Genomic DNA, 140,680 nt, shown 5'->3' with positions numbered 1-140,680 from the left:
TTTTGTAAAGACAAAAGATGACAGAAGGTGTGTCCGAGTAACTTTGAAGATCCTCTGGTTTTTCATCTAGCACCATCATCAGGTCAATAGTTTAATTTAAATCCTTTGGTTTTTGACCAAAAAGCTGTAAAATTACATTCACACCAGCCTCAGCTGTGTTTTTGTGTGCAATGCAAAATCTGAACAATATTTATGTCATGACACATTTTATACAGAGCAGGCGTAGGAGTACTGCTGACGGATAATCTGGTTGAAAATCATTTTAAAAATCATCATGCTTTTTATCTTTCACAGCGCATTTTAGTTTGTGCGTTGTCACACAGTACAGCTTTTGCACACCTGTGGATCGACAGGTGCGTAGGAGAAGACCGACCGAGGGCCGACAAAATCAGTAAAAACCTCCTGCACGCTGTTCACTTCACTTGCAGACGATCTTCAGTAGGGTTGTAGACTCATGTGGTTTGTAAGTTGTGAAATGGGGCTGTGGATACAGTGCGACTGTAAATGTAATTACAGATCTATAGGTCTGTGTTTGAGACAGTTGCCAGATTAGCACCCTGTAGCTCTGGATAAGAAGCTCTGTCTTGTCATCAGCTGAGCACATTGTGACTTGCTGCGTACAGTTTGGATACACTTGGTTGGAAATGAACTGCATGTTGCTGCTTTCCAAAAGGTTTCCTTCCTTTTCTTGTTCGATTAATCTGTGGACTTTTTGGATATATACATTTTGTCTTACATGCAGATTCCTGTGGTTTGCAGTGAGGAACATCCAACTAAATGTTAATCTGCTTATCAAACCGCTAATGGATCATTAATGCACTTAGCCCTTCCCCCATTTACATGGGTATCTTCATTCAGCAGTCATAACTGCAACAACTACGGTACGTACTTAAGAGATGGGATTAGCCCCCGGAATCCAAGTAAGCCTTCAACAGCCACCCACCGACCCTTTAACCCCTCAGTGCCCCCGCCCTTTCCCTCACTGGTCTCCAGCGTCCGGCTGAACCTAATGGCTCGCTGTCGCAGCACCCTGCTATGTTGAAAATTACAAATGCGCGTCACGTTTGTGATCTTAATCTCGCCATGTCCTTAATTTGTGAAGTAAAAATTCCACTGTATCTAATAATGATAATAATAATAATAATAAAAATAATTAAAAATAATAGAGGAATTATAAACAGATTAATAGAATAAAAGATTTTTAAAAAAACATAATAAACAAATAAAAACAATGAAGGACAGTAAACTGACAAAGTTAGCAGCTAGCTTTTGGACAGATTGGAGTATTTGGCAGCTAAATATCCAGATATTTTCCTCTGGAGGTGGTGGAGACCAAAAACGGAGCTTAAAAAAGACTAGAAACAAAAGTCCAAGTTATTGCTAATGTTGCTCCGTATCTGCCGGATGTGTTCTAGGCAGCTGTTTGCTGGCATGTTTACAGAAACTCAGTCAAATGTTGTGTTGCTGCTCCAGTGTCCACATAATCAATACTGTAGATGCAGCTTTAAGTTAAATGAGAGAAATTCTTGGCGTATGTTTTATATGTCTATTTATTCTAAGAAATAAGAAACAAGTAGATTTCAGATTGTTGTCAGTGTCGTAAATGTGTATATACACTTATGTGTAATTCATTTTGAAGAAGCTTTTTGTCCTTTCTGTTGAATGTCTTTGACTTTTCTCCCCTGCAGAGGCAACACATGGTGACTTCTGATGTCCTGGTATCGACCTGAAGCTGAACCATGGTCATTCTGCAGCAGGTAGGTCACGCTGGGTATCAGTAGCTGCTTTCATTTTATACTTCTTCTCCTCTCACCTCAGTCTTTAAATATCTACAGTCTACACTTGCTGGTTCCCTTAGTAATTGTTGTGTCTAATTTCTACCTGCAACCTGTGGAGTTTGTGGGCTGAAATGACAACTGTTGCGAGCAGATTATATCAACTGTAGCAAGCTAACAAACCGAACTCAGAGGGTTTAAAAATGTCTTCTGCCGACTTTTTTATTTTTCCATCTGAATCGTTTAAAACCAAGAGCTTGATGGTTTTATACTGTACATGATATCATGCTAAAAGGTGAAGCTAAAGCTTTATGTTAAGGGCTATCTTAGCAGTTGCAAACAAACAAATGGAGAATCCACTGAGTCACTGTGGAGATAATAGATGTCTAAAGTCAAGAAATCTGTCCTGCTCGCAAACATAAGGTTGTATGTTGTAACTAGACAAACATCAGCAGGCTATAAACTGTGATTTTAACATAATGACCCAGATGAGCTTAAATCAAACATTTAATGTAGTGAAAAAATATTGCTTAGAACTTAAAACCTTTTAAAGTTCTCCTTAATGTGTCATATTAAGAGGTTATTGAGCTTTGGACCCAGGAATCTGAATTTGCAGCTCACCTGGGGAGACAGATAGACAAACGGCTGAATGCATTCCTTACAGTGTTAGTTTTGTGTTTTTGGTTTTCGGAAAGGTGACACCACGCTCCAAACTCTTCAGTATCTTTCTGACGAAAATGTGTAGACGCACAGAACTGTTGCTAAGCTGTTATTGAACAATCACTGTTTCAGGCCGGGGTCAGTAAACGGTCAAATCCATTTTCGTTATCGTGTTACAGGCTGTTCATTCCCTCGCACGCACCGCTTTAGATTAGTTTTACAGTCAACATTCATTCACACACTGACACCTGCTTTATGTCTGCCTGTTTCGAGGGTGTCTGAGGATTGAAGGTGGAAAGTTTCTCTTTTATTTTCCTCTTGCAGATTCCCCTCTCTGTTCTCTCTTTAAGCTTTACCCTTGTAGGTGACACTGCTCATGAAAAGCCTTCTTAGAGCCCAGATAAGAAGAAGGCAATTATAATATCAGTGAAAGATTAGATGGAAGTCGATAAATAAATGAGATTCTTGCAACATCAAAGTAAGATACAGCAAATTAAATTACAATAGATCAATTATAAAGCAAAAGCAGGGTGTTAAACATAAATGCAGAGTGTTAAAGGGTCGGTTAACCTGAAAAAAGACGAGTCATACTTAATGTTCTCACTTTTTTTGGACTGATTGCCCAGGTTTTTTAGATTTCTGTCCTTAGAAGTGGTTTGTGTAAAAAATAAACATATGCAGTACGAATCAAGTGAGAAAATAAAATTCATGCACTGTTGTTTCACATTTCAGTGGCGCTTCAGAGTCCCAGCAGACTAAATATAGCAGACGTCGTCTCCTCACACAGTCTGACGTGGTTTACTTCATATCAGGACATCAATAGTTTCTACTCGATAACTAGATCCTGGTGCCTTTCTGTCCCCCGAGTCCTGCGGGGCACGACTCAGAGACGCCGCACTGTTTTAATCTCAGCTCAGAGCCTCAGCTATGAATCTCATTCACCGGGTGACATCTGGATGTCGTTAAACGGAAGCAAAAATAGCATCTTTAAGGTCACAGACGGTCGGGGTGAATACCGAGATGTGTGCTGCAGTGTTTTCTTTATGATTAGCGTCTAAACAAACAGGAAGTCTGTGGCTGTTTTTAGAAAGTAGCATGTAAGTTACCTCAGGTGATCCCTGACACTTTGTCATCAACTGTCAGAGGATACAGTTAATGTCTAAAGAAGCCAAGATCATATACGCCACATGTATCAGAGTCGATGTTGTGTCAGCGCTTACAATACAATGTAACAAACTATGATTAAGTTATTTTTTAGGAGCATTTTCACCTGATCAAAAAAATATGTAAAGACACAAAGCTGGAAGTAAAGTAAAACATTAGTTTCAGTTTTAAATATCTGAAAAAAGATTCAAGAGTCAATCATTTATTGTCATTTCAAAATCAAATAAATTAAATTTATACAGCCCAAAATCACAATCACATTGCCTCAGATTCAAGTAAGGAAACGTTTGCCAAATGAAAAAGAAAGAAAAAGATAATGTAAGCATATCAAACATATTAGCAAAGTAAATAATCACAAGCAGCGTAAACATAAGACACAGAAGATAAAGTGGCTCGAGGAGTGCAAATGTTGTTTCGGGTGTGTTCAGACATGCACAGGTATTTGTTGAAACGTAGCTTTTTCTGTGTGTTTTGGCCTTTCATACACAAGTAAGTGGTGTTTTAGGTCACTGAAAATTGACTTATTTACCTAGTTTCAGAGTTAAGATACTCCATAACTCATTTTCCGTGTTTATATCTGGACGGAAAGAAACTGAGACTTTCTGCACCACATGTCCATAACTTAACGGTGTTCACCCGCCGAAGCTTGAAACAAAGTTAGCGATACTCAGGAAGCTGAGCTAAGGAAAGGAGACGTAACATTAGTGCATTGAGCAGCTACAAACTTCAAAATGGACGATGGCATCAGTCATCGGCACAATACTCTCAAATAGCCACGTTCTCTTTCTGATTGGGCCTCATCAGTGTGTGTACTGCAGCATCATTGGCAAATGTAAACTCATATTTCATGTGCGAGGGAAAAAGCGGCTGCTGAGTGTTTTAATAAAAATAGCGTTATCCAACAGGATTCTGTGAAGAGCACGTTTGCAGATGTGTTAGTATGGATGGTGATTGTTTCTGAAACAGTGGTGCTCATTTTCCAGTCAGCTGCTATTAAACCATTGCTGAGGTCAAAACCCACCTTATATGATCTACATGGGAATAACTGCTACAGTAACAACACATTTGGCTCGCTTGTCACTTTATTACGAATAAGTATTACAGCTGCACCTCTTAATGTGACCTTTCTCAGTGTTACAGAGGTCAGAGTTTACATCACGCCCACACTGGACTGAAGGTGGTTCTCAGGTTTAAGCCTTTTTTCAGACTTAATCCTCCCATTCAGAGAGTTGGCAGTGGAGAAAGTAGGCAACTGTGGCAGTGTGATGCAACTGTGATGTTTCTTTTTATAATGAAATAACCAGCGGCACAAAAACAGTCAGGTAATAAGAGAGCAAGTGACCTGAAGCTAACACACACTCACTTCTGGCTGCTGGTAAGACGGGTTCATGTTTATTTTCTCGTTAGTTTGATGGACCTTGTGTGTGAGTAAGACGACGGTCAAAGTAATTAAAAGATTAAATTAATTAATTAAAATTGACTGTATTTAACCTGGTGCTGTGTTTCCTGATGCAGGGGGACTATGTGTGGCTGGACCTTAAAACGGGCCGAGAGTTTGACGTCCCTGTGGGAGCCGTGGTCAAACTGTGCGACTCTGGACCGATCCAGGTTCTGGATGATGAAGGCAGGGTGAGTGAACAGCACAACGGGAAGTACACTGCTGCTGTCACTGTATGTGTATCTGTACTTTAAAGGAGAGTCCAGTTTTGTGCAGCTTTTCTTAGTGATGGCTTTCATTTCTGTAATCAGTGATAATAAACTGTTGTCAGTGAGTTAATTAAGGAGACTTGAAAATGAGGTAATATCGTCTTCCAGATGTCGAAAACTTGATTTGAGGATGAGAACCATATTATCATCACTAGACCCAACAAGATATGATCTGTGTCACGAGCCTCGAATCCATCTTTATCTTCATCATATGCTACACTGACATTGTCACGTTAGTCAAGATGCTTTTATTTTGATTTGTTTCAAATTTAATACTATTTTTCACTTCAGCTTCACAGTTTGAGTGTTGAACAGTTGAATCATTGAAAAACTTAAACGTATATTCAGCAAACTGTCTGTGTCTTTGATGAAGTTCCTCTTCTGTCTCTGGGGGAACGAAGCGTAATTTATTGATCTGCTGACTTTGGTGCAGTTTGGAGTAACATTCACTGACCGCTCAGAAACCCTGATCATAGCCACGATTTCACGAAACACAAACCTCTTCGCTTGGAATAACAATTTGACTTCTGAAACCTCAAACTTATTATTTCCAGGTTTACGTGACAATATTTGAGATTTTCCATGTAGTCTCAGACTTTTGGACCCCACTGTATATGTGTAAAAATTGTGAGACGATGTAATTAAATTGTAGTTAAAGAATATAGGTTTGAACCAAAGACAGCGGTACTGCAACGAGACAAGCATGAGTGAACGTCTTCTGACTCCTCGTCCTGAGGTTTTCTGTGTCTGCTCGGGTCCGCTTGTTTTGTTTCTGCCATGTCCTTCAGCGATGTGGGATTATTAACAACATTTCAGGTGTGCTCACGTTTTTGCTTTCACACAGAGTGGTTTAGAGCATCTGGATAAACTGTTTACCACCTGTCTCAACATCTGAACGCTCGTGTTTTCGAGCTGTTAGACTCCCGAGCTCCCACGTTGCGGTACAACGTTATCATAACCAATAAATAATGGCCAAAAAGACTAAAAATTCTCATAAACCAGACCGCCATCCCTCTCATCTTCTCTGACTTCTTCCCCCTCACACAGGAACACTCGATTTCCCCTCAGAATGCCACCAACATCAAACCCATGCACCCGACCTCCATCCACGGGGTGGAGGACATGATCCGTCTGGGCGACCTCAACGAAGCCGGCATCCTCCGCAACCTGCTCATCCGCTACAAAGAGCGCGTCATCTACGTAAGTACCCCCGAGCTCTTATCCACACGGAGCACACGAATGTTTACAGTCACCTACAAGAGCAACATAAAGAGACTTTACATGGAGGGAGTTACCTGAAGTAACCTGAAGTAACCACAGCTCAGTTAAGGTCTCAGGTTAATCTGTTTACTTGTACCTCCAATACCCTGCAGTTGAGTTTATTTGTTACTTTAAATAAAGCAGTTAACACAATGACCTCACCTACCTCTTTGGTTTACCTTTGACGGGGGTGGTAACAACGATTTCTATGTGTGTTTTCCAAAGAAATAATTTTGTATCTCATAATTAGAGCTGCAAGAATCGGCCGATTATTCGATTGAGAGAAATTTAATTTGCAAATATTTTGATAAATCAAAAAATTGTCCAAGATTTTTTATGAATGTTACATTTTTTCTTATATTTTCTGGTAAATATTCACCAATTTACTGCAGCCATGTCAACAAACAAGATAACGTTTCGACCTACTGGCTTTCATCCAAGCAGCCAGTAGGCTAAAACGTTAGTTATTTTGCTGACATGGCCAGTGTAAACTGTTGAAACTGAGATTAATTAGCTCTGTCCTGAAGATTTGTGCATGCATCTGTTAACTTTAGGTGTTAGGTGACTTTTGAACACTGTGAAGTGTGTGTTTTTTCACACTTTGCTAACATTTGACAGATCAAGTCAAGTGTATGTATATAGAACATTTCGTGCAACAGGCGTAAACTCAATGTGCTTAAAAACAGATTTGATTTTTGAAGACTTGGACACATTTCAGATGTGTAACTTTGTATCTGATCTTGGTTAGATGCTCCTGAAAAACAAAGCGACAAAGTGAGCAGGTCAAAGGGATTTCTGCCTGAACTATCGCCTGTTTGATATCAGTTGTAATAATAATACCACCCACGTATCTCAGTGACAAAGTCCCAGTGTCTCAAACAACGGAGGACACAAAATCAAAAAAGCGATAACTGATAACGAATTTAACTTTTACGAGATAAAGCCTCCGTTTCTTTTTTTCTTGGGTGAATCCAGGGCATGAAAATAGCTTCTTCTCACCTTAACTGAGCTGATCTGCGGCACGCTGCTGCTGGTCACGCCTGTGTAAGAACTTTATATAAACACCAAGCAGGCTTAAAATGGTTTACGCTGGATATCGTCTAGTAGTTGGTGCTTAACAGCTCAAGTGACCAATGGGTCAAGCTCCTAAAATCTTGAACTTGTGTGTATTCCTTTGAGAGTGCGTCCAAGTTATATATATAATAGTTTTTGTTTTTTTTCTCTATAGACGAATTGTGGTGGAAGGGTGAGTATAAGAAAGAAACTGAAAACCAAAAATATGCTAACACAGGTCTGCGAGGTATTTTTAGTCATCGTATTGATTTTAACATGGGTAAAATGATGGTTTCATTCGTGGCTTCAACCTTTTCTTGCTTTATTAATGACTGATTTTAATTCTTACTTGTTTACTCAGTATCTTTTTTTTGCTTTTGAAACAAATTTGATTCATTAAACCCACGATAGCACATGACTATAATGATTTTAGAAAGTTTAAATTTACTCCAAGAGTTACAGTTTCATATGATCAAGTTCCTCAAGTTTACTCCAATCAGTTAAATGAAAATGAAAATTATTAGAGTAAAAATTGACACAAGAAATACTAATGAATCAAATAGAAGACAAATGCTGTCAACATAAAGATCATATCTGCAATTATACTTGTTGATTTGAAAACATATTTAGATGCATGATGTTTAATGTAAATGTTTTCGGTGTTCACTCTTCTGTTTTTGTCTTCCTGCAGACGTACACAGGCTCCATCCTGGTGGCAGTGAATCCCTACCAGCTTCTGCCGATCTACACTCCCGACCAAATCCGCCTCTACACCAATAAGAAGATAGGCGAGTTGCCGCCGCACATATTCGCCATCGCGGACAACTGTTACTTCAACATGCAGCGGAACAACAAGGACCAGTGCTGCATCATCAGGTGTGTGTGAACATGCAGTGAAGATGGGCTCAAAGTGAAGCACAACACGTCATTCGTAAATAATGAAGAAGTCACAGAAACAGGAAATATGTGAATAAAAAAATATATGAAATGCAAATGAATTATGGCATAAAAAAGTCAAAATCACGAGATAAAAAGTCAAAATTATGAAATAAAAACATTATGAAAGATGTTGTAGTTTCACAGCTCCACAGAAAGAAAACCGAGACAGAGAGAGAGTGTGTGTGCGTGCGCTTGTGTGTGTGTGTTGTACGAGTGTGTAACAGTCCTGTGTGTGTTGCAGCGGTGAGTCTGGTGCTGGGAAGACAGAGAGCACAAAGCTGATCCTGCAGTTCCTCGCAGCCATCAGTGGTCAACACTCCTGGATCGAGCAGCAGGTCCTGGAGGCCACGCCCATCCTCGAAGGTCAGACAGCTGCAGTGTTTTTACACAAAATATCGAATCATATGAACACGAACATCTGGAAAAACGTGTTAAATGTAGCTGTTCTGGATCGAGTCAGTCACAGTGAACCACCAAGCTTTTTCTTGCTTCTGACCTCCTGCTTTTTCCCATCACCTCGCTGTACAATGAATTCAGCCTTCGGCAACGCCAAGACCATTCGTAACGACAACTCCAGTCGCTTCGGGAAGTATATCGACATCCACTTCAACAAGCGAGGAGCCATCGAAGGAGCCAAGATCGAGCAGTACCTGCTGGAGAAGTCCCGTGTGTGTCGACAGGTGAGATCATAGTTAACACAACTCTTTCCCGATCAAACACAACGAGCGGCTCATTGATGAGTTTTTTCTGTTTTAGTATATTGTCGTTTGTTATTATTGTTTATACAGCAGTCAACACATATGGATGTTGACAAATACATTAGTAAACACTTTTATATGCATACAACTACAGCATAGTGTGTTACAAGCCATTTGATTTAACTTATTTCTTTCTTTCCTCCAGAATCCAGATGAGAGGAACTACCACATCTTTTACTGTATGCTAAGAGGGATGGCTCCAGAGATGAAGGCCAAGCTGGGCCTGGGCCTCGCCACAGACTACTCCTACCTCACCGTGGTGCGTCTGTCGATGGAAAATGCTCTCAAAACATGCTGGAACATTTTATTCCATCACAGATAGGACACACATCTTTTGAACGTGAGAAAAACAGCGAAGATAAAGATCTCTGTGTGTTTTATCTCGCAGGGGAGCTGTACAGCGTGTGACGGTCGCGACGACCTGAACGATTACTCCAGCATCCTGTCAGCCATGAAGGTCCTCATGTTCACTGAGACTGAGAACTGGGAGATCTCCAAGCTGCTGGCTGCCATCCTGCACATGGGCAACCTGCGCTTCGAGGGTACGATGAACCAAAATACACGCAGCTTAATGATTCAATGATTTTTTCTTTTTTATGTCTGTGAAAAACATAAAGTTACATTACATTACAATTATGTTCCTCAGCTCGTACTTATGACAACCTGGATGCCTGTGTGGTGGTGAGATCTCCTGACCTGGTCACTGCTGCTTCACTCATGGAGGTGTGTTAATATGTGTGTGTTATTAGAGGTTAACACACTAGTTTTGGGAATGAAAAACCAAATGAATAAATATCAGAAAATGTAATTGCCTGCTTGATATTCGACAGTATATCTGCATAATGGGTTCATTGGAATGCAGGGTGATGCAGCACTTTGGCATTCAGTCTTACAAGAGAGAAAGACATGAAGCTGCTTTAAACGGTCCATTTTCACCACTTCTGTGTCCATCACTGATGTTCTTGTTTCCTAATGTTTCTACTGTTCCTTGTGCTCTGCAGGTGGAGCCGAAGGACGTGATGGTGTGTTTAACCACACGAACCCTGATCACACGTGGTGAAAGTGTCGCCACGCCTCTCAGTGTGGAACAAGGCCTGGATGTCAGAGACGCCTTCGTAAAGGTACTGAGCTTTAACCACAAATACAGAAAACATCCAACATGGAACCAGAGAAATGTTGACATATTTGCTTAAAATGACTCAAATATTCAACACTGCAAAAACTCAATTTTTTTTCTGATTTTGAGATAAATGGAACTTGTTTTCAGACAATCTGTGTTTGTTCCACGGCCAGATTTGTATTTATTACAATCAAGAAACACCTTGTATTCATTTTGTTTGTTAAACCTATTTTGGCATGCACGCAGCTTTCACATACAGATATGGATGACTTTGTCTCTAAGAAGAACACCAGCTCGCCAGTTTATTGATATTTTTGGTTTAAAACTTGAGAAAACTACTAGCCAAAGGATCTGAATGAGGCTATATGCCGTCTTTGCCGCGAGACGATAACACCGTCTATCTTGATATTTGGGCTGGACAACATCGTGATATGAAATGTTGGACATCGCCCGAGCCTACTGTAGACATATCATTAAAAACCGGAGATCTGTACTCTTACTGAACATGAGTTTCTTCTTCCAGGGGATCTACGGGCGGCTGTTTGTCTGGATTGTTGATAAGATCAATGCTGCCATCTTCAGACCTCCGTCCTGCGAGAGTAACTTAATACGCAGGTCGATCGGGCTGCTCGACATCTTTGGTTTTGAGAACTTCATCGTCAACAGGTGATTTATTCTTGGTCATTAGATCAGAAACCGTCATTATTGGTTCATTCATCTGACAAGGAAAATCTTGTTTGAACTGTAGTTTCTGTTGTCATTGTTGTTAAATCCTTCTTTCTTCTACTGATTTTCCTTCTCTGTAGCTTCGAGCAGCTTTGCATCAACTTCGCCAACGAGAACCTGCAGCAGTTCTTCGTCCGGCACGTCTTCAAACTGGAGCAGGAGGAGTACAACCTGGAGGACATCAGCTGGCAGCACATCGAGTTCACGGACAACCAGGACGCTCTGGACATGATCGCCAACAAACCCATGAACATCATCTCCCTCATCGATGAAGAGAGCAAGTTCCCAAAGGTACAATACGATGGAAGGTGTTTGGTCATGCTGATATTCTGGGCTCATGTTGGTCATTTTACAAGATATATTGAAGTATTTTAACTTTAAAATTCTAACATCTATAGCTATGATATAGTTAACAGACTTATGTAGCTGTTCTTTATAAATGATGCCTGTTTCTTTGTCTTTTAAAAGGGAACTGATGCTACGATGCTTTACAAGCTCAACTCGCAGCACAAGCTCAACGCCAACTACATCCCTCCTAAAAACAGCTACGAAACCCAGTTTGGTATCCAACACTTTGCCGGTGTGGTGCATTACGAGACCAGAGGTTCGTTCTGTTTCACGATTTATTGAATGCTCCTTCTTGTCTCACTCCTTGTTATTCATTATTTTTGGCTCAGTCTCTCAGGAGAGGATTCTGGTAAAATAAAGGTCAGATGAGATGTGAGAAGCAGACCTGAACAGAGCGAGAACACCAACGACATAATGCGCCAACAAATTATCCCGATTAACTGTTCGTATGCATGCCTCCAAACAGTATAAACAAAACCAAAATCAAGCAAATAGATAGTTAAAGACTAAAAAGTAGTTATTGATAAACAGTCATCTTTTATGCCCTGATATAAATGAGCAGACCGCATGTATTCAGGAAGCTTGTTCCTCAGGTGAGGAGCACAGAAACTAAAAACTGTTTCACCCTGTTTAACATTGATCCTATGAACACTGAGTAAAGCTGCTGCTAATTGGACTATAAACAATCACAAGCGCCCAGAAGAGAAAGTCTTGGCCCAGATATCTGTTATTCAGGGATATTCAGGCTAACTTTAACCAGTCAAATCAACAGTAGGAGAGCGCTACGTCCAGCGGAGCCAGTTGGGAGAAAAAGCCTTCACTGTCTCAGTGAAATAAACTCCCCAGTTCTGATATAACTGATGCTATAGCAGCTGCGCTGACCTCTTGAGGAGCGGACATTGTTGTTTTCAAACAAACAGTCGCTTCTCTTGCAGGTTGTCACATCTAAACCACACGCGTAGCTGCCAGTAGATCCTCAGAGGACGCTGAATGAGTCAATGAGGAATTACATTAACACACAGCTCTTGGTTTGTTGGTGCAAAAAGCCAGTATGAACACAACCTGGACCAGAACTAAAAGACAACCATGTTTTGTTTAGTTTTTTTTATCTTTGATCAAAAGTGCCCTTTCAGTTTCTCTCTCTCCGTCCCTCCTCCAGGCTTCCTGGAGAAAAACCGGGACAGCCTCCACACCGACATCATCCAGCTCGTCCACTCGTCCAAGAACAAGTTCATCAAGCAGATCTTCCAGGCCGACGTCGCCATGGTGAGACAACTTCAGATTTTTACTTTGCACGAATACTCGTAACACTAATAATTTTCACCTCCTTGTGTTGTGACTTCGAAGGTGTTGCTGTCTTCAAGCGATAATGTCACTGATGACTTTTGCCTCCCTTCAGCTTTTCTCCTCAGGGTGTCGGCCTTTTACTCATGTCACACCCCTCGTCTCACTCTGCTGTCTCTTCTCTGTTTCCTCTGTCTTTTGCTCTCACATCAGTTTCTGTGTGGCTATCAGCAGCCCAGCACCCCTACTCCCAAGGTAATCAACGGCCTCTAGCAACATGTGGTCACTCAGAAACCCTGTGTGTGTTCTCGTAATGTGAAGTAAACCCACCCCTTCCTTAAAACTCTTCTTTTTATCTGACAGGTGTGCAGTTTGTTGTAGCAGAAACCAGAGGGAAAAGTGTGTTTATTCGATAAGATTTAGCTTAAAGCAAACTCTCTGACACGCTTTCAGTCCTCTAACATGTTTCTGTTTGGCGTCACTGAGAGGATTTCAGTGCCGACAGCTGTCAGAGACTTTGTGTTGTTTCCTGTTCCTGTTGTGTTCAGTAGTAATCGTGTGTGTTTGTGTGCACCCTGTGCTTGTGTTGTCTGTGTCTGCTGTTTATCAAGATACCATTAAAGGGTGACTCCGCCAATTTTACACATTAAAGCGTGTGTAGTACTCCCCAAGACCAAAGAAGGGATGTAACAAAGTACAAATACTTGGTTACTGTACTTAAGTAGATCTGACAACTTTTATCTTTTCCTCTCTACATTTTATCACAAATATCTACTCCTTACATTTTCAAAACAGGCTCATTGCTTTAGTTTGAATGCATTTGAGGAGAATTATCGATTCTTTTTATTTTTGCATCATTGCATTGCTGATTTCAACCTGTCAGTGCACATCATGCACGGCAGACGTAGCGAGATGAAACAAAGTAAAAGATGTAACGAGTTGGAAACAGACAGAGATCGAGACTGGAATGGGGGGAAAAGGCGTGTTAGTGTCTCATATCTGCAGAGACCCTGCAGCCCTCTGCTTGGATTTTCTTATTTTCTCACTTTGTTGCTGCTCGGGACGCTTTACCAACACAAAATGCGGCTATTTGACGTCCTGGGAATGAGACTCAACAATCAACTATCTTTGTGGTGCGTTTAGGAACAGCTGGGACAAATCCTACTGGTTCAACCTTTAGGTTTAATAGTCTTTGAATTATGTTAATATAACGTGAGCTTCAGTTAGCTTTGACCAGAAATGTTCTTCGGAGGGAAACATTTTACTTTTATACTTTGAGTACATCTCAGAGCCTGTACTTTATTACTTTTACTTGAGTACAGAAGTTGAATCAGTACTTCTACTTTTAGCAGAGTCTATTTTTTACACTTCTACTTGAGGAGAGAATGTGTGTCCTTTTCACACCTGCACTTTAATGTGTAAATTTGTGTGAAGTTTCCCTTTAATTGTGACAAAAATGAAATCCTGCGTGTCTCAAACAGTGTGAGGCTGGTTTGTGTTTTTAATTCTGCAGAAGAAAAAGCAACAGTAAAACAACTGGAATAAATTATAAACATTGGGATATTAGTCATACTCCACACTGCTGACAGGTCGTTAAGACTTTTTTTTGTTTTTTGGTTTGATGAATAACAGGGAAAAAAATTAAAACTAATTAGATTTAAATATCTAATAAGTGTTTCATATCTTAATGTTTTTGCGTCCTCAGGGAACTTTTGAAACTTGTCAGGTAATTTGTTGTTATTAATCAAACAAATCTTGAAGCTTAATTTTTAAAAGTTTTCTTGGATTTAATCTTTCTATTTAATATTCCTACAGCAGACGCTCCTTCATAGTGATTGATTCTGTTTTCAGCAGCTTCTCTTCGTTGAATTAAGTGATCAATCTCTGCTGGAGAAAGAGACGTTTTGTCTTGATATGTGTCTAAAAATCATTTGGCACCATCGCCGCATTTTAAAAGTTTCTTAACAGAAATCTGTAAACCAATTAGCTTTTGTTTCGTTTGGTTTTACCTCTTTTGATCGGTTCAGACTGAGTCTTAAATACTGTATATCAGCATTTCTTTGTGTCATAGACAATTGTTCATTTGCATTGTTGAAACATATTTTTATGTATTTCTACCTTGTGTGTGTTTGCAGGGCGTTGAGACGAGGAAGCGCTCTCCCACTCTGAGCAGTCAGTTCAAACGCTCTCTGGAGATGTTGATGAGGACTCTCAGTGTTTGTCAGCCGTTCTTCGTTCGCTGTATAAAACCCAACGAGCTCAAAAAACCCATGGTGAGACCAGTTTTTATGAGTTTGTGTGTAAGAAGTTCACCTGTCAGCCTGCTTTAGCTTCTCATTTACCGCACAGACACAAAAGTGGTATCAATCTTCTTATTTAACTCTCTGCAAGAAAGCGAAATATCCCAAAATGTGGAATTATTTCTTGAAGAACAACAAAGTATAAACACCTGTTCAGACTGACCTTGATAATCTGTAGTCTCGTTGTAACTCGAGCACACTGACTTTCTTTTTGCTTCAGCTTTTGTAAAATGTCACGCTGCCCTCTGAAGCAGGACATTCTGCTGTTATTGCTCTGCTTTTACTGTTGCACGTCTGTTTCTCTATTTTCTTCCTCAGTTATTCGACAGAGAGCTGTGTATCCGTCAGCTGCGATACTCCGGCATGATGGAGACCATCAGGATCAGGCGGGCCGGTTACCCAATCAGATACACGTTTGCTGAGTTTGTGGAGCGTTACCGAGTCCTCATGCCCGGCATCAAACCTGCGCACATACAGGTCAACAACACAACCACTGTTTCTTTATCTGTTGTCTCGTTTAGTCCTGATTTCACCTGATTTAAAGGGGCTTCCAGTAATATTATTAAACGGTCAGTTCACCCAAAGACTTGTTTTTCTACTTGGCTTGCTTAGATTTTTGCTGATGCAAATGAAAATATATTTGTGTTGGTGGAAACATTGAGAGTTTATTTTTCTTTTAATTAAGTAGTCCTCAGCAAGCGAAAACAGCTTCTATAAAGTTCAGAGATACACTTTAAAGCTTTAACCTACTTTAAACCCTGAATCTATTTTGTCTACCATAAGACTGTAACTTTAATTTCCCTGATGCAGACCATATCAGTTTTTGACATCATACAGTATCTGATGAGCCTTACAAAAACTCATTACTGGTCCAGGGGTCGTCACTTAGACGTGGTTATTTCTCCTTCCAGGAAGACCTCCGAGGGACCTGCCAGCGGATCGTCCTGGCCCGTCTGGGGAAACACGATGACTGGCAGATCGGAAAGACCAAGATTTTCTTAAAGGTTGTTTTTTGTGTGTGTATGTGTGTGTGTTGAGTTATCTTGCTGATTCTTGGAGGGCTGAGTTGTCTTAGGCTGGGCAGATTTAACAGCCCCTCCTGACAATCGGAGGAGAAATCTGGGTGGAGAGTTTGGTCGGCCCCGAAGGTCGGCCGAGATTATCTGCGAATGTGAGGGCTGTACAGATCCAGACTCCTCATGGCTGCCCCCATAAATATCAAACATGTTTAATATCTAGGATTCAAAATCTGGATGGTTGGATTGTCATTACTTACAGGGCTGCAAATGAGAGAGATATCCTGTGGACTATTACCCTCTTTGGTAATCCAGTCATGATGAATATATACCTCTTATTTATTTGCTGGTTTGTCTCCGTTGTCAGGACCACCACGACATGCAGCTGGAGATCGAGAGGGACAGGGGGCTCACCGACAAGGTCATCCTCATCCAGAAGGCCGTGCGTGGACTCAAAGAGAGGTAAAAAAAAAAATCTGTTTGTAAAAAATATAAATCTTTCAGGACTTCGGGCGCTCTGCATGTTCTTTCTTGTTCCTGTTCTGACTATTTAGGCCTGTGTTTGATGAGTGAACCTCCATGTTCCACTTCCTGTTTCTCTGTAGGACAAACTTTCTCAGACTGAAGAGTGCTGTGACTTTTATCCAGAAGGTCTGGAGGGGTTATCAGTGCAGGAAGAATTACCAAATTGTGAGTTCTTTGCACCTTCGATGTGTAGTTTTGTAGTTTTTCATAGGTTAAAATACTCATTTAACACCTGAAAGTATGTATTATGTTTCTTCTGCAAAATTCCCTTTTTCTCTTGTTCATATGAGCTGCACAGGTCAACTGTCTCCTTCACAGCACACTGATATGACTCCACTCTTCTCTCCTTCAGATGAAGTCTGGCTTCTTGCGCCTCCAGGCGGTCTACAGGTCGAGGAAGTACTACAGAAGCTACCAGACGACGCGCCTTCGTGTAAAACTCATCCAAGCCCGTTGCCGTGGCTTCCTGATCCGGCGGACATTTTGGCGGCGTCTTCGTGCCGTGTTGACCCTTCAGGCCTACACCAGGGGCATGATAGCCAGACGCCTCTGCCAGAGGCTCAGGGCAGAGGTAAACAACAGTCATTATATTTACTACTGCTACTTAAATCATGTTGCTGACCGGCCAGAAGGAGGGGACCACTGGTGCTGAGGGCTGACGTGAAGAATAACGTACATGTCACATATTTATTTTGCTAAAAGAAACTGTGAAGCCTTAATATATTTGTTTATGTAGTGCCATGATTAGATACTTTAGGAGGTTTTTCTTGTCCAACACCAACAACTTGTGCAATTATTTATGGTTAGCTGACCTTAAAAGAGTAATTTGACATTTTGTGAAATTTGCTTTTCTTGTTGAGAGTTAAGCTGTGTTCCAGACTGCATATTTTGCAATGCAGGTGCCCTATTAAGTAACTGTATGTATACAGTTGGGACATACAATGATGTCGTGACATTGTGCATTGACCCTTTGCCTCGTACATCCATCTCAGTCTGTAGCGTGAAATTTGAAGTAAAAAGAAAAGCTATGTCATTTTAAACTCCGCTTCAGTGAGCTGTCATCTGTCTGTGCTGCGCAGGTGGAAAAGCAGCATAACAGCAGAAAGACTGGAAACAGGAGAGAGCCTATAGCTTTTCTACAGAGAAGAGAAGGGGCAAGTGAGACGTTTTTCGTCCAATCTAAATTATCTTCTGTCCTGTGTTTATGAATTCTGATCTGGTTGGAAAAAACATTGCCAGGCTGTTCTTTCTATAATATTTTTTTTTTCAGGAGGAAAAAACATGTTTTTGTTTTTTTGTTGGTTTTTTTTTGCCAAAATCTTTCTCGTGAAAAAAGTTTTTCTCAAAAGAAAAAAAAAGTTTTTCTCAAAAGAAAAAAAAAGTTTTTCTCAAAAGAAAAAAAAAGTTTTTCTCAAAAGAAAAAAAAGTTTTTCTCAAAAGAAAAAAAAGTTTTTCTCAAAAGAAAAAAAAAGTTTTTCTCAAAAGAAAAAAAGTTTTTCTCAAAAGAAAAAAGTTTTTTCACTGGGTTTCACACATGAAAAAAAATTTGCCATTATTTTTGTTTTGTTTTGTCTATGTGTGAAACAGTGGAAAAAGAATATTTCACAAGAATGAGAAAAAAACTTTTCCTTTTTACTGTTTCACACAGAAAAATAACCATTTTCTCTTAAAAAATATTTTTCTCGGTCCAACCCACAGAAAAAAAAAAATCTCTTGGAAAAAGAATTTCACTCGGTTTCACACATGAAAAAAAAACTTTACACATTTACACATGTTTTCACAGATGGAAAAATAAATTAAGGAACTGAGAAAGATTATCCTGGCAAAACTTTTTTCCCACCAGAAGTCATAAACACAGGAGAGAAAATAATGTCAAACTTCAAAAATGGATCACCAGAAAAAGTTCTCGCTTGCCCCTCAGGGCTTCCATACTTTGTCTCCAAAAGTAAAACAATTTCTAAACCTCATTAGTTAAAGGTCCCATATTGTAGAAAGTAAGATTTTCTTTGCTTTTTTATGGTAAAGAAATTCCAGGTGCTATATATATACTGTGAAAGTATCAAAAAACTCAGTCCACGAAGAAACACACACAAACTGTGCCTTCATACGATGTCACAACTACACAGCCAGGCCCTCAGCACAGGCTCAGGCCTGTCAGAGATGACCAATCAGATTCAGACAGAGGATGAATAGAGGTGCTACAGCAATGGATAGTTTGAAAAAAGAATGTGTTTTTTAAACATTAAAGCATGTAAACATTTTCTACAAATACAAGTTTGAGAATGAGCAGTGTGGGACCTTTAACATGTTACAAGTTGTGACTTTATTGCCTTTTCTACCTCTTGCCCTCTTGGTGTTGCACTCAGGTGAGCAGAGACAGATGTATTTGAAGTTCAGACCCTGCCTATTTTACATCTCTGCCCTGGTGGCCAGTCACTGTGTAAAGAGAGTATAAATGTAAAGATTGTCTGTCAGCCGTCTCCTTGATTCTGATTCCCCCATCTGAGAGGGGGTTTGTTCGAAGCACACTGAGACGTGTAAACACGGTGCATCCAAACTGGCCTGTGATCCAAGCCAAACTATGTCACCGTGAAAACCTTCTTTTACATATTTTTATATATTTTTTTAAATTACTTGTTTGAGTGTTTGGTTGGATGTCTGTTTGTTCAATATGGAAATGTTTGTGAGCTTTTAAAGAATGTTTGTTTTTAGTAAAAATGCCGTTTCATCTGCTGCTGTTGCACATTTCTTCTCTCTCTTCCTGTTCTGAAAGACAATGTTAAATAAATAACTTGTTCTGTAAATGTTTGCTTAATCTCAGTTTGTTATCGACTTGATAAGATAGAAATAGCTTTCAGAGAGCTATCAAACAATAATCCCGAGTGAGTCTACAGTCCTACTGACCCGACAACAAAGAAGTTAAGTGGATGAGCTCTTTAGAAGCCGAGCAGCTTCGAGGACGGACCGGAGGCGGCTGCTGCTACATGTTGTCAATGTCGTCTGTTAATTTGTGTTTTATCGGTCGCTTGTCATGTTAGCTTGTAGAAGTTTACGTTAATTCTGCTGTAGCACTCACTGGAAGAGCCTTTAAATACTGAATAGATATAAAAGTTCTGTTGAGCTTTAAAGAATGCTTTATATTTTATGCTCTTTATGTATCTAGTCCTGCATTCTTCAGACTTATAATATCGAAAAGTAACCTGTAATGTTTCCCTTCAGTTCCTCTGCTGTAGTTTTAAGTAAAATAACATGCTCATGATGATCACCCCCTGCCTGCCTCTGTGAACCCTCTCGCTCTGTTTCCACTCTCCCCTCACAGCTGCAGCATCGACAGGAGGCCGAGCGGCAGCGCCTCGCCGAGGAGGAGAAGCTGCGGAACCAGATGACGGCTCGGCGGGCCAAGGCAGAGGCCGAGAGGAAACACCAGGAGAGGCTCGTCCAACTGGCCCAGCAGCAGGAGGAGAGGGAGAGGGAGGAGAAGGAGGAGGCGAGGAGGAAGAAGGAGCTGCTGGAGCAGATGGAGAGGGAGAAGGAGCAGCCCGTGGATCACTCCGACATGGTCGACCGCATGTTCGGTTTCCTGGGGAACTCGGGGCCGCTGCCCAACCAGGACGGACAAGCGCCAGCTGGTTTTGAAGTATGTGTTTACTGTTTTTATAGTGCAATAAAGCTGCATGAACCAGTTTTTGTTCTGATTAAATTTAATTTTCAGCGGTGTTAGCAGCACGGCTCTAGGGATGGCAGTGGATGAGATCTGTCACTCGGTCCAATCCATTCTCGTAATCCCGTGATTTTTCCTCGAGCTATAAGAGTTCAGGAGTTCCCGCCCAAACATCTGCCTGATTCAATCATGAGTGAAGTTCAGCTGTCAATCATGACGTCTCACCCCGTTTTTTTTTAAAGCATCAAATAACTCATTTTAAACTAAACTCATCAGGAAAATAAACAAACATGAACACACGTCCCATCTGTTAACATGGAGGGGGACAGGGTTATGACACCAGGGGGCGATCAAGGTGTTTCAGCTCCACTTTGAGGAGCTGTCATGTCGTCCATCTTTGTTTATGTCAGTTGTTCGGACATTCAAGTCCCCTGAGAGATAAATTCTATGACTTTGGTGATCTCCCGACTTTCCTGTAGCGCCATCATCTGGTGAAAATTTTTATTTGTCCAGTACTTCAGTTAATGACCTGAAAAATTAATAATAAATAATTATAATATAATATAAATTGCTGTTTATGCTGCACCTGCTGAGGTAAATGCTCTGTAAACGGGATCCCTTATTATTATTATTCATAATCTGAGCACGGCAGAGTCAAACTTTGCACAGGAAGTCAGTCAATTAAGGGAACTTGGGATGCTTGTACCATTTTGCATCTTAACAAACAAACAATATGTGTTTCCTTTGTGGCCTCCAAGGGAAAAATTTGCTGCTGTAAAGCAATATTGTAAAACACACTGAAGCTGCGTCTCTGACAACCTTACAGATCTATTTCCAATATTAACTCTCCTTTTCTCTCTGAACTTTGTTTGGTCTCCACTGATTCCTGAGAAAAACATGTCTACAGCCGCTGAATGTTCAGCTTTTTCATTAGCCGCTTGCTAACTTTGTCTATCTGCTGTTTCTATTTCAATTCCACATTTACTTTATCAAGCATGTTTATCTCGTTCAGGACTTGGAGAACATTCCTCGCGGTGAGGAGGCTGAAGAGGAGGTGCTGAATGAGGCTCCGCCGTTACCTGATGAGGAAGACGAGGATTTGTCCGAGTACAAGTTCTCCAAGTTTGCCGCCACCTACTTCCAGGGTGTTTCCACTCACACCTACATCAGACGGCCGCTGAAACAACCTCTGCTGTTTCACGAGGACGAAGGAGACCAGCTGGTGAGAAACCAAAGCCCTCGTCGCCTTTCAGCCATCCACTTAGTTATTTCTGTTTTGTGTTGATTGAGTCTGCAGATCCACCACTTTATAGCTCAAACTTTTGGGCAAAACAATTATTTGCTTTTCGTCTTTACTGCTTATTTTAAAATCCTGTCCCGTCCTCCAGGCTGCGTTAGCAGTGTGGATCACTGTGTTGAGGTTCATGGGAGACCTCCCGGAGCCAAAATGTCAGCTGGTGATAAACGACGGCAGCGAAAAGATTCCCGTCATGACCAAAATCTACGAAACCCTCGGCAAGAGGACCTACAAGAGGGAGCTGCAGGAGCTGCAGGTGGAAGGAGAGGTGAGACGAAGCTGAAGGGTCTCACCTGAGCTTTACATGATTGTTGAGCGTTACTGATGCTCAAGTCTGTGATGTGTTCAACGAAATGTCCATGTTTGTCTTTACAGAACAGCTCCATCGACACCCAGAAGAGGAACAGCGTCAGACACAAACTTGTGTCTCTGACTCTGAAGAGGAAATCGAAGATCACTGAGGAGGTGAGAAACAAACCAGAAACTTATTTTAAAGTTAACACCAGACTGTGCTGTTTAAACTGTGTGTTATATTTAGAGTATTTTCACAGCTTTACCTCATCATCAGACAGCCCTTTCCATCAAGAACTGAAGCTGTTGTATCGCTCTCTTCAATGCAACCAAACCCTTTGACAAAAACAGTCATTTTACCTCTCAGAACACAGGAGTTACTGGTCTCACACTTCCTTGTTTGTGTTGTTGTGTGTCTTTGGTGTTTTTACATGTTAGTTGATCAGAAACAACCCTTTAAAACACCAAAGTCCCCGGTTCCTTCGGTTGGCACATACTAGGTAAAGGTCTTAAGTTACTATAAAAGTTCTTTGTCCCGTCTAGTCTACAGAAAGTGGGTAATTTATCAATCTTCACCCGTCGTTACACATGTGGTTGATTTAAACACCATTCTTAAGAAGCAGAGGAACCTGTTAATGGACTGGATAATTCATTTCAGAGCGGAGAAGTTCAGTTAAAGAGTTATTTCTCTTCATCGTCTGTGTCAGGTGACCCGGCGGTTGACAGAAGGTGACTATGGCCTTGCGGGGAACAGCATGCTGGAGGACCGACCCACCTCCAACCTGGAGAAACTGCACTTCATCATCGGCAACGGCATCTTACGGCCCGCTCTCAGGTGAGCAACTGAAGTTTAAGTACCTGATCTTTACTTTCATGTCATCCAAAAAAATCCAGACCAGCGCATCGGACCATTGTGCTTTCAGCGTGACTACAAATTAAAAAATTTTGAAAACAATTTTTTGCTTTTCCTGAGGATTGAGCCTAAGAAAAGGCCGTCAGGTTGTTAAAATCAAAAGTCATTATCAGCATTATCTGGAGGCTACATCAGCTCCTACTAGCATATCATTTGACATCAGCTAACTCTGGTTTACCATGTCGTGGACCTGGTTTTGTTCAGCTGCTGTCTCTCTCTCCGTCTCAGGGATGAGATCTACTGTCAGATCTGCAAACAGCTCACTCAGAATCCGTCCAAGAGCAGCCACGCCCGCGGCTGGATCCTGCTGTCGCTCTGCGTCGGCTGCTTCGCCCCCTCAGAGAAGTTTGTCAAAGTAAGAAACCTCTAAATCACTTTGTTACATTGAGAGACCACTCAGTATACAAAATACGAAAGCTTTGAATACTGCAATTCATGCATGACCTCCTGATTTGTCAGGTCTGACCCAGAATTATCCTTTGTCTGTTATTCTCTGCAATAATCTTTTACTGAGATGGGATTGAGTCCAAAGAGTTCAGGTGGTGTTTGTTGTCTAGAAGCATCAGAGCGCGTCTGGCTGCTGCTTTATTGACTATAATTCTTTTTTTTTATTGTCTCGTCTTCATTTATTCCAATAATCAAAAGCAATTCATGCTGTGAAAAAAACATTTTAAAAAATGAGCTATAAAAGCAGCTATGTCACACAGAGAAATCCAGAATGAAGAGAGCCGAGGAAATAAATCTTTTCTTTTGTTCTTCTGTTTTTTGTTTCTCCTTTGTTTTCTGTACAAAAGATTCATTAGCATCCAATCGAGTGTACAGACAGGACGGATCAATTCCTAAAAAACACCCAAGGCGTGAAGAGAAGTGAAGCTCTTACAGGAAAAATCCATCCCAAAATATTACTCGATTGACAATTATTTAAAACTACATCTCCTGGTTTCGGCTTGTTACCGTGAGGATGTTAAATGTTTTTTTTAAAGATAAATTTCATCTTTTGCTGCAAATGCTTATGGTTTTGATGTGATTGTTAATTTTTTGAAGTATAACATTTTGCCGTTAATGTTTTCAGATGGCCTTTATCCCCTCATTCAGAAAAAAACATCAGTTTTTTTATTGGTCGGCAGGGATTTCCAGCTGAATCTGTTTGGTATTTTCATGCTTCATAATGTTTGTGATTTGATGAATTCTTAATTGTCCATCCTCTGTGTTTCAGTACTTAAGGACATTTCTAGTTAACGGTCCTCCTGGTTATGCTCCATATTGTGAGGAAAGGTTGAGGAGGACGTTTGTCAACCGCACGAGGACCCAGCCGCCATCTTGGTTGGAGTTACAGGTGCTGAACATGCTCTCTGCTCTTTTTATCAGCAGGTCCTGAAAAGTCTTAAAAAGCATTAAATTCAGTTTACTCAAAACATGTTAAATGTTTTTGTATCTGACTGAACCTGTTGGGAGACTTTATACACATTTTTTAATGAATAATTTTTAAGTAGTTAAGCCATCGATGTGTATCAAGGTCCAATACATATTCACAATACAAGAACAACATTAGAAACAACAAAACGACCAGATTATATGAGATTAAACGTTTGCGTTTATGCTCGGATCAGTTCATGATTGGATCTATTTTAGCCACGATTTCACCATGAATTTAAAATCAGCACTCTCTCATATAACTTCACACTGATTGCCAGGAATATTTTGCTCTTACAAGAGATGACCAGATGGTCTGTGCTGTTTTACACAGCCACCTCTGACGGTTGTCCTCATTTTCCTCCGATTAATTGAACTTGGAGCTTTTACTTCTGAATGATGTGACTATGATGGTAACTTGATGACTTTTTGTCCAGTGCCTTGAGTGTTTATTTGTGAAGACGTGCAGGTGTTGTTTTTCCATCTTTTAATCAACTTGTGATGCAGAGATGTGTAAAAAAATCATTGAGTGCCCTTACAGTTTGCATCATTTAAGAGTTGAAGGTCCTCAGATTAAATTTTACAGTGTTACACACCTACTTAAAAGTGACATTTGTAGGACATTACAATAAATCGCTGTGGAATTAAGTACTTGAACTTTAATGTTTTGCTTCTCAGGCCACTAAATCTAAGAAGCCCATCATGTTACCGGTAACGTTTATGGATGGAACCACTAAGACTCTCCTGGCAGACTCGGCCACCACAGCCAGCGAGCTCTGCAACGCTCTGGCAGACAAAATCAACCTGAGAGATCGATTCGGGTTCTCGCTGTACATCGCCCTGTTCGACAAAGTAAAAACCACATGTTCCTTCACACACTTAAGATTTAAAACTCATTGAAACAGTTTATATGTTGACTTATTAAAAGTCAGTGTGGTCTGATAAGATGTAGCTTGTACACTGACAGATGTTTAATGCTTTGTTCAGGTGTCGTCACTGGGCAGCGGGAGCGACCACGTCATGGACGCCGTCTCTCAGTGTGAGCAGTATGCGAAGGAGCAGGGCGCCCAGGAGAGGAACGCCCCCTGGAGGCTGTTCTTCAGGAAGGAGATCTTCAACCCCTGGCACAACCCAGCCGAGGACTACGTCGCCACCAACCTCATCTACCAGCAGATCGTCCGAGGGGTGAAATTTGGAGAGTACCGCTGTGAGAGGGTGAGAGGCTTTGTTTGGTTTAACATGCAGCAGGTGTGTCTGAAGGTAGTTTATTGATTTGTTAATAGAGGAGATCGATGAACAAAATGAAGACACTGAATTTTCCAGCTGGTGTTGGTGTGCATGTCACGTTCTCTGCACGCTTTAATGAAAATAACCACTTTAGAGTTTGTAAAGCAGATTACTTTGTGGAAATCAATGATGCCTCCAATCCAAGTTTCCAATAACGATGAACAGCTGCCTTTAATAGTGAGAATGACGAGTCAGCTCAGCGAGTTTAAAGTCTTTAAAGTGCAGGTCACACAGAAAACAATGAGGAAAGAACAAAAAATATCTCTGCAGGATTCCTGGATTGGTAATTTCCAAAGATTAAAAGGTTTGAAACAACACAAACATATTGTGAAAGTTATTAAAGGAGGAGGACTGAACACAGACTTTCAATTTTTATAGACTTCTTTATTCAAACAGCATTTTATAGAATAAAAGTCGCCATCTGTATCAGCTGTGTTGTTCCCCTTCTTTGCTTTGCAGGTCATGGCTCCATCTTGTGGTTAAATCAGAACAAAGCAACCAAAAGAAGAAGCAATAAAACAAACTCCAGTGTAATTTCCAACATAATGTATCAAATCTAAATGATAAAAGTTCAACTGAATTTATATAAAAACATCTCAAGTCTAGTGTCATTTATATCCAAAATCCAGATCCAGATTGCTGCCTTACTTACGGTAGTTCACTTTCTCAATGAATTTTAAAACTTAGACTGGAAAGGTTGTGCTACAGGAACAAAATCTAGGTGAGACAGCTGGTGGACAGATTACTGAACGATGCAGTTATCCTACAGGATCCCTTTGCTGCATGTCATCCACTCTCTCTCGTCCTCCAACATCTCACCTGTCATATTGAAATGAAGCCACAAGGGAGAAAAGTAATCTTTAAAAATGTTTGAATGTAAAGAAAGTCATTTTTAACACATTATCACGTTATTCCGATTTGGCTCCTGATGAAGACGTACGCTGAAATGTCACGTCTGAATAAAGAAGAAATCTATATTAAAAAGAAAGAAGCAAGTCGGTCAGTGTTTGGATCTCCTCTTTCAAGCTGTTAAGAGTTAAAAGACCACCAGTAGTCTATAAATATGAAGGTGCTTTTTCATTCAGAACTAAAATCATATTTATTGCAGAATGCATTTTCACAAACAAGGAATTTGCCTTACAGGCATAGTACAAGACAAAAGCAAGTACTGCAAGTCAAGAAGCATAAATAGAAAACAAGACAAATGTACAGTAACATATTGTAAAAACAATAAAAACATTATGTACATATGATATTGAAAAAAACACATATTTGTCATAGGACATGTGACAAAGGATCATAGCATACTGAATGGTTTTAACCATATTTATAACAACTTTCTTAAAATCTAAATTTGGATCCAGTACCTCACAAAGATATTTAAAGTTGTGGTGACAATCACAGAAAACCTTCCTTAAAAAGCAAAAATTTCAAATCAGCGTAGTACAAGAAAATATTGAACATTAAACATTAAATTGTCTAAATTAAACCCTTCTGAGAGTAAAATATGTGCAGTTTATGTTCCTCGACGTGATCTATATAAATAATTCTGCCATATTCAAGATGTTTTACTTAAAAAGGTTGTAAACATTTTCATAGAAACTGACTCATGTCAACCAGAATCTAGTGAATAAATGGCTGATTTTTCTGCACAAGAAAAGTCTGTAAAGAAACAGAAAGTTGTCAGTCATCAGATCCCATGATCGTCTCTTTGGCCTGTGTCTGTTCTTCAGGAGGAGGACCTGGCCGAGCTGGCCTCTCAGCAGTACTATGTGGACTACGGCTCTGAGATCCTCCAGGACCGCCTGATCAGCCTCATCCCGTCCTACATCCCCGACAGAGAAATCACCTCCACTAAGACTGCAGAGAAGTGGGTCCAGCTGATCATCAACGCCCACAAAAAGGTATCAGAACTGACTCCTCTCTGCTGCTTTCTCAACAACTTGTGCGACAGTAATTAATTACACCCTTCTGTTCAGGGATTACACACCAAAAGGAGGCTGAACACGCAGAGGGTGAAGGAGGACGTGGTGGATTTTGCTCGTTTAAAGTGGCCTTTACTCTTCTCACGCTTCTACGAGGCCTTCAAATTCTCAGGTTGGTAACATGAAAGCAGAAAACAGTCTCACTGTGTCTGCTGTAGGTATCTGTGGGTGTTTTTATGGATATATGACTCTGTCCATCCACAGGACCGAGTCTGCCCAAGAATGACGTGATCGTGGCGGTGAACTGGACTGGAGTTTACTTTGTAGATGAGCAGGAGCAGGTCCTTCTGGAGCTCTCGTTCCCAGAGATCACTGCTGTGTCCAGTAGCAGGTATTAACCTGAGGGGAAAACAGCCGAACATGTTTTACTGTCCTGTGAGAGTGTGCTGGATGTGGAGTACAAAAGTACAGGAAAGCTGACATCAACAAAAACATTGTCGGGGAATTTAATCCCCAAACAGGACAATTATTTTAATTATGGTCCACATATTTCTCCTTAATTAAAGGGAAGAGTTTGGTAGTTTTCTTTGTCATACATGGTGAACAGTCTTGGGTTAAAGTAGAATTTCCTCTTCCAGAGGGGGTAAACTCCAGGGCCAGAGTTTTACTTTGGCCACCATGAAAGGAGATGAGTACACGTTCACCTCAAACAACGCCGAGGACATCCGAGATCTGGTGGTGGCCTTCCTTGAGGGTCTGAGGAAGAGGTCCAAGTATGTGGTGGGACTGCTGGACTGTCCCAACCCCGGTAAGACCCGGTGATGATTTTAAAAAAGAAAGCATGCTTTGATATTTTTTTATGATTAAGAGCATTAAACTGAACCATAAATGTCTTTTTTTTTTTTTTTAAATGTCTTTATCTGTGATATTCAACTTGCAGCAGGAGTCGACTCCACATTCCTGAGTTTCTCTAAGGGGGATCTAATCATCCTAGACGAACACGACGGAGAGCACGTGATGAACTCCGGCTGGGCTCACGGCATCAACGACAGGACCAAACAGAGAGGGGACTTCCCTGCTGACTGCGTCTACGTACTGCCCACAATCACCCGACCTCAGTACGACTTAGTGGTGAGTTAGACAACAACAGTCATCAACTAACAATCCTAAAATAATATGAGCTTTAATTCAGTGTTAAACTGATATTTGGCTTGTCAAATCTTGTCAAATTTTTTAGAAAAATTTGCCATTTTCTTCTCAAAATACTGACTTTTTTTTCAAACTTTCTCTCAAAATTCTGACTTTTCAAACTAACTTTTTCAAACTTTTCTCTTACAATTGTGACTTTTTTCCCCTCAAATTTTCTCTTAAAGTTGTGCCTTTTTTCCAAACTTTTTCTCAAATTTCTGACTCCCCCCAAAAAAATTCTCCCTAAAATTTAGACTTTTTCTGAAAATTCTAACTTCTCCCTCATTTTTTTTTCAAAATTCTGACTTTTATTGCAAATTTTCTCTCAAAATTCAGACTTTTCAAACTAACTTTTTCAAAATTTTTCTCTTAAAATTCGGACCTTTTTTTTTTGCCATTTTTTTCTCTAAACTCAGACTTTTTTTAAAAAAAAAATATCTTAAAATTCTGACTTTCCCCCTCAAAACTTTTTTTCAAAATTCTGATTTCCCTCAAATTTTCTCTTATAATTGTAAAAAAAATTGCCAATTTTCTCTCAAAAATCTGACTTTTTTTCCCTCAAATTTTCTCTCAAAAATCTGACTTTTCAGTCTAACTTTTTCAAACTTTTTTCGTAAAATTGTAACTTTTTTTCCCTCAAATGTTCCCATAAAATTCTGACTTTTTTCCCTCAAATTTTCTCTTAAAATTGTGTTTTTTTTCGCCATTTTTTTCTCTAAAATTCTGCCTTTTTGTCAAATTTCTGACTCCCCCCAAAAAAATTCTCCCTAAAATTTAGACTTTTTCTGAAAATTCTAACTTCTCCCTCATTTTTTTTTCAAAATTCTGACTTTTATTGCAAATTTTCTCTCAAAATTCAGACTTTTCAAACTAACTTTTTCAAAATTTTTCTCTTAAAATTCGGACCTTTTTTTTTTGCCATTTTTTTCTCTAAACTCAGACTTTTTTTAAAAAAAAAATATCTTAAAATTCTGACTTTCCCCCTCAAAACTTTTTTTCAAAATTCTGATTTCCCTCAAATTTTCTCTTAAAATTGTAAAAAAATTTGCCAATTTTCTCTCAAAAATCTGACTTTTTTTCCCTCAAATTTTCTCTCAAAAATCTGACTTTTCAGTCTAACTTTTTCAAACTTTTTTCGTAAAATTGTAACTTTTTTTCCCTCAAATGTTCCCATAAAATTCTGACTTTTTTCCCTCAAATTTTCTCTTAAAATTGTGTTTTTTTTCGCCATTTTTTTCTCTAAAATTCTGCCTTTTTGTCAAATTTCTGACTCCGCCCCCCCCCCCAAAAAAAGGATTCTTCTCAAAATTTAGACTTTTTCTGAAAATTCTAACTTCTCCCTCAAATTTTTTCTTTTATTCCCTCAAATTTTTTCTCAAAATTCAGACTTTATTTTTTATTTTTAATCCGAATTTTAGATTAAAAATTAGTGAAAAAAAATCACAATTTTAAGAGAAAATTTGAGGGGAAAAAAGTCAGAAATTTGAGAGAAAATTTGAGGGAAAAAACCTCACAATTTTGAGAGAAAAGGTTTTTTTTTAAAAGTCGGAATTTTTGCGAATTTTTTCTGAAGTAAAAGTCAGAATTTTGAGAGAAAATTTGAGGGGAAAAAAGTGAGAATTTTAGAGAAAAAAAATTAAAAGTTTTATGGGAAAATTTGAGGGAAAAAATAGTCAGAATTTTGATAAAAAATGCGAAAAAAGTCACAATTTTAAGAGAAAAGATTGGGGAAAAAGTCGGAATTTTGAGAAAAAAAGGCAATTTTTTTCTATAAAAAAATTTGAGAAAAAGTTTTTTGGGGAAAAGTCAAAATTTTAAGAGAAATCTTCAGGGAAAAAAAGTCAGAATTTTGAGGGAAAAATTAAAAAAACTGTCAGAATTTTGAGAAAAAAACAGTCAGAATTTTGAGAAAAAATTTGAGGGAGAAGTTACAAATTTCAGAAAAAATTTTGTGGAAAGATTTTGAGAAAAAAATGGCAATTTTTTTCTTTAAAAAAGTCAGAATTTTGAGAAAAAGTTTGAAAAAAAATTGAGGGAAAAGTGTGAATTTTCAGAAAAATTTGGGGAGAAAAAAGTCAGAATTTTGAGAAAAAGTTTGAAGCAAAAGTCAGAATTTTGAATAAAAAAATATGGTGAACAAAGTAAAACTTTTATGAGAAAATTGGAGGGGAAAAAAATCTAAATTTTAAGAGAATAGTTAGTATAGAAAATTTTGAAAAAGTTGGTTTGAAAAGTCAGAATTTTGAGAGAAAATTAGAGGGGAAAAAAGTCAGAATTTTGAGAAAAAGTTTGAAACAAAATTCTGACTTTTGTTGTTTTTTTGAAAAAAAAATCTAAGTAAAAAAAAAATTCTCCTGGGGAAAAAAACCCCTCAAACTTCACTTGGTTTCACACATGGAAATTTAAAAAATAATTATCTGGAAAAAATGTTGTTTTTTTCATGTTGTTACAAAGATGGAAACAAATGTAAGGAACTTCCTGGTAAAATTGTTTTTTTTACATCAGTTCTCACATCATGAACTCAGGAGAGAAAACAATTTAGATCAGATCAGACAGAAAATTTAACAGAAGAATAAACAAAAATCTCCCCTTGCCCCTCAGGGCTGCTGTATGTTTAATATGTGAAACCACATTTTTTTGCCACGTTTTGACAGCTTCAATGGCAGATATTGTGTTTCTACCTTGAACAGAAAAAAATCTGTGGATATCTTTTGTCTCATAACTCCTCGATCCCTCCTTCACTCTCCTCCTCCCTCTCAGGCTCTTGTGACCATGACTCCTGATCAGAGGAGAGAATCCATCGGTTTGTCCAACATGAACCCTTCTGACAAGGAGGATAAAACTAAAGCCTACACACTGGAGGAGTTCTCCTACGACTACTTCAGGTGTGTTTCATGATCCTTTACTCATGTATGTGAAGTGTATCGTTGCCTTGCCAGCGTGATCACAACCTTCTCTGCGTTTCATCTTCTCCAGGCCTCCTCCTAAAAGCACTCTGAGCAGGGTGATGATCTCCAAGTCCAGAGGGAAGGAGCGTCTGTGGAGCTGCACCAGGGAGCCTCTCAAACAGCCTCTGCTGAAGAAAGTCCTGGCTCACGAAGAGCTCTGCCAGGAGGCCTGCTTCGCCTTCATGGATATCCTTTAATGGATAGTGTGTGTGTGTGCGTGTGTGTTTTCTGAATGTGTTTAAAGGGTTATTGCCAAACAACCATATCTCCTGCATTGTAGCTGCCAATATCAGGTCTGATAGATTTTCTGCTCCAACATCAGATACTCGTCCCTGTTGTCCTTGACTTCAGCTGCACCTGTGATGAAGTACATGGGCGACTACCCGTCCAAACGGGTCCGTTCAGTCAACGAGCTCACAGATCTGATCTTTGAAGGAGCGCTGAAGGCTGAGCCGCTCAAAGACGAGATCTTCTGTCAGATCCTCAAACAGCTCACTGATAATCACATAAAGTACGCCCGAAACACACGCACAAACAAGATTTAAACAACATGGTGGTCAAAGTTTGTTTTTTCTGACATAATTGGTGTGTGTGTGTGTGTGTGTGTGTGTTTGTGTGTGCAGGTACAGTGAGGAGAAGGGCTGGGAGCTGCTGTGGCTCTGCACTGGTTTGTTTCCTCCCAGTAACATCCTGCTGCCTCACGTCCAGAAGTTCCTCCAGGCCAAGAAACATTATCCGCTGGCTCCAGACTGCATGCAGCGGCTGCAGAAAGCCTTACGGTATCACACACGCATGCACACACACTTCTTCTTCTGTCGTGCTCAGTTTCTTCTCTAATCTCTGTTATTCGTTTGTAGAAATGGATCGAGGAAGTACCCTCCTCACCTGGTGGAGGTGGAGGCCATCCAGCACAAAACCACTCAGATCTTCCACAAAGTTTATTTCCCTGACGACTCAGACGAGGTCAGTGACGACTGAAATATAAATAATATTCAATAACTGAAAAGTTAATGGTTCGGTTTATATCGGCCGTTATTAACAACATCCTGGTTTTACATGGTAAGCAGTTAAACTGAGACCATTTGACTTTTAAAAGAAGAAAATATTTTTTTATTAATGAAAAGTTCAATTCTCTAAAAAATAAAAACCTTTTTCCCAGGTCAACTCTCACTCATGTTTCCATTTTCTGCTACTTAATACTTCCACTCCACTAACATTAATAACTTTAGTTACTCGTTACTTTGCAGATTACATGCTGCATCAGCTCCAAATGAATGCAATGTTAAAATAATTTAATTTTATCGGTAATCAGATTTAAATTACAAAAAAAAATAGCAACAACAAAAAATGTTGGGTGAGACATCATCAACATTTTATATTTGGCCCTTCTGTAAACCGGCTACTGTTAAACATCTTTGTCATATAAATACACATTTTCCTCACGATTTTACACTCTGACTCATTTGGCTCTCACAGTATTTCATCAAGCAGCTGTTTGTGCTCGCAGGTGTTTGAAGTGGAGTCGAGCACCAAGGCCAAAGATTTCTGCCACAACATCTCAGGACGTCTTCTGCTCAAATCCTCCGAAGGCTTTAGTCTGTTTGTGAAGATCACAGACAAGGTGACGACCTCAGTACCTGCTTTCTACTAAATATAGATTTAGTACCTACGGCCACCACAAGATTCATATTACATCTTAGTCGCCAGGCAAGATGCAGAGGTAGTGGTGCACATGACAGAAGTAAGCCTTCTTTCCAGTGTCTGAGCGACTGTGAAGCAAACATGACACATTTTCATTCAAACATTAATTCAAAGATTTGATTAAGTGACAGTCATGTACAGACTTCTGCTGATTGTTTGGTTGATGTTTTTAACACTCATCTCACACATAAACATGTTAACATGCGGATTTTCTGGCTCTCCAGGTCATCAGTGTTCCTGACGGCGACTTCTTCTTCGACTTTGTGAGGCACCTGACCGACTGGATCAAGAAAGCCAGACATGTGAAAGACGGTACAGAAGATGATCTTTTCTTTAAAGCTCATGTGTTTTATATTTCTCATTGATTTATTTTCCTCTAACTGTTATCTGTTGGGTGTGTAGGTGTGGTGCCTTCACTGACATATCAGGTGTTCTTCATGAAGAAGCTGTGGACGAACACCATGCCAGGGAAAGACGCCATGGCTGACTCCATCTTCCACTACTACCAAGTGAGTGTCAGCATTCAGATCCTTTAAGTAAAAGCACTAATACAACTCTGACAATACTCAGAGTAAATGTTGAAATTTAAACTCCACACACAGACATGCTGTATCTCGTCTTCTCTCTACAGGAGCTGCCTAAGTATCTGCGAGGCTACCACAAGTGTCCGAAGGAGGAGGTGCACCAGCTGGCAGCGCTGATCTACAGGGTGAAGTTTGAGGAGGATAAATCAAACTTCCAGAATATTCCCAAGATCCTGAAGGAGCTCGTCCCTCAGGACCAGATCAGACATCTGTCCCCTGACGACTGGAAGAGGGTGAGCAGCAAAAAACCTAAAAACAATCAAGGGTTCATGGCAGAACAGTCCAACAAACAAGGATGAATAGATATTCTAATATTGAACCAACCTTCAGAGTGAAATGTTTATATCTTCTCGTTTCTCCCTCTCAGTCCATCATGACGCTGTTCAACAAGCACTCAGGAAAAACACGAGAAGAAGCAAAACTCTCCTTCCTCAAGCTCATTTACAAGTGGCCCACGTTCGGCTCTGCCTTTTTTGAAGTCAAGGTAAACACGTTTGCTGCTGCTGCATATTTTTATGTTGTTTTATGGTTTTTTTTTTGTTTTTTTACTGTAAGTGGTGAAAGAAGTACTCAATTATTTTACATGAGTAGAATTAGCAATGCTACGTGTAGAAGTACTCTATTACAAGTTAAAGTCAAGCATTCAGGGTTGTACTTCCATAAAAAGGTACAAAACTAGTAGCATTAAATTAAAAATACTCTTCACACAGGTCAGTTTCAAAATAAAGAATATTTTATCACTGGATTATAATTATTGATGCATTAATGTTGCAGCTGGTAAAGATGGAGCTAATTTTAACTACTTTATGTACTGCTGGGTAGTTTAATCTATAATAAACTATTATCATTTATTAGTTGATTTATGTTTTGTATTAATAATCTGAATCTACGAAGTGACTGGTAACCAATGCTTTCAAAGCAATGTAGTGGAGAACTGTAGCAGAGTAGAAGTATAAAGTAACAGAAAATAGAATTTCTCAAAGTACAAGTACCTCAAAATTGAACTCAAATGTGTAAATGTACTTTTCACCACTTTTTTCCAGAGTTTTCTTGAAATTTTTGTTCTTTGTTCTGCAGCAAACAACTGATCCAAACTACCCAGAAACCCTCCTGATAGCGATCAACAAACATGGAGTCAGTCTCATTGATCCCAAGTCTAAGGTGCGTCCACATCTCATGCGGTTTTGTTGAATATTGCAATCATTTACTCCGGTCCAAGATAATCTGTCCAAGATAATCTGTCCAAGATAATCTGTTCAGTATTCCTCGTCTGAAATCAGTTGTGTAGTTTGTCAACAGTCTGGGTTAAAACTGGCTTCTCCTGCTCAATTTTTTTAAAAACTGAAGGACTTCATTACCCATAATCTACCCACGAACCTTAAAAACTGGAACTAGGGATTTAAATCTTAGTCAGGAGGGTTTTAAGTTACATTTTTCATTTATTCTTTTGATGTGGAATAACTTGTGTGTTTTATATCTAATTTCCTTGTAGGTATGAGTGTGTGCATGATATGCACTGTATGTGTACATTACTGTATCTGAGCTCATCTGACTTGTTTTATTTCCTGCAGGACATCCTCACCACTCACCCCTTCACTAAGATCTCCAACTGGAGCAGTGGAAACACGTATTTCCACATCACCATCGGAAACCTGGTCCGAGGCAGCAAACTGCTGTGTGAGACCTCACTGGTGAGACACTGAACGCACCGTTACCCTCATATCCAAACACAGTGGTAAAATATCCAATCAGAAAAATAATCATATATGTGTAGACAAGGCCTCAAAATCTCAGGAAATACTTTGTATAATTTTAAGATAACCGCAGTGTTTCCAATGTAATAATTAGTAATTTAGTACAGGCTGTCTGACCTTTGACCTCGACCTTTCAGGGCTACAAAATGGACGACCTGCTGACCTCTTACATCAGCCAGATGCTGACGACCATGACCAAACAGCGACCGTCCCGAGGCAACAGCAAGTGAGCAGGCGGCTAGAAACTCATCGATTACTGTCAATCAATGCACTTCACTCACTCACAGTGTGGATACAAACTTATTTCATACACGGACTGTGTGTTCTTTAAATTGTCCTACAAAGTGTTTTTAAGGCAGTTCATTGGTGGTTAACTGTGACACTGTAATGCCAACGTTTTCATTCATGTTATTGTGTATCGGCCCTGTCTTAAATCTCACATATTGCCTTTAAATGATCTTTACCCACCATCGGCAATTTGGATTTCTTTCTATAAGCATTAAAATCACTGTAAACTGTTTGATCAGGGAGGCTCCCGGTTTATTGAGCTGTAAAGTTTGGAGCTTTCAATACAATTATTAGACTTTTTGAGACAGAATTTATCGCCCAATTCTTTTTTTTAATTGCCAGCATCTCTGTCAAGACATCAAAACAAAATCCTAGACTTTAGTTTGGTTTACAAACACAATCTGATCTCTCACTGTCGCTGATGACCAAAACAGATTTGTTCATCTGTTTTTCTTGTAAGTAGCTTTGTTATCAGTTCACCAATCCAGCATCAATTATAGTCTCTTCTGAATGTTTTAGATCAAATCTCTTAAAAAATAGACACCAAAGGAATCCCATCACTCGTTAAATAACTGTTAGTCTTCTTTTTGTTTTCTTTCATGTCATCAGTTTGTTTGTTTGTCAGTTCATGCAGTCAAACTTGAGCATATGAAGAAGAAACTCCAGTGCTGTGAACTGTTGTGAGTTAATCTGGATTTAAACGTATTTAAACATAACCTTTTTTTTTTCATTTCTTTTTTTTTAATTGCATTGTTAGTCATGGATGTCCGAATGTGTGCCACAAAGTTCAAACACCACCTCTGTGTATGTTGATCCACAGTAGTTAGCTTTTTAGATGAACAGGTAAAGTAGACAGTGACTGATTTTATGTCTTATTTTCTAAATGTACTGAACCATTAGTGTTGATTTTTAAGCATCAGGTCATAATCATAAATCTTTGTTTATATTAAGGAGGAATTGTTTCATCCATGATGTGACCACATTTCCTGATGTAGACATGAATAAATGACATTTTGCAAAGAGAACAGAGACGTTAATTTCTCTTAAATATGAGCTGCTGTAGACGGAGACAGAGGAGCGTAAATAAAGACGTAAATAATGTTTGAAAATATTCTTTAATTTTGATATGCCAGATTATGAACTTAAATCTTAGAGGGATCTTTTTATTGGCTCTTACGATGCAGTTTATTCTATACATGGAGATTTTTGGTTGGAAAAATATGCAATAATCAGTTTTTGTACCGATAAAACAAACAATATACGTTATAAGTGTTATTTGAGGATATATGTAACATTTTTGCATTAAAATGTCTACCACAACTAGACCTTTGTTATATTTTGTTCAGTTGTGTATTTACACTGTACCAAATGTTTCCAATGATGTTGAAACCAGAGAAATCTAATTTTATTTGTGCAATGGTGCATTTCATTTGGTTGCACTATGCTAAGCTAAACAGTCGCTGAATGTAATTTAATAGATGTAGAAGTGGTCCTCCAAAAAGCTAAATCTTTCATTTCTGTGTTAAAAATCACTTTTACAAACATTCGACTTAGAAAATCGTCTGTGATAAAACAGCTGCTAACAAAGTGAAGAAATGTTTCCATCACTTTTATTTCATTAAAGTGCATTTGACACAGTATTATGGTGAGATCTTACAGGTTGGCAGTATGAGGCTCAGGGTTGCCAGGTTGGCAGATGGTCAGTGTTCAGTCACAGTCGCCAGGTTGAGTGTCCTCTCTGCTTGGGAGTTTGCACTGGAGACCGACCAGATATCACTCATCTCTGTGATGGGAGACGGAAAAGCAAAAGATTGTTTGATTTCAGACACGTGAAGACAGTAATGGACACCACCGAAGAGGGAAAAGCTACAGCATGAAAATACGACGAAATACGACTAATACGAAAACAGTCACATCTCGTGACAGTATTAAGGAAGAAGACAGTTCTAAAAGTCCAGGATGCCAACAAGAAGAGTGAAGCAGATACTCATACTTGCCAACCCTCCCAACTTTCCCAAGAGACTCCCGGTATTTCATTACCCTCACCCGCTCACAATTCTCCTGCATTTCTCCTAATTTATGACAAATGTTTACACCCTTCTCCCCTTTTAGTTATAACAACTTGTCTCTGTTCTGCTACACCTTTTCCTCCCCGTCCTGGAAAGAAGAATTCCTGTTTCTTACAGAAAGTTTTAAAGGAAAGGGGCGCGCATTCTGCTAAATCTGCAGCGTTGATTTTTCCGTCAATCACAGGAGTCACACCGACGACAATCACCAGAGCAGAGGGGCAAAATGAATGAATGAAGATTAGTTTATGCAACAGATTCACGCAAGAGGAGCAACTTATTCTGCATTATTTACTAAGAATTAAAAGTACAAATTAAAGTATTTTACAAAAAATGCAAAAAAATGCAATAAAAAAAACTTGGTGAGTAGGTATGAAACAAAAGAAAAACACTGCAGCACTGACACCGTTTGTAGTCATTTACCTGGGACCAAAGCAAGAGACCAAATCAAAGGAATATATTTGAAGGATGAACTGTTTGATTCAACCTTTCATCACACTTCTTCACAGTAGCTCACCTGTTTTAAACTTGCTGTAAGTGCCATTGTCCAGCGGGATTTTGCTGCCCGAGCAGAAAGCCAGTCCTCGCTCCCTCCACCTGCCAGAGAACACAACACGTGACTCCTGTTTCACACAGATCCAGCTGCCTGCTCGGGTCACTGCCACATCTACAGACAGCCAGCATCTTCCTGCTAACTGCTTTGTTTTTGACTGCGCGTGTGTGATTCACCAGTGAAAGATGAAGATGATGAAGATCAGCAGGAGGGACAACAGATCAGTGAGAATCCACATCAGGTTATACTCATCTGGACTCTGAGACACAGACAGATAACAAGGGAGCAGAGAGGTCAGTGTTTCATACGCACTGTTAACACATACAGGTGAATACAAACGTAATAGATTAAACTATAGTTATATTCTGTCAAGACAAATGTAGTGGAGTCAAAACTGCATAGAATCGAAATACTCAAGCACAAAAGCTGAAGTGTTACCATGAGGAAGAGGGGCGACCTCATGGTGCTGAGGAGCTGTGGAGCGTTGGTGGTGACCGAGTGGACTCCACTACACCAGGCCAGAGAGTAGAGCCACGGCTGGCTGATCACATACAGGTTGGTGGTGATGTTCACTGCAGCGTACTCCCTGCACACAAAGAGGAGGAAAAGTCATGATGTGTCACAAAATAAACAGTCTTTGATACACACACACACGCAAACACACACTGACCTGACGAGCTCAGTGGACATGGAGCTGTAGTGCAGGTTGAGTTTGACGATGTGGTTCCTCTGGAGCTCCTCTAGGGGGAGCCGACTGCCTGATGTCTGCTGGAGCTCAGGATCCATCTCGTGGACGAGAGCCCGCAGGTCTGACGGCAGCCACAGCACCTGGAGAAACACACACACACACACACACACACACAGAAACACACATGTGAGTGGACAGGAAGTGGTCAATCAGACTGTACCTGAAGTGTCATCATGGGGGGACTGGGATTTCTGGTTTAGATTTTTATTGTAATGTTTTCTATACCTGACATGCTCCATCAACCATCCCACAGCCTCACCTGTGAGGAGTGAATGGAAGACTCGTTCTGGATGACCTCCAGTGTGCGTTGGATCCAGGTGTCTCTGTACGGGTGACCTCTGGGTGGACGGTAAAGGTCAAAGATCACCAGTTTGTCTTTCTGAGCTGCCAGCTGGAGGAAGGTCCGCAGGCTGCACACAGGCTGTGTTCCAGCCTCCCGTCGCTCGTCTGCTCCCAGAGAACCGACTGTACCAAACGGATCGTGCTGGAGGGGACGATCATCAATATCTAATTAACACTGTGACATAACACGCTGCTCAATATGTTCCTCATCTACCAGCTGATGTGATGCCAATGTGTATGTATGTTTACCATTCTGCCTGTTTTGTATATTTTTTACATGTTAAGTCGTTTGATTGTGTGTCTGAAGTTGTATTTAAATGTGTACAGTGTGCACATCTTCACATCTGTCTCTTTAAGTCAATTTCTAGGTTATGAAACTTACTCTAACTCAAGTCAAGTATTCACACGCACACATTAAAAATAGTTTTTGCTTTTTTCCAATTTCATTTTAAAGGTGAACTCCACCAACCTATTTTAACTGTAACCTTGTCAGTTCAATCATCTTGCAGAGAATAACGCTGTTTGGCTTCAACTAATAATTACTGACATTTATGATGTATGAAACAGTTATTTTCTTGTTTTTTTTATGAAACTTTTGGTCAATAAAATGTCAAAAAATAGTAAAAAATACCTAAATTTCCCGAAGCCAAGCCTTAAAAATAGCCTGTTTTGTCTGACTGACAGTCAAATACCAGCATATAATAATTTAACCGAGATGCTGGAAGTTTGTTTGGTATCTTTGCCTGAAAAAAAATGAGTTAAAACATTACTTTATTGTTCAAACTGCAGATTAATTTTCTGTCAATCAACAAATTGATTGATTCAAAGATGAATGTTTCAGTCCTACTGTTCAGCATGTGAAAACAACTTTATTATGTCTTCTGTGGCTGTGGAATAAACAGTAATAACCACCATAACAGAGCAGACTAAAATAAACTCTACTGTGAGTAACTCACTGAGAGGAACCAGGCCCCGGCGTTCAGGCTCTCCAGTTCAGCCCAGGTGAATATGGCAGCCGGGTTGTCAGTCCGGTTGGGGAAAACCTCGTGGACGTTGGTGGTCCGTTGGAGGGTGTGGTCGTGCATCAGGAAGGGAACTCCATCAGAGCTGCAACCATGACATGACAACAGTACTGACAAAAGCGGACAATATAACAGAGAAATCTTAATGTCTACGATAAAGAAACCAAGTCTCAGTTTAGAAAAGTCGATCGACCATTCATATATAATATACATATACATTTTTTATGCAGTGAGCTGCTGACTGACCTGATGGTGACATCAGTCTCCAGACCTCCACTTCCTGTTTCCACAGCCTTCTGAAACGACATCAGTGTGTTTTCTGGAGCCAGCTGCAAGTGGAGTTACACACAATGATGAATCAATACATCATCTGTATCGTGTTGCAACTGTTGCAACTGTTGCAATGGTGTAAATATTTTGTCAGCACTGTTTACAGTGTATAGAGCTGAAGTGAAGCATCGTGACTGGACGCCAAACAACGGGACAGGAAGGATGTGAGAGGGTTCCTGTATCCAAACACCAGGAACACACAGTATCACAGAACGCAGGAAACTTATTTTGCTGCCCTACCAGGACATTTTGCTGGTGTAAAAAGATAAAAAACTTTTCCAGAATAATTTTAGAAATATTCATTATTGTAGTCAGAGTGGTGATTAGTCAGTTAGGAAAATGAATTGGTAAATATTCTGATAATCGGCTGCTTATTGTTTTGTTTTGTTTGTTTGTTTTTTTGCTTAATCTGACAGACAGACAAAACAAGAAGACATCACTATGGGCTCGTTGTGAATTCATTTTTTTTTTGTCAAGTTTATCTTACAGTGTTAAGTGTCTCATCAGACTATTGCTCACCATGGGGGCTCCTCTGTGGCCGATGAGGGCGGGTGCAGGGCCCAGGGTGCCCTCCTTTTTGATACAAGGAGAATACAAACCAAGGGGCACCAAGTAGAGAGCAGACAGGATGCTGAGGTAGACCCCCACGATCAGGCCCCGCCTTACTGAAACACAAACCACACTCACTCTTAGTTCAAATGCAAGTTTGATTGTTAATATCTATTAATTGATTAATTAATCGAGTCACATTATCTGGATCAGGGTGTCTGCAGGTCCTAAAAAGTATTGTCCTACATTTTTAACATTTAACCATATTTCGTTTATCTGTCTTTATTTCTTCATGTCAGAATCTCTTCTGCGTGAGTCCACATTTGTGTTGTTAAAAATATTTTAACCTACCACTGAACCTAATATTGTCTTTTTATTTTATACTTCCACTTACTAACCTGTTGGGAAAATATAGATTACCTCACTCTAATAACCACATTCCTCTGTACAGGATCACAACATGACTCTATACCTGCAATGCTTGCATAAGAAAAACAAGACTTGTCCAAAAGCCAGTCGCAAATTTGGTTAAAATAATCTTAAAAAGGTCCTTAGAAGCATTAAATTCAAGAGTCTGACACTTGTAGATACAGTTATTTACCAGTGTTATCTTCAAAACAGGTCAAATTTAATTTTAAAAGAGTGAGACAGGTTCAGTAATTGCTTTCTTTTTATTCTTAAGGGTCTAGTTTGGTATTCTGGGAAAGACCCTTGTTAATTTTAAAGTTACAAGACAAGAGCAAGTGTAAAAATTAAAATTCACTGTTAGGTCTGGGCAAAAAAAAAAAGAACGAAGATTTTTACACAACTTTTGTAAAGGTTAGATAAGACATAACCTGTTAATTAGTGAGTTTTATAGCTGCTGGTATGCGGCTTTTGTTACCTTTGGACTGAGCGAAGCTGGCTGTTCCCTTGTTTCCATTCTTTTTGTCAAGCTAAGTGTTTGCTGACACCAGTTTCATATTTAGAAAACAGATGTGAGAGTGGTGACAATCTTCTCATCTTCTCTCATCAAGAAATTAAATAAGCATATTTCCCAAAATGTCTCATCATTTCGGTAGTCTAGAGAGTGCTTTATTTATTTTTTTTGACACTGGCGAAACTTTCATTCAAATCAAACATGTGCACCTCACCTCTGCTGTTCATACGAAAGAAATGCAAAGCTATCGGCCAAGCCAGCGCCGTCATCAGCAACACTCCACCCAAATGTAAATAAGGTGCCGTCACCTGGGTCAGGTTATGAAACAAAAACAGGTGTTAGGAGTGTGAACCACACTGAGAACAAATGAAGACTGATGGGAGGAAGAGGAGGAGGAGGTGGAGGAGAGTCACCTGGAAGGAAAGTAGTAAAGTCTTCCATTCTTTACTCCACAGGTCAGACAAGACGGCCGTGGCTACGATGGAGAACATCAGGCTCACCAGGATCCCGATCTGACAACGACACATAACATTTTGACCTTTAAATAAACATGTTGATTCTGCAGTCGATATAAAAACTGGACTTGCAGGTGAGACAAGGACAGTGTAATAATAATAATCCTTTATTTACCTTGTGACTCCAGTGTAAATGGAGTTTCTGGCCCTCTGACAATAAACACACAGCCAGCAGCTGCACAGAATAAGGCACACGTTACATCTGATTAACTGTACACAGTCATAGTGTAACTGCAGTAGTAGTCACAGCACAGACCAATATTTACAATGCAGTTCATAATATCACACTCTGAAGCCTCTTCCTTGTTTTCAGACAGATAAGACTACAGCACTTAGTCACATCTACAGTGCTCAAGAACGACTGAGACATCCTTCTATCTTGTTCAGAGGAAAGCAGTTTTTGCAGAGTTAAGATGATGAAATTTACACCACTTTCATATCTGTGTGTCACGTATTTAACCAGAGCTGAGAGGCTCTTAGCTTAACCTAGCATAAAGACTGGAAGCAGGGGAGAAACATCCAGTCTGAGTCTGTCTTAAATAAAAAAATGTAAAAATCAGTGAAATATGTGATCTTCAGATTCATGGTTAAGTATATTTCTGAACTTTGGACGGAGCCAGGCTAGCTGTTCTCCCCTACTTTCAGTTGATTAGCTCGATAAATAACGCACAGACATGACTGTAGTATCGATCCTCTCATCTAACTCTCTGCAGCAAAGTGAATTAGCTATTTTACAAGATGTCAAACCATTCCTATCAAACAAAAATAGCCACCACTCGCAGAAAATATTATCCAGTCTCACAAAATGACTGGCTGTGCAAAACTGAAACAACTACTTTTAAGAAACAAACATTGATCCAATTTGTCACAAATGGCTCTTTTATCAGTGAAAGTTTCAGTGTTGTGTCTTTTCCTCACCATGAGTACAGTGATGTAGGTGAAGAAGCCTGCAGCAATGACCAGCAGCACCACAGACCACGGAAACCAGAAGCCCAGGTTCCCAAAGTTAAACCTGCACAATCGAGAGCCGATTCAGGCACACGGGTAGAGACAGAAAGACTGTTAGTGATTGAAACCACAATGCAACAGACAAAACAGAAGACCCGTGAGGATTTGGCATGTTATTCTGCTCACGTATATAAAAGCAACGGCTGTTTGTACACATGATTTTGCATGTGACTACAAGAGACTTTGTTGTCAGTCCATCAGTTGTACACTTTCCTTTGCAACTCCATGTGTCAAAGCACAATTATCATAAAACAAACTGGTTTGCAGCTGCAGATTTTTAAAAATGGTGGATGAATTCAAATGCTGCAAGTACTCAAACAATCACTAATGTTAATCGCTGCAAGAACCACCACCAAAAGTTCCTTTTCACCAAGCAGGGACCTTTTAGGAGGGTAAAATCATGTCCCCGGGACTTCATTGAGACTCTGACCCCTACAGAGGAAACACACCGAGGTCCTCCAAAGGTTCTAGTCTCTGGGGAAAAGGGAATACATCTCTCATGCTACTGCCCTGTTTTTGATTTCTACATACACCGGCAACTATTCACTGTTGTCCAAAGTGTCATGTGATTGGCTGCGTGCTACTCATAATTGGTTAAATCCAGTTTTAGTTGAAGTCAAGTGAACGTCTTTAAACAAAGACTCGTAAAATCTGATTTTTCCTGCAGGCCTTTTTTATGGGTGCAGCTGAGGTTGGATTACCAACAGGGAAAACAGACGATGGTCCACAGAGCTCAGGATTTACTGTGTGTTAACTGTTTTGTGCTAATTTAACTGAACTGTTCTCAGGAATACACACCTCAAAGCACACAACCCACATGTTGAGGCCTTAGTGTGATTTCAGCTGCTCTTGGAACAGGTCAACACTACTGTGGCTCCAGCGAGGTGATTACACATGATTGCACTATAAACTGCGGGTATGACTCAACGCACCAGTCGAAGTCATTGTAGTCGTTCTTTGCTTGTCCCCAGAAGTAGAGAAACACCAGCGTTAAGCAGAAGGCCGCCACAAGCAGAGCGAAGCTGATGCCTTCCAACTGTCAGAAACAACAAAACATGAAACTCAAGTTGTTTTAAATAGCACTTTAACACAAAGCGTTTTTTCTCCATTTATTGCCTTGTTTCTTGGAAATAGCTGACTGGTCTTTGACCTCTAGGGTGACAGAGGAATTTAAACAGGAAAGCTCTCTAGTGCCTGTGAGTGTAAGAAAGCTCTGACTGTGGGCAGTTCAGTCATGACTGACTCATGACTTTAAACTGTTGTTTAAAAACTGACTTAAACTGACTTTGACTTGAAACTGATGCAAACAAACTGTGAGAAATCTAAACAATAAGCAATAATTACCCTTGTCCCTACCCTCCTTTATATTTCACTGTTTTATTGACGTGTTCAGTTGTTCTCCAGCTCTCAGTGATACTTTATATTCTATACATGAATTCAGTAGTTGAATTTTTCATTTTCTCCTTTGGCTTAAGATGATAGAAGGCATCTGGCTGATTAACTAGTTTGTAAAAGATGAATAAGTCAGTTTCTCCAGACTTTTATTTTGGTAAGACTGTAAAATTTCTTGAAGAGTACTTCATCATCATAGGAAACTAAAACTCTCACTTGAAGCCCATAATTTCATCATTTTGCAAACTGAGACGGACAATGAGTGGACCAGATGTGGCCAGTGCACCTCTCGTGTTGGACGTTGGTCTGACCTTGCTGCAGCAGCAGTCCCCCGGCTGAGTGCAGTTCCTTTCATAGCGTCTCCACTGGCAGCCGTACAGACCGGCCAGACACGACACCAAAGGCTGGTGCTCGTAGCGCCGCAGCAGTTTAGCACGAAGACCACGCAGCCGGCCAAACTGCAGCTGGGATATCGTGGACGCCATGTGCTCATAAACACTCTGACACACCTTCCATCCTGCTCACTGAAACACAACAAAGTCAAGTGGGAATCTCTTACGAAATACCACCATAATACTCCTACACAGACATAATAAAGTGTTACACTTGAATAAAGAATAAACATTTAAATAAGTACACTTACTTAAATAATGACAACGCATTCTGTAATATTTCTGTGCAGACTTGAAACATGACTAAAAACAACTACACACATAAAAGTATAAAATCTTGGATTCCTCGCTAAACCTGGCCCCAGGTAAGTCTCAGTAGGAAATGTGTTGAAGCTCGGCTTAAGACGGCAGGAAGTCTGTTTTTTTGGACTACTCTTTGTTTTTTAAGCAGGAAATCAGCGGTGCTCTGTTGCAGCTTCCAGAGAAGTTTCAGATTTACAGAAACCTCATTCATTTGTCATTTCTCTTGTGCAACTTGGGCGTGTTTCAGGTCATTATCTTTGCTGCAGACGTTTAATCACCAACTACTGTGGAAATCGATTAGTCATATTAGTCACTATTCAAGCAAAAATGTCAAAGATTTACTGGTTCCAACTTCTTAAATGTAACAACTTGCTGATTTTTTTTTTGTTATTTATGATAATACACAATGAAATTTGGTATTTTGGACGGTTGGTTGTCGGTCAAAAGAGGAACTTTTTCATTTTGAAAGTAATGGTAAATTAGTTGATAATCATTAGCTGCAGCATGCATATACTGTATACTGTAGTATCATACTAAAAGAAAGTATATGCAGACAGGTTATACTGTTAAACACAACTCAGAATGGAATAAATGTTCTACTTTGGTACTTTTGTCTTGGTAATTTCTTACTCTAGACCTATTAGTATTTGTGCTCTGCCTGCGATGACACCTGCTGTGGGAGGTTATAACTATGTAGTCATGTTTTAAACAAAAAAATAACCTGATGTTTACATAAATTATTATTAATGCATAGCTGCAGTCTAAATAACACAAACCTGGCGGTGGTGTCACTCTTTGCTCTGAAGGTGCTTTAGGGTATGAACAGGTCCAATTCTATTCAATAATCAATCAAGCCATCAATCAATCAATCAATCAATCAATCACAATTCAGTGTTGTCTTTCTTATCGGCATAAACAAAACAGAAATTAGCATTACCAACCTGCCGTTATGTTAGTAAATCCTGCACACATATTATGGTCAAACGTTTCATCAAAAATCGTAAAAAACAATTTATAGGTCTGATATACATCCCAAGCATGTGATGTATGTCAGCCGAATTAAAGTCGGCATCCTAGTCATTCGTAAAAACCTGTTGATTAAATATAATCCGCTCTCCGGCTTGGCCAGCAAGCACGTTAATCTCAAAATGACGGATTTTTATAATTCAGTCTGGTGATTCACTCTAAAGAAAAGAAAGAACGGGGTCTATTGAGACCTGGTTAGAGCTAAAACATGAAGCTGATCATCACCCGAAACACATCGATGCCAAAAAGCAGGTTCAGTATCGTTGATGTGGCCAAATATTATTCTAATATCAACATGTACCGTTAGTTTTCTTACCTCCAGGTCGGTGCTTCCTCCCGATGAACGGCAGAGAAGAAGCCGCAGTGCGCACTTCTTCCTCGGTAACCCGATGTGGAGCTGGTGGCCTCGGAGGATGAGGTTGTGTCAAGCTGACCGGAGTTACTCACACGGGCACCGGACGTAACATGTTTCCATTTAAACTTGCAGTTTTTAATCTTTAATCTAATCTCCACTTTAAACTCACATTATATGCAGCACAGAGAACATTTTTGAGGAAACACCAACATTGTTATAAAGGCTAACAACTAATATTGTGACTCATTGTGGCAAATAAATACAGCAACACGATGGGAAAGCGAAGACTCGACTAAATGAAAGAAGATGCTTTTATTTTGAAAATCGTAGCGGAAATGGTTTGTGTGAATAGTGTTTCTCTTTACGTGTGTTGCTGCTGATGCCCTACACCAGACCTCTGTATCACCGACTGCCACCTGTTGCCACAGTGATGCAAACACACCGTTACATCAGGTGAATCCAGGTGAACATGTTTTTTCTTTCCAACTTTATCATCTTCCAGAGGGACATTCTGGTTGCAGCAGGCATTGAACACATAAGTCAGAATGAGCTGCAGCGCTATATATAGTCAAAGACATAAAATATAAAAACATATTTGTATACACTACTCACAATTAGCTAGGGATATTGGGATATGGGCGCATATATGCATGTGTATGGATATGCAATAAAAGTCAAATGAAATGTGTTGCATTATTTTTGGGGACAAAAAATATTCACAAAACACAAAATATAAATTCAGATATGTTACAGAATACACAGTCAAGTGAAAGACTAAACTATCCCAATATCCCTCACTAATTTTGTGTTGTGTAATACAAATAGGCAAATCATTAAAAATGAATATACTCGAAATAAAGCAGAGATCAAGACAAAACACTGTGTAAAGACAAAAGGTGTAACGAAAGGAGAAACTGTGGTACAATCATGTTATAATAAAGATTTTAAACAAAGTATATCTCACTTCTGTTTTACAAGCTTCTTATATGTGTACTTCTTAAAATCTTAATCTGTATATTTTATCACATATATTTTATATAATCTAGTCTACTTGTATCATATTTTACATTTGTCCGCCCTGTTAGAAAAGGTTATATTTTCCTTACTATAATCGAGGGTCTAAGGACAGAGGATGTCCTTCACTGTACAGATTGCCAAGCCATCTGAGGCAATGTGAGTGCGAGGAGATCACAAGTACATCAGTTGAGTGGACGCTATGGTTTTATGTCTAACAATTTGTATTTTTTGCAGGCTTGTGGGCATTTGTGTACTTGTCAGAAACTAAGTCAAATGAAGCGTAGACGTGTTGAAATAGGGAACTCTGGTTCAATGAGTCACACGGCTACAAGCCTCTGTTTTGGTTCACAAACTCCAGTCTCTCCTAGTTTTCTAGATATCCAAGCACTTGTTTACATGTTTCTCTGTCATTCTCCACTGGGCAGATGGCTCCTACGTAGTTGCTTGTTTGCAGCTGCAGGATAGACTTGCCGAAAGGCTTTCCAATGTTAATAAACCTTCCAACGGGAAAAAGGCTTGTTCATGGGTTGTTCAGGTTTGAAAGACAAATTCAAGGAATTAAGGTATTAATACAACTTCAATTTCCAACTGGATTCCTATTCACAAAAATAAATAGGTAGGTAAAAATACCTCAGTGACTACCAGAGATACCACGAGGGATGCCATCCCTCCCAAAACCAGAACAGCTGGAGAGTGCCTTGTGGTTGGGTGGCTGACATTAGACATCATGTTTTGTTTTCTTTATGAGCATGGAAGGTGTGTATGTATGTATGTATGCATGTATGTATGTGCGTCATCATTTAAATAATTTATTAAATGACTTTTCCTCAATCAGCAAAAAGATAAACAAAATAAAGGGCACCATACCCTTTAATATATAGGCTAGTGCCTTCAAACCTCAAAGCTATGTAAACCATAGATTAGGTTTAAACTAGGCATGATAATGATTAAGCATTTATTGATTAATCGCTTGTAAGAGATTAAAATGTACTAAAATCAGAGACGCGCAAAAATAAATCAAAAGGTATGTTTTTTTAAATACAAATACTTGCATTTAAAATATATCAAAATAAAATACAAAATACTGGTATGAGAAAATGTATTACAAGTAATTTGTCATTCAAAAAATACAAATGAAAAAAACTTCCAACAATTTCATATATTATTAATGAATAAACCAATAATCGATTAAGTCTGCCGACTGTCAATTGAAGAAATTGCTTAAGATTTTCATCCCTAGCTCAAATCTCATAACACTTAACTAATTCAAATAGTACTACTAAAAAAACTAAAAAACAAACAAAAAACAGATAAATTCACTTTGAAATCCACAAACTAATTTCCTGTTAACCTTTCTTTTAAAAGAGATCAGTACTTTTACTCCTGAGGCACACTTAAACCTTATCTGAATTAGTGAAATACCAAAATTAGTTCAACAAACAAACAAAAACACTTGTATTTCCTGAAGACTGAAATGCCTTCACTTGGAACATTATTGAAGTGCTTATCGCACACTAAACCTTCTCCAACAACAGCAAACATTTGTTTTGCTTGTGTTGTCTTCATAATAACCACAGCTTGCTCCAGACTTTCTGGCGATATTTACCATTATTCTTGTGTGTTTGAAGACATCTTGCCAATTTCAAACAAAGTAGTACAAGGAGTCTCTAAATTTGAGTAGATATTCTCCATTTTGAGGTTATTATTGAGGCTATCTGTTTGAACTGTTAGTTTTGGTCAACTGTTTTGTTTGGTCTTCTAAGATATTCTCAAAAGACTGGTGAGTGTTTGATTGGTGTGTCATGGGCTTTTACGACACCACTGTTGTGATGTGGAGTACAGTAAAATATTTAGACTCTTATCTAAACTTTGACTTTCAAGATCTTGCCAGATTGTACTTTAAATCAAATACCTTGAATACACTTTGTCCTTTGACTAGAAAAAAAATACTGAAAAAACAATACTATTGGTACCGTTATTCCTCGAGTGTCATCTTCATCAGGGATGGTACCAGTCCACAGGATCTGTTATTTCCACGACTCCAATTCATTGTCAGAATTACAGACGCTAACTCTCCCACCTCACAGGCAAAATGAATTCCACTTTGGCCCAGTCTTCACAGGTCAGGTGGCAGGACAGCGCTCTCTCCTGGTGGTAACACGACTAGCTGATCAGTTGAAACGAAAACGATCTTTGATCAGTCTATCAAGCCGTTACATTTCTGCATTAAAATGTCTAAAAATGACTAGATCTCTGTTAATTTGTTGTCTACTACTACTACTACTGAAGTTATCGTAAATGTTTCCAAAAATGTTCAAACCCTGAAAAACCCTAACTTCCTGTAGAGAGTCAGATAGTGAGGAAGGAAGTGGCCGAATTGGAGTCAACGTAATGTCAATAAAACTTAAGACATTACACCGTCCGTGAACTTCTCAGACAGTTTTTTAATTGACATTGGTGGTTGCTTAACAATGGAGACAACAACTCACATGATCCCACACGACTTACCTGTACATCTTTTTTGTTTTCATTTAGGGCCCTCTAGTGGCAGAAAATACATACTGTGCACTTCAGACAGACTGATCCTGCTACAGTTTGTTTTGTCTCTTCTGAGCCTCCATTATTAAAAGTTTGATTTGAATGAAGTCAAAACAAAAACTCAGATTCAGTATTTCAGATGTTTAATGTGAGCAGCTGAGTCATTTACAACAACAAACAGCCAACATCAACTATAATATAATAACAGTAGAATATCATACACGTGTAATTTTCGGCATTTAAATTAAATATACTGAAACCAGCAAGTGGAATTTGTCCTCTGTAGGATACCGTAGTTGAACGGAAATCAAGAAGTCTCTTTGAACTGTGACAACCTTAATTTTGCAAAATACATCAGTAGTTAAAACACTTCATTCACACCAAAACTAAAAAAGACATTAGATTTACGACTCCTCAGACACACAAGCACATGAACACACAGTGAAGTGTATATTGTATATTTGTAGATTCAGTTGGTCTCAGTTTGTTCCCACTGTTACAGACTGTTCTGTCTCCACAGGAACAACAACCCGTCAGATTCAAATCCAACAACAACCTGATTTTAACTTGAACCTGCAGACAGAACTCTGGGTTTAATGAGTAATCACTACACACATATATTGTTAATATATGGCAAATACTGTATACTGTAAATATAGTGGCACATCAGTATATGTTTGTCAGTCCACCTGTCTCTCTCTCTGTCACATCTGTCTCACCTCAGGTTCCACCCACACAGTTGGCCGTGGCCTATGACAGCTGTAAATCAGCAGGGGAACAGTAGATGTGTGTTTTCATTGGTCCACTTCGGATACTTATTACCTGAGAGACACCTGCTGAGATCATCATTTAATAAACATACGAGTTGATGAGAGCACCTGAATGCATCAACAGACAGCCCAGAGGATTGTGCGATACGTAGGTCAGAAGGACAGACTGGTTCAAGTAAAGACTTGTTTATCAGCAGAGCCTTTGGATTGGTCGAAACCTTGTCCATTCATTATGATGTCATTGGACTGCAGGGGGTGGAGCCTGAAATGTGACACAACTAGAGACAGTATATGGTGGAAACGTCTACCTGTCTGTCCGTGTGTGTGTCTTGCATCTAAGCGGTCTGTCTGCCTCTCCATGTCTGTCGCCACCTGTCTGTCTGTACCTGTAACCGTAAATAAGTCTGTTTTCTTAAATCTGTTTTCTGTCTGCCTGTCTGTAACTGTCGGTCTGTGTCTACCTCTCTGTCTGTCTGTGTCTACCTCTCTGTCTGTCTGTGTCATTTTCTACCCACTCTGTGTCTCCCTGTGTCTTTTTAACTGTCAGTCTAAACCTGTCTGCGTCTACCCGGCTGTCTTGTCTGCATTTACCTGTCTCTAACAGTCTGTATTTTCTACCCATCTGTCTTGTCTGCATCCATTCGTCTCTACCAGTCTGTCATTTTCTACCCATCCATCTGTCTGTCTGTCTGTCTGTCTGTCTGTCTGTCTGTCTGTCTCAGCCTGTCTGTCTCTCTTTACCTGCCTGTTTGTAACAGCCTGTCTGTGTCAACCTGTTTGTCCTGTCTGTTTTGTTTGTCTCTCTCTATCTTCCTGTCTGTAACTGTCTGTCAATCTGTTTCTACTTGCTTTCCTTTTCTACCCGCCTGCCTGTCTGTCTGTCTGTTTGTCAGTGGAAGACGGTCTGTCTCCAGCGTTTATCAGGCGTGAACGGCCATAGACAGTCGGTGATGGCCGTCGTGAACGGTCGCGGTTCAACGCTCAGGTTCAGCAGCTCCAGACGAGAACAGTTTAACTGGCTGTTCATTGGACGAAGAGTCGACGCCGCCAGCTGCTCCGTCAGCTGCAGACAGACATTAACAATACTTAAATATTACAAATACTGTAATGTATTCATACTAGAAATAATTTACACTACAAGTACTTCACTGATTAGCCACAACAGTAAAAGCCACAGACAGGTGAAGTGAATAATCGATCATCTGTTGGGACTTTACATATAGAGGTATATCAATCAATATATTGATCAATGTCCACTTACAGGAATGAGGTGGTTGGACGGCAGGTTGAAGGCCTGAGCGATCGCAACGGCCATCTCATATTTGGTCATCTGCTCTTTGGCTGAGAAGTGAAAGATTCCTCTGATAGACGGGTCCTGGAATAGAGGCAGACAGGTTGTGAGACAGGAAGAGAAACGAGAGGCTGGCAGGTGGTTAGTGGAGAGACGGCAGAAATAGGATGAAGGGGTGAGACAGGTAGATGGTGAGAGCCAGATAGAGGGGAGACAGTCAGGTGGTGAGACAGGCAGACAGGTTGTGAGACAGGCAGAGAGAGAGAGGAGAGACCAGCAGGTTGTGAGACAGGTGAAAAGGGGAGAGATATACAGGTAGTTAGAAAGGTAGAGTGAGCAGAGACGGACATATGATGAGACAGGGGGTGAGTCATGCAGAGGGGAGGGAAAGATAGGTGGTGAGACAGGCAGATAGTAGACAGACAGGTGGTGAGACAGGCAGGGAGAGGAGAGACAGGTGGCAAGACTGGCAACGGGAGGAGAGAGAGACAGGAAGGACAGCTGGTAAGACAGGCAGAGAAAGGAGAGACAGACAGTTATGCAGCTGTCTCTCTCTCTCTCTCTCTCTCTCTCTCTCTCTCTCAGACAGTCGTACAGTTACCTGTCTCTCTCTCTCAGACACACAGACAGTTATGCACCTGTCTTGCCCTCTCAGACAGTTTCCTGCAGACAGCAGCAACGTCTCGTGTGTCGGTGGGGAACCTCTGCTGGCAGTGATCCAGGGTGCAGCTCTCTGTCGCCTCCTGGACTTTGAGCCACAGTGATGTCACGGCGCTCTCAGACACCGATTCCACCTCCCCGAACAGAACCGGCACCCGCAGCACCACCGCACCTGACACACAGACAGGTGAGAGAAGGGCCGGTGAGAGACAGACAGGTGAGAGAAGGGCAGGTGAGAATACAGACAGGTGAGAGTAGGACAGGTAGAGTAGGACAGGTGAGAGCACAGAAGGGCGAGGTCACAGACACTCGTAAGAACACAGCCAGGTGAGAGACAGACAAGACAGAAAAACAGAAAACAGATGAAGAAAAGACAGACAGGTGAAATACAGACAGATGGTGAGAGATAGCCAAGTGAGACAAAGACAGGTAAGAACAGACAGTTGAGAGACAGACAGGTACCTGGACAGTGTCTGAGTGTCTCTCTCTCTCCCTCCAGTTTGCTGCGTCCATAAACGTTGAGAGGATTGGGACTGTCGTCTTCTCCGTATGGAGGATTCCTCCCATCAAACACGTAGTCGGTGCTGATGTAGAGGAAGAACGCCCCACACACAGCTGCATCACACATACACACACACACACACACACACACACACACACAGAGTTAAAGAGAGACAGAGGTGAATAAATATATCACGTTCTTAAATTAGCTTTAAATGTTAGGATTGCTGACAATATAGCGAAGTTAAGTGATAATTTGATAATCATTATCAGTAAAATGATGCACCATTAATTTAATTTTATCATCAAATCATTATCACTGAACTTCAGTCTGACATAATAGAAGTTAATAAACTTCCTGTAAATACATCAGTTAGTTAAATATGTCACACAGCCACCCTGATAAATAACAACAGATTAAAATTTACTGTATTTATTGTAATGATGAAAGGAACATTAGAACAACAACAGGTGGATCACCTACCTGCCTCCTTGGCAAGCGTGCTTGTGGCGTGCACATTGAGATTCACAGCTGCTTCAGTGTGTCTCTCCACAACATCTGGACGTCTCTCTGCTGCACAGTGGACGATTACATCAGGCTGAAACACATTTATGTGAAATGTAATTAGCTCGTCCAGCTCCACGGTCTGCTTTTAACATCACTGTGTAGCCCTGTACTGCAGTGTAGGGTGGAGTACTACAGAGTGCAGTACCTTGTATTCATGCAGTAGTCCTCTGATGGCGTCCTCATCTGTGAGGTCACAGCGAAGGAGGCGGGGCCTGGCTCTCCTGTATCCAGTCCCGATAACCAACCAGCCATTGTTCTGAAACTCTCTGCAGACGGCTCGACCCAGAAGACCTGTGGCACCGGTAACCAGGACCTTCGGAGCCGGGCCCATTGCCTCGTCCTGGAGTAAACAGTACTACATCAGAACTACATCAATATCAGTGCAATCAATTGATCAATATCATCACTAAATCAATCAGCGCAACATTTGCTTCCTGTTAGAGTCTCACAGACAAAGTAGTGCACAAATATCAGAGTTATGTAGTGATTAATTAACTAATTTATATATTTAGAGAGGAGAGACAAGACAGTCGGTGAAACAGGGTTCTAGAGAGGCAGAGAGGAGATTCATGTAGTGATTAATATATATATATTTAGTTTTTGAAAAATAAATTTAAATGTCTTTGGTCATTAAACTTTACTGAAAAGTAAACAAGTAGAAAACTGAAGCACCACAGTGGGTGGTTCTGTTTACAGTGAAACAATCGATCAATAACTGATGCAATATTTCTCCAGCTGATGTTCTAAATCTTAACGTTGAGAAATAAACTCTACTTCAGTTTAAACGACACTTGTTAAATAATCAAAACATCCCCAGGACCTGCTACAGGTGCACCTCCCTCTGTTAGCAGTTAGCATTCTAGCTGTTTACAGGTGAGTATTTACCTGAACCAGCTGCACGCGGCCCGGGCTGAACATAATCTTCAGTTCACGGCTCATATCTCCTCTGTCTGACAAGATGTGTTGCTGATATTTATGAGTTGTTATTGATCGATATCTATCACTCAGCTGCTCTCTGATTTTTCTGATGCGCAGTTTGTTTTCTCTCTTCCGCTTCCGCTCTCAGCGACGAGCTGTTTGCCGTAAAGCAGCTGTCGCGGTGATTCTAGCCGGTTAGCATACAGGCTAACAGGCTAACAGATGTCAGCGATGACAAACGGAATAATGAGAAATACACGGAAAATTGGAAATGACGCAGTTTTTTATTATCTGTTTGTTGACCCAGACTCCGTGTAGTGGATTACACCGGCACTTAAAACCCATAAACATATATGTCTATGCTAAAAGCTGAATAAAACCGATCCGAGACCAGAATTAACACAGTGACAGTTTTTCTCACAACACCCGTGTTTGAGCCGAGGCTGCTGAAAACACAAGCCGTGAATTTACCTCCGATCCTCCTAAATCAAATCCAGGCATCTGATCGAGCTCACTGACCAGTACAGACCAGCAGAAATCCTCCCAGTGCAGCAGAGTATTTTAAACAGTCCGTTCCTCCCATAAAAACACTCTTCTTCTTCTGCTGTTCCTGCTTTTCTTCTTCGTCTTCCTATATATTGGCGGATCGCAAACTAACTTGATGAACACCGCCACCTACTGTATCGGAGTGTGTCGGTCAATGGTATGTATTGGTTGGAGGTAACTAAGTACATGTAATCAAGTACTATACTTAAGTACAATTTCGAGATATGTGTACTTGAGTATTTCAGATTTTTTCTGCTTTATTCTTCTACTCCACGATAGTTCAGAGGGAAATCAGAATCAGCTTTATTGGCCAAGTACGTGTAGCCACATTAAGGCAGCAAATAAATGTATACTGTACATAAGATTTCTTAAAACAGCTTGGAAAGCACTGACTCCTGCAGCAACAAACATTTCACTTGCTCTATTCCATCTAGGTCTCCTAAGTAATATTCTCAAGGCATCTCTATAATCTACTTGAAAATGTGTCATTTAAATAACTTTTTGAGGCCCAGACTGATTTACAAGATGAAGAGAATTGTTAAGTAATGGCCAGAAAGGTGAGGTCACAGTGACCTTGACCTTTGACCACCAAATTCAGTTTATTAATTAAATTTAATTAATCAGTTTATCCTTGAGTCCAATGGGATGTCTGTGTCAAATTTTAAGACATTTCCACAGGGTGCTCTTGAGATATGGTGTTCACGAGAATGCGATGCCATGAGGTCCCAGTGACTTTGACCTTTGACCACCAAAATCTAATCAGTTCATCCACAAGTCCAAGTGGAAATTTGTGCCAAATTTGAAGAAATTCCCTCCAGCAGTTCTTGAGATATCACATTCACAATAATGAGATGTAGTATGTACATATGGACAGACATACTGATGGATGGACAGACGGACGGAAGGACAGAAAATCCGAAAACACAATAGTGGCACTGTCACTGGTGTGGAGGTATAAAAATATTTGTCTTTTTGCTGGGGAAACCCCTCGAGGTCCCTGGGGGTTCCCATACCCCACTTTAGGAGCCAATGATCGGCAGGACCTACTGTTGCCGTGTTCTGCATCCAACACCACAGTGTTGTCATGGTGACAGGTGAGGGACACTTTGACTTGGAGGGTTAAACATCAGCTACATGTGATCGAGGTGTTGAGACACACACGCACACACACACACAAACACACACACACACACACAGGGTGGTGGGGGTGGTGGGGGGTCGAGCTGCAGCCTCGTCTGTCAATCACCTCCTAAAATAGAAACCTGCAGTCTGATACCGGCTCTCTCTCTCTGTTTATCTTTATGTCTCTTGACCGTCCTCTCTCTCTCTCTAAGCCTGCAGTCTGTCACTAACACTCAACCTCTCACTCTCCCTCCTGCAGGACAGTTGGTGTCGTTGCCCCGAGCCACTGTTGAAGACTGAACTGAAACAAACAGGCTCACACAGAGACCGAATCGCCCAACAGGACCTGAAACTGGACTGGACCTAATCCTTGAATCTGACCACCAACCTCATCTTTAACCAGGAACCAGAACCAGGATAACCCTGTTCTTCACCAGATCCTGATCCTGATTCTGATTTTGATTGAGGAAATTTAGAGGTAAGAATCAGAATCATAATAAACTTCACTCGCCAAGTATGTGAACACAAACAAACTATTTTAATCAGATTTTTTTCATTTCACGCAATACACAAGACTATATGTAAATAACAGCTGTGAAGAAAGGCAACAAAAGCTGAACAAATAAGACAAAGAATAGCCAGAAAAAATAGGTATATGTATAAATATATACAGTGTATATAAACAATGGTGAAAAAGTATTCGGACCTTAGGTAAAAGTACATAAGTACTGTCATTAAAATATAAGAGTACTGAAAGTCAAAGTACTAAATGGCACAGTTCAGATTAATACATGAATGGATTATAATTGATAATTGTTGATGCATTAATGAGTTAGCATTACTAAAATACTACTTTATACTGTCGAGTATCTTAATCTATAATAATCCATAATAATTCATTAGTTGATACAGATTAATCTGTAAATTAACTTGTAACTAATGTTGTTAAATACATTGTAAAATGTACCCAACAGTCATACTTAAGTAAAAGTAAATATTTTGTTTAAATATTACTTTTGTAAAACTGAAAATCAGCAATACAAGTAGTACTTAAAGTGTCTGATATTAAATGTAGTTTGGTATCAAAAGTAATTTTCTGGCAATAATATACTTTATATACTGTAAAATAGCTATCACGGCCTGGCAAATTATCCAATTCGATTTTGCCAATTACCAATTTGCCAATTATTATCTGTCTCTGATGCAGCATACAAAGTAACTAACTAAAGTTATCAAAGGAATGTAGTGGAGTAAAAGTACAATGATTTCCTCCTAAATTAAATGGAGTGGAAGTATGTGGTGACAAAACATTTAAATACTCAAGTACAGTACAAGTACCTCAACATTTTATTTAAATACAATACTTGATACTATAATATTTAAGTTAATGTACTCAGTTACATTCTACCAATGAATATAAATGCATAAAAAAGCAGTAATGAACAACAACATAAGTGAAATGTCTGTGTATATGTACAAGTGTGCTGTTACTTGTAAACAATACAAATAGTGCAAAGAAATAAAATCTGAATTTATATAAATAGAGAAAATAATTATGTACAGCATCTATATGTATACATGTCTATATACCAGACCAATTCAACTGTCAGCAATGCACCCCTTTAACAACCTCATTCTGGCCCCTTACACTTAATTTTTTTCAAATCTGGCCCTTCAAGGAAAGTAGTTGAATAAGCCTGCTGTATACAGTTTATATATACAGCAAGCCTTTAAAACTACCTTTAAAACTGTAAAAATCTAGTCTATAATGAATGATGGATATACGTCATTTGATTGATGGCCTATGGGAAGAAAGTAGCAGATATTGGCATCATCTGCGTATAGGTGGATTTTGAGTAGGCTAGTAAATAACACTATCAATTGCATACAAGTGGATTCTGGATAGTAAATGACTGTATCGTCTGCATACAGGTGGAGTCTCAGTATTAAATAATCCATCAGATCAAATATTCTGAATAATCAGAAACTATAAACTATGAGCACCGGACTGAACAGAAGAGGAGGAGAAAGAGGAGTGAGGGAGTTCTTCCTCAGCAGTCACCGCTGTCCCGAAGTCGACATGCTGCCTCCTCACAACTCAGAGACACAAATTACTCCGCCGTGTTCAATAGTCTCTTCTGTGAAGAACCCTAAGGTCACTTGTAAAGGGCCGTCCGAGGTGAATTACCTGGATGTCTCCTCCACCTCTCACTCTGAGGAAGAGGAGGAGGAGGAGGAAGAGGAGGAGGAAGAGGGGAGTATCAGCGAGTGGTCAGAGGAGGATCTTTCACTCCACTTCTCACCCTCCGTCATCCTCCCATCAGACGACGAGTCTGATCCAGAGAGCGGCTTTGAGTGTGTCGACATCACCATGGAAACACTGGTGAGTTTTATAACTAACAGACTAAGTAACAAACAAACAAACAAACTAACTACCAGTCAAATTTAATCATTTGGTCTTCTTATTGATCAATCTATTGTATTCTGTGTTTTCACCTGCTGTCCAGGTGAACAGTCACGAGGGGGAGGGGCTAAAGATGGTCCCCAAACGACAGATTCAACTGAAGAAGAAGACAGACGCAGAGAAGGAGAAAGCTGAGAAACTGCAGGTAAGTTTCCCATCTGTTCACCATTCTCAACTTGTCTGCCTACCTGTCTGTCTGTTTACCTGTCCACATGTCCAGGTGATACTGAAGGATGGGCCAGTTTCTAACAGTGAGGTGTCAACCAATGAGTTGCTATGTCCTGTGGTCCGTCAGCGCCCTGATCTATTGCTACGTCAGCACAGTATGCCCGCTGCTCTCCAGACGCACTCAACGATCAGTAGTGATGTCGACAGCCACAGGGTTTACAAGGGCCTGGTTGCAGGGGCCAATCAAGGTAATAATACCTGTGCTTCTCAGAAAGCTCCACCCCCTACTGCCTGTACTTGTCAGTAAGCCCCGTCCCTCACCTTTATAGGGAGAAGTGTAATAACAGAAGCAGCTGATAAGATAAAAATGTTCAGTTGACCTCCAATACCTTGTTAAGGTAAAGTCTGGTTTAGATTTAAAACCAACCAATTTTTCTTTTCCTAGGATTATGAAGGCATCACCCACCCTCCTTTGCCTCTGACTGGCTTACACTGATATTCTTACCCTAACCCTAACCAATCACCATCTCACTGCCTCAAATCCTAATCAAACCAACCAGTGAAAGCATGCCTTCACCATCCCTGGAAAAAAAATGTAATGATTAGTTTTCAGTTTGGTATAGAAACATGCTGGTTAGTTAGACTGTTTGTTGTTTTTAGGGTTACCTGGTGGAGGAAACTCAAGGCAGCGGCTGCAGAAGTCCTTGTCTTTGGATGAAACCAAAACAAAGATGGCTTCCTGCATCATCAAGAGCATTCTGTCCAAGAAGATGCAGGCGGAGCAAAAGAACTCTAAAACCTCCCATCTGCAGAAGAAACCTGCAGTGTTAACCAGCCTCCCCCAGCCTGCAGACCAGCAGAGGGTGAGGGAGGGGGGAGGAGGTAAGACAGGTGGAGGTATTCCTAAAGCTCCAGTTCATGTGGTGAGAGATGTGAGGAGTTTAGTTAAAAACATGCGTAGCCTCTCATTCTCCACTGCTGACAACAACAACAAGCCAACAAGCTTCAAGGTGATTGGTCAGGAGGAAAGCCCCCCGCCTACGTATCAGCAGGCTGTGGGGGTCAAAGATCATGATGAAACAAAGAGGAACTGTAAGGCTTCAGTTCACAGTAGCTCCACTGGAGGACACATCACCAAGGTCGCTGCATCTCTCAGCCAATCACAGGACAGAAAGCAGAGCAAAACGTTCAGTCGTCCAATCACACAGCAGAGACGAGGCAGTGAACCAATAATAAACGGAAGTAAGGTGGATGATGTCACCTGGCCGGTTGAGTTGTTAGATCCTCCAACCAACTCACCCACCAGCAAACACCTCTCACAGCTCAGCCAATCAGAGAGAGTGGGAGGTGTGAGTCACCAGGCAGTGACCTCCCTTCCTCGTCCCCCCTCGACCTCCAGACACCCCGAGAGCACCCAGCCTTTGCTCTCTGCCCAGGAACATGCCTCCATCATGGGTGTGACCTCTCAGTTTGCCCCCACCTCCTCCCAGCAGATCTTCCACCCTTGCTTCTACACCCCCACCCCCCTGCCTGCTTTCCCCCCTACCCTGCACCCTCACGTGGGGAAGGTCAGCTACGTGCACACCCCCCTGAGCTACATTCAGACCCAGCTGCAGCCTCCACCTGCTCCCACACTCCATCTGCTGAGGAGGTCTGAGGAGAACCAGAGCAGGTCTACTGGAAACACCCCCGACGAGCCAGACCGCTTCATTAAGACCTACCCAGCTCAACAGACAAGGGTCACAGGTGACCTTGAGAGCAACAGCAACACAGTGTCACCTGCAACAGATGAGCAACACGAGCAACAGAAACATCAGCAGCAGCCGTTTCTGTGTAGCGTTCAGGGTTTTCTACCTGCACAGGTGGGTAGTGACTTACTCGTGGACATCACAGGTTCCAATGCAGCACCTGGGACCCTCCTCAGTGGCCCCACCCCCTGTCATGTAATGTTAGACCCTAAAAGTGGGCAGTGCTTCTATGTGGACACGCCCCCACAGCCTCAGAGAAAGATGCTGCTGGATCCAGAAACCGGTCAGTACGTCCAGGTGTTCCTACCTGCAGCCAGCTCTGCCCCCAACAATGGTGTGTTCCCAGTGCGCTGTGCGAACCCAGCCCGTTTTGCCCCTTCTATGATAAACCCTGCCCCAACTGTCTTGTCAGTGATGCAGTTCCAGCCGACTGTTGCTATGTCACCTATGTATGCCACCCCCTGCCTCCCCTTCACCCTGCACACACCATCAGTTCACTTCACACATACAGCACCATGATGACATCACAGACTGTATGATGACAAGTATGATGACATGCCATGTTTATCTGCAGCTTGAAATTTAATTTCCCTCTCAGTGGTGGAAAGTTACATTTACTAAAGTACTGCAGTTAAGTGCTACTTCCTACTTCTACTCCACTACATTTCAAAAGAAAACATTTAACTTTTTACTTCACCACATTTATTTGAAGACTAAGTTATTATTACTTTGAAAATGAAACAGCCCAGACTCACGCTAAAGCATATAATAGACCCACCAATCTGATTGAGGTCAGTGTGCGAGAGTAACAGAAGTACATGCATGTCTGAAAATGCAGTACCAGCAGGGGGTGATAATGATGTAGGATGAGGATGAACTTAGTAGAAAGAGCCAGAAAGTTTATGTTGGATTGGAGTTGGTTAGTCGATATGTTTTTTTTAGGGCTGACACGGTTATTAATAATCAAGGAGACCAATAACTACTATTTAGAAGCAATATACATTTGCAGAAAAAATAAAAATCATAGTGGTGAATTTGTTTGAGGTACTTCAGATAGCCTACTGGAGTATAGTACTTTTCTGCTACACTTCCACTCCACTGTATTTATTTGACAAATTTAGTTACTAGTTACTTTGCAGATTCAGATAATTCAGTGTTGTTAGGCTAGTATTTGTGATGTATAACCATTCAGATCGTGTTGTGGTCGGGTATTGAGTGAGACCACAAAGTGGAGACTACAAAGAGGGAGAGAGGATGCTGCATAAGAAATTAAGTAGTTAATATTTCAATTAATGTATTAATATTAATATTTAAATTGGCTGTTTTGCTGTGTTGTCAGGTTTCAGCAATGTAACTGCCACATAAGTTTGTTGGTGTTATGATTTATTTAAAAAAATATCAATGCAGTGGGTTTTGTGAGACTTAAAATCTTTAGTTTAAAGGCAGACAGTGCTTCACTAATGTCTCAGAAAAAGCAGCACAATGTCTCCAACAGAGACAATGATGAGTGAATATTTTGTAAGACCGTCATCTGAATAGGCTGTAATCCGATATATACTGCTGAAGTAGGCCAATTGTTTTCAGTGATGTTGGGAAGTTAGGTGGTCCTTGAAGTGTTTTTTATTGTGGTTCTTGGTCTGAAAAAGTTTGAGAAACACTGGTCTGTGGTGACTTTTTTGAGGAAATAGCAATTATAAGCAAAACTATAACCTTTTCCTAAACCTAAACTGTTGTAAATTGTTGAGGTGCATTTATTTTGAAAGTCTAACCGGATGTTGCATGTTTATTAATGACCAAGGAATGTGTCGGTGTTGTTTTCAGGGGTAGTAGGGCCAAACGAGACAGTGATAAGGTTAACCCACGGGTCTATTACATGGTTTGGTGTGATACGAAGTCGTTTAAGGCTAGAATGAGAATATGTCGCTATACAGTAAATTAAACCACCCAACAGTATAAAAGTAAATAAAATGAACTTTACTGCAACCAGCTACAACCTTAAAACGTATCTTACATGTCATTACATCAATAATTATCTGACATTATGATTTATAATAATGTAACGACTAAAGCTCCCATTTGGCTGCGTGAGTGAATATGAACACTTTCAGCACATTGTCTTGATTACATATTTTTATTTAAGTAAGATTTTGAATCCAGGACTAAATACTTCTTCCATCACTGCTACCTCTCTCTTTTCATACCCACCACCATCACCCACCGAACTCCTTATCCTTCAAAGGCTATGTGGTATTTTGTATTGGCACCTTTTATTCATGTATTTATTTATTTTTGTGTGTCTATATGAGTTTTGTGAGCATGCTGTATTATACATGTGGGGTTTGATCGCACTTTATTGAATACAAATCCTTACTCTCTTTTTAATACAGAATTCAGAAGTATTGATGAGCTGAAACAGTTGATGAATGTATAAAAGTTTAACACTTCTGGCTCTTGAAACATAAAAAAAGGTTTGATAATTGACAATAAAGTCAATAGCACCAGAGACAAATCTGTTGATCTTAAATAAAACCAGCTATAGTTACCCGACGTTGGGATAAGGAGGTGAAAAAAATACCAATGAACTGTCATGTACTGTAAGCTGATGCAGCAGCTAATGTAACAGCAAACTGCTTGTTGTCACTGTGTTTATTGGTTATTGATAGTGATGTATTTGTTTGCCCACAAAGCCAATGTCCACCTCTCACTATGACATTATTTCACCTCAAATTGTTTTGGGTTGTTTGTTTTTATTTTTTACACAGTTTTTACAGATGTTTGGTGCTTTTTACTGATTTTTCCCTGAAAGTTTACAATGTGAAACACATGAAGAGCAGGTAAAGAGTAATAATAAATAAATAACTTGCTCAGGAGCATATTGGCAGTACTGTTTATTAAGAACAGAAAATAATCACAACATTAAATGATGTGCACAATCACAGTTCTTTCAAATTGGGAAAAAAGAAGTTTAAACTTTAACAATTGTAATAAAAATGAAAATTCTACAATAGATTTTTCAATAAAAATGTTTTTTGTCACTTTTTGCACAATTTTTTTACAGTGCTTACTCTTACACACAACAAAACACTATTTATTTTTTGATGTTGTAAATAAAAACAAATAAAAAGTAAGAACTTGTATCTCAGTTTCTTGCACAGTTCCGTGAGGTCATGAAAACACTGAGCAATTTACAGCAGATTGTTTGTTGTCCTGAGTTAAAGTACAATTTAATAAAAGACATTACAAAAAAGCAGTTGTGCAGTACACCCCCTCGTCCGTGAACGTTACAATGGTTATCATCATGCTGTGACATCACACTGAGGGACAGTTCTGGTTGCCTTGTTAAACATGAGCAGTTTGTTGACTGTAGAATTTGTAAATGTGAAGAGCAGCTTGTTCCTTTGATGAAACTTCTGAAAGTTTCTGATGATCGGCTGTTAATGGAGCATGTGACAGAATATGAAACTCTGTGATTGGATGTTTGTTAGTGAAATGTACCATGGAAGTTGTAGACCACTCCTGTCCTTCAGTTTGTATGTCCACAGGCAAAGAAGCAAAAATGCTGTAACATAGTTGTTCATCTTTTGTTCTGATATGGCAACTGCAAAAGCGTCATGTTGATCTAAACTGTAACATTGTCAATGAGAAACACTGAAAAATCTACCTACACTTCACACCCAGTGACATCATCACTGCTACACATTAATCAATCTCTGAATTAAACTCCAACACAACAGCTTCTCTGATTCGTCTGATTGTAAGTTATCGCAGCATCAGCTGATAAATAAATCTCTAAAACATTTTAATGTCTGATATGACTGCAGATTTAATTTAATTTCAGTCACAGGTTTGATTCCTGCTCAGTCACACCTTGGTACTGGGCAGGCTGATGTCAGCGGGTTCCTCTTGCTCTTCCTGCTCAGGTGTCGATGGGTTGTCTGACTCCCTGAAACCTGTGAAGGTGGGGCTGATGGGAAACCGTCTGAGCCATCGAATTCGCTTGACTGCATCCATCCCCAGAGGAAAATCATAGGAGGAAGAGGAGGAGGAGGAGGAAGACCTCCATTGGACTAAACCTCGCTCTTCTCTGGAACCTGAAGACACACACATACACACAGTGTTTATGTGTGTCCCTGTGTATGTCTGTGTATTTTTGTGTGTAAGTGCTTTACCTGGTATTGTGTTGTCAAGACAAAAAGCCAGAAAACCTCCAACAAACATCTCGGTGGACAGAAGAACAGTCAGGATCTGATCAAGTTCTGCAAGACCTGAACACACAGAAAGTATCTGTAGGAGCCACATCTAACAGCTGATCTACATTACACATACACAAGCACACACACCTGTTTTGATGGAGTTGGGGTGTGTGTCCATATACGTTGGCAGTGTCAGACCGAAGAATATTGAGAACCCAAGAACAAAAAGATTTCTGGACGAGTTCAAATCCACCAGCTGCAGGTTAGAGAGACCGACAGCTGTGATCATACCTGAAAGACACCAACACACCTGAATTATTATTATATCACTAACACACCTCTATTTACACATGTTACCTGTATCTGTGACTCACCAAACAGTGTGCAGAACATTCCTCCAAGGATCGGATCTGGCAGCGAGGCGAAGAGAGCTGTGAACTTTCCGACTGATCCCAACAGGAACATGATGCCTGCTCCATACTGCACCACCCGCCTGCTACCTACCTGCACACAGACTCAACAATTTAAACATTCATGTCATGAACTGACTGTAGAGGACATTTCTGCAGATGTCAGGAATACAGATGAGAGGTCACATGACTCATGAGGTCTGAGAACTCACTGAAGAGACCTGGGGACTAGTTGCAGAGGTCTGGGCACTAGTTAAAGAGATTTGTGGGATAGCTGTACTGACACCTGGGGACTAGTCATAGATGCCTAGGGATGGATTGTAGTTGTAGAGACCTGGGGAATGGTTACAAAGCTCTGAGGACTAGCTGAGATGGCTTGGTACTAGTTGCAAAGGTCTGGTACTAATTGCACAGGTCTGGGCACTAGTTGTGGAGGTCTGAGGACTAGTTGCAGAGACCTTGGGACTCATTGTCAGACCTGGGGAATGGTTACAAAGCTCTGAGGACTAGTTACAGATGGCTGGGGACTAGTTGCATGGGTGTGGGCACTAGTTGGAGAGATCTGGGGACCAGTCATAGGGACCTTAGGACAAGTTGCAGAGGCCTGGGGACGAGTTGTAGAGATCTGAGGACCAGTTGCAAAGGGCTGAGGACTAGTTGCAGATGGCTGTGGAATATTTGCAGAGTTCTGGCACAGGTCTTGGCACAAATTGGAGAGGTCTGAGGAATAGTTGCAGGGGACTAGGGATTAGATGCAGTGGCCTGGGGACAAGTTGTAGAGACCTGGGGACTGGTTGTAAAGATCTGATGATTAGTTGTAGAGGGCTGGGAACTATTTGCAAGGGTCTGGACTCTAGTTACACAAGTCTTAGAACTAGTTGCAGAGGTCTGAAGACTTGTCTAGAGACCTTGGGAATAGTTGAATAGGGCATAGGGCTGGAAACTAGTTGCAAAAGTCTGGGCACTAGTTAAAGGTCTGAGGACTAGTTGCCATTCCAGGGAACTAGTTCCACAGGTTTCGGTACTAGTTGCAGAAGCCTGAGCATGCTGATCCTTCATGATCAGGAAACATCAGAAAACACCAGCCAATCTGTAATCAATCAGCTCTCGTCCAGACCCAGTTAATTCCAAATAAACATAACTGCTGCAGGTGGGCAGGGCCTCAGTTACCTTGGTGATGCCCAGAACGCCTATATTTGGACTGGAGGAGGTAGAGCCATTTCCTGTCCCTAAAAGGCCAGCAATGATGCAGCAGACACCCTCCGTGAAGATTCCCCTGAAACAAACGAACAAAAACCATCAAACACCTGTGTGGGCGGAGTCTGTCAGGTAAGATAATATTACTTTCCATCTCACCTGTTGATGGCATGGATCGGAGGGGGCGCGGCTCCAGACAAACGAGCACAGGCGTAATAATCACCAATGGACTCCACAATACCTGCTGTGGTTGCACTCAGCATTCCCAGAACCCCGGCAACCGTTACCACTGGCAACCCCCACTGGCCTGTCAGAGACCAGAGGAAAGGGGAAGTCCATTTTACTCAAGAAAAAAACTCTGATCTCCACCTTCACTCATCATCATCACCTGTGACCACACAGAAGATTTAACTTGTCTAGCTGTGACGTCTGATCTTTGATTACTCACTGACTGTTTCTGTCCAATTTTAAACTCATGTTCCTATGTTCAAGTACAAAGGAAGTTCTTTGAAGGATAGACAATCAGTGACAATCAGCTGTGAAGTCTGTGATTGCCTAGTAGCCTACTGTGTCTTACAGGGGTAGGGGACTCTGAACCAGGGGGCTGAAGCAATGATGTCACCGCGGGCATCGGTCCGGGCCTTGTGTCCATAGTAATTGGGGTCGGTCGGCAACAGGTTGGTCAGAGTGAGAATGTAGCAAACGAGCCAAACCAACAGGATGGCGAGGATGATCTGAGAGAGACATGAAATTAAACTGAAAATAACTTTTTGTTTCTAAAAGTTCAGAGAATTAAAGAAGAACTGAAATCTGAGACTGACATTGTTGGTACAGTGTCGTTCACCCAGCTGTTTGACGTGCACCTGAATCCCACCTATTGTCCTTTGGACATTATACCGTCCCACTTTTTCAAGGAGGTTTTGATACAATCTACCCCCTTATCTTGGCTGTAATGAATAACTGTTGAACCCATGAAGTCGTCCCATGTAGTTTTAAATATGCTATTGTATAAGCCTTACCTAAGACACCTAACCTAAACCCATGTGACCACCTTCCAGGCTAACATTAATCTCTAAGATTTTGGAAAAAGTTGTCTGTCAGGTTGCCTACTATTTGAACTCTTTCAACATCTTTGACAAATTCCAATCTGGGTTTAGAGCACTGCATATCACAAAATCTGCTCAGCTGCAGGTACATATAGATATCCTTCTCTCTGTAGACTCTTGCTCTTCTGCATTTTAGCCTTGCGTGATCTTTTTGCATCATTTGACACAATCGACCATGAAGGTGGCGAGACGACATTATTTGGTCAACGTCTCGGCAATGTCTTCCTAATTGGTAATCGCTCCCCATACTACGTCTTCCCAATGTTACTTGTGCCGATGATGGCAAGACGTATGTGTGCTATTAGGGTTTATAATGGTTTACACGCTATCTGAAAGGTAGTATTTTCATTATATATGCTTCTCCTTTGAGAAACAACATTTTGTATCACTGTTATCTGGACAATACACAATTTCATAAATACCAGTTTGACGGACTGACTAACATCATCTACTGACACTATCACCTGACACTTCACCTGGTTCTGTTTTTGTTTGTGTATTTGTATTTTTTGTATTTACAGGGAACATCTTGAAGATTTGCACTCTGGTGGTGGTCAGTCCTTTCTTTCTGCTGTAAAAAGGAACAGGAACTGATGTCGATCTCAGGTACTGAGCAAATAGCAAGATAAAGAAAATACACCTGCAGAGATTCAGAAAGAGAGAGAGAGAGAGAGAGAGAGAGAGAGAGAGAGAGAGAGAGAACTGTTTGTCTGCCAAAAATGTTGTAGTTCATGTATATTCAGTATTAGAGACAGGTAAGAAGGAGAAAAAACAGGTGTCTCACAGTGCTGACAGGCCCCAGTGAGACCCGGCTCTGTCTCCAGCTGTTTTAAAAACAGACAAGCCGATCAGTGAGACAGTTGGAGTGATGGTGAGCGGGCCAATGTACTCCAGCAGCAAACCTGGCAACCCACACAGACCGATCACAAGCTCCACAACACTGGAAATGATGATGGCCCCCTGGATCTGAAACACACACACAAATTTTTTTTATAAATTGTTCTCAATTTAATTATCTCAGTGACTGCAGCAAAATCCTCCCTCATACCTCTCTGATGCGTGGCTGCCAGATGTGCGAGGTGTTGAGTGGAAGACTCCAGTTCCCATAAATCTCCTCTGCAGAGGAACAAAACGAAGAACTTCTTTATCATCATCATCATCATCATTTTTTTTTTCCATTTAATTACAGAAGATTGACAGACAGACTGACTGTCTCACCCTCACTGGGACACTTCCAGCGGTCCAGACTGAGGATGGCTTGTGCAGGAACCAGGAAAGCAAATGCACTGGCCTGGAACAGAGGGAGTCTGTACACACAGAAACACAAAAAAAGTACAAACATGTTAATCTAACCTGACTCCCAGTCTCACCTGCCAACCCAGTCTTGCCTGACTCTCACAGACTCACCTGACTCCCACGGTGGTCTGGATCAGAGTTGTGATACCAACGGTGAAGAAAATGGTTCCAATTAGCTGACTGATGGTGTTCTGGTCTTGTCCGACACACATGGCTTCAGCCAGAAGAAATGGTACTGCTATAGTGCCGCTGAAACATGTCAGGTAATGCTGAGGATAGAGTGCAACAGGTGACATAAATATCAATCCTTCCATGCTTGTGATGGTCAAAGTAAAAAAAACACGACTTCTATTTAACCATCCACCAAACCTGCAAATGCTGAGTCATGATTCACACCCAAACAATGACAAAACTGTTCATATAAAACCCAGAAACGTCCCAGACCAGTCTACACCCAATTTAAAACTGAATCTAACCAGTCGAAACCAAATAAAACCAATCTTATCCCAGCAAATTAACCCGGTACAAACCCAGTCCAATCCCAGTCTAATAGCGAATGTAACCAGTCTAAACCAAATCAGACCAGTTAAATCACAGTCTAACACCAAATCTAACCAGTGTAAACCAAATTAAGACCAGTCTAATCCCAGTCTAAAACTGTATCTAACCAGTCTAGACCAAATCAGACACATCTAATCCCAGTCTAATTCCAGTCTAAAGCCGAATCTAACCAATCTAAACCAAAATCAGACGAGTCTAAACCCAGTCTGAAACCTAATCTAACCAGTCTAAAACATATCAGACTAATCTATTACCAGTCTAATCCGAATCTAATCATTCTAAACTGGATCAGACCAGTCTAATCCCATCATAAATCCTGTAAATGTATGTATGTAAATAAAACCTGATCATTGTCTAATCCCGGTCTAACCTGAATTAAATAAATGTAATCCCCATCTAATCCCAGTTGTACCTGTAGTCCCAGTAGAATACACAGGTACCACGGTGGGACATCTTCAATAGTGTAAATCATGTCTGATCCCGCTTTCGGCAATCCTACTGGCTGTTTATTCTCTCCGTCTTCACCCAATGGAGGGATAACCATGTCTGCCTTGTGGTCCCGCTCCTCTGACAGGTAGTCATGACTCTGATTGGACAGACAGACACACCTGTTAGTAAAGGTAACTGCAGCACTAGCACAAGTCGCAAAGTCATAAAAACAAGAAATACCGGATCAAAGTGGATTGGAGTCATGAAATATGATTATAAATGACACACACCCAAATGAGGTTAAAATATTATCATTTAAAAAAAACAAAACAATAGGAGAACAATATCCTGAAGTAATGCATTTTAAGAGAAACGAAGAATTAGAGCTTGGATGACCTCCTCAGATGGATCATTTATAACATTTGGTCACAAATGTAACAATTTGTCAGCGTTGAGACCACTAACTGCACGGCTAACTGAGCAAACTAGCTAGCCACAGCTAACGTTACAGTCAAGCCCCCAGGAAGAGCACATAATTGGTGCATGTGAGTAGAATGGGTGTGCCGATAAATTAGCTGATAAGAAAATGTCATCAGATTGGCGTTACAAGTTGAGAAAACATTGGAGATGTTGCATTCAGAGCAGTCACCCTGTAACGTTACATTTAAGACAGAAAATGAGGGAAACAATGTTAAGTGTCCCCCTAAGAAACCAGCACGTAGATCAACTTTCATATAAAATCATCATCACAATCAGAAAAAACTTTATTGTCCCTTGCAAACTTACACATGGGATAAAAACATTACATTACACTAACAAATACTACTAATAGTAAAATCATTGTAAAAGAACTACAAGTTTATGAGTTTCACTGGCTCACGTTTTCCAATAAACCTTGGAATTCATTCATAGTTCAGCAGTTTCACACACACACACACACACACACACACACACTCACACATGCGTGCCTTTTCTATGAATCACGGTGTCACAGTGACCCAGAAGAAACATCACATGGCTCCTATAGACAATAACACTCAAGGACGCACAAGGTCCTCAAGGGATGTCACTTATCACTTTAATACTCTATCATGATACTTTCACCTGTTACCAATAAACTGTTTACTAGTGGAATGTTACAAACACACAGGTGGTTTTTCCCAGTCTTTTGTTCCTCCTGTCACAACTTGTTTGAAACATGTCAAATTCCGAATCAATGAAGTCCATGAGGTAAAACATTAATTATACTGTCTTTGTACTGTTTTCAATTGAGTATATGTCAAAAAGGATTAGCATTTTTTGGGGGGAGTTTTGCTTGTAAGTACTTACTTACGTATCTCTGATGTTTTTAAATTTTTATGTTGCATCTTCTGCCTCATTAAGACACCTTTTAAGAGAATGGTCTAGACCTGCTCCAATTGAAAAGCGTCATTAGTTAATTGGCACTAAACTGATAAAATTGACTGACTTGACCAAAATCGAGTCTCAAGGTTTGAGACTTTTGAATCTTCACTAGATTTAAATAAAGTTCTGAGAGTTTGAACCAAGTTTGTTCTGGTGGACACAGAATTTAAAACTTCAACCAAATTAACAAAATAATCTGAGGTGATTTCACTGAAACGTTCACCTGTTCATCACCTGTTCTCCAGTCCATCTGTCTTAACTCAGCGAGACAGTGACTGGCAACTCGATTTTTTCACTGACAGAAACAACCAGATTGCTTTAAATAATGAGTCAATATTTAATGATCAGTTTACCTTACGGCCGTCTTCCATTTCACCTGCAGCTGTCTGACTTCCTGCTGCTTCCTGATGATCGAGCAGTGAAAAAGAGAGAGAGAGACAGAGAGAGGGAGAGAGAGAGAGAGGAAGAGAGAGAAGAAGAGAGAGTGTACTTTTCAGGTGAAAGTCCACAGAGATTAACAACAGATTATTAACCATCTCTCTCTCTCTCTCTCTTTCTCTCTCACACACACACGCACACACGCACACACACACACACACACACCTCCATGTGACAGAAATGTACTCACCTCTTCAGGTGTGTCACTTTCACTGAGGCAGCAGTTTATGATCACTAATTATCGATTACTGATTACTGGTTATCACTGAGGCCCCGACTGCTTCTGTGGTTGTTACGGCTGTCATTCACACTCAGCACTCTGTTTAAAGTTGTTTCTAACACTTGAGCACCTGTTTGATGGAGATAAAGGGTCCAATAATCATTAATTCTTCTCAACCACGATCAACACTTACGGTATGTTCACAGGTGTTTTTACTCTACCTGAGTTCAGGTCCAGTGTCACCACTTCCTGCTCTCAATCTGTGACTTAATTGTCAATAATATGATGTGACTTTATGTTAATGAGACATTATGATCATTTGTCTTTGTTAATGATACATTATGATCATGTGCCTTAATGTTAAGGAGGCTTTGTGACTTTTGTTAATGAGACTTTGTGATCACGTGACTTCATGTAAATGACACTTTGTGGTCATGCGACTTTATGTTAATAAGACTTTATGACCATGTGACTTTATGTTCATGAGACTTTATGTTAATGAGACTTATGTGACTTTATGTTACTAAGACTTTATGATCACGTGACTTTATGTTAATAAGACTTTGTGACTTTATGTTAATGAGACTTTGAGACTTTATGTTAATGATATGTGACTTTATGTTACTAAGACTTTATGATCATGTGACTTTATGTTAATAAGACTTTATGATCATGTGACTTATGTTAATTAGACTTTGTGACTTTATGTTAATGAGACTTTGTGATTTTATGTTAATGAGACTTTATGACCATGTGACTTTATGTTAATAAGACTTTATGATCATGTGACTTATGTTAATAAGACTTTGTGACTTTGTTAATGAGACTTTGTGACTTTATGTTAATAAAACTTTATGACCATGTGACTTTATGTTAATGAGACTTTGTGATTTTATGTTAATAAGACTTTGTGACTTTATGTTAATGAGGCTTTGTGACTTTATGTTAATAAGACTTTATGACCATGTGACTTATGTTAATAAGACTTTGTGACTTTATGTTAATGAGACTTTGTGACTTTATGTTAATGAGACTTTGTGATTTTATGCTAATGAGACTTTATGACCATATGACTTTATGTTAATGAGACTTTATGACCATGTGACTTTATGTTAATAAGACTTTATGACCATTTGACTTTATGTTAATGAGACTTTATGTTAATGATATGTGACTTTATGTTAATGAGACTTTATGATCATGTGACCTTATGTTAATAAGACAGTCACTTTATGTCAATGAGACTGACTTTGTTAATAAGACTTTGTGACTTAGTGTTAATGAGACTTTGTGACTTTATGTTAATGAGACTTTATGTTAATGATATGTGACTTTATGTTACTAAGACTTTATGATCATGTGACTTTAAGATCATGTGACTTATGTTAATAAGACTTTGTGACTTTATGTTAATGAAACTTTGTGACTTTATGTTAATGAGACTTTGTGATTTTATGTTAATAAGACTGTGACTTTATGTTAATGAGACTTTGTGACTTAATGTTAATAAGATTTTGTGACCATGTGACTTTATGTTAATAAGACTTTGTGACTCTATGTTAATGAGACTTTGAGACTTTATGTTAATGATATGTGACTTTATGTTACTAAGACTTTATGATCATGTGACTTTATGTTAATGAAACTTTATGATCATGTGACTTATGTTAATATGACTGTGACTTTATGTTAATGAGACTTTGTGACTTTATGTTAATAAAACTTTGACCATGTGACTTATGTTAATAAGACTTTGTGACTTTATGTTAGACTTTATGTTAATGATATGTGACTTTATGTTACTAAGACTTTATGATCATGTGACTTTATGATCATGTGACTTTATGTTAATGAAACTTTGTGACTTTATGTTAATGAGACTTTGTGACTCTATGTTAATGAGACTTTGAGACTTTATGTTAATGATATATGACTTTATGTTACTAAGACTTTATGATCATGTGACTTTATGTTAATAAGACTTTATGATCATGTGACTTATGTTAATATGACTTTGTGACTTTATGTTAATGAGACTTTGTGATTTTATGTTAATAAAACTTTATGACCATGTGACTTATGTTAATAAGACTTTGTGACTTTATGTTAATGAACTTTGTGACTTTATGTTAATGAGACTTTGTGATTTTATGTTAATGAGATTTTATGACCATGTGACTTTGTTAATAAGACTTTATGACCATGTGACTTTATGTTAATGACACTTCATGTTAATGATATGTGACTTTATGTTAATGACACTTTATGATCACGTAACCTTGTTACTAAGACTGTCACTTTATGTCAATGAGACGTTGACTTTGTTAATAAGACTTTATGACCATGTGACTTTATGTTAATAAGACTTCTTGACCATGTGACTTTATGTTAATGAGACTTTGTTAATGAGACTTTATGATCATGTGACTTTATGTTAATAAGACTTTTTTTCACTCCCGTTTAAATGTGGTTTTTGAATTGGATCTGTATCCCAATATGTTATCTAGATAATAAACGATCTGATCTTGCCTTTGTGTTTATTCCTTGCATTTTTAATGAACATTCTCGTTATCCACATTGATTGGATCCCTGTTCCCCCATCACAACAAAACACAGCTCTGCAAAGAAAACGTGATTAAATAAACTAATAAAAATAAAAAACAAATCCAATCCAAAACTGATCAATAATCCAACAAAACTGGTTTCACACATGCAGCCTTTTTATTGCATTTATCATCTGAAGTTTATACACAATATTACAATAATAATAATAATAATTTCTATGATTTTCGTCACATATTTGCATCATTTTCAGAGCAGAGCAATAAAACGCCTGAGGACGGACAGATGATTCAAACCAAGAATAACCTTCAGATAACCAGTTCAGACCAGTTTAAACCAGTTCAGACTGCAGATCAGGACTCTGCGTTGCAGCAGCTCTTCATAAATCCTGAACAAAAATGGCCAATATAAGTTTTCAGTGACTACTGACTTAGAATGAATCATTTACTAAATCAGGTTGCGCCATTTCAACTTAAGAAATGTCTCAGCTGATAAAGACTAGCGATGTGTAAATCTGTGGCTAGGAGACATCTGCTAGTATAATTTCCAAAAAGTAAAAAAAATAAATAAAAAAGTTTCAGAGATTTAACCAAGTCTTTGTAAATGTATGCATTTGTTTAATTTTTGTGTGCATAAATGGACAGACCGGTGTGTTCAGAGTTAGTAGTACTCATAAACTTTACAGTCAGAGGGAAATATCTGATTTTAGCAAGCTTAACTGGTGATATTTAGCTACTTATTTAGTCAAACATTATTAGCATAACATTTAATAGTTTGAGGTGTAATTTCCTGAAATGTAATATATAATCTTCCAGATTTTATCGTTATTAAACAGGATTTATCAAGTTTCAGGTCAGATATGTTGACTGTACTCCTTTTAAAGCCTACCTCTTTTATTCTAAATGGGTCAGACATTAGCATGCTTATGTTAGCTTTGTTGGTCATTTCAGTTATACCCCTTTTCCACTGGTCAAAAATACCACCTAAACCCACCCAGATCATGCTTTTGTGTGCAATGGGACTGTGTAAACTCAGCTGATCACTGATCTAAATGTAAGACCCGGGTAAACACGCTAAATTCCGCTGTGCGAAGTGATGATGCATTATCAACAGTCGGTTGTGGCGCGTAAATAAATAAGGAATTGGGGATGCGGTCTATTCAAAGACACTTTATTACTGGACATAGCATCGGAGGCGGAGCCCCATTCATTCCTGTGAGAGCTGCTCAGTGGTGTTTAGAAGCCAACAAAACTCGACTTCCTGTGTATAAAAAATACCTGAATCGCCTGAATTGTGCGGCTCTTCTAGACTTTCCAAGTTATTGGACCAAATGGCTCATTATGATAGTGAAACGAGTCAATTCGCGGGGGTTGTGATGCTCAAAATAATTTATCCAGCGTTTTACAGATGCTTCTTTCACTATTGTTGTTTTCTCTCCTGTTACAATTGTTTCTGGCACATTCGTGACATTAAACATGACGTCAGTGACGTACAATGTCACATAACGCTTTAGATAAAAATCAGACAGGCTGGATTGCCTGCAGGGTGTGGGAATGGGGTCAATAGGCAATTTTTAGCAGGATGACCTGCATTTAAAAAACCTGTGCCGACCCGCTAATTTTGGTGGAAAAGCGGTATTAGCTACACCTGGAGGTTAGTGGGTGTAATTATTTCATAATTTCGATATGTAACTAGTTTGTGAGCTGCAACCTGTTTTAGTTATGATAGAACACTTTGTTAGCACTAACGTTACCATGAGGCTAAATTTGAACTTATGAACAGCTGTTACAACCGACTGCTAGTTCCTAGGTGTAGAAACAAAAATGTTCAAACTCTGAACCTGTTTCCTCTACAGGACCTGGTTCCTGTGTTTTATAAACTGTCACAATTTTATATATTAATCATTAAAAGTCAACAGCAGGTTAACTCCATCAATTTGGGGTTTGTTCAGAGTAAAAACAAACAAACAAAAAACAGCTGGTTATTGAATTAATCTGAATCTAGATCTCTGTTGGAGCAGGATTTAGATGAGGTAAGAATCTTTAAGGTCTGTGTAAAAAGTTAGAAAGTCTGTATAACCAGGAGGCGATTTACAAGGGCGTCACTTTGTGGTTTAAAAGTGGTGGGACATAAGGGCTCAGTCATAGTCTTCAACTTTGAGGCAATGTAATGAGATGATCGTATGAGGTCAGAGTAGATAATTATAGCAGGAAATAAATTGCATATTGGCACAGCAAAATTCATTAAAGGTCATATTGATAACATTTGTATGTGGACCAATCATTTAAAAAGAAGTAATACATAGATACTCTTTTGCTTAAAAACATCATTATGATTCTGAATCAATAATTAAAATAAAATAGTTGGGTTCAAAATGATTGTTTTGTTTATCTCTGTGTAAGAATTCAGCTGGTTCCAGCTTCTTACAAGGTGAATGAGCCAATAGTATAACGTTCTTGGTATCATGTGATATTGATGTTTCGTTAGTGATCAACAATTTAATTAAAAAAACAAAAAAAAACAAAAAAACAAAAACTGATCAAAAAGTGGTGGGGACATGTCCCTCATGTAAATTTGAGGGGGACTGTGATCCCCCTTGTTAGCAAAATTACCAAAAATCCATCCCCCTTGTTGACCTGTCACCCCCCTCCATCCCCCGAGGTCACTACTATGTGGACACTGGTCCAGGTGTGGACCCAGATGCCATCTTATCCTGACCCCAACCTAGAACCAATAAATCATTGGCGGCTAAAAAACTCAAGCTAAAATTCAATGTGAAGTTTTCTCTGAAATTATTCAAGCATATTCAAGGGAAATTTTTATATTTATATTAACTTTATAGCAACGTTTTAATATCCCACAGCAGGGGTCATAATACACCTGTTGACACATGAAGCTGAAGAACATTTCTGTCTCTACACCTGATGAGTGAAAAAAACCACCTGTCAATCACACTGACTGGAGCTATGCTAACATTTTCCCCCGACTGCCACACTCTGTGCTAAGCTTGGCTAACAGCTAACCCCCATTGCCAGTCTCTGTGCTAAGCTAAGCTAAGATGTCCTGACCTATCGCTTAACAATAAACATTAATCTGTGAGCTGATTGATTGATAGATTAATGGTCTGATTGCTGATTGGAGGTCGCAAAATAAAACATGTGATGTCATTGGTTTGAGTCTAGTATCCATGGAAACGCTCAGTGATCAGACAAAACTGATGCATAAGCTTCCTTCTCTTTATAAATATAAACTCTTCACTTAAATAATTATTGATTATTTATGTCCATGTGATTGGTCATCAGTTGCTCTAGCTCCGCCAACAGCCTCTTAGCCAATCACAGCGCAGGATTCTCAGCATCAGCAGCTCTTCAGAGTCGTGCTGCAGAGAGACAAAGAGAGAGGTGTCACCAATGATGTCACCAGAGTTTTATTTTCCAGGATGACGAAGACATTACCCGCCATTCTCCGCCTCTGATTGGTTAACTCTGATATTCTGAAGCTACAGTCACACAAACGCGAATCAAAGTAAATGAAAATCTCACTCATCATGCCTTAACATAATCAACCAAATTAATCAGGGCAACAACTAACAAGAGGCAAAATATGAAGGGTCATGACTTTGCCATACTGGGGAAAAGAAATTATGTCACTGATATGTCATCAGAGAGAGCGATAAATAGATTTTTATATAAACCAATTCTCTTTTAAATTGAACTTCACTTGAGATAATGAATCTTTCTGTAATGAGACTAAAACTTTAAACTGTTTTAATATTTTCCTCGATGCTACCTGATTGTTGATTAATGGATGTGAAGCTGTAGCTGTTGCACTTATAACCCTCTAATATTCTGTTCAGTTAATTCCAGATTGCTGATGTATATGTTTGATACATATATCGTTATATTAACGTTAAAGCTAACTGATGTTTTAGTGTTTAAAAAACACATCATAAACATATAATCACTTTTAAAGTGATATGTTGAACTTATCAGCAAAAAGTTGCTTATCTACACATCCAGCAGTTAGCAATTTAACCCATACCTGCTGATAACGAGCAGTATTTACCCAGCTCCAGATTATATATTCTAATATTTAGTGAGTAGCTACTGGTATTTTCCCACTCTTATCATCAGAGATGTTTTTTACTTAAAATCAGCAACGCATTATGTAAATGTTAACACTTTTAACCAATCCGATAATTTAGTTTTTTTGTTTTTTTTTCCAGTCTCATTAAATCAAGTTTGTCTCTAAAATCGAGAAATTTCAAGAGTTCTGAACAGGTCTGAAGATAAAAACAGAAACATTATTCTAACGTTGCTGATATTTTTGGTAAAAACAACTCTGGAGACCCGTTTACCAAACATCTGTTTGCAGGTGAGAAAGTCTGACTGAGGTATGCAACCAGCGTGCTGCTGAGCAAGGCACCGCTGTGACCCCTGCGGTAAAATCCCCACAGAAGAAGAATGAAGCTTTAAATGACGACGATGACGATTCAAAGAGAAGTTTGACAATTTTTTTAATAGATTTAAAACATCAGAAAAAAACAAGTACACAGATCGACTCTCAGACGGATTCTCTTTCATTTTTATTTTTGTCCGTGTGTTTCACTTATTTTGTCCCAACAGTTTTTTTGTTTTAAATTCAGGATCTCTGATCTGCAAACAGACGGTAAAAAGAGTCTGACAGCTGACACTACAAACAGTAGAGAGGGAAAATCCACCTTCATCTTCATCATCATCATCGTCATGAGAGCAGAGCAGCTGTCCTGTCTAACAGTCAGTGTGTCCTACCTGTCCTACCTGTCCGTCTGTCAGTCAAATGTTAATAAACTGAGGTCCAGGGTCTCAAACACAGAGCGATGGAGACATCACCGACATCACCTGCATAAAACATCTCTGAGCTTCTAATTTTCTCTAATCAATGACACACTGATCATCTGTGACCATTACTTTGTTTGATAATTGATCATAAAATCTGATTGATCAAACATGAGTAGCTTTGTAACAGACTGGTGACCGGAGACATTCTCAGGAATCTGACAAAAAGGATTTGATACAGCACTACAGGGACCTGATCTGATAGAGGGGACCTGGTTTCATACAGCACTACAGGGACTTACTCCGATACAAGGGACCTGATTTCATACAGCATTACAGGGACTTGATCCGATACAGGGACTTGATTTAAACTTGTTTCAGTTTTGCTCTTAGTCTGCATTGTTTCAGTAGGAGCTCTGTTGCCATGGGAACTGAACCGCGGACTGTGTGAGAGTATCTAACCCAGCTTACCAAACACTTCATGTTTGTATCAATCAGAAGAAATATGGACCCTGTTTGGGCCCCCTGGCCTCAGTTTGGATAACCTTGTGTTTCACAGTTTTAAGTAAATAGAAACATAATATAAAGTAAATGTTTTTAGTCTGTGGGAGTTCAGGAGAACCAACACAACAGGAAGTGACATGTCAGCATGTCACAGCGTTTCACACCGCCAGACCAACGAGGGGTAAGCATGTTGAGCCAAAGCCCTCTACAGCATTAACTCAGGACTTACAGAGTAATTTAAATCTGAGATTCTGATGTCTGACATTTTGATCAATCGTTTTAAACAATCGTATTTAAAATAATCAACTCATTGCATTCAGTACAGCTGAGCATGGTTTAGCCAGTGTCAGCTTAGGGCTACCATATGGATCTTAATTAGTGTTTTTTAATACATCGCTGATTCTAATCAATGTAAAATGTGTGACATTATCTTGATACAGCTGTTTGATCATTTCACGCAGCTCCGTCAACCAATCATCAGGCTCAGTTTTCAGGGCAGGGCTCCAGTGATTTAAGTGAGATAACAATAGACTGGATCCTACATTTCCCATGAACGCATCTGTACAGCGTCTTTCATTAGAGCCTCACTGCTTGATACAGCCTACTCTTTAAACCACACCGCCAGTTTGTAACCCACACTGTAAATTAGACATATGTAGTCTGATGAAATCTTTTTTTCTTTTTCACTGGGGTTTGAACTTTGTTTATCGACAACGCTGTGACAGTGAGGCGATTGGAAACGCTGCTGCTGACTGACACCTGCCTGAAACTGATGACCTCTATGAAGACCGGGAAGGTAACCCTAGAAGTAAGCCCTGCCCACAGCTCCCCTGAACACTGACAAGTAACTCTGAACATCCGCCCCCTCCTCCAAACTGGAAGAACAGGAAACAGAAACATGAGCACTGTCCATCTGTCTGCATTAGTCTCTGACAGACAGACAGGTATCAGTCTGAGGAGGGGGAACGACAAGCTCCTCCTGCTTCCTGTAGTGGGCGGGCAAAGGGGAAGGGGCGTGGCATGTGTTGAAGGGGTGGGGAGGTGGGAAAGCAGTAGCTGATGCTACGTTTCAAACTGAGTGAGCAGCGCCCGGACTTCAGGCGTCAGCTGTTTGGCTGCACTGGCAGCCTCGGCAATGGCGCGGCGGTACGGCCCCTTCCTCTTCCTGTCAAAGCGTGACTGAAAGCTCTCCAGGAAGGGTGACAGCTGGGTGAGCGGCAGGAAGGAGGTGGTGGGAGAGCCAAACCAGGACACCCGTGCCTCCTGCTGCACTGCCAGCCCCGTGTCGCCACGCCGCGACACTGTGATGCCAAGCACGCGCGCTGGCCACCAAGGGAAACCGTAGATCTTTGCCCAGACAATGTCGCCGACACACACTGTCCGCCCATCAGGGAGCAAACACTTGGACACCAACTTGGAGAACACAGAGGAGGAGGACGAAGACGAGGAGGAGGAGGAGGACGTGGAAGACTTGCGACGCCTCTTCACTTCACCTCCATCCTCCTCTTCGCCAGCGGCCTGCATCTCCTCGCCATCAGCTCTGGGGGGAGGGGTGGCAGGGTAGGAGGAGGTGGGACACTTATGCCCTAACGAGGAGGAGGAGGAGGAAGAGGAGGAGGAAGAGGAGGGAGGGGGAGTGGGAACAGGGGGGGAGGAGGAGGTTGGTTCTCCATGTGTAGGGAGATCAAAGGTCTCTGTGGAGCTGCACTCTGAGTGAGAGGAGTCCAGGGAGGAGGATCGGGGAGGAGGATCCTCCACCTGCCCATCATCTCCTCCTTCTCCCTGCTCCACCTGCTCCGCCCCCTCCTCCTCAGGGGGACAGACCTCCTGTGACTCCATGGCAACACTGGCTGCAGTGGATTCGGGCATTGGAGGAGGAGCTGTGGTTGAGGGCGGGGGCGGGGCTTCGTGCAGGGCTGTGCTAGATGTGGGTGTGAGGGTGGGGCTTAAAGCAGGTTTGGGAGGCGACGAGCGTGCGCTCTGTTTTGTCGGGGAGGAGGAGGAGGAGGAGCAGGGCACCTGGCTATCGTCGGTACGATACCTTTGGGGTTTGAGACGCATTCTTGGTGGAAGAGGCGTGTGGGAGCTCGAGCTGACGGTGGCGCCGCTGAGGTGCTGGCGGCGGGTGAAGTGGACCTTCTGGTTGTGGTTCTGCAGGGCTGCAGCTCGGGTCACAGCCTTGGTATGGTCCTGGTTCTGGGTCTGACCCTGGTTTTGATTCTGGTTCTGGTCTTTGGGCCGTCGATGTGCCGGCGGTGGCTGAGAATTCCTCGCTAGTTTCTTGAGAACCTGCCGTGCTTTGGAGCGATCGACAGCAGAACCTTTGGACAGAACCTTCTTAGAGTTCAGCTTCAGACACATGCGGTTGGATGAGGATTGCGACGAGGATGAAGATGAAGCCACACCCCTCAGGACACGGCGAGAGGAAGATGATGATGAAGATGACACACGTATCCCCGATGATGAGCGTCTGTCTACTGCAGTACGTCCCCCTTTGTCGTCGCTCCTTAGCCGTTTGAGCTCTGAGGAGATTGGGCCGTCAGCTTGTCGCCGCCGCCGGGACGCCTCCTCACCCCTCAGATCCACTGGACCCCGTCGGGCCTCCCTGTGCCCGCCTGATGCTACCACGCTTTTGCACTTGTCGCAGAGCACCTGGCGGGGGCGGAGCTTAATGGCGTTCATGATAGAGGTTGGCTCCTCGCAGCGGTAGCGTCGCTTTGGCCGCTTGATCTTGCGTGGCAGTGGCTGAGGTAAGGCCTGGTTGTAGGTGTCCCTGATGAACAGAGGAGGAGGGTATGGTGCACCCTCCTGGAACAGCGGTGGCGGTTTGGAGGTCCAGGGGTGAGGATGGGGAGGGGGTGAGGATGTGGGATTGGTGGTGACCTCTTCTTGTTTGGTGGACGGGTCGTCGCTGGTAACTGGCTGTGACTGCATAGGCATCGGAGGGCGATTCCGGTCGTCCCGTCTGGGAAACACCGTGATGGGAATACCGTATGGTCCAAACCTAAACACACACACACAAAACAGGGTGAGAACTCAAATAAAAGGGCTGATTTGGTATGAGAACCTGAGATCTGATCTTAAAACTAAAGCTCTTGACTGGAACTAAACCTCTGGTTAAACAGATTAAATTAGGACATTTTATACTTCACATATATATATGTTTGATATGAATACATATAGGATATTAGTTAACATTTATATTTTCCCATTCACCCATTGAGCCCTCGCCTAGTCACTTGGTTTGTCCTTACTTTTCCTCACTACAGCCTTTTCTCAACCTAAGGAGGCTTTGAATTGCAGTAGAGAGTGTTTCTTTGGTAATCAGTTTAAATGTTTGATGATGTACATCACAATGGAAGATTTAATAATGCTGGAATTGGAAATATCAATAATTAATCAGCCCTTAAGAAAATATCAGCAGGTATTTTCATAATCAATTAATCAATTGAGACAACTGTGTGATTGTAAACAGAGTATTTTTGGATTGTTAGTTGACCAATAACATTTTTTAGAACAAGACGTTAATACAGAAAATACAGATAATTGATGATAAAAATGATACTTCTGATCGTCCTCATGCCAGAAAATAGAGAAAATGTCCATCTCAGTGACATCTTCAAATGAATTATAATGTATGTCATATTATACATTACATTATACACAACTGTTCAAAAGTTAGGAACCACCTGCCACAGAAACTGGACTCGGTGCAGTCAAAATACACATGAGGAGTTACGGTCTTTCATGTTAAATGGAGGTTTTATTCACCTAAATATTCGTCTTTTGAGGCCCACAAAATATTCAAATATGAATACATTCAGTGTCTGAATGATAGTCTACTGTTTCTATGCTAAAATAGCCATTAGAAAAGACAAAAACATCAATATAACAAGCAATTACAAACTATTTAGTTCATTAAACATAGAAAAACACAAAATGTTCAGATTGAAGAGGCAATTAGAAACAATATTATTTATTAAACGAATTGTTGACGTTTCAATAAAATCAGATTAGACCATTTTTATGTGATTAAAAACTACATCTTTTAGTAACTTAACATCTTATTTTAATAAAACTTTACCTTTTGGAAACATCCATCAGCACCCCGGAGAACACTTTCTCACCCAACCGGAAGGACACCACCAGCGCGTCATCAATGACGTGGTCCAAGGAGACCCGGACCTCGGACCCAGGACTCAGATCCTGCACAGAGGCGAAGGGCGGAGCACCGAGACCGTGTTCCGATCCAGGCTCCGGCCGGGAAGAGTCTTCTCCAGCGGATTTCTCTTGCTTCACGGTGTCCATCATTAGTCGCCTCTTCGGGGATCGGCAGGGCGGGGAGGAGTCCCGCAAGCCGCGGCCCGGCATCTCCTCGGTACCGGCTGAGTTTTTGCCGTACCCCATGTCTGGATCCAGATTGTCCAGAACCGACAACCGCTCCGCGTTACCGTCGTACATGGCGTCCTCCACGGGGTCGGGCCTAAGCTCCGGTTGAACCAGAGCCGTGTACCCTCTGTCTCGATCCGCGGTCTCAGCCCTGTCCGTCGTAACGTTGGTGGTCGGTTCCGCCGGTTCCGCCAAAGACAGCCCGGCCTCGGTGACGGGTGGGGGAGCCGGGAAGGAGTGCAGGAAGACGGCGGAAGGCTGCGGGTCCGCCAGGATGCTGCGGTACACCGCCTGCACCGATACGTTCCCGCCGCCCTCTGGATCTCCCGGTACTCCGGGGGAGAACCGGTCCATGCTGACCCTGTCCACCGGGAAGCTGTTAATCAGTTCATCGTTAACGGCGTTATCAGAGAGCGCTTTTCCCGCCGCGGGCTCCAGCTCCGGCCTGACATGGCGGCGCTCCTCCCCGTCCCCACCATCCTCCACCCGGGGGACGACCAACTCCACACCCGGGCCGTACTCCCGCGGCTCGTCGGTCTCCAGCAGGGATCCTGAGAGTCCCTGGCCGTCAAGGCCCGGTTCTGATGGGCCTTCGTCGTCCGCAGCCGCGGTTATTGTTGTTGTCTGAACCGCCGCAGCTCCTGGCTCTGCAGCCACGGCCGCCATTTTCTTCCGCTATGCTGCCGAGCAGCGCCTCGCCCCGCCCTCCCACAACACTGCCAGCTGCGCAGGCGCAGTGCCATTGGTCTGAGTTCCTGTCACTCAAATGAAACGACGGCGAGCGTGATCTCTGATTGGATGATTTTGTCCAAGTCTGTGAGGCGTGAGCCAGCCGCCAGGGGGCGTTTGTTTTTACAAGAAACAAAAACACTAGAGGCAAAAAAACAGCCGATATCTGATCAATCAGTACCTGGTGGTCAGTCTGCAGCTGATCAATACAGATATTTCTGAGCAGAATTCACAGCAGCTTAAGTTCAATCAGATAAAAAAACAGATCTTGAAATTAATGTCTAACAATTTAAAAAAACAAAAACACATTTTGATCAAAAAACCAGCCCCTAATACCGTAAAATTAAAGGAAAACCAGCAAGTTTAATAAAAAAACAAGCATAATAAAGTATAGTTCTGGTAATATTCTGTATTTCCCTTATAATTTATCTAACACTGTGAATCAACAACCTGATGTAAAATAATCAACATATTTGATATAATCAGACAGGCAGAATTCACCAAACCAATGCAGATCAACGAACTGTGAGCTTTTGTTCATGGATATATATGACTAAACTGTGGATATAATCAATGGGAGGTTAGATTTTAATATCACGAGTTGTTAAGGTTATTACCACTAAATAAAAAATACTGACCAAAAGTCATAACAGAGGGACCATCAGCCAGGCAGAATATTAGTCAGTCAGTTAGTCAGACACTAACTGATTATTAATGTTTGATTTTCATGTGAAGATATAGCTAATGATTCTCACATTCATTTAGACATCTCAAATGTTTTCACATCAATTTTTGCACCTTGCTAACCTTCATATCAGGTATCACATTATCATAAGAAAATGTAATGATCAGTGGAAATGAGGGTATGCCCAATGATTCTTCGAGATTTAAATAAAGGTTGAATTAATTAATTAATCGATTAATCTGCTGATTATTTTCTTAACTGAGTCATTGTTTGGTTGATAAAACACCAAAGAGTCAGTCATGACTCTCTCAGCTGTAAAAGGTTTAGAGTGAGTTATGACAAATTGCAAAAACATTCAAATGTGTATTTATATTTTTGTCAGGTAAGTAGGATCTTTCTAATTGGTCCACCTGGGGAAGGAAAACTCCTTCATTAACACCATGTTAGGATCCTTGATGACGAATCCACTGCATGTGTGGACCAGCAGAGGGCAGTGTCCCCTCAGACATCATCATGTTCAGATCCGAATTTTTACATTGAAGGGTTAATTTGCAAAAACAGATATCTTTGTTTTTATTTTTCCTAACTCCTGTTTTTTGTGTGCACTCCAGGTAAACATTTAACATTTTTATTTATTGTGCACTGTAGGGAATTTCAGTCTGTATAAACACTACGAACACTTTACATATAAACATTTTAGTTTACCTGTTTATTTGGTTTGTTTCTGGGTTACCTTCTGTTTGTTTTGTGTGAAAATACAAAAATCAATTTAACTAGAATATCCAGTAGTGAAATAACTGAGTATATGTACCCAGGTACAACTCTAAGGTTCTTTACGACAGGATTTCCATTTCCTGTTACTTTAAAATACTGATTGCCTGTTATTACATCAAAATTAAGCATCTCATACTAAAATAAAGCCATTAAAACCAAAGGGAACATTTTTATCTTTAAGTACATTTTGAAGCAAATACTTGTGTATTGGAGTATTTATACATTATAGTATTTGTACTCTTACCTGACTGAAGAGTCTGAACTGAGACCTTTTCTTAACCTGGTAGTATTTAACAGCAACATTTATCATGTATTTTGATTTTATTAACGTTTTAAAAAGTTAATAATTGTGTCTGTTATTTTTATATAAACTGTGTATTATTTTTATCCTTGACTTTGTTGTTGTTCATTGTCATCAGTGTCTTACTGTCTCAAAGCACATTTCATCGTCAATACATTGATAAAGTAGAGGTAAACAGGTAATCTGATTACCTGCAAGACAAAGTATCAGCATAGTATTTTTATGTAGGTGTGAAAATAATCTGAGCAAAAAAACACAAACTTGCCTGCAGTTTCTTCTTCTAAACAAACTGTCTGAACATGTTGAATTAATTAAAAGACATAATAAATAATGAACCATTGTGAGACATCCTGTGTGTCAACATCTAAAACCTGAATGAAAATAAATAAAGTTGTGTTTAATCTAATGAACAGAAAACAGTTTGGTACCACCTGCTGTTTGAACCGTACTTACAGTATAGTTATATATAAGTAACCTCACAGCTGTTATTGATATTTTGTTCAAAACTGTTTTATATTAGACAGTCTTGAGCACTGCTTCCTTTCTCTCAACATTCCCAAACACACAAACATCACAGAACATCAATATAGACGAGCAGTATTAAAGGCACACTGCGCAGGATTTATTCAGTTGCTTGTTTGTAAACGCACCAGAGGCAGTAGGTGATTCTGGAGAAAGATAACTGATTGTTGAGTGTCATGCCCAGGTCATCAAACATCAGCACGTTGGCATATCTTTCTCCAGAATGCTGATGTCCAGAAATATCCTGTACACAGTATTAATGCTAACCAAATAAGAAAATACAGGCAGATGGCAGTCTCCGCAGATACAGACACCGCAGACAGCGCCACACCAGAGACAATGACAGATACACATCTGATCTAATTAATATTTATCTCTGAAAACTGGTTCTTACAGTGTGAAACTACAACAATCGTCTAATCTGATATTAATCACAGTTCTGTTGTGTGTTAGAGCGAGTTACTGATTAATGTTGACAGAAACGGTTTAAAATGTGTTTCAGACAATATAACACCATTTGTGATGTGGCTTCATTTACATCTAATAAAAAATAAAAAATAAATCAAATATCTGATTTCATTTATTTAATGAAATGTTATAAATTGTGTTAATTTTTTTCAGTAAAATTAATTTTCTGGAACATAGAAAAACTTTGCTACTGAAGTGTGCCTCTCTTTGATTCTCATTGGTTCATTTACGACTTCAGCCTTCTGATTGGTCAAGTTTCAGTCCAGCCATCTGATTGGTCAAGGTTCAATCCAGCTGTCATTGGCATTGTCCGGTGTTGTCTGATTGGTCAGAGGGCATTGAGTCCAGTCCCTTCTGCATCCTTCAGCTCTTTTAAAGCCACGCCTTCTGTTGAGACCACACCCCCACTCTCAGAGGCTCCGCCTTCATGTAATGACACGCCCTCTTGTTGTTGGGTGGCGGGCTTTCTTCCAGACCTTCACACAGACAATTTCCAGTTAATGACGTTTAATAATTTATTACACATTGATCAGGTGCCTGATGACAACGACCAGCACTGTAACTAGCCCAGCAGCTAGTTAGCATTAGCATCACTATGCGCTGATATTTCAGTGGGGGTTGAAGCCAACATTGCTAATGAAGCTAAAGCTGTTAATGACGCTAATGATGCTAACACACCCGCTAATGAAGCTACTGATGCTAGCTGCTTGCTCACCATTTCTCCTCTACATCCTCGATGGTGTCTGGAAGCGGCACGTTCAATGTCTCTGGCAGGAAGCAAGCAAAGCAGCCAGCCAACACCGCCGCCCCCCCATACACCACACTGGGCAGAGCAGGGAGTACCTGGGAAATGTAGTCAGTCCATCAGTACTGTTAGCATTAGTTACCAGGACTGATCTCAGTACAAATGCAGAGATTCAGTGAGCTGATTTTGTTTAGACAGAAAGTTAAAGAGCAGCTCATGACAGCAGACGGACCGTCATTCGGCTCCAAGATAAAACAACATATGTGATAACTCGTTAGCTGATGTCATCAATCAAAAGCTTCCTAGCTAACATTACCATTTGATTACATACTGTGTGTTTCACTTCCAGGTTTAGACAAATGTCTCCAAGATGTGTGTTGATATTTCTGAATTAATCTATACCTTTCCTAATTGTATTGTATCAAATCGTTAACTAGAATGTGGTTGAATGCTTAAGTTAGCAGTTGTCTAATTGAAGCTAGTCAGTCAGTTATCCAACCTGTAGTTTTAATTTGAAATATGGCCTGATGTCCCTCCAGATTTAACTTTCCATTGTCACTTTCCTTTACAGTTGCTCAATCAGGAAGCAGTAAATTGATAACAATTTAAGATAACCTACATTTATATGACTTGAACCCTAGAACACAACAGTACAACATTTGTGTTTTTCCCACCCTGAGTGTGATGTAAGAGGAAAATGGCCACCGTGAGAATTTGGTCTATTGATTATTCATGCATTACTAACCTGTTTTTGCATTTCGATGACACCACTGATGACATGGATTGTATGAAGAAAACCTATATTCATTGATCAATTACGTTAATATTGTGATTTGTTAATGAGGTTTGGATAAGTGACGTCACCTCGTCGAGGATGAGAACAGCAGGGGCCGCCATGCTGCCGATTCTCGCCATGGTGGAGACGAAGCCCATTCCTGTCTGCCTGCAAACACAGAACACACACACACATCATGAGATCAATACATTTACAGATTGATCCAGCACTAGGTTGGTTTTTATCTTGGTGTTTTTCTCCTACATGCCAAACCAAAGATTTGTGTCAGTGGGTTTCTGGGGATCTGAACCATTAGTTTCACCTGATGATCGTGGGGTAGAGCTCTCCAGTGTACAAGTAGACGACGGTGAAGGAAGACGAGGTGAAGCCTTTCCCAAGACATGCCAAAGTGGTCCTGAGGGTCTGCATGTCTAGGGTAGGGACGGTAGGAGAGGATTCAGGGGGTATCGGGGCTCAGGTTAGAATTTGGATCAGTGCAGTGACGGTGTACAAAGTGGTTTGCTTTGAATGTGTTCAGCTCCTGATTTACAAAGACAGCAGGTTCTTGAACAGTCAGCTCCTGGACTGAAATTCTGGGCTACCTGCTTGGTGGTGTGTCTTTAATAATGGTCAAAGGAGCAGCTGTAAATACTTCCTTCCCACAATATTATGGAAGAAAAGCAGCTCCACTAATTCATTAGAAAACACATTTAATTTCCTATAAATTCTTCACAATAAAAGCCCCCCATTATTTAGTTACAGAAAAGCTTTTATTATGTAGCAAAAAACCTGTGAAATGTTAACTTAACAACTCCCGAAAGAGCTAAAAGCGAACTAGTAAAATACAGCAGATATCTGAACGTACAAACGGGGACGAAGGAGAGAAAACAAACTTCAAACCACAGGGATTCAGTCAGAAACTACAAAACTACTGAACACGCAGAGACATTAACGTCTTCATCTCCGGTCTCCTGCACAAACACGAGTCTCACAGCGGAGACGTCACAGCAGCCTTGGAGGCAGGCACTCTATGTATTACGGTGGATTAGTGTTCGTTACCTGAGGGGACGAAGATGTTGGCGAAGATGATGAGGGCAGACAGGAAGAGACAGGCTGCCTGAGTGATCCTCCTCCCCAGGTAAGTGAGCGAAGCCAGAGCTATTAGTTTGAAGGGAAAATCAACAGCTCCAAAGATGATCTGCATCAGGTAGATATTCACCTGGAACAACCAATAGGAAGAGAGCTCAGTATTTACCAGCCAATAAGAGGAGAGCAAAGGTAGACAGGTGACTACATTAGACTCACTTAAACGTCATCACCATGGTAATATTTCCCATCCATACTGATCATATTATCTGATTTGAATTTCAATCAGGTGACTCACCCCGAACTTCTGCAGGTCCATTGCCAAACCATAGTACGCAAAACTGGTTGAGAACCTGCAGAGGAAGACAAACTGCTGATTCTCAAATCTTCTCTGTTGTCTATTGTGGTTTAGATTGAAGCTGTATTTGTTGTTGCTGAATAGATAAACAAATAAATAAGTATAAATGAATAAATGGGAATAAAATCAGGTGAAGCAGGTGTATTTTCTGACCAGACAGCAACCAGACAGATGGAGATACGTCTCATCCCTCTGGTCTTCAGCAGGTCGTATGCTGTAAATGAAGAACGACTCGACTCGATCTCCTTATGCATGTGAGAGTGTAGAACCTGCAGGTGACACAGGACTGATCTCAGCTTCTGATTGGGTAGCACAAAACTCTATGTATGTGACAAACAGACAGGTAGTTAGTCAAACAAACGGACAGGTTACCTCCAGTGTTAACTTATCGATTATCTCTGCTTTTCCGTTGATTCGAGCAACTCGGTGAAGACTCTTTAATGCCTCATCAGATCGACGTTTCAGAACCAACCAACGAGCTGACTCGGAGTACCACCTGACCAATCAGAGAGCAATAAAATTAGAACAAACAGGTAGACATATAGACATTTATTTTGAAAGTCCACACTGACCAGCTGTAGGCGAAGAACAAGAAATGGGGGGCACAGACTGTTAACTGCAGCTTCCTCCAGTCTCTCAGCCAATAGGCAAGCCCTGCTAGGATCATCTGACCAAATGTGAAGAAGAAAGAGGTGAGCGTGCCCACTAATGTCCTCTCTCTGGTCGGGATCCACTCCACCTCTGGAGACAGACAGGTAGATAGACAGACAGGTTGATTGACCTCTGAGGACATGTCATCGGGTTGGAGACTAAACCTGAAGTTTGAGACAGACAGAAAGGTAGACAGGTACTCAGTGAGACTCCATTGAGGATGATTCCTGACACCGCCATCCCAGACAGGAATCTAAAAATGCAGTAGACGGAGTATGAAGGCGAGAGGGCGGAGCTACAACCGAGCACACCAAGCTGCAGGTACGACCAAATAAGGACCGACCGCCGACCAAACCTGAGAGAAAGAGAGGGACAGAGAGAAAGATTCTGATTGGTTTGATTTTTCAGTGTGCCTACAACAGACGCTCAGGACAGAAGATGCAACTAAAACATGGAAACATTCCTACAATCATTACTGGTTGATGGTTATATGTGTGTTTACAGTTTGAACAGGTGAGTATCACCTATCTGACAGGCCGCCGTAGATGATGGCTCCTGCTAAAACTCCGCCCATATAGATGGTCTGAATCATCTGCTTCAGAGGACGTAGAGAACACACCAGCCCCCACTGAGAGACAGATTCACAGAGACAGACAGGGAGATAGAGAAACAGTGAAATGAATGTAAGTGTCCTAAAGGATCAATTCAGCCTTCTTAAAGATCACTACAACTTCCTGTTAACAAACACCACCTCATTAGCCTCAGCATTGATGAATGAAGTGAAGTGAGCAGTTACCTCAGAGACAGTGGTGGCGAGGAACTCGGAGCGGTCGAACGTCCATCCGTCCAAACATCCTTCTGTCTCTAGCTGGCTAACATTAGCTGAGTTGTTGGCAACTAACAGCTGCCACTGAGGCTCTACATACCTGAATAAAAGACAACCACAAGTGGAACAGGCTGTGATGTCAGAGGAAATGTAGTCATCAACACAATGCAACACAGAGAGAATGAACAAAACAGAAAAGCTTTTACCTCCTGCAGCGGTCCAGTCTATTTCCTGAAGAGTCCAGTGGGATGAAAGCTTTCAGCAGCTGCCCGTCATCCACCTGAAACAACCAATCACGTTCAACCAAAGAACCAAACCAATCACGTTCATCCAAAGAACCAAACCAATCACGTTCATCCAAAGAACCAAACCAATCACATTCAGCCATCACCGTAGTACGCTGATTCATTACTTAATCAGATCAGACAGATAGGTCACCTAGTAGTGAGACAGGTTACCAGGAAGTGAGACAGGTCACCTGGTAGTGAGAGAGGTCACCTGGTAGTGTCAGACAGGTCACTTGGTAGTGAGACAGGTTACCTGCTAGTGTCAGACGGACACTGCTAGGTAACCTGGTAGTGAGACATGTTACCTGGTAGTGAGACAGGTTACCTGGTAGTGAGACAGGTTATCTGGTAGTGACAGGCAGGTTACCTGGTAGTGAGACAGGTGACTTGGTAGTGTCAGGTAGGTAACATGGTGGTAAGACAGGTTACCTGGTAGTGAGACTGGTAACGTGGTAGTGTCAGGCAGGTAACTTGTCATGAGACAAGTTACCTGCTAGTGTCGAACAGGTTACGTGGTAGTAAAACAGATTACCAATTAGTGAGACAGGTGTCAGACAGGTTACCTTGTCTTAAGACAGGTTACCTGGTAATGTCAGACTGGCTCAGACAGACCGGTCACCTGGTAGTGTCATGTAATTTCAGACAGACAGGTTACCTGTTGGTGCGACAGGTTGTAGAGGCTGTGATTGGCCGGCAGGCTGCAGTGGTGGGTGGGGATTCCTGAGATGAAGTTGTTCAGCAGATTCTGACTCGCCATCATCAAACCAGGTAAACTAATCAGAGTCACGTGGAGCCACTGGTACCTGCCAAACCCGCCCACCTCACCATGGCAACCAGAAGGGACAGTAAGCACATGTTACACACCTGCATCACACCTGGTCTACCTGGACCAGTGTTCAGTTGAACTAATATCAGAATAATTAGGAACAGCACAGTCACTCACCTGCTCCAGCAGATCACCGAAGCCCATCTCTTCAGTCCAATGTCTTCAGTTTAATGTCGTTCTTATATTTTTAGGTGCAAATTTAAATGTATTAAAATATTTTCTAAAACTTCTTGTTCATGTCTTTAGCTCATCCACCAACACAGGTGTTCATTTAATAATAACAATAACAATAACAATAATAAAAATAATAATAATAATAATAATAATGATAATAATAATAATAATAATACAAACAGATGTCTTGTGTTTTCAGGATTTGAGGTCCGGTTCCAACTGAATGAACCTGAGCACAAGACAAATGTATAAAAATGCATATACAATAATAATAATTAAAAAAAAAATACAAAACAAGTTTTCAAAGGTGAAACAGTGAAACACAAAAACTTTTCCGAACCTCCACCAAGCTATCCCAAACTGTGTCCACAACCATTTAAACCCTTTAAAACCCACTGCACGTTCTCCTGTATCAGTCCTTCAAAAATCTTTGTCGTACGTTTGTCGTATCGTTATGTCCTGAGGTGCAGGCATCAAAGCAAGGGACGCCAACAGACTGAATAAACTCATCAAGAAGGCAGAGTCTGTTGTTGGCTCTTAGCGTGTCACCCTGGCGGAGGACAGGATGCTGGCAAAACTGCTGGCAATAATGGACAATGCTTCTCACCCCCTCCACAAAACTCCGGACAAATTTAAGAGCAGCTTCAGCAACAGACTCATTCAACCCCGCTGTCTAAAGGAACGGCACAGGAAATCCTCCTGGTGCCATCAGACTTTATTACGCACACCCCATAACACACAAATAATGCGCTTTAAATAATTATTACTGTAAACACTTATGTTCCTCTTACCTTTTCTCTTCTACCTCAGTATTTTATTTTATAGCTACTTAAGCATTTTATTGTACATAGTATTTGATTGTTTTTTTTTTATATATATCGTATATAGTTGTTTTTTTTAATCTATCTATCTATCTATCTATCTATCTATCTATCTATCTATCTATCTATCTATCTATCTATCTATCTATCTATAACTCAACAGAAGTGCTGCAGCAGTGGTTTACAGTGAACTCTAAAAAGGTGAAATATTTGCATGGAGTCTGGTGAGAGTTCTTAAAGGATTACTGCAGCTGCAACAAAATGAAAACAGAATGAAAAGAGGATTTTCTCTAGAAATGACTGAAAACATACTCACAGTTTGCAGGCTGACGGGTGACTGGAGGTCTGAGATGGAGAGACAGGTGGAAAGATGGGTGGAGAGAGTGAAGATGTAGTTGACAGACACATGAACATTAATAAGTGACTGCACCAACTCCCTGTCTCTCTGCCTGCCTGTCTGTCTCTCTCCTGGTGTCTTCTATCTGTGTTTGAGAGACACTGTTTACACAACTGACCCCATTTGTTTACCTGGTTTGACAATCATTTGTGTTTCAGTTAGTGGTTGCGTGTTCTCTCTCTCTATCTTCGGTCTGATAAATGAAATCTTAACCCTAATAAAACCAGAATGAGTGAAGCTGCAGACTGTCACCCAGGACTTCCGGTGAGTTTTTCACAATAGAGGCCTCACACAGTTCATTTGCAAGCAGCAACAGGAAGTGTAACATCTCATTTGTTCAAAACTCTCCTAGACCTCCTCCTGCAGGGTTTTGACTCGTGAAAAACTCCTCCTCTGAGTTTGTTTTCATGTCCCAGCTTCTCGCTGAGTCTCTGAAGTTTTTCTCTCCTGGAATTCATCCGACTGAGTTTCAAACAACAAACGTCTCAGCAGGTTTCAGCTCCAGGCGACACGACAAGGACACAGCAGACGGACTGAAGGGACAGACACGTGTTCAACACATATGAAACATATTGCAAAATGAAACACATAAAAACACATTGTGTATGCAACAAACTTGTTGAAAAATATATATAAATATACACACATATACATGCATTAACACAAACATACAGAAACAATAATATATGGAACACATTAAGCAACCACATATATATAACACATAACATGTACACACATGCATAGAAGACATCAATAACAATCAATATTTACATAAACAATAACATAGATCGAATCACCTGCGATATAAAACAAAATGACACATACATGAATAAGTAATATAATCTGTAAAACACAAGAAAATGTCCATGTGTGAAACACATTAACAGGGATTGAAAACAAATTAAAATATTTAGAAACAATAATATATAAAACACATTAACATAAAACAATTATGTAAAACATTAACATATAAAGATATCATTTAGGATGTTTTCTTTTAGAGAACAGTCAAAATTGAATAACATCATTTGTTGTTAATAATTTATGGGAAGCAACTTGTTCAATGCTTTCTATGCTTTTAACAGCTCTTTTTTACATTAACATATAGAAAAATAAACAATCATATGAAACACATTAACAACGGTATTTTTTAACACATAATTGTTTAATCTTACAAGATAACAATATTAAAATCTAAATAACAAAATTCAAATGATATTACAATATGCAGCTTGTTCAAAGCTTTTTATAATTCTATTTCATTTCACATTTTTCTCCAAGTGCTTTTGTTTCATCAATGATCTACATCATGTGTTTTATGGCTGAATTACATCAAGGCAAACATCATGTTGACTCATGATGAACAACAAAACATTGACTTGAATGTTGAACATTAACACGTTAAAGTTGAACTCAACTACAATCATTGTCAGCTGCTTGTCGCATGTTAGTAAAAAATGTCCTCTGTGACCTTTTTTTGTGACACCACAGCAGATCAAATGTTTAAAAAGATGTTTAAAATACAAAATGAATTGTAAGATTTAAACCATTCAGATCTCCTGCATCAAATTTAAAATGTTCAATATGTTGTTTATTATATTTAACTGTCTTGCCCCTTTTTTCTGTATTTAAGTTTGTACAAAAAATAGTTAAGTCATCAGATTTGACAGTATTACAGTATACCATTTATTATATTGCAGTAATACTGAAGTATATAAAACAGACAGACATATGATTAATATCTGTACACTGCATCTGTACACTGCAACAAAAAACGTTTCAGATAATACATTTGCAATTTAATTGTTGCTAATTAGGAAAAGAATATAGACCTACTGACAAAATACTGTCAGTTCTGTCTAATAATACTGTTGCATGTAGTAAAGTGTTCAATTTTCCACAACACAAGTTTTGTTCGGTTGTGTAGTTTTAAAACAACTCATTTTTGAATGAAGTTTGATGTGACAAAAAAAACGAACAAAAACTACAACAGCCAGAAAGTCTTCAAGTGTTCAAATCCGAAAATAATAATCAACTGACAAAATGCTGTCAGCATGAGTATACACAGTCCAGTATACGGTTAGTACTACTACTATGGGGCTATTTTGCTTGATCTGTACGTGATTATTTTATTATTTTAAAATGAAGTTTGGTGGGACAACATTTCAAATGTTAAATCAAACATTTTGGACAAAATCAGTCTGCATTTCTTTATTCAGTCATATTTACAGAGAAAACGTTTGTTCGTCCCTGAAGGGATCATGGTGGGTTCAACGACACATCACTGTCATGACAAAAAAGCACTGAGATCTTACCTCTGAGGATATGATTCAGACTGAAGCATAAATATCAAAGTAATTCATTAAAATACATAGTGTTTGCACAACATACACTCATATACACTCATACACATATGCTACCGAGAACATTTCAATAGATATCTACAAAAATGGGAGTAAAAATAAAAATATACATGAAGTGGAGTAAAAGGCTAAAACTGCAGCAAAAAACTGTTTTTTTTTAGTGGAGTTCTGCATTCATTACACCACACTCAGTGACCCAGAAAAGGTCAGACTAACGGAGTTAAAAAAAACAAGAAATTTTGACAATCCAACAAGAAACATTTACAATGTGTAACTGGGTCATCCAATCAGCAGATCCCACTGCTCACATCGCATGAATTTCTATAGCGTGGTGAGAAACTCTCTGACCTGCAGGAGAAAACAGACTCCAGGTCAGATAAAATTGCAGAAAAGAGATCCTCGGAAGTGAAAAAGAACAGAACAAAGTAGAGACAAGTGAAGTAAAATAGAACCTTGTCAATGATGGCTTCCTGTTTGATCCGATCATTCTTGAAGTTGTCGTCAACGTCCAGAATGAGAACAGGAAGGTCATTCAAGTACTCAAAGTCCAACCTGAACACACAAACACAAATTATTTATACAGTTATTAACATTGTTGCGTTCATTGCAGTAAACCCCTTCGGCAAGAACTGATGACATACGAGGGACTTTAAAGGCTGTCCCCTTTATTTGGGAGAGATTTCAACCAATACCTCTCGTAACTCTGTTCTGAGGGGCAAGAGGGCACTTGAAAAAGAGGGGGAGGGGTAAAAATTGTAAATGGAGCGAGCCTTTGAGTGGCGTCCCTGTGCTGTGTTGTGAGCATGCTCGGTAGTGTTGCTTACCTGAGGTTCCTGTGGAAGAGCCAGGATTCATGTTTGAAGTGAAGCTGTTCAAGATACTCCAGAGGAATCCCCTGCTCCTCCTCCCTGCCCCGGTGGAGCAACCGCTGCATACACCGCTGAAATTTACAGAGAAATAGTGTGAGCCTGAAGGCAGCGCTACAACATACAGCTGCTATTCGTATGTACGGGAAACACTGACATATAACAGGTGTTAACACTGTAGTAGCATGTAGTAACGAGGTAGCAGCAGCAATCTACCTCTAACTGTGATGGTTTGGCATGAATACAAGAACCGTTAAAGCCCTACAAGAGTAGTAGTAGTATCATTAGCAGTAGGAGTAGTAGTATCATTAGCAGTAGGAGTAGTAGTAAGAGTAGCAGTAGTAGTAGTAGTAGTAGTAGTAATAGAAGTGGTAATAAGTAGCAGCAGCAAGAGTAGTAGTAGAAAGAGTATTAATAGTAGTAATAGCAGTAGTAGTAAAAAAATAGCAGTAGCTGCATTAATAGTAGTAGTACTAGAAGTTGCAGTAGTAGTAATAGTAGTAGCAGCGGCAGCAGCAGTAGTAGTAGCAGTGGTAGTAAAAGAAGTAGAGGTAGCACTAGTAGTGGTAACTATAGCAGTAGTAATAGTACTAGTAGTAGTAGTACTGAGGTGTCTGTGTCACTACACATTCTGAGCTATGATTTGATTTCCACCTGGTACTTTTGGTTGTGGGGGTTAAGGAAGGTGTCAGATGGGGAGGACATCTGTTAGGTGACATTAGAGTAATTAGTCAGTTCTGTGTGTTTTGGAGGGCAGTTGGAGGACAAGATAATACAGTTTAACTGTTATGCCAAATGATCAGGAGCCGGCTCAAATATACATTTCCCCAAAAGGACAGAGAGACAGTCAGGTCAGTTTTAGGGCACATGTCCCAAAGAAGGACATCAGCAGAGTAGGTAATCTAAAGAGGAGGTGACATTCCATAGGAGACCGGTCAACTCCTCTTTTGCCTACTGGATAGAGAAACCCTAAATCTACCAAAGTGACCAATTAGAAGAAGTAGGTAGGTGTGGACGAAAGTGCTTTAAAAAGGCCCGCGCAGACAGAGAAGGTTAGGTGGGTAGTTGTAGATTTCCTAGATCGGAGAGGATTTCTGGTAGAGCAGAGGGCAAAGCTTGAGGCAGAGCTTTGTCAGATATTGGGAACACCGGGTGCGGCTTTATCTATTCTCACCCAGCCTCGCCTCCGCAGATTCTTTTATCATCAAACTACACGCTGACATCTTTGAGGAAGAAAAGCCCAGAAACAACAGTACCTGTGGCTGAGCTCTCAGGTAGATGATGGCGTCGAGGGCGAGGTCATGTTCAAACTGGTTCAGTAACCAGGTGTGCCAGTCCTGATAAACACTCCACTCTGTTTCTGTCAGGTTACCACACTCAAACAGGTTGGATGCAAACACGTACCTGTACACACAATACACAAGGTTAACTTAGGTACCCTAACCCAGTCTCAGGTGTGTGTGTGTCTGTGTGTAGTTACCTGTCTGAGTAGACAGAGCGTTCGTAGAACTGAACAGGACTTTCAGCCTGCTGAAGTTTGACCGACGGAGACTGAAGTTGAGAGCGAACTCTGCTGAGACAGGCGTAACTCTGACAGACAGAAGGATAAAGACAGACGGGTGGAAGGTTAGTGTTTGTGAAACAGCTCCTCCTATTGCTCACCAGCACCATTTGAATGTGCAAAGTCAGGTGTAGTTACCTGGAAGGTGTAGGACCAGCGGCTCGGTTTATCATACAACATCTGCAGCAGGTTTCCGCCACTCTTCTGAGAGGAACTCAACTCCTGCAGACAGAAAGGTGCACATGTGATATCTTTGTAGTTGTAATATGAAATGTCCCTGGGCAAGACACTGAACCCCAATTTTGTCCTGATGGTAGCCGGCTGCCATCTGTGTGTTCGTCAGTCGTGGAAGAAGCAAGTATATGAATGAAGACGTATAAATAAAGCTTTTAAACTGGAAGGAGAGGAACTTTTTTATAAAACTCTTAATATAATGATGTCATAGTAAACTGTTGTTTTTGGGCTGCGATTGGTAATGATTTTTGTGCTGATTGATTGTCTATAAAATGTCAGAAAATGGTGAAAAAAATGTCAATCAGTGTTTCCCAAAGCCCAAGATGACGTCCTCAAATGTCTTTTTCTCTCCACAACCGAATGATAATCACTTTACAGTCATAAAGGGGTAAATAAACCAGAAAATCTTCATAGTCAAGAGAATATTTGCCTTTTTTCCTTCAATTGCTTTATCAAAAATAGATTCATTGCAGCTATAGTTGTGTTCTGGGGCTGCATATTCACCTGGTAAACGTCATCGCTGTCGTTCTGGATGTTGCACCATTTCCCGATGGGTTCAGGAATCACCTCCCACTCCTCTGACGCCCCCTCAAGGAGACGCACGAAGGTGGACTTCCCGGCAGCTGAGAGACAAACACTCAGTACATAAATACAGTTTTATGGTGCTTGTACCAGAGCATGTTAACTATCACCTGCTTCTGGGCTACAGCGTAAAAATACACTCATATGATAAAATATTAAGTATTGTTACAGATTAAACCAGTACACTGTTTTGTAAATAAGTATCCAAAAGTCAAACTTGAGTTAAAGATATAGTGTTAAAATATTACTTTGGTAAAAGTTTTCCATATCAATAATACTTAAGGAAGTGTCTTAAAGTATGATATCATCTGTACTTAAGTATCACAAGTCATTTTCTGCCAATAAATGTATGTAAGCATAAAAAAAAAACAAGTATACAAAACATATAATATATAAAATGCATTAAATTAATTTAGAAATGTGTTACTTTGGCTCTGAGCAGCATGTAATCTGGAAAGTAACTAATAACCCAAGTAATAAAATACATGAAGTGGAGCAAACGTAGAACATTTTCCCCAAAATGTAGGGGAATGGAAGAGGAAGTGAAAATACTGAAGTTAAATACAAGTACCTCAAAATTGTAATCGAGTACAGTACTTGAGTAAATGTCCTAAGTTACATTCCGCCATTGTCAGTACAGTACATGCTGTACCTTCTAGTACATCAAGTACTACATTTAAGTGCTGGACACGTCAATGCACCATCCAGTTAAAATCCCAAAATACAACATTATGTAGTCATACACATCTTACAGTCTACTGTATGAGTACTTTTACTTCTGAGTGACGCAATATTTAGCTGATATTACTTCTCTACTTTTACTTGAGTAACAATGTTGGACTTTTTCATTCACTAGAGTTTGTGCACATCAATGTATTCATTCATTGATTAAAAAAAAAAAACACCCTGACCAGAAGTGAAAGCGTCACAGATGATCGATTATTGCCAAGAAAACATTTTGTGACTTGTTTTGTTTATCTGACCGGTTCAATTTGGCGCCAATCAGCTCCGTCGAGGCGGGATGGACTTTTAACTCAAGTTAAAAACTACAATCCTCCATGTTCCTCCCAGCCGTCAGTAAACTGATGTCAGCAGCAGGACGGAGAGTTTTTAACAGTTTTAAACAAGAGATCACCAAAAACACAGTGCTGGTACTAAACTCAGCGGTGATCAGTGCGCGTCGGGGTCAGAACTCACCGATGTTTCCCTCGATGGAGATCTTCTTGTGCCTGCGGGAGAAGCTGTCGTCGAGCTGCGGGCTGCCGGACACACGGAACGGCCTCTTCGGTGGAGTTGCCATGTTTAAAAACAATCTCTTCAAGGTTGTTTATCCTGACAGGGAGGTAGACACAGGTTGTGTTGTTGTTGTTCGTTTGTTTGTACTCTCTCCTCTCGCGCAGACTGACTCTACTGCCCGCCAGCTGCTTCTTAAATTGAATCCCGCGCGCGGATGAATGTCAGCTTCCGGGGGCGGGACTAAAAGGGAGCACAGATAGTTCATGACGAAAATGTCTCACTCCGCACCCTTTTCCAGAGCTAAAATACAGATGTCTCACTCTGCTCCCGTTTCCAGATGTAGCTCCACCGAAATATCATGACACAAAGCTTTACACATTGTCCACATCTAGATAACCATCCAATCATAATGAATGAAAAACTGTTTCAAAGAAAATTGAGTTTCATAATTGATCAGAACTTTATCCACCATCACAACTTTAAAGGATAAGTTCACCCAAAAATGAAAATTACGAAATTATCTATTCAACCCCATTATGGTGGAAAGTTGAGTTTTGAAGTCCACAAAACATTTGTGGAGCTTCAGATTTTCACAGATTTACGCATTAACAAGGCTGTAAACAATTACTTTTCACATCAATTTGGTTTATCTGGGCTTCGGGAGACTTGGATTACACCCGATGAGCTGTGTTTAGGTTTTTTTTGTGTGGTTTTATTATTATTATTATTATTATTATTATTATTATTATTATTATTATTAGTTTTAAAACAATGCTGTTGTGAAGCTCCAGAAATGTTTTGTGGACTACAAAACTTCACCCGACTTTTCATCGGTATGGGAGTAATAAATGAGGGATGGGAAATTATCCTTTAACTGTCCCGAAGTGACTGCAAACCGTCCTAAATCAAATAGTTGTTTATTTACTTTGTTATTATCGTCAAAAAATATCTCTACATACTTTGAACAGTGTGTGGTTGTGTACAATTGAATGGTTTCGAAGAAGAAGAAGAAGAAGAAGAAGAAGAAGAAGAAGAAGAAGAAGAAGAAGAAGTAGGTCTTCGCACATGCGCAGTGCGTGCTGATCTGGTTCATTAGTGAAGATGGCCGCGCCCATAGACCTGGAGCTGAAGAAGGTAACAGAGTGTTTTAATGTCTAAACCGATCTCATCCGTCTGTCATGTGCTTTCTGTGTTTAAGGAAGAGCTGCGAAGATAAACTAACAGCTGTTTAATAATCGTCGGTAGGAGCACTGCAGCTATACCGGAGCTAACGGTTAGCATGATAAGCTAACAGTGATAACCCACGCTGCACACACACACAAACACACACACGGCTCAAGTAATTAAATTGGGAATGTTTAGAAATATTAAACATGATGTTCAAATTGAACTGAAGAGAAGAAGACACACCTGTTTGCAGGTTCATGTTTGTTATTGTTACACAGGTGTTATATCGTCTGACTGACCACAAACGGAAGTTCACAGTTTGTAGATGTAAATGTGAATATGTCAGAAATCAGCTCAGATGTGATACTGATCGAAATAAGCGAAATCAGAGGAAGCCGACTATTCCTGAACGCCTCTTCTGATGGGGACAATACATGGAGACATGTTGACTTACAATGAAGAGTTTAAACGTCCTATTCAGATTGACGTTGAGGGTTTTTTGTTCAGAGTGATACGTCTCTCCTGTAGGCCTTCTTGAAGCTGCAGGTGAAGGATGTTTAAGATGTTTTTAATCAGAGTGATACCTCTCTCTTATAGGCCTTTTCGGAGCTGCAGGTGAAGATGATCGACACGCAGCAGAAGGTGAAGCTGGCTGACCTGCAGATTGATCAGCTGACTCGGGTTCAGAAACACACCAAGTTAACTCACGCTGAGATCACAACGCTGCCAGACAACACGCGACTGTATGAGGGAGTCGGACGCATGTGAGTCTCCATGACAACCAGGATGTTTGACAACTACATAGAGGTGTGTCATCATCACTCATTGTGATCTTGTGTGTTTGTGTGTGTTTCAGGTTTATTCTTCAGTCAAAGGAGGACATCAACAATCAGCTGATGGACAAACAGAAAACAGCTGACGAGAAAATCAAAGAACTCGAGGTACAAATACACACTGAAATACACAATAAAATACAAACTGAGACATGTTTTACCTGCAGTGTGTGTTCAGGTGTGTCAGTGGTCTGACTGTTGTGTGATTTTTATTTTTTTTTACAGCAGAAGAAGGTGTACCTTGAACGCAGCGTGAAAGAAGCAGAAGACAACATCAGAGAGATGCTGATGTCCAGGAGAACTCAGTGATCAATCGTCTATGATCAATAACACATTCATACACACACGATTAGTAATGCATTGATACACTCACCAGTCATCTATTATCAAAAACACACATGTATTTATGTCAGTAACTGTGTTTGCTAGTTGTTCATATTAAAATGTTGAACCTTCAGTCTGTTCACTGTACGTTTGACTTCAATTAAAACACATGAAGAAGAATTTACATGTTTGTTATTTTAAAGGCTGACTGATTTTTATAGACCAAATTTGACAATTGAATGCAAAGAACAAGGTAAAAATAAATCAAACTAAACTCTCACTAAATTCAGTAGAGTGTCAGCAGACCACCATGTAGTAAAGTTAAAAAACTTAATGAATATAAGCTATAAAATGTTGATTGCTTTTTAAATAGTGAAAAATAAATGTTTGGTTGGAGGGTTTTCGGTTATGTCTTCAGTAATCTAAAGCTGAGTGACAAATATCTTTTTAATCATACATTAACATTATTTTTTGCATCATTTAAAATAAAAATATTAACCTTTGAACTCTGCAATTGAAATGATTCACCAGTGCCTTCATTGGTATTTCTGCTGGCTGAAGTCATTTCCTGGAGTATCTTTAAATGCTTTATATCCCTGAAATCTGTACAACTTATGCTCAAAGGTTATGTAAGTCAAACAATAATTAATAATAAAAGTACTAAAAGGAGGTCATAAATAAATAAGATTTATTTTTTTATAAAATACATTTTTTCATCAAATTTTACAACAGGAAACCTGTTTCATCTTGTTTTTACTCTGACACTGCATAATTTAAATGAAGTTGATAACAGTGTTCTGTTAAACCAGATAATAAACAATAATTAGCAATTAGTTATTTAGATGCAGATGATTGTACAGTGGGACCAGCTGCTGGCAGCAAACACCAGACTTCACTCTAAAACAAACTGTTTTATCGTCTGAATAAGACTGCTTTGTAGGTTCATGAAGACAAACTTAAAACAAGATATTTTGTTTCTGTCAGAACTTTTTTGTTGTAAAATTTGAATATTCTTCTGATTCTCAGTTTATTCATTATAGAAATGACGTAAGTTTTATACACTTTAAAATGATCTGCAGAGTATGTTGATCCGGCCTGTAACACCTGCTGCAGGTGTAGAGAGGAGTTCGGTGATCCAGGTTGCCATGGGTACCAGAAAACAGCAGTTAACCCGCAAAAAGCTTCACAAACAACAGAAGCATGAGACAATCAGCTTTTATTTTCCTCTGAACACACACAGATTAATCGACATGTTACTGTACAGGCTGTGACGTCATCAATGTACTGGCTGTGATGTCATCACTGTGCTGGCTGTGATGTCATCTGTTGTTGTTGTTTGGGCTCTGGACAAAGTTGATGGAGTAGGAGCCGGTGTTGGCGTCCTGGTTCACCTGGAAGTTGTTGGTTGAAAGTCCGAAAGGTCTCAGGACCAAGTTCCCCAGGTCCTTCAGTTTACCTGAAGAAGAGGGGGTCAAAGGTCACAGCAAGAATTGATTCAGATCATTAATAACATATTTTACTTAAATCTGAAATGATCTTTGATAATTGTGCCTTCTATTGTGAAAATACTGGAACAAATCTGATCTCATCTATAAATATGACTGATTTGTTATATTGATTGATTATTGGTTAGTTGATGAGCTGAAACATTAGTAAACTGTACTGTTTCTTTAAGGTGGTGTGTTCAGGCGCAGTACGTACTCATCATTTCCTCCTTCAACTTCTCATTTCTTTCATGAATCTGCTGAGGTAACCTCTGAGAGACAGACAGGTAGAGAGAGAGACAGAAAGAGAGAGAGTTCATATCAATGATAAGTTATTTTGTAAACTGTTCTTTGTCTGTCTTTTATTTGGGGGATGTAAACAGGAAGTATACTGTTGCCATGGAGACAGTGAGTTGACAGTGAGCTACTTCCTGATCCCTATGGTGTTTTAAGCCAATATTTGTTTACATTTTGTCAACTTGCCTCCTTTAAAAGTGTGCAGAATTAGCTTTTAGTAGTTCCTCTCTGCAGTGTATCCATGGATGTACAGACAACTGTCACTGGATTACTTTGATACTGAAGAAAACTTAAAAAGTTCATAACATAAACAAAGTTCTGAATTGTATTTTTTCTAAGTGGGTTTATGGACATTTATCCTTGATGTTACAACAGAGAAAGATATCGTCCGAGAAGTGTAAGTCACAGTAAATGAGATCAATATGTGTTTCATGTCTGTGTGTTCAGATGTGACTCAGTTATGACTGAGAAGGAGGCCATTTTAACGCAAATTTAAGTAATCTGTCTCTAAGTGTCTAAGTGTTCTGAACTCTGGTTCCGTTCATTTCTATTATCTTCCTTTCTGCGTCTACCACAGAAATATGATTGATGATCATATCAGCCACAAAAAGAGTTGCTTGTCGTGAACACTGCAGACACACTAGCAGAACTGTCTGCTTCTCGTCCGTCCCAGCAGTCAGTGAACTCACCATGCAGGCCTGTCTTGCACCGGCCTGGTTGGGGTCTAGTTCGAGAACCTTCTTGAAGTCTTCCAGTGCCTCGTCGAGCTTGTCCGTCTGCTCATAAAGCTCTGCCCTCCTCAGCAACGCCCGTACGTAGTCAGGATTTAGCTCTATTGCTGTGAAACAAGGCAACCAATCAATACACGGATCAATCAGTGCTGTACAGGTAGTAAATGATGTCATTACTCACCTCTGGTGCAGTCTGATATTGCCTGATCCTTCAGATCCTGACAGAGAGAGACACATACTGTTACTGTTAGCATGTTGGTAGTGTCAGTGTTCATGTGTTGTTAATCCCTGTATTAGCATGGTGTTAGCCTCTGTGTTAGCATGCTGTTAGCCGTTTGTTACCAGGTGCAGTCTTGCAGCAGCTCTGTTGGAGAACAGCACAGCTCTCTCTTTGCTGAAACAAACTGGACATAAAACCAACGCCTCCTTGTAGCTCAGCTCTGCCTCCGACCAGTCTGCAGAAAGATATGTTGACACAGGTTTATACCGGTTTGTGCAGGTTTATATACTGGACATACTGTGATGATGATGTCACTCACTTCCAGCTTTGAACTGGCTGTTGCCTTTTTCCTTCAGAGTTAAACTTTGCTGCCGTCGACTCTGAAACAAAAGAAGAAAACTAGCATCACATCTGAACCCTGAATGCCTTTTTTCTACACCTTAAATTAAGACTGCCTGAGAGCACGATGTCACTGCAAATGTTCTGGTTCCTATGAATGTCGTTTTGGTTTGTAAATGACCTTGTTCTGGTTTGTAAGGACCTCGTTCTGGTTTGTAAGGACCTCGTTCTGGTTTTTAAGGACCTCGTTCTGGTTTGTAAGGACCTCGTTCTGGTTTGTAAGGACCTCGTTCTGGTTTGTAAGGACCTCGTTCTGGTTTGTAAGGACGTCGTTCTGGTTTGTAACAACATCGTCTTTGTTTGTAAGGAGCATCACTTTGTGTTATAGTTCATAAGGAAATTTAGAAAAAAGCTGGTAAACACAGGAACACATTTACAATTGGGGATTGGATTGTATATCAATGAATTAAGACCGTTGGTTTTAACATATGTTAAATTTAAGGTGATTTTAGCAAATATACCCCCTAATATCCCCAAACACAAGTTGTTATGGTTTTCTTTGGCTGTGACAGAACTCACCACACCTCCTCCTACTCTGGCCGCCTGCTAGTGATTGAATCATTTATCAGTGATATTGAATAACTAATGATTGGATGATATGAAAATAGAAACAATCACCAGACCCTGATTATAACACCAGTTTACCAGCTGCTGATATTTCCCCACTACGGATTCAGATTAACAGCTGAACAGATGAAGGTGTTACCTCCTTTTCCTCCTCTGTCAGATCCTTCTCCACTTCCCTCAGGTAGTCGTCATCGAACTCGACCTCCTGGCTTTTCTCCTCCTTCAGCTCTGAATCTGAATCGTCCTCCAACAAGTTGCCCTGTGCCTCCTCCTGCTGCCAGTCGCCCTGGAGCTCGTCACCCAGTGCTTCCTGCTGCAACCTGTCGCCCTGCAGCCTGTCTCCCTGTGCGTCCTCCTGCAACTTGTCGCCCTGCAGCCTGTCTCCAGACGCCTCCTCCTGCACTCCCTCCTCACTATCTGAGACGTCTGTTCGGTCAGTCAGTCTGTCCGTTTCTGTGTGAAAGTCCTCCGACCCTCCTTCATCCTGTCGGGTCTCTTCCTTCCCCTCCCTCTCTCCTCTTCGGTCTGAAGGTTCCAGAGTCTCCTCACAGTCGTAGAAGTTCTCCTCCTCCTCCTTCTCCTGCTCTCTGGGTTTTCCACCTCCTCGGCTGCTCATATTAAAGCTCTGCGACACAAAATAAAGTTAAAGGTTAAAGTTCTTTGGCTCTGATGCAGTTCCTGTTGTCATCACCGTAGCACCATCTTGTCGGTTTAACATCACCAGTAATAGTTTATAAACACTGAAGGTTACTGTGTCACAATCTTATGATATATTTCTATGACAACAAACATTTCCAGTTTCCCAGTTACAGCCTACAGGAATTCATTCATCAGAGGCGACAGGTTTTAAATTAGAACTGTAGATTATATTAGAGAGTATAATTTATGTTTTCTTATTAAAGAAATTATTAAAAGAGACAAAATTGGACCTAATAGTCAATGTTTTGACAGCTCAAATTACAAAAACCAGACCACAACTTCAGGTATTATTATAATGAAAGTCAACTCTATATTAAGTCCATGAAATTAATAAAAACGAAATGATCTGTATCAGGTCTAGAATGTTCCAGCTGCGGCGTTAAATCAGCAGTTTTTAAATGGAAGTTCTGAACTGACACTTTGACAGAGGCCGTCAGAAAAACTGCAAAAAGTAACACACAGTTTGATTTGTTCCTTCACAGAAACATTTGAAGCTTCTGTGACGGAGCTAATACTGTAAACAGCTAACTGCGAACACACAGCTAACTGCTAACAGCTAGGCTAGCAGTCAGCTCCGGACTGTAATCATGTTGTCAACCGTCTGATACGTCACATGTCAGTGTGAGGTCATCAACTAGACAATTTATTGAACATTAAACTAATAAAACATTAAAAACGAGATGATTTATATTCGTACCTGCTAACACCGGTTAGCCTGCGAGGATCCGCTCCGTCATATCACTTCCGGGTATTTGACCCGTTTCTTCTTCTGGCGCTTTTAAGTCTGTTACACTTCATTTCCGCCCCCTGCTGGAGAAAATCTGATCCGACAACAGTTTGTTCATAATAACTCGACATCCACCTTCTTGTTTTTAAAAAATCAAACATAAAATAATGCAAATATATGATATAAAACATACAAAATATTATATAGACATCTAATCAATACTTCTGATTTCTTATGAAATAAAGTAACTATTAAATAACTATTGCACTTATTATTATGGATAGAGGTGAAACAATAAAGGCACAATGTACAGTTTTAGAGAAGAAGAGAGCTGGGGAAGCTTGATCACCCTCCAGAAATGTTGTATCATCAGATGATGTTACGTACGCTTAGCCATACACAGGATATGCTTTATTAAGCACTTTCTCCCAATTAGAGGCATCAAAATGACACAGGACAAACAGGAGAATAATGACTATTTAAACATATGATGCTGCTACAGCTTCACCTGCAGCGAGATAAAGGCAGCTTTCAGCTGTGAATAAAACCTGAAGGTTTGACAGGATTTAAAATAAAAAACAGACATATAGAGCAATATCCACAGACCAAAACCTACACACTGGTCCTTTAAGCCAATTTTGATTTATGAGCGTCTATGTAAAATTCAGACACAGTTTTAAAAGTGTTTAATTTCAAAGCCATATGGAATATCACAAAATCGGAAAAAGCATTTTTATTTCTAAATTGGTCCACATATGTTATGTGCTGATTTTGATGCCGATTGCTCAAAATGTTTAGGAGGAATAGCAAACAACTTTGGACAAAATTCAAAATGGCAGAAATGCTTTCCAGGCTCAAATCGGTGTGGCTCGTATGGATAGATTGGTTTGGATCCACAGAATCCAGGAAAGAGACGTATAATTCAAGACCTATGGAGCAAAACATAAAGTCTGTTGTTAGTCTGTAGAAGAAGAAGAAGAAGAAGAAGAAGAACAGGAAGAAGAAGAAGAAGAAGAAGAAGAAGAAGAAGAAGAAGAAGAAGAAATACAATAGAGAACACCTGAGTACCAGAAATGAATACACTTTTTTTTTAAAAGTATTTTATTAAAAATTCATAATTGAAAAACAATCAAATAACATTTGGTTATTGCTTACTGAGAGTTTCAGGCCTCAATATCAGAGTGAGGAAGCTTTTAAACTTCATCTTCATCAGTTAAAATAATATTTATCTATCAAATATATTAACAGTCAAGGACTCAGAGGAGGGAGGTGGAGGAGGAAGAGTTGGAGCGTCTGGCCTCAGCGATCCAGGACGTGAAGGCTGAGACTCGGGCGTAGACTCCAGGTCTCTCAGGACGCCCACAGCCAAACCCAAATGATGTGACACCTGTCAGAAAACAATCAGAATAAGTTGTTCCCTCTGACCTCGTCTGCATCATAGTGTGTGTGTGTGTGTGTGTGTGACTGACCAATGACAGTCCAGTGTCCATCGTCCAGGCACATCAGTGGACCTCCAGAGTCGCCCTGGAAACAATTTCAATGTTAAAAATATCATTTGTTGAAGCTAAAGCTAAAGTTTGTGGTGTTGGCTTTTCCACACAGAAATCAGCTGATGGTGAATAAACACCTGTCATCAGGTGTGTTGATGTCACTCAGGTGTTCACTATCATTTGCGCTCTGACTGTCAGGACTAAATATGTTCAGGCTGTCTGGGTTCATCTAAAAGGCTGGTCTGGATCAGAGTGGGATGGTTGGTGAACTGTAGAGCTGAGGTGAGTCCAGGTGAGTCGTTACCTGACAGGAGTCGATCCCTCCCTCTGCGTATCCGGCACACAGCATGCTGGAGGTGATCTTGTACTCAGGTAACCAACGCTGACACTGATCCTGAGCCACCAGAGGAACCTCGGCCTCCTGGAGAACATCAGGTACAGAACCTGAAAGAGACAGACAGGTCAGAGAGAGAGACAGGTAGTGAGCAACACAGACAGGTGTGTGAGAAAGAGACAGGAGAGAGAAAGACAGACAGGCGAGAGAGAGAGAAACAGATGAGAGAGAGAGAGAGAAACAGATGAGAGAGAGAGATGGGTGGAGAGTGAAACGGGCAAGATAGAGAAACAGGTGGAAAGACAGACAGGTGGAGGGAGAATGAGCCGTGTGAGAGGGACAGGTAGTGATTGTCACAGACAGGTGAAAGAGAGACAGGTGAGAGAGAGAGAGATGGGAGAGAGAGAGAGAGGTGAGAGAGAGACACAAACAGACAGACAGGCGAGAGAATGAGAGAGACTAGAGGAGAGAGAAACAGACAGGTGTACAGAGAGAGAGAGACATGTAGATAGTTAAACAAACAGGCTGAGAGAGACAATGGAGCAAGACAGGCAGGTGGAAAGACAGACAGACACGGCAGAAAGAGACAGGTGGAGAGATGCAGACAGGGGGAGAGACAGACAGACGGGGACGAGAGAGAAACAGGTGTTCAGAGAGACAGGTAGAGAGAGAAACAGGTAAGAGAGAGACAGGTAGAGAGGCAGATAAGTATAGAGAGAGAGAGACAGGTGAGAGAAATAGAGACAGGTGGAGGCTTGATGTTTCTAACCCTGCTCAGTGAGCCGTCCCCATCCAGCAATGAAACATTTTCTTCCTGCTGTGAAATCCTGACCCTCAGGAGGTAAACACACCGGCTGGACGGTCTCTGTAAAACACAGTACTTCTGTTTATAATGACCGGATGTTTCATTATTTATTACAACAAAAACATTTCTACTCTGTTGACAATTTTCTTTAAAAAAAAAAAATATTTAAAGGACCTGATACAATGTCAAAATGTCAAAGATTTCTGATTTCATTATGAACATGAAGACTCATATTTTACAATCAAAAATAGACAGTAGTACTAGTTTTTGTGGCACAACTACATTCATAATTGCTCTGTACAGTTTGAAACTTGTTTAAAACACTTCAGAGATCAATTTTTGTATTCAACTCTTCTCCCATCAGTCTGCCATGAATATGTCTCCTTTAATGTCAGATAAAAACTATTCACCCAGTTATTGTAACATATTTTGGATTTTGCTGATGTTGTGTATCATAATCCTATGGAGTCCTATGTTTTAAGTGTTTTTTATATAAAGTTATATAAATATTAAAATATATAAAAATGTAGATACCCATTGTCATTGTCTGCATTTATTTTAATTATACAGTTTACATGACAATACTGTGATGTATTTATTACTACACACTATACTCACAACAGGAACAGGTTACTTTTTTTCTGTCAAAAAGCTCCATTGAATGGACTAATATAGATTGAATTAATTATTAAAAACTATACTCTCACATTTATAATTGTGAATTACTTCCATAATGATGATGTGTTAATGCTTTTATGTGCTGCTATGTTGTTTTTCTGTATGAACCACCCAATAGTTTGAGTCAGAGGCTCAACCTGTAAAAAAAAACAAAAAAACGTTGTTGTTACTGACGGGTGAAGTTGACTGGCTGCTCCAGATGCATCAAGGCGATGTCAGCCTGTTTAGTTAGTTTGTTGTACTGTTTGTTGATGATGATGCGATCGACTCGTCGGGTCTGAACGTCCACAGAGTTTTCATCAGTTTGAGAGTGAAGACCGGAAACAACTGACCACCAACTGAGGACGTTCTTCCTGTGGAACAAAAACATGTCTGTCTCATACGTTTCACACAGGTCAACATTTAAAACATAACGATAGCTTGATAACAGAAACACTTTTTTACTTCACCGGTAATGATGTTACATCCATTGATCATATAAAAATGTAAGAAAATGTTAAGTTTAATATTTGAGATTTGAAAAATTATATTTCACAATACTACTAATAATAATCATTTGACTCAATTGTGTTAAAACATAAAGAGAGTTCTTGCTTTTCAATGCTAAAAATAAATTATCTGTCATCACAGTCTCACCCGTAGACGCAGTGTGCAGCGGTCAGGACCCAATCTCTGCCAATCAGCGAGCCTCCACACATATGTTTCATCTTTAACTGTAGAGACACAGTCCACGGCCACGCCCCCTTCACAGCATCGACCCCGCCCACCACTCTGCCCTCACCTGACAGGTAACAACAAACACTAACAACAGTCAGTCTGAAAAACAATTGGATCAGATCAAGAAGAATTCCTATTAACTGAAAACCGTATTCACACTTTTACCTTGACCTGGTTTGCTCTCTGCTGATTGGTCAATCTCCCTTCTGACATTAGCGACCTGTCGAACACCACAAGCTAAAACACACAGAGGCTCCATCAGTCGCTGCGTGTAAAACATAAGCAATCTTTAAATTACATGAACAAGTTAAGAGTCAGTTCTCACGTCGGTTGTCACAGCTCAGAGAAACTACTTCCTCACTGTTGCAGGTTTCACTGTAAAAAACAAAACAACCATTATTAGTCCTTAGACTGTCACTAAACTCAGTTCTTCTGACTGGTTCTAGTTCGACTTCAGTTTTTGCATGTAGTTCTGGTTTAATTTTTTTACGGTATGTGTTTCTAGATCTGGTTTTGGGTTTGGACATCGATACCTGACATTGGTTTCCACTGTTCCGTTGCTGGTGACTGTGATGGTTGCAAACGGTGAATCCTGTGGCTGAGCTGGCAGCAGTGTGGCCTCCGCGAATCTGTAGAGAGTCAGGAACAAAGACCAGATCTGACTCTGCATCTGTAACTGGATGTCTTTATATTTCTGTTTCCTACAAGAACCTTCATTTAGTTCACGTGATCCAAACATTTCAGGTTGTTTGTCTGATCTGCCACTGATCTGGGGACTTCTGTCGACAATCTCCTAAAACCATCGGGGCTAAAATCTTGTAGTGTGAACTTTACCTGTATCCAAGGTACTGGCAGGTGGAGAGAGACAGCTGTGAGGTCCAGGTGTCGGCACATACGGTGTGTGGAGAGGAATCAATTTGGATCTGGAGACGACTGGAATTATTCCCCTGCAACATGACTGAAACACACACAGACACACCCACAATGTCAATTAGCACGTCAATCAGAGTATCACACAGTGTCTATGCGGACACCTGAGAGTCCATCAAGTCCGCTGACCACACCACCAGTTTGACCCATGGTAACGTTAGCTTAACATAGAAATATATTATGTTATGAGACTTTTTTAATTGTTTTCCAAGAGGATGAAAGGGAAAGGATAGAAGTGAGGACAGCAATTACATCTGAAGATAAAGAATCTGCAGCAGCAGTATACAAAGGTGCACGATAGGAAAGGTTAGGTTATACGTCACATTGCTGCTAATGTAAAGGAGTGAAAAGATGTAATGAGTGCACTGCAGTTTCTAATCAGATGAAAACACTGAGATTAATGTCTGTGACATCAGAATTGATCATCAGAGAAGCTCCAGCTGACGGACTCACCACAGTCAGCTTCATCAGAGGCGTCAGGACAGTCGACCACGCCATTACAATACCCGTCACCATGGATACAACTTCCTGTCTGGCACCGGAACTGACCGACAGCACATGGAGCTGTTCACAAACGACATGACACGTCAGTGCAATTAATAATCAATAATTAATAATACTAATATATTAATAACACTTGTGTTTACTGTCTTATTTTTCATGGTCTAATAGAAATTACAGTCTCGACAACGTCAACCCTTTGACCTCACCTGGTACACCCAGGTTGACCCCGGTGGCGAAGTTGGCTCTGAATCCTCGGCCGTATTGCGAGTCATCCGTAAAGAACCAGACTGCCATCTGATTGGTTGTTGAGAACACATCGTGGGCGGTGCCATCACTACCAGTGAGGATAGCTGAGAACAAACAAACAAACAAAATTAAAACCTGAAGCAGAATAAACTGGAATAAAGTGAGACGTTCACACATATAGTGAGAACGAAGCTGAAATGGATTCTGGGTGAATCCCATCCTCACCCAGTAAGGGGGAGTTTGGCTCCGCCCCATCCCGCACCTCTACGACATCATAGACCATTTCAATGTCAAAGTCCATGAAGTGGAGCTGGATGTTCTGACCCTCGTTGGCATGGAGAGTCCACAGACCTGAAGCAGCAAAGGATTATGGGTATTTACAGAAACACCACACAGGTTACTGGTGAGCGTGAAACATCAGGTAAACATGTACAGGTATGAGTAAAATATAAGTACAAGTACAGGACAGGTGTACGCACACTTAGACTTTTCCCCATAGGAATGTGGGTAATTTGGGGAGCTGAAGGTGGAGTTTGTCTCCCAGAGGTCAAAGGGTCCTCCACAGTCAACTGGACCAATCAGAGCAGAGAGAGCAGAGTCAGACTGTGTGTTACCTGGTATAGAGGGCGTGGTCTGTATGGTACCTGGTGTAGAGGGCCTGGTCTGTGTGTTACCTGGTATGATTATTGGAGGCGGTACATTGGTTGGTTCAGGGGGGGCGGGGCCACATGGACCAGAAGTCAGTGTGATGTCATCCAGAGCGATGTCGTCCCTAAAATGCCCTCCTTTCTTCAGAGCTTCAAACACCACCTGCAGAGGTCAGAGGTCACACTGAACAGCTGACTCATTACACATATTGCTTATCAGTTTGTGGACTTGCCGTGTGATGTCACTGACCATGACCTCTGTCGTCAGGTAGAGGGTCACCTGGCCGTAGTTCCAGTTGTCGCCATAGTTACCATCTTTCTGGAAAACCACGATACCGCCAGTAGATTGAGACGGTTGGAGCAGCAGGACATTGAGACGGTGGACGTCCTCTCCAAACATGTGATACCTACAAACAGTCAGGTTACTTCCTGTTTACATATTTATTCATTCACAGGTTTATTTGTTTATTCTCATCTTGTTATCTTGTTTACTTGTTTATTTTGTGGTTGTTTGCATGACTATTTGTTTACTTTTCGGTTGTATACATGCTTACTTGTTTGTTTTCTAGTTGTTTACATGCTTATTTGTTTATGTTTCAAGTTACTCACATGCTTATCTGTTTATTTTCCAGTCATTTACATGCCTATTTGTTTATTTTTCCAGTTGTTCACATGCTTAATTTTTTATTTTCCAGTTGTTTACCAGAAGCTCAGACACTTGGGCTCTGTGGTCGGAGTGAGAGGGAGGCTCTGGATCCTGTAACTCTTCGGGAATTGTCCAGGACTCATAGGTGTGGTGATGTAGAAACCTGACAGAGACACACAAAAACTAATCAATGCTTCTGATTATAATACCAATACTACTGATATTATTACAACAACAATAACAAGAACAACAAGAACAACATGAATAATGATCATATCATTACAGAATTCTTTTTTTAATTTTATATTTCTTTTATCTTCACTACTTCCTGTCTATAATTATGTTTTGTCTTGGTTTAATGTTGTTGTTCTTTTTGTTTTATGCAGTTTTGACTTAATAACACTTTTGATATCATTATAATGTAAAACCCACCTGAGCTGTTGCCCAGCGTGTGATCGACACTCGGGCCGGTCAATGGAGGAAACATGGAGCCCCTGACTCGCCTCCAGTCTCCATCGTCGTCCTGTGGCTGCCTCCAGAAACACATACCCTGCTCAAAGTTACATGTCAGCTTCTGCTCGTCTGAACATACACACACACACACACACACACACACACACACACACACACACACACACACACACACACACACACACACACACACAGGTCAGGTACAGTAACACACTGACTGTGTTATACATCCTGTTTGAGGTGTAGTAAAGATACCTGAGAGGTTGGAGGTGTTAGCGGCCCTGTAGGTGGCGCTGAACCCTGATTGAGCGCTGAAGTCAGATAAAAAGACTACAGTTGATTGGTTGGTCAGCATCCACACAATCCAGGAAGGTGCGGTGGGGGTGATCTGAGCTGCACATCATATTTAAATATCAGTTAATGAGTCTGCTACACCTGAGATCTGTTACAACACTGACTGTGTGTGTGTGTGTGTGTTTGTCTGAAGTTTACCTGTCAGGGTTTTGTCTTCTCCGACCCCTTCATAAAAATCCAACATGTCTTGGTTGCCTGCTACAAACTGGACGTCGATCTGAACAGAAAGTCCTTGATTGACCCTAAAAACAACAACAACAACAACAGAGTTAATGTTATGAGAAAACTATTCTGTTTTAACTTCCTGTTTTAACCTTAAAACCTTTATTGTGAAAGTCTCTGTGCTGTCGAGGTTGGAAGTTTCTCACATTCACTTCAGTACTGCCACAGTTTGATCACAGCAGCATGTGATGGATGTGAGAGGAAGTGCAGCAGTGTGTGTGTATTTGTATGTATTGATGTAATGTAACTAAGTACATTTACTCAAGTGCTGTACTTAATACAATTTTGACGTCATTGTACTTAACTTGAGTATTTCCATTTTCTGCTAGAGGCAAATCTTGTACCTTTTGCTCCACTATATTTATTTTAACTTTAGTTAGTTACTATGCAGATAACATGCCAAAGTAATGCATTTTAATTAATATTTTTGATTGGCAATGTGATTAAAAAAATCATTAATCAGAAACTGCTTAATATAGGATCCAATTATTGGCCAGTGTGATAATCTGTCGACCCATAGTATTCAGTATATGCATACATGGGAATATATGTATAATTTACTTTCACTTGTACTTTACTTCATTTTTTACCAGAGGATTACTTTTGGTACTTAAGTACATTTTATATTAAGCACTTTTAAGACTTTCACTCAAGTACTATTCATATGGGTGACTTTCACTTTTACCAAATTCATATTTTAACACAATATCTTGACTTTTATTCAAGTATGACTTTTGGGTCTGTGTGTGCGTGTGTTTGTGTGTGTGTATGTGTGTGTGTGTGTGTGTGTATGTGTGTGTATGTGTGTGTGTGTGTGTGTGTACCTGATGATCCAGCGACAGTTCCTGATGCTGCTCTCTGAGGTGCCTGATGAGTTGAACGAACCGCTGGGACCCGTCAGCACGAACTGTCCATCGCATGTTCCTATGGAGATCATGATGATGTCACAGGAAGTTCAACAACAATTAAGAACAAATACATTATTAAAAGCAGCTGATTCACTTTATGTCGGTTAAACTGTAACCTGCAGCTCCTGTAAGTGTTTGGATGTGGCCAACAACAAAAACTATAGGGGGCAGCATAACCGCTAACTGCTGCTCACTATACACTTTGCTGTAGCTTGACTACCTGCCAAGCCCCCCAGGAAGAGCGCCAGGCTCTGAAGACAACTTTTGTAGTGGCCAAACTGTGTAATTACACTGTCACATGATGTAGTGGGACCATAAGGCCTTTTTCCATAAGCTAACATTGTGAAAGAAGTGTCTGTAAAACGGTGGATACATTTTTTTGAGTGTCGAAACCCTGAAAAATGACTCGTACAAAGTGGTATTATGAGACAGGACAATCCAGAGGTAATGCTAACTTCAGTCACCATCTCTGCAACACAATACATAGACATCTTTGACATAATGTCATCACTGTTGTGTCTTTACATTCGGTTGATAATGTTTATTTTTGGACAATATTTCTGGCCAAATCTTAAGTATTGACCCTTCAATATAAACACAACTGACCACAGGTAGCAGTGTCTTCATCAGAGGCATCAGGACAGTCATCGACTCCGTCACAAAACTTGCGGCTCATAACACACATCGATCCATCAGCACATTTCGACTCATAAGGCCTACACGTTACTGTGGACACAAAGTGAGACATGAGACAAACATGGCAGACTTCTTAACAACTAATAAAGTGGAGCCTCTTAACCTGATGTGTTTTGGTGTATCTTCATTTTAGTCCTCAACAGCGTCCATAAAGCTGAACATCACACAAAAACAATGTAAAGATTAATAATTGACTGTAACTCTACATGTGAGAAGAAAACAGCAACTATAGTTACATCTCCTACTGATAATTCTGATGTTGATTGGCAGAAGAAGCTCTTTAAATAGCAGACCTTTGATAGAGACAGACAGAGTTTGTATTGTGGATATAAATAGAATAATATATAAAAACATATATAGAGAGAGTTTTCTCACGGGCTGTAGTTGTGGCAGTCGTCGGTGCAGCTGTTGTCTGGTCTTTTTTCTCTGCAGGAGAAGAAGAAAATTATTCTGATATGTAGTTTCTGCTGTTTTCAGCTTTGGTTGTTTCATGCAAATATAAACAGGCTTGTTTATGAGTGAGAGAACTGGACATTATGTGACATTAAAGGTCATTTTGATAACATTTTTATGTAGACAAATCATTGTTTAAATATAATAAAGATGCAGCAAAAGTATCTCTTTTCCTTAAAAACATTATTATGATTGTGAATTAATAATTTTAAAATGTTTGTTAGGTCCAAAATGTTTGTTCTGTTTATCGCTGTAAGAACAAGGTTTGTCAGCCAGTAGTATAACACCATTGGTATCACATGGCATCTGTGTTTCGTCAGCATCAACAGTCTTGGGAATGCACCCAACATACTATACTGCCCTAATGTTGGCTAGCTAGCTAATGGCGTTAGCTAGCGTGAGCAATAACAATTGTTCAAAAACAACCACTGGAAAAAATAACATGCATACAATGGCTCCATGATGCTCATCTGGTGTAATCCAAGTCTATGGAAGCCCTAAAATTGATTTAAATAGACATTATTTGCACAGTTGACACGTGGTCGAGCTCGTGCACCCATCTCAAATGCTGTGCATGCTAATGCTTTCAGCTCAGCAGCTACAGGGAAGATTTTGAAGGGTGTGAATAACGTCTTTGCAAACCAATTTGCTTCCTGAAACTTGGATTAGGCCTGACGAGCTGTATGGAGCTGTGCCATAGTTTTTATGCTTGTTTTCTTTTGTCCATCTTTAAAACAAGTCTCCTTCTTCTTGAGTTGTTCAGGAGAATGCTGCAACTCTGTTTCGCTCTGAAGCTCCAGAAATGTTTTGTGGACAAAGAAACTTCACCCGACTTTCCATCAGCATGAGGGTGAGGAGATAGTGACTGAATATTAATTTTTGGGTGAACTGTTCCTTTAAAATGAATTGAATCAGAGTTTGAATTTCTAAATACAACTGTGATCTCAGAGTGTCACCTGTGATCTGAATAGTGAACGTGGCGATCACCAATCCCGTGTTCCCGGCCTCAGTAATCCCCGTCACCAGCTGCCTCTCCGCCTCCTCTGTATCGATCGGCTGATTGAACCAGAGGTCAAAGTTCACCGCCACACGGCTTCTAGCCTGACTGAGAACACACACATCAATAAAGAGTCGATAATCAGTACATTTGGCAGAATCAATACCTGATTAATCAATTAATCAATCAACCACTAAATAATACTGCTGCCAACAGCTGTTGATGAGTATATTGATTAGTAATGGTGTGATTGATCAGATATCTGACCTGAAGTATAAAACCTGACTGGTCTTGTAGAGAAGCCTCAGCTCGGTGAGACTGTATGCCTCAGATATCTGTCGACCAATCAGAGGGCAGACGGTGATCAGGTGACTTTACAGAGAAACCTGCAGACACACTGTGACACTGTGCAGTTTATATAGAGAGCCGGAGTCACGCCCCCTCCGGTGGACCCGGAAAAGATGATTATGTGAAAGGAGAGTTGGTCAGTTCTGTGTTTAAGTTATGGGTTTTGGTTCAATGAGTAGACGTCACTAACGCGACTGTTGGCTGTGTAGTCTTTATGATTACATATTTTCACAGTCTGATATTTCATTAGTTTTATGACAAACTGCAACTTTATTGAATTGGAAAATAATCTTTTAAATTGACAAACATCATATGTGTGATTCATGGCACAATTCAAACAAGATCAAAGAATATGTCTCTCGTCATTCACTACCAACAAAGTTTTATGAAATAAGGTCCCATGGGGCAAACCGGAGAGACATGACTTTGGCTCTGCGGTTTTCCCCATGGGACCTATTGTCTAAACGTGGTTTGCACCTTATGGTTTGCACTTTACAGACTATAAATATCAGAACAGTGTGTACATCAATGAAGAGATTTCTGTTAAATCAAACAACAAACACACTGATACAGTGATCGATACTTCTGAGCCCCTTTCTTTGCTGTCTTTCATAATAAAAGCTGTAACCAGTTGCTTAAAGTTAGAACTACCTGTTATTTTCAAATAAAAGCCTGTGATCTCACCCGGTTTTCGATGTCGAAGGCCAAAGATTTGAACTGCAGACTGCTGGAGTTTTTCAGCTCTTGAGAGAAATGAGCTACAATCTCCATCTGACCACTCAGCACTGTGGGCTCGACAGGATCTAGGCACACAAACAATAAGAACATATGGATCAATTACATCTGCTGACACCTGATCAGTTTATTAAAACTGTGTGTTTACCTTTAGGCTGAACGCTGAGCCATGACACTACACTCAGTGAGACACAGCAGATCAGAAGAAGAGCCGTCACGACGGTGAGGAGTAACTCCAGAGACGACAGTTTGCGAATCATACTGACAACTGACATATTGACTGCAACACAGAATCAATCAATACACCAATCAATAAATCAGTCCATGATCCATAAACTTCCTGTTGTGATCCGTTCGTGTTCAGTGTGAACAGAACGATTACAATCATAAAAATCTGCCTCACTTTTAATATCAACAGCTGACTGTATATTAAATCACTCCAAACATTCAAACGCTCTGAACTAGAACGATAATTGTACACTTCACCTTCACAAACAAACATAATCTGACCTTCATTTTTAAATATTACCTCTCTTAAACCATGAAAGGTAACTTCAGCTTGTACTTCCTGTCAGAAACAGACTCACCTGTTTGAGTTTACCTGCTGCAGACTTCAGAGCAGCTACTCTGTCTCTTTTCTGCTTCACCTGTTTACTTCACTGTTTGTCCTCTTGGACTCTTAATCGGATCACGATCAGCTTTTATCGAGCTGAAAATGACTAATGGCTCACAGACGCTGTTTAATACAGTTACTGATAATCATTCGTTGTTTTTGCTGATGGAGCAACAAGTCAGATGAGATAAACTCCTGACACACGATTCATATTATAATGTGAACAAAAACCCAAAAAAGATTTGATTATTCCTTAGAGTCAAGAACTGAGACACGACCTGAGACCTGAGAAGAGATGTGTGGATCAAATGTTACCTGCCTCATCCGCTCGGTAAAGGTTAATGTTGCCAGATAAACAGGCTCAACTACATAAATGTTCCTTGTTTATTAGACTCCAAAGTCCAGCAACAATAAACCTGCCAGGTGCTGGACTTTATGTGGCCCCAACGCTTCTGCACTTACGTGACAAGTGATGTGCAGTCTATCATCCAACATTCATTGAAATTCAATTTTTGTGTAATGTTTAGATAGTTGACAGGGGAAGAAAATATATCCTGCTAATGTAGCTGTGTTTTAATACATTACCATTCATTATCTGGTTACACAGCAGCCTCTGTATGTTTGTCCACATGAGTTATATGATAACAAAAACATTCAGAAACACTTTAATCTGCTAACAACTTCATTATAGTGTGTGTCATACATAATAAACTGATTATAAATGATAAACATATGTCCAATTCTTCTCTCATTGAAAAAAAACATAATCTGTGTATATACGTCTTTATGTCTTGTGATGAGTCTCCTTCAGCAGGTGAATGTGAAAACAATCTCGCTCTTTTGTTAGTTTGAATTTATTTTTTATTTTTAAATTCTTTTTTACAAAAGTGACAGCAAAAATACAAAAAATAAAAATCAAACTTCAGATCAATCACAGAGCAGAACGTGTAGATTCAAAAAGATTAAACAATGAAATTTAAAGTGTAAAAAAACAAAATAAAACTTCTCTTCAAGTTGCTGAAATCAAAGTTCAGACCTGATCAGACTGATCCAGTCAGTGTTAGTCTCTGCTTCTGTGCCTGAATTTTAATTTGAAATCTGACCTTTAAGATCATTTGCTCTGTAGAATTTATGACCTTTACTGACATCAATAAAAGGTCATATTGTGCTGCAACTGCATAGGTGTGGTTTTATGAAGCTGATTCAGATCTATCTTTACAATAAGCCCAATAAAAGGTACATTTAGAATAAGAAAGACATCTTACTAAGGTTTTAATGTACAGAGAACAAATGTTGCATGAATAAACAAAATCTGAGATTATGTAAATAAAAAAACAATACTTTGGCATAGCACCCCCATAACTTTTTTTTTTTTTAAAGAAAATGACACAGAGTTTGGTTTGTGGTCCAGGAAAGTTTTATCTTTGTTGACACAGTTGTAACTTTGTCTTCAAGAAATTGAAACAAGGCACTTGCCTACGTATTAGCACCTTAGAAGTACCATGACCTGAATGACTGAGAACCTTCATCAACATCTTTGTTGACAGTTGAGGTGTTTTCAGGTTGTTCACACTGAATGTTTGAATAAAGGTTTCATTTTGAACGGACAGTGGAAACAACATGAGAAACTGAAACACAGTTCGACTGGGAGGGAGGATCAGGACAGCTGGTAGATGTTCTTCATCACTGACTCCTCCTCCTTATCATCACTGTCATCATGGCGCTCTTCTTCTTCTCCTCTCTTCAGTGTGTTTATTCCTGTGATCTCCTCTTCCTCTTCTTCCCTGCACTCATCGATGTTCCTGTACGTCTGATGAGAGGAAGAGAAATGAAGCGATCAGCCTGTCAGACGGAGCTGAGGGCCCAGCTCACACAACAGGTGATTGATTCATCCTCACCTGGTCGCTGTGATATGGTGACGTGTCACTGGTGGAGGGCAGGAGCCTGTTAATGATCTGAGCAATCATTTTAAACGTTGGTCTGTCCGTGGGCTCCAAACTCCAGCAGTGCGTCATCAGCTGATACCTGAGAGGACAGGTGTTAGATTCATAAGAACTTTATTAACATTAAAAGAAAATGTCTGTCTGTGTTCTCACATCTCTGCTGGAGCGAAGTCTGGCTGATTCATGTGGCCGCCATCTTTGATCATCTTGTAAAAGTGGGTATCCACGACAACGTTTGGGTAGGGGCTCTTACCTGTATGGGCAGACACACACACAGAGGTAAAAGACGTCAACTACAAGTCCCAGAGTGCATTGCTGTCAGAAGCATCCAATCACAGCTTCAGTTGTTCTGACTGAGTGTGATGTCACCATGATGTCGCAAGTGGCGCTAAAACTCATGGGCGCTGTAGTCTGGAGAGACGTAACAGCATTTATACCTGATGACCTCCACTCAAAAATTCAGTGTCACAATCAATAATCAATATTGGTCATAATCAGAGCTGTATTATGACTGGATGTCACGTGTTGCCATGGTTACCCAGAGAGAAGATCTCCCACAGTAAGACTCCGTAGGACCAGACGTCACTCTGGATGGTGTAAACACACTGAAAGATGCTCTCTGGAGCCATCCACTTCACAGGGAGACGAGCCTGTCACAATAAAACACAGGAAATGTCAAAATAAAACAGACAGGAAGCAGAAGTGATAGTAGATTTGTTCTAATGGTTTATTAACGTTTACTTCGTTTCAGTAAACAGCTAAGCATCTGCATTTGTGTTTAGATAAAATAAAGTTTGACAGGTTAAAGGCGACAGGCTGTTGAGTTTAAACACTGACGTACTGTAAAAGTATAGAATATGTGCAGTATGAAAGGGTTAAACACTAACATTTCCCTGTACGATGTAGCTGTCGTCGTTGCGGATGTCTCGGGCCAAACCGAAGTCACAGATCTTTGCAACACAATGATCAGTCAGCAGGACGTTCCTCGCTGCTACATCTCTGTGGATACACTGACAGACAGACAGGTGGAAAGACAGAGAGAGACAGGTGACATAGAGGCAGACAGGTGGACGGAGAAGGACAGAGACGGGTGCACAAAGAGAGACCGTTCGAACTAAGTCCTTATCAACTGATAGGCTAGGGCTTAGCATAGCCCTGCTTTGCAAGAACATTTTTGGATTGTAGGACTTTTCTGCACACACAACTTCAACTAACTTAAATAGCAGGGCTAGGGAATGCATCTCTGACAGTTAAGGTCCTCAAAAATGTAGAATGAAAAACACATGTATGTGTTCTTACATTCCTGGTGGACAGGAAGTCCAGACCCTGAGCCACCTGGTGGGAAAACCTCATGAGGTCACCAACAAACAGACTGCCTGTCTGCACACCTGAGAGAGAATCAGACAGAAAGTTAGACAGGTTTGACCTCAGACACAAAAACCAGTTGAATGTGTTCAGATATGTTCTGGGGAGTTAAGGTGAGTTTCAATGTGTGTTCAGGCATTTACCCAGGTTTGTTTGTCCTGGACTCAGGACTGGCTGCATCTCCTGATAGTCTGAAGAGCAGGATATACCACTATCACTGCAATACACAACACACACACACACACACACACATATAGTGACATCAGTACAGAGGGAGGGCTGCAAGTAATTTTCATTATCGATTAATTATTTTGTCTTTACAATAAAGAAAATATACAGATCATTATGAACTGAAGCTAAAGATGACGTCATGCTCTCTTCAATCAGCCTAACATAAACTATAAACGTTGAATAAATGTGTGTTTTTGTTGCAGCTGTTTAAACATTTTATTCAGTTAACGTGAAGAGAAAAAGCTTCAGACCTCCTGAGCCGTGCATGCTGGGCGGCCATGTTCTTATAGAAGGCTTCCCCCTCCACTTCATCAACACTCAGAAAGGACTCCATGAAGTCCTGAGCGTGAGCCCGCAGGAAGTTGAGTAAGTCACCATGGCTACAGTACTCTGTGATCATCAACATGGGGCCTGATGGGAGGTCAAAGGTCAAAAGTTAAAAAGATTATGCTCACTGCAGTTGTTGTATATATTGGGACTATTTTCAGCAGCGGACTGATCCACATTTGTTTTATTGGCAGTAAATAGAAGTCATATTTATATGTTTGATTGTCACATCCCTACTTTTGTGACATGGTTGTAGTTTGATACTGATTGTTATATATTTGTGGTTAACAATTAAAACTGTCATCACCTCCTTGAGTGCAAGCGCCCAATAGGTTCACAATGTTGTCATGGTAACCAAGATGGCTGAGGATCTTCAGCTCCGACATCAGAGCTTCACGTTCCACAGAGAGAGCGCTCGCTGTTCATCAACACATGAAACATAAGTCTGTATCATCACAACGACAATGTTTGGTACATGTAATGATGATAAAGATGAGGATTTGTTGACGGACGTTTGAGCATCTTGACGGCGACCCGTGTGACGTCGTTGTCCTTTCCCAGACCGTATGCTGTTGCTTCGACGACTTTCCCAAAGGCCCCCGATCCCAAAACACCACCTGACAGAGAGAGCAGGGTCAAACTACACTGCAGAATAAAAACTAAATAAACTTTACCGAGAGAAGGTAAAGTTAAACACTATGGTATTGTCCCACATCATGACTATTGACCTCAGTAAAAATCCTGGCTTAAGCCTGATAGTGTTTAGAGTTAAACTGACTTTAATATTGTAGTATCTGATGTTGAATTAAACACTGTCTCGTACCGAGGCGGAGTTTGTCTCTGGGAAACTCCCACTTGTAGTTGTACGGCAGCTGGGTGGGGTCAACAAAGGTGTAGTTGTTTCCATCTGTGCTCTCGATGATCTTCCAACGAATCTCATATTTGGGTTTCTAAAAAGAAGAAGTAAAAACATGGCAGCAGTTTGAGAATGAAGCAGTGATGATGAATGACTCCATGTATAATATATCCAATATAATCCAATATACCAGAATCAAATAACGGAGCAGGTTAAACATGTATGCAGATGATACTCTGATATATTTTTCTATCAGATCTATCTCCTCAAGTTTCACCCAGTTATCACAGGATCTACAATTTCTAACAGCAAGATTTGAAAACTCATGTTTAACAATGGACACTGAACTTTACATTCAGATCTATAATTTGAGAAACATGTCAGTAGTTATCAGTAGTGGTTTTTATTCCAATGTGTTCTCATCTCTTTTACTCAAGTTATTATCCTGTTTCTAACGGTTAATATCTTGTTTACAACATCATTGATTTGGATTTTGTTTATTTGTATAACTGTTCATCGGTGATGGGCATGACGAAACAGAATTGGACATGGTATATAGCATTGGTCTATTATGCAGGTATACCTCTATACTGTCCCTGTAATAATAAACAAACGTACCTGTCTCCACTTGTAAAAGACAACCAATAAAAGCAGGAGAAGTACGGCAGCAGCACTCAAAGCTCCAATCAGAGGCTGCGTGAAGAGTGTTTTAGGTTGTCCTGCAGAACCACAAAACATCACAACACATTTATTCAACAACAACAAGACCACATGTTTAGTCATATATGAGGTTTTTCTAATAAAACAACATACTCTGACACTTACGAGGATAAAAGATTTCACGAGACTTTCCCACATGGTTGTAAGCGACACACTCTGCAGTGACATCATTACCGGCTGACAGAGGAAGGGTCAGGTGTTTTCTGACTTCCTCCTCGTCCACCTGTGAGGTCACATCATCTGGGGAAACCCGGTAGGTGGAGACATCTCCACACCTGCAGAGGAGGAGAAGGTGGCGATCAGGGTCTTTGGTGCTTTGTTTGGTCTTTTTTGTTGTTTATTCATTTCTTCTTATTTTATTGGTTATTTTATTCTATTTAATTCTCTCCCTGATTTATTTTAATTAACTGTACAGACATGTTTTATCTTGATTTTCTCACATAAAGCACTTTGCAACTCTGAAAAATTATGAATAAGGTTTAATATTATATTTATTTTTGCTTCAGATAAACAGATACATCATCAGGATGTTGCTGAACTTTGCAGCCTGTAGGAGGTGCTGGGAGCAGTTATCACTGTCAATCTGGTTTGTACATACGTGTCCTGGATCCCTGGGCAGGTGTACCAGAGGATTGTGGGTAGTGGATGTCCAGAGCTTCTGCAGGTCAGAGTGTCATTCTCCAAACTGATAGCGGCACTCGGAGGACCTGGAAGATAAAGTACATTTTTTATGTTTCTTAAACTCAGAAGATTACAACAGTGGCAGAAAAAAATGTAACAAAGTAAAACTTCACATTGTTTTATCTGATAATTAATTATTTCTCCTTACCATTATGAAATTATTGACAGATTTTAAGATTTACAGGTTGCCAGAATAAATAGATTGTGTGATCATCAGAAAGAGAAAAGGGAAAATTGCAGTATTGAGGAAGAGGAAGAAAAAGTAGAAGAGGATGAAGAAGAGGAGAAGAAAAAGCAAGTAGGAAAAAAAAGACAATTCAAAGTTTCTCACGGTAAATGTAAATGTCGATGTTCTGTGAGCCGCTGATGTATGAGTTGGAGAAGTGGAATGAGTATCGACCTCGATCCTCCTGACGAACTCGCGGCAACAGCAAACTCGCTTCCGACCTTAACCATGACAAACACCACCTTAATGCCCACAATACCACCTTAACAAACAACACCAACAATGGCATGAATATGCGTAAAGTTGCTGGGCCTGATAACATCACCAACAATGCAATCTTAACAAACAAGTCTGGCTGCTGTAGCTTGACAAACCTTAAAATAAACAATATCACCATAACATCAACAATAACAAACCTTAAGGTGATATTGTTGGTGTAGCAGGTCTTTTCCTGATCTATGGTAGAAGTCTCATAATGCTAGCCTGTAGCTCTTAGCATGCTAACCTGTAGCTGTTAGCAGTGTAGCTCTCTTGGTACACTGTGTTGTTGTTGTTGGCGTTTGTTATCGTCCAGCGCTGGTTCCTGATTGGAGGATACGACTCCATCACAAATGTCAGCATCACATCTCGACCTTCATAGACCTCCACCATGCTGCTGCCGTTGATATTAGCACTGCTATCCCCTTTTGCATCCATTCTATTGGTGCTAACATTAGATATTAATTCCTTGTTCACTTCTAATGAACCACTGCTAATTTTAGCTTCAAGCGGTCCTTGCACCTTCATCGGCATGCTGCTAATGTTAGCAACCAGTTCCTCATTGACTTCTGTGGTCTTGTTGTTAGTGTTAGCATGCTGCATCGGCTGCAGGTAGATCCACAGGTAGGGGCCATCTGGTAGGAAAAGAGAAGAGAAAGTAAATATCACGCTAAGATCAGTCTATCCATGTTGATGCAGAGACTCATTTGGAACTGAAACCAGTACAAAAATAATTTTTCTCCCAAGCTTATTATCTTGATCACGCTATCACTTGATCAGGTTATTTTGTCTCTTATAGTAATGTTATTCCCTTGAATTTTTATCTCATTCCCTTGTTTCTTAATTTTATTCCTGAGTTCTCATTATTATCTAATTCCAGATTAATAAAATATTAATCCCACAAGTTTATTATCTTGTATTGTCACCAAATGTTTATACCCAGAACTCTGAGCTGTGTGGTAGCCGTGGCGACTCCAGCGTCATTGATAGCTGTGCAGGTGTAGGTTCCCCCGTGTGTCTGATTGACAGCAGAGATTGTCACAGTGCTTTCCATGCAATGGCGGCTGTCAAACGGTTTACGTTTAACAGGGACATTTAGCTTCTGGAAAAAACAAACAACCAATGAAAATCAGAACAGACAGTTTGTCGGGTGTAAAGACACACAGGTGACCTCTGATCTCTGACCTTTTTGTTCGGGTCTGTCCAGGTGAGGTTGTGGAAATGGTTGGGGTTACTGCTCAGACAGGTGACCTCAAACTTCTCTCCTTCCAGACGGACCACTACAGCCTGACTGACAGACACGGAGGGAGGATGACGCAACCCTGCAGACAGATAGGTAGACAGACAGGTCACTTGGGAGACAAGCAGAATTGGACATAACCCAAGACAGACCAACAGAGAGACAGGTATCACTTTGGACCACCAGCAACTTTACAGAAAGTCACAGTCAAAACTTTTTAGGGAAGCACCGGCAGGTCCACAGGTGCATAGACTGGGGTACAGACAGACAGGTAAACAGACAGAGACAGGTAGTAAGACAGGTCTTACTGGGGACCACCCGAACGTCAACAGCTTCGGATTTGAACTGCTGTCCGTCCTTCCAGCCTGAACAAAAGTAGCGTCCGTTGAACGACCTCTGCAGGTCTCGAATCAAGGCTCCTCTCTTGGGGTCAAAAGTCACATTCATGCCCCAAGGCAGGCCTTGCCGCCTTCCCCCACTGCTGCCGTCGGATTGGAGGGTGAGGTTAGTGACTGAAGGGTCAGTCAGTAGACATCTGAATAGGAAGTCCTGGTCTTCCTTGAATTCAGGGGCTCTGCGAGGTGTGATGAAAACGCTGCTGGGGCGAGCAGGATCTGAGAGAAGGGCATTATGGGAAATGAAGGTAATTTTAAGAAAACTGAATTCATCTGTCTGACTCTGGCAGGGGGCGTGACCTCAGCTCATCTTACCTTTGACGTACAGGTGGATCCACGTGTACAGGTGTTCCAGGCTCCGGTTGGTGTACCCACAGCGGTATGTCCCGGTGTGCCTGGGGTTCGACTTCTGTACTTGCACCAGATCCTGCAGATTGTCATCGTACATAAGACTGAACGCAGTAGAGGACCATCGGACTGAACCGTTACCATGACAACTGAGGCCGAAGGGGGTACCAGCTGTCAGAACCACCTCAGTTTGGTTTGGCAGGAGGTCAGAGTTCAGACGGACCAATGGAGGATCAGGAGGCTCTGAAACAATCAAACAGTAAATCAATTCAATAACTTTGGCAAACAATGAATATCTGAACCAAACTCTATGATCCGTCCGGCACATTTTGATTTTCCCTTATCATTTCACATGATAAGGATAAATTGATCACCAGTGTCATTACTGTTCATCGTGAGGGGAACAATAATGTGTTAAATGAACTTCATCACAATCCATTCACCAGTTGTCGAGACATTTACGCCTGAATGAAAGTGGTGGCCATCCATGGAGCTATGTAGTTAGCCTGGATAAAAATTGAGTTTAAATGAACAGGACTAGGTTGAAACCTGGTGGTTGGAGCGTGTATGGCCGATGTGCTCCTGGGGCCACTGCACCTTGCTGCAGAACTTTTTTTTTAATGCTCAACAGTGTTTTACTGTGAGGGTACACATGGCAAAAGAGAAATCATTGCATCTTTAAATTCAAGATGAATGGGCTCCAATTTTCTTTTTTTGTTTGTTTTTCTTTTCTCACTTTATTGAATAGAAAAGTTCAAACAGGCATCTTTCGATCGTGATATTCCATATTTCATTCCACTACAACTGTGCATATGACTGCCACGAAAATAAAAATAATATTTAAAAATAAAGAGAGAGCAACGACCAGTGGAGAAACTACAATCAAACAATCAATGGTGTTACTTCATCACTCAGTGGGACAGACCTATGTGTTAGGCTGGTTCAACTTTGTTGTGCTCCAGCCAAAAAGGCAGTGTTGAGTAAAACCGCACACAATACTGAATATTACTACTGTGATACACTAACAATAGACAGAGTAGAAAACAGAAACGCCACAATGGATGGATGATATAACATGATTTTATTTAAAATCAGAAAAGAAAAGGCGATACAACAGAGACGATGTAAGACAGTTCACAGATGAAAAATCAAGGATTACTCACTGACATTACAACAAGCTGTTAGCTCGTCCAGTGATGCTTCTTCACTTCTATTTTTGATTTCATGAAACAATGTATTTGGTTTATGCAATTTTCTAAATCTTATTTCAAGAAAAACAAGTATTAATGCTTTGATTATCAATGTCAGCATACTGATTACCATTGATTAACTGACTGGTTAATAACAGGCAATCTCATTGGTTAGCTGCTAGAAGATGTAAATCATTGGCCAGCTCAGTCAGAACAAATCAACCTTATTGGCTGGCCTAGAACATATCCCACTGTCGGTACAAACAGAGGATCTCATTGGCTGCCTGTGGACAATCAGAGGATCTTAATGGCCCGGACCAGTGACCTCCAGGACAGGAGGTTTCTTGTTCATTTCCTGCAGGTGGGTGGCGATGCGGGATGTCTGCAGCAGTAAAGCCTGGTGGTTTTCAACCAGCAGACTCTGATGACGAGCCACGTTCTGCAGATCCTGGATCTGCTGGGAACCCTGAGGACACAACATCAGAACGTTAGCTCAGTTAGAGTCAGATTAGATGTCAGATGTAGATGATGATATAATTCAAATGTGATCTTTAAGTAAGACTTTAAAAGTCCTACTCATATAAACTTAACTAAATCTTTTCAAACCCTATCTAAACCAAATAAACCTGAGATAAACTAAACTAAACCTTGTCTAAATCTTATTTAAATAAATAAACCTGAGATAAATTAGTTAGTACGGAGTATCCGTTTCAAATTAAAAGTCTGCAAGTGTTTCAGTGAACAGAATCCCTTCAATTTCTAACAAGGGTTTTATTTGCAGAAATTTGTTGTGGAAAACTCAATGACTTGCACTGTTTCATTACAATACTTCAGGTGCAGCTACTGCCATCGATTGGTACTTTGTCATTACTATAAACTATAGTTGGCTGAGACATTAACATACCCGCAGTGGCTGAAACAGGGCAATAACGCTTTCGATCAGTATAACAAAAAAGTGTTGAAACTAGCACAATTAAATTGTTGAGTTTCTTAAATTACATTTAATTACATAAATGGCAGGCGACGGTAGTTTATTCACCCTCGTTTTTATCTATAGCTTGTATTTATTTGTGTCAAACATGCTCCCGGCCATTATTTGAGATCTGGCTTTTATTTGAAGTACAGTAAATTAAACTTAAACTAAACTAAACATGACCTAAATAAAACTTAACTTAACTTAACTTGACTTGACCTGAACTGAACTAAACTCGACCCACCTGAGTTCCCAGTGTGCCAAGCAGTTCAACCACCTGGACTTGGCTCTTAGAGAGCTCCTTCTGGATTAGGACCAGCTCTCTCAGGAGATCCAGGACCTCCGTCTTCCACGGCTGATCCTGCTGCTGATTCTGGACCAGGTCCAACAGCTTTGGCTGTGAGTGGGCATCTGACTGGGCAGCGCCCATCGTCATGGCAGCGGGATCGACGTCATGGTGATCACCTGCAGTGAAGACGACTGAAGTCAAAACTTCAGTTTTTACACTCACGTTCCTCTGATTTTCAATTAGTGGAGATGTTTAGAGATGTGTTTGTTTTGATTGACACAACAGCCATGTTACATAGCTGTAGATCTGTACACGTTCCTTATGTAGCGGTGCCCAGAAAGATGTCTCGCAGGCTCAAACTGGTGTGACACATTTAATATGCTGCAAAATATAAAAATAATATTTTAGGGTGACGATTGCAACACAGCATTTTCTGCTTCCATCTTGTATAGACAGACATTCTCATCAACTGATTTACCAAAATAAACAAGAACAAAATATAACAAATACATATTACACCTCCTCAAGGGAGTCAAGGGTAAAATGCCCTAATACAACTCAATAAAAATGATCTTAGCTCAATATAGCACCACATATCTAATTAACAAGTCACAGAAACAATGAACATGACACACCATCACTCAGTGTGAAGGCCAACGTTACAACTGCAGGTGTAGGCCTCCAAACAGCTGCTAACATACTAAATATATGGTCGCTAATAAAAGTCAGAGTAAACAGCAGAGTAAAGTAACGCATTAAGATTTGTCCCAATAAGATAAACACTTTCTATCCATGAAGACATATAAACTCTGCAACCATAAACCACAGCTCCCATGGTGCATTTAAACTGCTACAGATGACACTGTGAAGAAAAAATGAAAACAACTTGCAGCTTCAATTATTTTGCTTTTAAATTCAGCCACCAAGTGCTTTTATTCACCACAACTCTGACTGGCTTCCTCTGCACAGCAACAAAAGCAGAGCCTCATGGGTATTGTAGTATGTAACCTGATCAGTCAGAAATTAAGTATAAATAAACAAACTTGAGTTTGAACATAAACGTGATGATTTCAGAAACATTTAGGGGATCCATTAAAGAAACATTTAAGGAGAACTAGCAGAAACTTAATGACCTTTATTCTATTTTCTATTCATCTCTCAAATCTCCGACATCACTTCCTGTGACATTTGTTTTTCGAAAGTCAGATTCATGAAACCAACTGTACATGTCTGCTTTCAACCTGATGAATAACATGTTATAAGATTATTAGATTAATAGAAACCTCTAAATGTCTTCTGTTAACATGTGGAGGAACTCATGATGCTTAACTTTGGATTTAATCCTCCATCTTTTACAGCAGCGGCCTGCGGACAAAATCTGAGCCTCCAGCAATCAAATTTAGCCCACTGACGAAAGATTTTGTTTTCTTTATTACGAAACATTTTTACGTTTTCTCAACAAATCTACTGTAAATACAAAACAACACGTAAATCCCAATAAAGTGATCTGTCTGTTCTTGTAGTGCGACACAGGAAATACACCATCTGTTACACCATGAACATGTGCTGCTGTAACTCTGTCGTTATCTCAAACGTGATTCAGGCCTCAAACTGCAAGTTTGCAACTCTTTTCTGAAATTCAGAGAAAAATGTTAACTGAAAAGATATGAGCTAAAGAACCACAGTTCAACCTGATAACAGAGTAGTCATCTTGAAATGAGTAAAGATCATCAGTGTTCATCATGTGTCCCTGATTGATCACTTATTTGATCAATATTCAGATTTAATCAGCCGGATTTGTTGTCAAGCTTCATGTGACAGTTGAAGATGCGTGTCATTGGGTTTCACAATCAGAACAAGAAGTGAAACAGTCAGCAGTGTGTGTGTGTGTGTGTGTGTGTGTGTGTGTGTGTGTGTGTGTGTGTGTGTGTGTCAGCAGTCTGGCAGCATGGTCCTGCTGCTTTATGAAATAAAGACAAAGTTCAGAGAGTTGAAGAGTTTTTTTAACTGTAACAAGAAGTTGTTTTTGTCCATTTCTATATTAAATGATCCGCCACATGTTTAACTCAAGATGTCGTAATGTTTGCATCTGATTTGTTTTTTTGCTTTTTAACAAAGAAAGTCAAATAAACCGGTTAAATATTCTGTCGCCCTCGTGTAAAAATCCAGAATCTAAAATGGTTGCACACAACATGTCCCTTTTGTAGGTTTCATACTGTGATTGGCTCTAAACTAGCTGTGATGTCATCTTCATTTTTTGATTTTCTGCTCTTCTTTGTCTCTTACTCTTCTTTTTTTGCCTTCTTCTTGGTTTTCCTCTGGTTGGACCTGGGCCGGGTCAGATGTATGGGGCTGACGCCTTGAATGTTTCCAGGAAAGTCCAGCAGACTTGCCTGATACTGTAAAAATGTATTTTGACTCATTCAAAGTTTCCAACTTGATACTCGGAAATTTTTTGACTTCCTACTAGATTTTATTAAGAGTTAACAAGGCAACTGAGTTTTGACGGTGTACAGTTGTATTTTTCTGTTTTTTAAGGAAAGCAGAAGTAAGAGGATTTCATTTATTTACATTTCGTGAGGTTATTTATATGTGTATATATACACACACACACAAAATACAAAGGTTACAAACTGCTCCTTTCATCAACATCAACATTATCGTTATTAACGTTATTTTGATTGATCAACTGATCAATGTAAAATCACACAAAGGCTTCATTAACAGGTTGTTATGTTTCAGGAAGCTGCAGCTCCTGAAATCTCTGTTCATATTTGACTCTACATGATTCACTTCCACCTTCAGCGTGTGTAAACCTCAAATTAGAAAGTAAAAAACCCACGTAGGAGTAAACTCTCTCATTACCGTCAGCTATAAAGATCCCGCCTGAAGCATGCTGGGAAACACTGAGCAGCATCAGAGCCTTTAAACCCCTTCATGACGAAGACATTGAGCAATTTAAGACTTCCCGACTGCGTTAGTGACGCATAACTCAATATTTCACATCTACATCAGCAGCATCATTATAACAACTCTTCAGGGTCAGTGAACAGGCTTATTAATGGATATTAATGGTTATCAATCAGTACAATGGGGCTTTCATGTGATTATGGTAATTAATGAGTATTAATGGATAAAATATAATGGGCTCTATGGCCCCACTATAACTGGGAAGACTCCTCAACCCGACTCACTCTGAACTCACTCTGAACTCACTGTAGCTCCAGGTTTTTCCTCGCACACACAGTTGCTGGTAGCATTAGCATTAGATCCAGTGGAAAAAAATTGTCTTATATTAGCAACATATTTTCTTTCACCGGGTCAATGTACACAACCCCAGAGGTGGGAAGTAACGAAGAACAGGTACTTTGTTACTGCACTTAAGATTTTGCAGGTATCTGTACTAAACTTGAGTATTAAGTATGTTTTTTATTACTTGTTACTTAAGTTTTAATGCACTTGAGGGGAATTATCGATCATCATTATTCACAATGCTTTACCAACACAAAATGTTGCTATTTGACTTCCTGGGAATGAGACTCAACAATCAATTATCTTTGTGGTGCATTTAGGAACATATCAATTTGACATGAGCTTCAGTTAGTTTTGCACAGAAATGGTTGGTAGGACTATCCTTCAGAGGGTTACTTTTTACTTTTATACTTACATTTACATACATTTTAGAGCCTGTACTTTATTACTTTACTTAAGAGGCCTTTTTTCTTTTTTGGCCTTTTAATGTTTATTTAAAACATCACCAAATAGGCCCTACTTCAATATCGATATTGCAACAATATCGTAGGGCTGACTATTGGTACTTTGACAAAATATTAACACAATGAGCTTTCTGATCAATAATCATCAGTAATGTTGATATAATGACTGAGTGGGTAAAGACGAGTATTAGAACAAGTAGAACAGTCTGTTGAGTTCAGGAAATGACATTACTGTAACGCAGCCTTTAAAACCAAGAACAGACGACATTTATGTCATATCATGATATAAAGATATTTAAAATCGAAGACAATATATAAAATCTGTTTTAATATTTCATGTTGGAGAGTTAAAACCTTGTATCTCCACTGTTTCTCTTTTCAGGAACAGATAGATTTGGCTGACTTCACAGTTTATTTAAGGGTTAAAAATGGAAACATTTGTATTAGTTTCTGTTGATAAACCTTGTCAGACCTGAGCAGGAAGTGTGTTTGTTCAGGTGAGTTCACACATGAAGCGATTCATTGTTTGGTTTATAAAACAACATGTGAAAACGTCTCAGAGTTGCAACACAACGATTCAAAACAGAAACAAAACCTCTGAGAGTTTGATGGATTAATAGCTTCAATTATTACTGATGATCAGGGTTTTAAATGTAATTCTCTAATTGACTGAAAACACGGAGATGTGAGGTTTTTTTATCAACAGATCTGAGTTCTGTTTTGGAAAAAATCCTGCAGTTAAAAGGTTTCAGTGTCGGGGGGGTCGGTGTGATGAAACCTCAGAAAGTCAGGAAACACATTTTCTACCAGAGACCACACACACACACACACACACACACACACACACACACACACACACACACACACACACACACACACACACACACTCACACACACTACGGATAATGTGTGTGTTGGGGGGTCCCTTTACTTCCTTGTCTCACTTCTTCTTTGTTAGAACTCTGTGGGAGTGGTGAGGAACTGGTCACCACAGCAACATGTTTAGATCCACAACCGTCTTGTAGTGGAAGAAGAAGAAGAAGAGGGAGACGAAGAAGAAGAGGGAGAAGATGAAGGAGATGATAATGAAGAAGACATGGAAGTAGAAGTATAAGAAACTGAAGGCGAAGAAGAAGATGTAAAAGATCATGAAAACGCAGAAGATGACAAAGAAGAAGATGGAGAAGAAGATGATGATGGTGAAAAAAAGAGGAAGAAAATGAAGAAGAGGGCAGATTGGAAGAAGACAGAAGAAGGAGAATATGGAGAAGAGGAAGAAGAAGAAGAAGAAGAAGAAGAAGAAGAAGAAGAAGAAGAAGAAGAAGAGGAGGAGGATAAGGAAGAAGATTACATAAAGCAGCAGCAATTATGATTTTTTATTTGTGTGTAAAGTGTTGAAGAAATGTTCCTTGTTTATTTCATGAGAGGAACCCGATTCATCTGTTTGTTGCTTTTTGCATCATAACATATATGTCTATATTTGTCTATATTTATATGTATTTGAATACATATTTTGTATATTCTGTATTTTCCCCTGCTCAGTCCTGATTACTTAATTACTTCATTTGACACTGTGTGTCAGATGTTAATACAATTTAGGGCATTTAGCAGACGCTTTTGTCCAAAGCGACTTACAATAAGTACATTTGTCACAAGAAAGAAATCACAACATATCACTGCCGACAAAGAAAATGTTGAATTTTGAGTCTCAGTCCCAACTTGTCAGAAACTGACGCTTTGGGATTGTAGGACGAGTCGGCTGCAATCCCAAAGTGTCATTATTTAACGAGTAATGAGCAAAGAATTTCATTGTTAACAGTCCAATAACTATTAACTAACATTTAATTAACTATACACTTACCATGTATTAATTATGGTTATTATAAAGCGTTACTTAATTAACTTTTAAAAAACAGTTAATAACTGTTAATCAGCAGTAATTAACAGATAATAAACAATCCTTTTGACAGGTAATTACAGCTGATTTATGGGGATATAAAATAGTTTGTTAGCAGTTCATTAATGGTTAATAATGGTACTTATGAACATCTGACACACAGATATGCGGTTTACATCTGACAACAGTAATGCATATGCCTACAAACTGTTGTTTGATATTAAATAACATTTATCATTTCTAATTTGTACAGTTACAACTTTAACCTTATTGTTCATGAATCGTTTTATTGTGAAATGTTGCGACATGCTTTTATTTTTTAACTTGTTTTCCTTCAAACATTGATAAAGATACTAAACCCTTAAAGAAGCATTAAAACCTGGTAAATACCATTTAATAACTGTTAATGAGCAGTAATTAACGGATAATAAATGGTCACTGTTGCACAAACAGCTAATTACTGTCGATTAACAGGTGTAAAAAGTGTTTATAATTATTATTGATGCGTCTATAACCATTAAAAAACCACCACAACCACAAAAGTGTTGTGGTGTCAGTTCATTAATGGTACTTTATGAACATCTGACACACAGATATGAGGTTTACATCTGACAACAGTAATATATATGCTTACAAACTGTAATATTCAATAACATTTATCATTACTAATTAGTATAACTTCATCGTCCATGGATCATTTCATCGTGAAATGTTGTGCATGCTTTAATTCCTGTACATGTTTTCCTTTCACACACGAATACAGATACTAAACCCTTAAAGAAGCATTGATACCCGGTTAATAAAAAGTTGTTTAAGGGTAAATAAAGTTTGTTTTTCTGACCTTCAGCAGAGTAGCAGCCACTGAGGGCGATCCACAGCACCACAAAATAAATCTTCATCTTTCTCTTTCTGTCTCTGGTGACTGTTGAAGTCAAACTGAAGGAGCCAAACTTCCTCTGTGTCAACAGCGGCTACACTCCACCCACACCACCCACCCTCCACCTGACAAGACACCACCCTGTGCTCTGAGGGAAGCAAGAGAAGAAAGTGAAGCAGGCTTCGTGCTGCTTTCAGACTCTTACTGCCTGATAAAAATCGTGAAATACTTCAAATAAATCAAACGAAATCAAAGTGCATCGCAGACGTTGTGATGTCATCAGCTCTTTCTTTCATCGAGATCAGACTCAACACATTGATTTGTTTTATTTTGAAACCGGTCAAAAAAGTGAAGTCTTCCTGTGGTTTTTGGTCGAGATTGACAGGTGTGCTGTTCA

The 140,680-nt window shown here is 40.2% G+C and overlaps 11 protein-coding genes across 14 annotated transcripts; 2 read left to right on the top strand and 9 right to left on the bottom strand.

The window, feature by feature from the left end:
- Positions 1-1,739: 1,739 nt before the first annotated feature.
- myo7ab (myosin VIIAb) lies at positions 1,740-35,827 on the top strand. Its single transcript, XM_073479259.1, has 49 exons — positions 1,740-1,757; positions 5,115-5,228; positions 6,354-6,506; positions 7,795-7,812; positions 8,311-8,495; positions 8,800-8,921; positions 9,096-9,238; positions 9,462-9,575; positions 9,705-9,858; positions 9,963-10,039; positions 10,318-10,437; positions 10,960-11,102; positions 11,243-11,453; positions 11,631-11,766; positions 12,670-12,776; positions 13,008-13,049; positions 14,930-15,067; positions 15,413-15,571; positions 16,006-16,098; positions 16,478-16,572; positions 16,716-16,800; positions 16,988-17,206; positions 19,955-20,272; positions 21,309-21,518; positions 21,685-21,861; positions 21,969-22,058; positions 22,592-22,719; positions 23,026-23,152; positions 24,014-24,133; positions 24,889-25,062; positions 25,198-25,425; positions 27,231-27,401; positions 27,477-27,594; positions 27,687-27,813; positions 28,061-28,230; positions 28,363-28,553; positions 31,371-31,495; positions 31,587-31,744; positions 31,916-32,069; positions 32,182-32,337; positions 32,416-32,521; positions 33,066-33,179; positions 33,484-33,571; positions 33,662-33,768; positions 33,891-34,076; positions 34,211-34,327; positions 34,921-35,004; positions 35,415-35,534; positions 35,735-35,827. The coding sequence occupies exons 1-49, from the start codon at positions 1,740-1,742 to the stop codon at positions 35,825-35,827; spliced, it is 6,603 nt and encodes a 2,200-aa protein (XP_073335360.1).
- A 1,651-nt stretch (positions 35,828-37,478) lies between these two features.
- LOC141006947 (glycerophosphodiester phosphodiesterase domain-containing protein 5-like) lies at positions 37,479-45,847 on the bottom strand. The gene is made up of 15 exons (XM_073479260.1): positions 45,641-45,847; positions 44,870-44,973; positions 43,848-43,941; positions 43,045-43,104; positions 42,828-42,926; positions 42,629-42,722; positions 41,466-41,611; positions 40,863-40,945; positions 40,551-40,701; positions 39,512-39,736; positions 39,175-39,332; positions 38,943-39,090; positions 38,681-38,763; positions 38,469-38,548; positions 37,479-37,668 (listed from the first exon to the last, which is right to left on the bottom strand). Exons 1-15 carry the CDS (start codon positions 45,812-45,814, stop codon positions 37,586-37,588), a joined length of 1,782 nt encoding a protein of 593 aa, XP_073335361.1. The 5' UTR covers positions 45,815-45,847; the 3' UTR covers positions 37,479-37,585.
- Positions 45,848-51,086: 5,239 nt separating this feature from the next.
- On the bottom strand, positions 51,087-56,271 carry mat2b (methionine adenosyltransferase 2 non-catalytic beta subunit methionine). 2 transcript variants are annotated; one of them, XM_073479748.1, is made up of 7 exons: positions 56,140-56,271; positions 54,896-55,090; positions 54,667-54,781; positions 54,144-54,296; positions 53,660-53,853; positions 52,992-53,105; positions 51,087-52,793 (listed from the first exon to the last, which is right to left on the bottom strand). In XM_073479748.1, exons 1-7 carry the CDS (start codon positions 56,167-56,169, stop codon positions 52,620-52,622), a joined length of 975 nt encoding a protein of 324 aa, XP_073335849.1. In that variant the 5' UTR covers positions 56,170-56,271; the 3' UTR covers positions 51,087-52,619. The 2 variants fall into 2 exon arrangements, with proteins under 2 accessions (XP_073335849.1, XP_073335848.1); XM_073479747.1 differs by lacking the exon at positions 56,140-56,271 and adding an exon at positions 55,636-55,804.
- Positions 56,272-64,612: 8,341 nt separating this feature from the next.
- slc23a1 (solute carrier family 23 member 1) lies at positions 64,613-72,682 on the bottom strand. Its single transcript, XM_073479529.1, has 14 exons — positions 72,666-72,682; positions 70,892-71,065; positions 70,030-70,187; positions 69,841-69,929; positions 69,671-69,738; positions 69,407-69,588; positions 69,142-69,262; positions 68,094-68,250; positions 67,676-67,823; positions 67,490-67,595; positions 66,284-66,413; positions 66,057-66,200; positions 65,886-65,981; positions 64,613-65,807 (listed from the first exon to the last, which is right to left on the bottom strand). The coding sequence occupies exons 2-14, from the start codon at positions 71,021-71,023 to the stop codon at positions 65,578-65,580; spliced, it is 1,761 nt and encodes a 586-aa protein (XP_073335630.1). The 5' UTR covers positions 71,024-71,065; positions 72,666-72,682; the 3' UTR covers positions 64,613-65,577.
- A 9,143-nt stretch (positions 72,683-81,825) lies between these two features.
- pwwp2a (PWWP domain containing 2A) lies at positions 81,826-85,955 on the bottom strand. Its single transcript, XM_073479628.1, has 2 exons — positions 84,938-85,955; positions 81,826-83,857 (listed from the first exon to the last, which is right to left on the bottom strand). The coding sequence occupies exons 1-2, from the start codon at positions 85,906-85,908 to the stop codon at positions 81,916-81,918; spliced, it is 2,913 nt and encodes a 970-aa protein (XP_073335729.1). The 5' UTR covers positions 85,909-85,955; the 3' UTR covers positions 81,826-81,915.
- A 3,094-nt stretch (positions 85,956-89,049) lies between these two features.
- On the bottom strand, positions 89,050-94,419 carry oatx (organic anion transporter X). Of its 3 annotated transcripts, XM_073479903.1 has the most exons (16): positions 94,393-94,419; positions 94,115-94,269; positions 93,817-93,835; positions 93,369-93,442; positions 93,133-93,262; positions 92,861-92,964; positions 92,537-92,691; positions 92,258-92,426; positions 92,058-92,181; positions 91,839-91,954; positions 91,626-91,680; positions 91,301-91,460; positions 90,564-90,672; positions 90,331-90,409; positions 89,437-89,564; positions 89,050-89,197 (listed from the first exon to the last, which is right to left on the bottom strand). In XM_073479903.1, exons 1-16 carry the CDS (start codon positions 94,417-94,419, stop codon positions 89,050-89,052), a joined length of 1,752 nt encoding a protein of 583 aa, XP_073336004.1. The 3 variants fall into 3 exon arrangements, with proteins under 3 accessions (XP_073336004.1, XP_073336003.1, XP_073336005.1); XM_073479902.1 differs by lacking the exon at positions 93,817-93,835 and having other exon boundaries at positions 93,369-93,453; positions 94,113-94,269; XM_073479904.1 differs by lacking the exons at positions 89,050-89,197; positions 93,817-93,835 and having other exon boundaries at positions 89,433-89,564; positions 94,105-94,269.
- A 3,444-nt stretch (positions 94,420-97,863) lies between these two features.
- LOC141007319 (deoxycytidine kinase 2-like) lies at positions 97,864-102,673 on the bottom strand. Its single transcript, XM_073479669.1, has 8 exons — positions 102,471-102,673; positions 101,196-101,314; positions 100,596-100,679; positions 100,377-100,486; positions 100,153-100,300; positions 98,855-98,970; positions 98,483-98,582; positions 97,864-98,378 (listed from the first exon to the last, which is right to left on the bottom strand). The coding sequence occupies exons 1-8, from the start codon at positions 102,571-102,573 to the stop codon at positions 98,352-98,354; spliced, it is 807 nt and encodes a 268-aa protein (XP_073335770.1). The 5' UTR covers positions 102,574-102,673; the 3' UTR covers positions 97,864-98,351.
- Positions 102,674-103,531: 858 nt separating this feature from the next.
- Positions 103,532-105,013, top strand: pfdn1 (prefoldin subunit 1). Its single transcript, XM_073479214.1, has 4 exons — positions 103,532-103,643; positions 104,274-104,440; positions 104,533-104,617; positions 104,735-105,013. The coding sequence occupies exons 1-4, from the start codon at positions 103,611-103,613 to the stop codon at positions 104,816-104,818; spliced, it is 369 nt and encodes a 122-aa protein (XP_073335315.1). The 5' UTR covers positions 103,532-103,610; the 3' UTR covers positions 104,819-105,013.
- A 1,019-nt stretch (positions 105,014-106,032) lies between these two features.
- On the bottom strand, positions 106,033-109,987 carry ttc1 (tetratricopeptide repeat domain 1). The gene is made up of 8 exons (XM_073479381.1): positions 109,928-109,987; positions 108,671-109,156; positions 107,885-107,945; positions 107,688-107,800; positions 107,527-107,563; positions 107,304-107,452; positions 106,535-106,589; positions 106,033-106,289 (listed from the first exon to the last, which is right to left on the bottom strand). The coding sequence occupies exons 2-8, from the start codon at positions 109,145-109,147 to the stop codon at positions 106,153-106,155; spliced, it is 1,029 nt and encodes a 342-aa protein (XP_073335482.1). The 5' UTR covers positions 109,148-109,156; positions 109,928-109,987; the 3' UTR covers positions 106,033-106,152.
- A 1,226-nt stretch (positions 109,988-111,213) lies between these two features.
- Positions 111,214-122,398, bottom strand: tmprss15 (transmembrane serine protease 15). The gene is made up of 26 exons (XM_073478897.1): positions 122,287-122,398; positions 122,088-122,206; positions 121,323-121,390; positions 121,015-121,163; positions 119,516-119,635; positions 118,826-118,925; positions 117,918-118,021; positions 117,681-117,818; positions 117,387-117,536; positions 117,012-117,117; positions 116,559-116,715; positions 116,336-116,471; positions 116,141-116,230; positions 115,887-116,012; positions 115,622-115,765; positions 115,365-115,475; positions 114,816-114,939; positions 114,515-114,610; positions 114,307-114,356; positions 114,141-114,218; positions 113,901-114,045; positions 113,439-113,617; positions 112,551-112,646; positions 111,752-111,891; positions 111,427-111,481; positions 111,214-111,344 (listed from the first exon to the last, which is right to left on the bottom strand). Exons 1-26 carry the CDS (start codon positions 122,396-122,398, stop codon positions 111,214-111,216), a joined length of 3,024 nt encoding a protein of 1,007 aa, XP_073334998.1.
- Positions 122,399-123,586: 1,188 nt separating this feature from the next.
- csf1rb (colony stimulating factor 1 receptor, b) lies at positions 123,587-140,433 on the bottom strand. The gene is made up of 21 exons (XM_073479213.1): positions 140,248-140,433; positions 131,309-131,584; positions 130,907-131,212; positions 130,544-130,680; positions 130,298-130,460; positions 129,606-129,993; positions 129,206-129,321; positions 128,792-128,900; positions 128,299-128,468; positions 128,092-128,192; positions 127,441-127,567; positions 127,130-127,234; positions 126,925-127,035; positions 126,542-126,701; positions 126,203-126,276; positions 125,994-126,082; positions 125,582-125,704; positions 125,233-125,344; positions 124,848-124,947; positions 124,650-124,776; positions 123,587-124,561 (listed from the first exon to the last, which is right to left on the bottom strand). The coding sequence occupies exons 1-21, from the start codon at positions 140,303-140,305 to the stop codon at positions 124,409-124,411; spliced, it is 3,105 nt and encodes a 1,034-aa protein (XP_073335314.1). The 5' UTR covers positions 140,306-140,433; the 3' UTR covers positions 123,587-124,408.
- Between the last annotated feature and the right edge of the window lie 247 nt (positions 140,434-140,680).

This window comes from Pagrus major, chromosome 13 (assembly GCF_040436345.1).
Source record: "Pagrus major chromosome 13, Pma_NU_1.0".
NCBI lineage: Eukaryota > Metazoa > Chordata > Actinopteri > Spariformes > Sparidae > Pagrus > Pagrus major.
The sequence above is the reverse complement of the archived record's forward strand: the minus strand, read 5'-3'. Positions and strand labels throughout refer to the sequence as shown.

Bases quoted from the DNA above. Each gene is read 5' to 3' on its own strand.
- mat2b (XM_073479747.1), bottom strand. From the start codon at position 55,689: ATGAGCCGTGAACTGAAGATTATGTTCAGCCCGGGCCGCGTGCAGCTG. The intron at 55,091-55,635 runs GTAAATACTCAC...TGTTTACTCCAG, and splicing joins GCCGCGTGCAGCTGGTTCAG to GACGAGGCAATGGGCCCGGC. The intron at 52,794-52,991 runs GTAAGTGGACAT...GTCTGTCTGCAG, and splicing joins CGTCCAACCACCTCATTCCT to CTGACGGAGCAGCTGGCGGC.
- LOC141006947 (XM_073479260.1), bottom strand. From the start codon at position 45,814: ATGGCGTCCACGATATCCCAGCTGCAGTTTGGCCGGCTGCGTGGTCTT. The intron at 39,091-39,174 runs GTCAGTGTGTGT...CTTTGTGTGCAG, and splicing joins ATGTCCACTGAGCTCGTCAG to GGAGTACGCTGCAGTGAACA. The intron at 37,669-38,468 runs GTGAGCTACTGT...CTCCCATCACAG, and splicing joins TTACAGCAAGTTTAAAACAG to AGATGAGTGATATCTGGTCG.
- slc23a1 (XM_073479529.1), bottom strand. From the start codon at position 71,023: ATGGTTATCCCTCCATTGGGTGAAGACGGAGAGAATAAACAGCCAGTA. The intron at 70,188-70,891 runs GTACAACTGGGA...CTCTATCCTCAG, and splicing joins GTATTCTACTGGGACTACAG to CATTACCTGACATGTTTCAG. The intron at 68,251-69,141 runs GTAAATACAAAA...TGTCTCTCTCAG, and splicing joins AAATCTTCAAGATGTTCCCT to ATCATCCTCGCCATCCTGTT.
- csf1rb (XM_073479213.1), bottom strand. From the start codon at position 140,305: ATGAAGATTTATTTTGTGGTGCTGTGGATCGCCCTCAGTGGCTGCTAC. The intron at 131,213-131,308 runs GTAAGATGAGCT...CCCTTCTCTCAG, and splicing joins GATCCACCTGTACGTCAAAG to ATCCTGCTCGCCCCAGCAGC. The intron at 126,083-126,202 runs GTAAATGCCTGA...ATTCTCTCTCAG, and splicing joins TCCAGGACAAACAAACCTGG to GTGTGCAGACAGGCAGTCTG.
- oatx (XM_073479903.1), bottom strand. From the start codon at position 94,419: ATGGGCTTCGGTGATCTGCTGGAGCAG. The intron at 92,965-93,132 runs GTAACTGCTCAC...TCTGTCTCTCAG, and splicing joins TCGCCACCACTGTCTCTGAG to TGGGGGCTGGTGTGTTCTCT. The intron at 90,673-91,300 runs GTAACGAACACT...TCCCTACCCTAG, and splicing joins CAACATCTTCGTCCCCTCAG to ACATGCAGACCCTCAGGACC.
- LOC141007319 (XM_073479669.1), bottom strand. From the start codon at position 102,573: ATGGCAACTCCACCGAAGAGGCCGTTCCGTGTGTCCGGCAGCCCGCAG. The intron at 100,680-101,195 runs GTGAATATGCAG...TTCTGTCTGCAG, and splicing joins ACAGCGATGACGTTTACCAG to GAGTTGAGTTCCTCTCAGAA. The intron at 100,301-100,376 runs GTAACTACACAC...TTGTGTGTACAG, and splicing joins CGCTCTGTCTACTCAGACAG to GTACGTGTTTGCATCCAACC.
- tmprss15 (XM_073478897.1), bottom strand. From the start codon at position 122,398: ATGATTCGCAAACTGTCGTCTCTGGAGTTACTCCTCACCGTCGTGACG. The intron at 111,892-112,550 runs GTTAGAAACATC...TGTCTCTTTCAG, and splicing joins GGGACGGCTCACTGAGCAGG to GTTCTGTACCTGATGTTCTC. The intron at 111,345-111,426 runs GTCAGTCACACA...GTTTTCTGACAG, and splicing joins TGGACACTGGACTGTCATTG to GTGTCACATCATTTGGGTTT.
- pfdn1 (XM_073479214.1), top strand. From the start codon at position 103,611: ATGGCCGCGCCCATAGACCTGGAGCTGAAGAAG. The intron at 104,441-104,532 runs GTGAGTCTCCAT...TGTGTGTTTCAG, and splicing joins TATGAGGGAGTCGGACGCAT to GTTTATTCTTCAGTCAAAGG. The intron at 104,618-104,734 runs GTACAAATACAC...TTTTTTTTACAG, and splicing joins AGAAAATCAAAGAACTCGAG to CAGAAGAAGGTGTACCTTGA.
- pwwp2a (XM_073479628.1), bottom strand. From the start codon at position 85,908: ATGGCGGCCGTGGCTGCAGAGCCAGGAGCTGCGGCGGTTCAGACAACA. The intron at 83,858-84,937 runs GTAAAGTTTTAT...GTGTGTGTTTAG, and splicing joins CTGATGGATGTTTCCAAAAG to GTTTGGACCATACGGTATTC.
- myo7ab (XM_073479259.1), top strand. The intron at 13,050-14,929 runs GTAATCAACGGC...GTGTGTTTGCAG, and splicing joins CCAGCACCCCTACTCCCAAG to GGCGTTGAGACGAGGAAGCG. The intron at 22,720-23,025 runs GTGAGCAACTGA...TCTCCGTCTCAG, and splicing joins ATCTTACGGCCCGCTCTCAG to GGATGAGATCTACTGTCAGA.
- ttc1 (XM_073479381.1), bottom strand. From the start codon at position 109,147: ATGAGCAGCCGAGGAGGTGGAAAACCCAGAGAGCAGGAGAAGGAGGAG. The intron at 107,801-107,884 runs GTGAGTGACATC...ATCTTTCTGCAG, and splicing joins CAGCCAGTTCAAAGCTGGAA to ACTGGTCGGAGGCAGAGCTG. The intron at 106,290-106,534 runs GTACGTACTGCG...CCTCTTCTTCAG, and splicing joins GTTGAAGGAGGAAATGATGA to GTAAACTGAAGGACCTGGGG.